This window comes from Neoarius graeffei, chromosome 23 (assembly GCF_027579695.1).
Source record: "Neoarius graeffei isolate fNeoGra1 chromosome 23, fNeoGra1.pri, whole genome shotgun sequence".
In the NCBI taxonomy this organism is placed as follows: domain Eukaryota; kingdom Metazoa; phylum Chordata; class Actinopteri; order Siluriformes; family Ariidae; genus Neoarius; species Neoarius graeffei.
In genome coordinates, this window is record NC_083591.1 from 26,695,632 (window position 1) to 26,839,810 (window position 144,179).

Below are 144,179 nucleotides of genomic sequence, written 5' to 3' on the forward strand. Positions count from 1 at the left end.
CACACACACACACAGACTGACGCAGGTGAAAATAATAACCCCTCCGACTACTGTCGGCGGGGTTAATAACCGGTATTTATTTACCTTCATTTCTCCTGTGTTTGAAACCACAAGTCACTTTAATCATCTTCACTGGATTTGAAAATAATTACCAGTTAGTAATTTGTCGTGCGTGTTCTATCTGCTAAAGATCTGCTAATTCTTCTTTGCATTGATTTTTCGTCTATCTTATTTTTGATTCTACTTCCGGTTAGAGCGCCCCTAGCGGTGGAAGAAAAATCCACAGAATAGCCGCACCTTTGTATAAGCCGCATGGTTCAAAACCTAGGAAAAAAGTAGCGGCTTATAGTCCAGAAAATACGGTATGTAATATTGGCTCATTTTCCTCAATAAATAAATGACCAAGTATAATATTTTTGTCTCATTTGTTTAACTGGGTTCTCTTTATCTACTTTTAGGACTTGTGTGAAAATCTGATGGTGTTTTAGGTCATATTTATGCAGAAATATAGAAAATTCTAAAGGGTTCACAAACTTTCAAGCACCACTGTATACTACTTTAATGACCGTGTGCACTCGAGCTGACACAAACTCCACAAGTTTGTATAAAACCTGTTGATCCATGTTAGATCAAATCCATTGGCATGCCATCTGAACACATGCTTCAATAGAAGGGATAAGACTCATGGAAAATCTGACCTTTTATACAAAGGAATTAATATAGTCGATTCACAAATTTGCTGACATTTAAATAGTGATATAGAAATTATGCAACATCTTGATTATTGAATAGTCAAGATGTTGCACATTTTCCTTTTTTGTTTTAGAAAAAAGTTTGTTTATTTCCAGTTTAAAATTTTAAAAAATCTCATATTTTCAATATGATTTCAGTGTTTTGGACACAATTGTATTTTCTGCCAGGACAATTAGCCAAAGCACAGTGCAAAAACTACAGTGAAATAAACTTGGAAAAAAGAACATCTGTGTTTTGGAGTGGCCAAGCCAAAGTCCAGACTTAAATTCAACTGAAAATCTTTGATATGACCTGAAAAATTGCTATCCACCAACATTCTCCATCTAATTTGATAGAATTGGAGAAATTTGCAGTAGGAATAAAAGAAAATGGAAAAATCAAAATGTGCAAAGCTCATAGACACATCTGAGAAAACTCAAATCTGTAATTGAGGTACAGTTCACACAGAATGGGTGAACGTTTATCAATTCAGCTATTTTTTTAACTTGTTTTTTTTTATTTCCAAATAATTCTGAGGACAGCTATAACACAACTACTAACATTGTTGATCATTGTTTTAGCTAGATTGAAATATACACTTGTCATCCATTTTATTAGGAACCTGTACATCTGTACATGCATGCAGTTATCAGCCAATCATGTGGCAGCAGTACAATGCAAAAAATCATGCAGATACAGGTCAAGAGTTTCAGGTCATTCTGACTTCAAACATCAGACTGAAGGAAAGCTGTGTTCTCTTGGACTTTGATCATGGCTTGGATATTGCTACCAGATGGGCTGATTTGTGTATTTCAGAAACTGTTGGAATTTTCATACACAACAGTCTCTGGAGTTTACACACACTGGTTAGAAACTGGTTAGTGAGTGACAGCTCTGTGGATGGAAATGCCTTGAAGAGAAGTCAGAGGAAAATGACCAGATTGGACAGTTAAAGATTAGGGTGAAAAAAAAAATCACCTGATTTTTTTAGTCTTCAACTATCTAGTCTTGGTGAGCCTGTGCTCATGACAGCTTCAGATTCTTGTTCTTGGCTGACAGGAGTGGAACCTGATGTCTGCGGTTGTACCTCATTTACCTCAAGGCTTGCTGTGTGGTGCATTTTCAAAAACTTTTCTGCTCACCACAGTTGTAAAGAGTGCTTATTTAGTTATTATAATATACTATACCTGGCAGCTCAAACCAGTCTGGTCATTCTCCTCTGATCTCTCTCATCAACAAGGTGTTTCATCCTGCAGACCCTCTGCTGGGGCGGCACGGTGGTGTAGTGGTTAGCGCTGTTGCCTTACAGCAAGAAGGTCCGGGTTCGAGCCCCATGGCCAGTGAGGGCCTTTCTGTGTGGAGTTTGCATGTTCTCCCCGTGTCCGCGTGGGTTTCCTCCGGGTGCTCCGGTTTCCCCCACAGTCCAAAGACATGCAGGTCAGGTTAACTGTTGACTCTAAATTGACCGTAGGTGTGAATGTGAGTGTGAATGGTTGTCTGTGTCTATGTGTCAGCCCTGTGATGACCTGGCGACTTGTCCAAGGTGTACCCCGCCTTTCGCCCGTAGTCAGCTGGGATAGGCTCCACAGCTTGCCTGCGACCTTGTAGAACAGGATAAAGTGGCTAGAGATAATGAGATGAGTAAGTATATTTCAAGAAACACCCAAAGGTTACCTTGCAATGCATATTCTCAAACATATGACACTTCTGCTTCTGTGTAGCAGGACCAGGACCATGTGTCTCCATGGTCTTAACTCACTATCTTGATAAGGCTAATCAGAATTGCCTGCTTTTAGGAAGAAACTTTTAAGTCAACTATGTTGCTATGGTCTCTTTTCAACCATGCAGTTGTACAGAGAGCATTTGCCTGTAGCTGGCAATAGCATTATTTAGCTAAGCTGTGTAGTTTGCTAGCTGTCTAATCTTCTCAAATAAAAATGTGTATTAAATAGACTTGAGAACTATTTTACAAACTACAAGAATCCCATTTTAATTTCCGTCTCATTATTTGAACACTAGCACTGTAGCTGTGTTCTGCTCAGGAAAAGAAAGAAAAAAAGACAGCAGCACCCACACAGGCTATATGAATTACAGGCTAGCAGCAGGTACAGCCCCCAGTGACAGCAAACTTAAATAGCTACATGTAAACAATTACTTTTTCCTCTGCCCATTTTATGAAGCTCATTGAGCTGCTCCACTGCGCTGGATCACCATGTTGCTGTCGTGTAGTGGCTTAAGTACCCCAAAGACCCTGAAGGCGAAGCTAGCCAAGATTCAATCATTCTGGACCAGCAGAAGGATAGGAGGAAAGCTAAGAGTGATCCAAACCTGGTATCTGGACAAGGACTGAAATCCTAATCCTGGATTCACACCTCCAATGTGAATCCAACACATTTCAATGAATAATCCTAAAAAGAGAAATCATACTGGCTCGGTTGCCACCCAGGATAAAAAGGAACTTGATCCTGTTGCAGAGAACCCAGCAGGACCAACAAGTGAACAAGGTTCCATCAACTCAATAAGACTCAGCACTGAAACTAAGATAATGTCCTTCAATGTAGAAGGACTGTCAATGGCCAAATGCAAATATCTATCAAAATTACTTGACAAACATGACCGACATCCTTGTCCTCCAAGAGACCCATGTGGGACAAGAAGCTGCCCCCTCGAGGTACACAGTCTCCAAGAGTAGCAAGACTTGACCACAACAAGTATGGCACAATGACACATGCTAGGGACCCAAGCCTTGTCAGTATAATAGGCTCTGCTATTACAGGTGATAATATACACAAAACTGTAATAAAAGTACAGGACACCACCATAGTAAATGTGTATAAGCCACCCCTCTCAGAATGACCAACCCTCACTACAAAATTTTGAACACCCCTCTGTCATAATCAGGGACTTTAATAGGCACCACACAGACTGGGGATACAATAACAATAATGCTGCCGGAGAAGAAATCAGAAACTGGGCAAATCAGAACAATCTTCATCTCCTTTACAGCCCAACAGAAAAAGGAACATTTTTCTCTCAACTAGATGTCAGAGAGAGTACACTCCTGACCTCGTCTTTGTCACAAAAGATGAAAATAAAAACCCACTCTGAGCATGAAGAGAGGTGCTTAACAACTTCCCCAACAGCCAGCACAGACCTGTCCTCATCAAAACTGGAAGAGTAATAACAATGACAACCTCGCTGCCTAAACCAAGATGGAATTTTCAAAAAGCCAACTGGGAACAGTACAGTAATCACATAGATAACACTTGCAATAGAACTCCAGTTACACAAGACAATGTCAACAGATTCACGAAACTCATTCTGAAAAGTGCAAAGAAGCACATTCCAAGAGGCTACAGAACCAGATATATTCCATGTTAGTCTGAAAGAAGTCAGGCTCTGCTGCAGAAATTTGAAAATACTCAGGACCCAAACATAGCAGATGAACTATTTAACTCCCTACAAGAAGGCAGGTGTAACAGAGGGACTGAAATGACCGCAAGCCTTGACTTCACCCATTAATGTCAAAAATATAGCCAAACAAATAAAGCAGTGAAGCACTCATGTGCCAAACCATGCTTTTGAAAGAGGTATAAGGCACTTATATCAACATTTGTACAATGCCCACCTAGAAACGGAAGGCAACACAGCAGCACTAGTCACCACATTAGAGGTCAAAACAGCCATAAACCAAATGAAAGCAGGAAAAGCAACAGGGGTAGACAGAATTTTCCTCGAAACGATCAAACAGCTAGGGCCCAAAGCTATTACATGGCTCACCAAAGCTCTTTCCAATGTAAGACACTTCCAACTATCCCTGTACATGGAAATGAGCAAAAAAGTCCTTACAATATTAAAAGCTAGCAGACAATCCAGCTAGCTAAAGACCAGTTTCATTGCTATGCTGTGTTTTTCAAACTGTCAGAGTGAATCATGCTTACTAGACTGTCACCAATACTTGAGCCCAACATACCACTTGAACAAGCCAGTTTCAGAACAGTACAAGATACAGTCGAACAGGTACTGGCACTCACTTCTTATATAGAAGTTGGATATGAACAGAAAGTCAAAACAGGTTCTGTTTTCATTGACCTCTCTGCAGCCTATGACACCGTGTGGTCCAAGGCTAAAACTGGTTAAAGTCATTACATGCAAGAAAACATTAAAGCTCCTAAACAAAATGTCAGGGAAAAGAACTTATGTATGCCTAGGGAAAGACACCAGTAAACACAAGGTAATAAAAAATGGCATTCCTCAAGACTCAGTCCTGGCTCCAACACTCCTTAACATTTATATCACTGACATGCCTTCAACAACAGCTCTTAAATTTGGATATGCAGACAACATAGCCATTGCCTACCAGTCAAACGACATAAATGAACTTGAGACCGTACTCAGCCAAGACACACAAGCCATACAATCCTTTTTCGATAACTGGTACCTTAAAATGAACATGACAAAGACAGTCACAACTCTCTTTCAGCTTAATAACCACCTGGCAAACCAGACACTGCAAATATAGGCAATAAATGCTCTACTTCCACCAGAAACACACCCTAAGGGAGTTGTGCTCGACAGAACACTAAACTACAAACAACACTTAGAAAATACAGCCCAAAAACTCAGAAAGCATAACTCAATAATTAGAAAACTAGCCAGGACCTCACGGAGAACATCGCAGGCAGTGCTTAGAACATCCACACTAGCACTGTGCCACAGCGTAGCCGAATACTGTGCCCCAGTATGGATACATAGTGCCCACACAAACAAAGTAGATATCCAACTCACTGAAATGATGCAAATTATATCAGGTGCCATAAAATCCACACTAACATCCTGACTGCCAACAATGAGTGCTATAGCTCCATCCCACCTCCGCTGAGAGGAGGCCAGTCAAAAACAACACATCAGAAGTACAGAGGTCAATACCCTGCTCAAACAAATAATTGAGGGAGCACCAAACATCTTACAACTGAAGTCAAGAAAACCTTTCTATAGCTCCCAAAAAGACAACTTTATCATCAAAGAGGCCTGGAAAGAAGAATGGAGGGAACACCCCCCTACAGGCGGTGACCTAGTCACTGACCCCACTAAACCACTGTCAGGTTTTAACAATCTTACCAGAAAGCAGTGGACAAAAACCAACAGGCTAAAGTCAAGGCATGGCAGAACAGCAGCCACCCTGCACCACTGGGGCTACCATGACTCCCCCACAAGACATGGACCACCTAGTGTTGCACTGCCCAATCATGGCAGTACCAGGGGGGTACAGGATAATCCACCAAGCTGGCCAAGCTTTCATTGAATTGCAAACATAATTTTGGAGGTGTGAGAGAAAACCATACACGACTACTACTAATAGTGAGCTGCTGTTGCTTCCAGGGGCAGGTTTGAGTGATGCAATAGGCATTTGGCAATTTTTCCATGCCGTGCACTTTAGCACTCTGTGGCCCTGCTCTGTGGGTTTGCATAGTCTAGAGTTTGGTGGTTGAGCTGCTGTTGTTCCTAGCAGCTTCCATTTCACAATAATAGCACTTGCATTTGACCAGGACAGATCAAGTAGGACAGAAATCTCATGAACTGACACTGTACAAAATACCCCAAAATCCAGAGAAGGTTTTGCCCAGATAGTTCAAACCATGACCCAAATATCATGAAATTCATGTAGGGTACTCTCCAGTCACAGCACTGTCAAAAAAATATACTGATATGCTCCGAATATGATCCAGATTCTTGCAATAATTTAAAATATCTCCAGATTCTTGGGGTTTTGGTACAGTGTGACTTGTGGCAAAGGTGGTGTCCTATAATTAGGTATCCTATAATTGGCATGTTTAAAGTCACTGAGGTCTTCAGTATGACACACTTTGTACGTCTCATCTCATCTCATCTCATTATCTCTAGCCGCTTTATCCTTCTACAGGGTCGCAGGCAAGCTGGAGCCCATCCCAGCTGACTACGGGCGAAAGGCGGGGTACACCCTGGACAAGTCGCCAGGTCATCACAGGGCTGACACATAGACACGGACAACCATTCACACTCACATTCACACCTACGGTCAATTTAGAGTCACCAGTTAACCTAACCTGCATGTCTTTGGACTGTGGGGGAAACCGGAGCACCCGGAGGAAACCCACGCAGACACGGGGAGAACATGCAAACTCCACACAGAAAGGCCCTCGTTGGACCCGGGGTTCGAACCCAGGACCTTCTTGCTGTGAGGCGACAGCGCTAACCACTACACCACCGTGCCGCCCCACTTTGTACGTGCACTTTTAAATCATAATCAACAAAGATGTTATGATTGTTTAACCTGTTGCTGCATAGCACAGTGTTTGTATGTCATCATACAAAATTTAAATCAGCATGAGGAAATAAGTGCAAATACACACAGTTTCACTGTCCCATGTAATGGAGAAAGCTGGAGGGCAAATAAGACCTTCCGCTTCTGCAGTCGTCTTGAAGAGTTTTGTACTCAAGTCTCCATCAATGAACAGCTGAAAACATCAACAAAATAGACTTCATGTCAAAACTATAATGAATAGCTTGGTTACACACTTGCACTTTTTGACCACATAGGACACAGTTATAGATGCGAGTTATTTATAATCACGCTATCCATTATCACCAAAATGAGGATGGGTTCCCTTTTGAGTCTGGTTCCTCTCAAGGTTTCTTCATGTTGTCTCAGGGAGTTTTTTCCTTGCCATTATCACCTCAGGCTTGCTCATTAGTGTGTGTTTGCTCTTTTTTTCCTGTCAATGCCCCATATAGAGCATTAATAAAGAGGTCTTCCTCCAGTGAGGGTGGTGCTGGTGGGGAAAAAATACACCATATGGAAATGCAGCAGAGACCTGTCTGTGAGCAAAAGAAGTGTGTACCAAAAACAAGTATAGATATTCAGACTTGGCCTAGTTTGAGCTGACAACAAGACTTAAGTAACTCAAATAAGCTTTGTTCACAACTGTGGTGACCAGAAAAAAACATCTCAGAATGCACAATATATTTATGCTGGAGGCAGATGGGCTACAATGTTAGATGACCACACTGGGTTTCACCCCTCTCAACCAAGAATAGATATCTGAGGCTACAGTGAGCACAGGCTCATCGAAACTAGATAAGTGATTACTGGAAATGTGTCATCTAGTGTTTTTCCAGTCTTCAACTCTCTATTTGCCAAGGTCATTTATTCATTTGCTCATCTTAAGTAACCATTGTATCTTGGCCAGGCTTGTGGCAGATATCAGGAACACTGGATGTGAGACAGGAATGCACCTTGGAAGGGATGTACATATATTTGTATGCATGTACATAATGATTTTGATTCTTTCTGCTCTCCGAACCTGCCTGATCCATCCTGATGCCCCACTTCTGTTTGGAGCTTTCGTCACCTTAAACCCACTTGCTGCTGCTGAGAATGGCCTCACATGGATAGTCTGAAGATCACTATCCATTACCGTGGACTGTACCACACAGACATCCTGTAATGTCTGTGACCATTCTTCCTTGGATAGCCAAATGACTAATTGCTAAGAATAGTTGTAGACTCAATTCTCCATCATTTAACAGCTAATAACTAAGTTTGACTTAAAGTTAAATAGATGAATAATCCTCATACTCAAGTTATTGTTAGAGAACTTGTTATAGAAGCAAAACTGTTATTTATAAATCACACTATCCATTGTCACCCAGATGAGGATGGGTTCCCTTTTGAGTCTGTTTCCTCTCAAGGTTTTTCTTTTCTTCTATTTTCTTTTCTTACTCATTAAATTTAAACATTAAATTTATAAGTTTTAATTTCAGATTTCTGTAAGGCTGCTTTATGTCCATTTTAAAAGTGCAATATAAAAAAGTTAAATGAATTTGCACATTTACATCTAGGGAGAATTCAACTACTTCCATTTTTTTTTTTTGACATGTGGAAGGAAATCATAGGAAACTTTGCACAGACCCTGGATGTCAGTATTGATGGTGTTGATGGAGACGGATGAATAGGTTTAATGCAGGAAGAGTTTATTATAAAACACAATAAGCAAGCATACAATCTAAATCTTCAGGCAGAATGTTAGGTTTATATAAGTATTATTCTTATAAGTATTATTATTAAAATGGTGACAAAATTAAGAGTTAACTTAAGGTTCAGTTAAAAATGACCTTCTGTCTCGGCTGGACATTGTTTGGGAACATTTTGTTTATGAAATGTGTATTTTGAACAGAGAAGTGTCTGAAGGACCCACCAAGGTCTGTTTTAGTGTCAGATCGACCCACACACACACTTTAATGTTGGATGTAATGGTAGCCTTATTGCTGAACAAAGAGTTAAGACTCTTATATTATATATTATAGTATATATTATAGTATATATTACTTATAGTACATTTTAGAGCTTTTTAAGATCCTTTATTATTTTGGACTACTGCATATACTATGGCAGTGATTTTAAACTGTTCCTGTGTAGCCTGACCTTCGTCCAGTGGAGAAGAACACTTCTTTGTTAGACCAAACATAGTCTTTGTTTAAAACATTGTCGTAAAAACATCTCACGCTCTTTGACGTACGTAAATGAAATTGCTGAATTGCTGAAATATTATTTTGCTTATGATTGAAGGTTTCATTCACACACACATACATATGGAATTAAGATGTGATTTGCCGACCTAGCACATAGACACAGATATCAAAATGATGTCACTCACTCACACCCTCCCATAGACACACACACACACACACACACACACACACACACCCCTCTCTGAGGTCACATACAAACACACACACATTTGACAGACACAATAGCCGTTTGGAGAGATTATGATTTGTTATAAAAGGTGTTTGTAATCTTTCATCTTTGACGAAGTGACTGTGCGAATAAACTGGCATGTGAACAACTCAGGTGTTCCCTTGTCTGTTTCTCTCGTTCTATCATTCGTCCCGGATCCGAGGGGGCTCACGAAGGAATCTCGGGGTCTCTTTCTGGGTGAACCCCAACAATTTGGTGTCAGAAGTGGGATACTGCCAACCAGGTGAGTAAATTATTTTAAATTTAATGTATAATTTGATTGGTTATTGATTGGTTGCCGCCTGGTTGGTAGTAATTTCAAAAAAAAAAAAAAAAGAGACCCATTATAATTCAGGTTGGTAAACCTTGTGTAGAGGCACGGGACGTTTTGGGGAACCTCGTAGACTTTTTAGATTTTAGACTTTTTAGACTCTTGTTTACGGGACGAGACGGGGCTGGAAGAGCCACGGGAAGACTGGTAAACCTCGTAATTTGTTTACGGGACGGTGACCCTCGTGAAGTGAAGGAAGAGGCATTCCCACTGTCACGAGAAGAGCGCGCTTTTAATCCTTCATTGGATTCCTTCGTGCAGCCACCATGGGGGGAAAATTGTCTCATCTCATCTCATCTCATTATCTGTAGCCGCTTTATCCTTCTACAGGGTCGCAGGCAAGCTGGAGCCTATCCCAGCTGACTACGGGTGAAAGGCGGGGTATACCCTGGACAAGTCGCCAGGTCATCACAGGGCTGACACATAGACACAGACAACCATTCACACTCACATTCACACCTACGGTCAATTTAGAGTCACCAGTTAACCTAACCTGCATGTCTTTGGACTGTGGGGGAAACCGGAGCACCCGGAGGAAACCCACGCGGACACGGGGAGAACATGCAAACTCCACACAGAAAGGCCCTCGCCGGCCCCGGGGCTCGAACCAGGACCTTCTTGCTGTGAGGCGACAGCGCTAACCACTACACCACCGTGCCGCCCGGGGGGAAAATTGTATTATAAAAAATTGTATTATATTAATTGTATTATTGTATTAAGGTACCCGGACCCCGAGAAAAAACCCACGGGATTGGATGAATTGCTGTGGTTTAGCATTCTACACAAATTCTAGACAATTTGGCCGGCTCAGTTTTGATTTATCCTCATCCAGGTATTTGCAATCTCTGGGAGCTGTGTAATGTATCTTTAATTGTTTTAGCATTTATATAAAGCATTACTGGATATGCACAAAATAATGAAACAACAAATCAGTACTCTGGACATGAACAGTTAGAACTGTGTTCCTGGTGTGCATAAATGTTAAACCTTTGGTCAATCAAACCTGTATAACCAACTTCCAAAATCCTTATTTCCCTTATAAAATCCTTATAAGATGCAAATTAAAATGATTTACCTAAAATTTGAATGATAATTAACAATAATATATCCCAGGTACTTTTTATTCAGTAAACTTTAAGAACGAATACAAAGCTTCAGTGTTTGACAAAAAACTACAAAGTGTAAAGGTTATGTGCTCTTTTATCATTGTGGGAATTGATTATAGCTCTAAATAAATATTGAAGGTTTTTTTTGAAACAGTATAACTTTATTTGTACGCCCATATACTATGTTTATTGAATCAAATCCGTATAAAATACGGACATTCTGTATATTGTGCATTATGATCTCAACGAAAGCTTCACTGAATCGATTCTTTAGAACAAACTCGTATGCGTGTGAATCAATTAACTTGATTCACTCTTGATTCTTCAGAAACTACGGAAACCTTATTTCTATTCCTGTTTTCAAATTGTAAACAATAATCACACTCTCATGCTGCATGAAATTAAAGTATGAACTTTCCTCAAACCATTACGTGTGCATGAACTCAACAAATGCCGTTGATGCGTCTGTATCGATTCGCTCGATCGAGTCATTTATGTTTCGTCCCGAAAAAGATCCGAATCGTTTGTGAATCTCATCACTGTTAGAAACCCAAGAGAAGAGATCCTCTTCCCTTAACATCATCAGAGGAAAAATCTGCTTCTTAATCAATTAGTTTCAGCGTTTGGTGAGTAGATCATCTGCATTTTATTTTATATTCATTGTGTGTTGATATTCTGAAACTTGTAACTGGAAGGTTATCAGGAAAGTCACGAGTGGTCCGCGAGCACTCTACAAGACTATTAAATGTGTTTTAATAATTAATAGTGCAGCTATTAATGCAGTTTCATGTCTAGATCTTATAAATGATGGATACGAAGTTTTCAAAATAACATGAGAACTCAAGTTCCCATGATGCTTGTGAACTGGGCATGCGCACTGGATAAAAGAAAAAAACAGCTCTTTAGGGCAAAACTCTCGTCTCATCAGATTTGGCCAGTAATTCTATGCGTTCAGACCTTAAATAATGAAATAATTGTACAAGCAAATACAATACAAAAACCATTTTAAAACATTCACTTAAATTAAACAGACATGGTAAAAACAGAAGAAATATATTTAAGGCTTAGAGTTTGATTAATTCAGCCAAATCAAATATCACTTTCAGATTTGAAGATATTTATCAGGAATCATTTTTAAAATATTGAGTGTTATACCACTTCCTGTTTAAAGGCATAATAAAAGGCATCAAATATATTTACCCTACGTGTGAATGGAAATGCCGAAAAGTTAAATGTTTAACCTAATGTTTAATGTTGATCTAAAACATTTTAAACTGATCGTGTGGTGGTCTAGTGGTTAGGATTCGGCGCTCTCACCGCCGCTGGTGTAGTGCTATTTTTATTAATCATATGTAATTCTAACCTTTAAATATCCTATATACTCCTGTTTCTAACGCGTTTTAGCGAAATGTGGACTTGTCTTGTCTGGGAAGCATGAAATTAGTTCAACAGCGAGCTAACCCGCTCTTTACTTCATTTTTGACATTTTTTGAATAACTGTCGTCCTATTATAATATATAATATTTTGAATAATTGTTCCGTAGCAATATGCTCTGTCTCTTTCTCAGTCAGCATTGAGATAAGGGCTCCCAGACTGTTACAGATAGCTATAATATAAACAACTCATGCAAGAATAGCAGGCAAGGACACACAGAAATCTGCAATGAGCAGAGAAAATCATTATTTTTGGCACTTTCTCACAATAATAAATTTAATAAGTAATCTCTTTATATTATTAGGTAAATTCCATATACATAAAGTCAAAATGTCCAAGACAACCAATTCTCATTCTCATTAATACTGTTAATTGAATTAAAAATGTATTTTCAGTCTCTGTCACATATCGAATCCAACAAAAGAGTGCTTATCAGCTATTCAGTTTTATTAAAATTACATTCAGTGAAATTGACATTTCAATTTGCCCTGTTTTTTATCTCCTTATCTTTCTTTAAACTTATTGCTACTTATGAGGCTAAGCTTAAACATGTTCCTCCTAATTTCGAACTATTGATATGAAATGCTCTGATTGGCTGTTTGCTGAGTTTTAAACCTCCATACTTTTGCCTTTAAAAACCACAGAGGATATGGAATGGATAGGCTTTTAATGTATTTAGTTAACCATAATTTTTTTTTCAGCAAGAAACAGTTAACAAACGTTTACTTGAATAACTTTTTGTTTATAAATCGGAGACTTGGTTTTATCTTTGTTTAACCATTAAGGAAAAAAACTTCATAAATTATCATGATTATGATACATTGGCTTGTATAAGTATTCATTGTCCTTGAACCTTTCCGCATTTTGTTGCACTGCAACCTGGAACTTAAATTGACATGAAACTATTCATGTGCATCCTGTTTATAATAAGCAGTACCTCTCTCTCTGGATCCATGTCATCCTACAGTCTCTTCTCGAGCAAGGCGTGGTGAGACACTTTACACAAGATTTACGTAAGATTAATGAATTGATTGTTTCTTCTGTAATATCACAGGTTCCTGCCATTAATGATCTCTGTTCTGCCTTTTCTTCCACGCACATGAGGAGATAGCGTTTGGACTCAAGGTTTCATTTGACTCTCCTGCTGTTTTTTTTTCAGCTGTAATTCATAACGTGCTCTGTGACCTTCTCCCTCCCTCGGGACTCTGTGGTCTGTGTGTTCTGGTGTCTGCTGAGTCACCAGAAATCTGCCAAGACACTGACACTTGCGCCTGCTCCAACATCTGGCGCATAAGGGCTTTAAGGTTTCCAGAACCAAGCTGCAATATTGTATGGACACTTAAGTATTTGAACTTTTGAAGTTTTGAACTTTCTCAAGGCTGTCATTCTAGACACAAAACCTCCTCCACTGCAACATCCTTTGACCTGGACTGACGCTATGGTGGTCGCTTATCACTCCCTCAGAAGCACCCTTTGTTCCGCCCCTGGGTCACCTGCTCACTTCAAGCCCGTCCACCTCTATGCCTGTGGACACCGGGGCACAGCCTCTGGGGAGCGTGAGGGGGGGGAAATGCATCATTGTGCGTTTTTATCCAAAACATTAGACATTGTTGCTCAAGGCTTACCTGTGTGTCTGGGGGCTGTCTCCGCATGTGCTTTGATGGTTTTAGATGCGGAAAAATTGTTTTTTGTCTCACCCATTGATCTTGCACTCGTCACATCAAGTTAAACAGGTGCTGCAAAATTTACAGACCCATTAAATTAATTTATCAGTAATAGGGGTCTCTAGGGATCTTTGTTGATGGTTCTTGTTCTAAACCCTCAGACGGTTCTTGTTTTATAATTTATAATATTATCACACCTCTGTGGTTATTCTGTGTGTTCAGTCAATATCAGCCTGATATTCTGCATGAGACATACGCTTTTTTTTCTTTTTCATTTGATTTTTGTCATCTTGATTGTGGACAAATTCTCTAAATGGGTAGAAGTTTTTCCCTGTTCTCGAGAGAACACGAAGGTAGTTACTCGTTTTGATACCTACGGTAGTTATAATAATAATAATAATAATGATACATTTTATTTATAAGTGCCTTTCAAGGTACCTAAGAACACTGGACAGTAAAAAAGAAAAACAAACAATAAAATAACAATAATAAAATAATAAGAAATCAATAATAATTATTGTTATAGTTATGGGGTTTCAAATGCCATAGATTCCGACAAAGGTACCCCTTTCACCTCAAAAGTCACACAAAACCTTTGTAAGTATCTCTAAACTAAACTGGTGTTTTCACATTCCTCAATCCTCTGGTATCGTAGAACGTACTAATCGAACATTGAAAGACAAATTAATTAAGGTCATGCAGGACACAGGTTTGCTTCTGTAATCCATAATTCATTCTGGCTGAAATTCGTGTGACACCAAGAAATTATTTTTGGAAGACTCTCCCCTGGAAGAAGGGAACTCCGGCTCCGGGTACCTCTGATTTGAAAATGCATATGGATGAGTATTCTGCAGCCCTTATAGATAAGTTGCATAAAATTTGTACCAAGGTCAATAATACAATATTATCTCCACCACACACCCCTTTCATGTGGGAGACAAGTGCTGGTGTGACTTTTAAAGTAACGATTTGGACAATTGGGAAAACAACATAGTGGGCCTGCAGACATAGTCGCCATTACTTTTGCTGCTGTTTTAACTGATCTTTTTCCACAGTGGATCCATGCCACTCAATTGAAGAAGGCTCCATAACAAAGTTGTGTTACAATAACAAGTTTGCTGCTATTAACACTTTTTGTGTCCCTATCTAGTCTCCCTCTGGCCAGTTTTCTCTCTCTGTCTCTCTCTCTCTATTTCTGAGCTCTGCACAGATTCGACTGAGAATCCTCAAGACGTTGTGAACAAAGAGGGGAAGAGATCTTGCGCCCCGTTTGGAACCAATCATCCTCACTACAACCATGACAGTCCTCATCACGGGTTTCGTGGCTTCATTGTTGCTCGGGGCAGGGCTACCCGTCCGAGCCTTCTGGACCACTTCATTGCTCGGAGCAGGGTTACCCACTCGAGCTGGACTTCGAGACAACATCTTCTGGACTAACTTCGCTAACTGGACTGCACAAGCGCACACCACACGAATGTGTTATGTCTTTCATCTGATGCCGTTTTCTACTATTATTACACATCTCCATGCTCTGAAACTCTGTATTCTTACAGGACTCTGTTCTCACTATAGGTCGATATGCCTTCTAATTTCATTTTTCCCCTCACTGTTTTAGAACAAATTACTCTGAAAGAAGTAGCGTGTATCTGGGAATTAAGAGGTTTTGAGTTTCTCTAAGCTCCGGTGAGGTGGGACGAGGGCTGATTGGGCATGCCCGCCCTCTGAGCACCAATATACGTCAAGAAGGGCAAAGATTAACTCAGGATTAATTCTCGATGTAATCACATATATGATCATGAGGTGATAATAGGATTTGATAATAGTGATACTATTATCACTATTACACTACAAACAGAAGACAGGGGAGAGTCATGCGAGGCACAAATGGACTAGAGGAAGCAGAGACAAAAGGCAGAATACAAAATCCAAATTAGAGTAAAAAAACAGGAAGACAATATAACAAATAAAGGCTCAGTAAGGTCAGACACTGGAAACTGAGCAGGTTACTTTGCAAAGTCTGTAGGTGTTCAGCATCCTTATAAGTGTGCGCTGATTGTATTGTTATCTGGGACAGGTGCATGTAATTAGTCCTTGAGGTGCACACTGCTCATCTCATCTCATTATCTCTGTTCTACAGGGTCGCAGGCAAGCTGGAGCCTATCCCAGCTGTCTACGGGCGAAAGGCAGGGTACATCCTGGACAAGTCACCAGGTCATCACAGGGCTGACACATAGACACAAACAACTATTCACACTCTCATTCACACCTACGGTCAATTTAGAGTCACCAGTTAACCTAACCTGCATGCCTTTGGACTGTGGGGGAAACCGGAGCACCCGGAGGAAACCCACACGGACACGGAGAGAACATGCAAACTCCGCACAGAAAGGCCCTCACCGGCCACAGGGCTCGAACCTGGACCTTCTTGCTGTGATGCGACAGCGCTAACCACTACACCACCATGACGCCCCGCACTGCTCATTCAGAGTGCAAATGCATGTGGACACAAGTGAAGGTTTGCAGATGATGGGCACATGTGAGGGTGCATGCAAATGTGCACAGATGTGACAGAGCCCCCCATAGAGCTCCTTAGTAGGCCCCGGGGATGAGGACCTGGCACTGGATGAAATCTCCATGAAGCTCTGCTCTGGCTCAGGGAGGACGTGGCACTGGCTTGGGCAGCAGTTTGGGCTCTAGTTGGGCTTTGAATGGGGGCGAGGACACAGGTGGAGGCTTTGGTTCAGGCATGGACTAGGTCGTAGATGCAGATGAAGGCTTAGGCATAGGATAGGCCTGGACTTGGGCTCAGACATAGGCATGGACCTGGACACAGGTGTGGACCTAGGCTTGCACATGGGCATGGACCCTGGTGTCAGCATGGACATGGACTTACACATGGGCATAGACTCAGGTGTTGGCATGGGCCCTGGCATGGGCATAGCTTTGGGCTGAGGCATGGGCTCAGAGACAGGCATAAACTTACTTTGAGCGACAGCCTCATCCTTGCTGAAGCCTGGTGGCAGGGCGAAGAGCTCGTTCCTGTTGAAGCCAGGCAATGGAGCAATGACTCTTAGATGTTGGGCAGTGGGGCAAAGAGCTCATTCCTGCTGAAATCTGGAGCGGAGACTGCCTCATCTGCCGCTGCATCGGTCTCTGGAGGGACCTCTGGAGCAGAGGCCTCCCTGTCTGCCACTGCATCAGCCTCTGGAGGAAGCTCTGGAGTGGAGGCCTCCCTGTTTGCCGCTGCATCATTCTTTGAAGGGAGGTCTGCAGTGGACGTCTCCTCATCTGCCACTGTGTTGGCTTCTGGAGGAAGATCTGCAGCGTAGGCTCTCCCTCTGCCATAGCATCACCATCTGGGGCATCATCCCCTCAAAAAAATTTATTGGGGATCATCCTCCCTTGAGCCTGGAACAAGTACATAAATATAGTGCCGAATGATCTGAGTTCTGGAGGCATGAGTGTTCCATCATCAGGCAGTATTCTGCCCACCGATTTGCTTGCACAGTGAGCCAGTATACCATGTACCCCACCCATAAGTTCTCAGCAGGCTTGAACTCCACACCAGGCTCTCATAAAATAAACTGCATTGGAGCAAAAATCCTTTTGGTGGGTAAACTACTCCATTATAGGCTTCCAGTATTTCCAACTCAAGCCGCTGCAAAAAAATTACCAATCCAGGCTGAGGAACAGAAACCTGCATGTGGTGTTGAGCAGTGTGCCTGTTCTCTTCCACTACATTCATTTTTTGGTGAAGTAATCTGTCTGTATTGAAGGTTTTGATGGAGGTGGATGAACGGATGTAAGTGCAGGAAGAGTTGATTATAAAACACAATTAGCAGGCATACAATCCAAATCATCAGGCAGAAACAGAAGACAGGTGAGGGTCATACAAGGCACAAATGGATGAGAGGAGGCAGAACCAAAAGGCAGAATGCAAAATATAAACTACAGTAGAAAACCAGGAAGACAACAAAGGCTCGGCAAGGTCAGACACTGGGAACTGAGCAGGTTACTTTACAAAGTCTGAGTCCAGCATGCTTATAAGCACATGCTGATTACGCTCTAATGCAGGACAGGTGCATGTAATTAGTCCTTGAGGTATGTGTTGCTTGTTCAGAGCACGAATGTGCATGGACGCAAGTGAAGGTTCGCAGTTGACGGGCACACGCAAATATGTGCAGATGTAACACTGGAGATGTTAGGCAACACTACTTACTACCCTTTTCAGTTTATACATTATATGTGCCAAATTGAGGACACATTTTAAGGTAATATAAAATTACATATTTATACAGCTTGTATACATCTGTACATATCTTGTACATATCATATTTATGCATCTGGTACATATCTGCTCTTTTGTGATTTTGTATTTTTTAGGGCCCTTGACAGAGAAAAGGAGAAGAACAGCTTTAAAGAGTAGGGAAATTATCTTATATTATACATAGTTTCTTTTATACTGTAAACCAAGGATTAATGGAATAGATTATCAAAAGTGAAAATTATATAATTTACCACTTACCCTGTTTGTCCTGGCATATGTAGATAAATATGTTTATAAAGTGGCAGTCTATTATGCAGTGAACTATACTCTGATTTTCAGCACTATCAGTACTATTGTATCTGGATAAAAAGCTTTGAAAGCAAATATAGTAAATCTAGAGCAAAGTAAGCTTTAAAACAAATATAAATGTGTCTTGGATGTAGCTTAGGCAAAGACAGCACATATATCAGGACTATTGTAAGCTCTGGGACGTGAAAGTCTCATCTCATTATCTCTAGCCGCTTTATCCTTCTACAGGGTCGCAGGCAAGCTGGAGCCTATCCCAGCTGACTACGGGCGAAAGGCGGGGTACACCCTGGACAAGTTGCCAGGTCATCACAGGGCTGACACATAGACACAGACAACCATTCACACTCACATTCACACCTACGGTCAATTTAGAGTCACCAGTTAACCTAACCTGCATGTCTTTGGACTGTGGGGGAAACCGGAGCACCCGGAGGAAACCCACGCGGACACGGGGAGAACATGCAAACTCCACACAGAAAGGCCCTCGCCGGCCCCGGGGCTCGAACCCAGGACCTTCTTGCTGTGAGGCGACAGCGCTAACCACTACACCACCGTGCCGCCCGGACGTGAAAGTGATTTTAATTATATACAAGATAGTTCATATATGTTGATGGCTTACTGCCAACAATATATGCCTTTAAATAAAGCTAATTTTGCATCCTAATGCAGATAGATGGAATTTATTTTACAATTTGCATCGGGGCGGCACGGTGGTGTAGTGGTTAGCGCTGTCGCCTTTCTGTGTGGAGTTTGCATGTTCTCCTCGTATCCGCGTGGGTTTCCTCCGGGTGCTCCGGTTTCCCCCACAGTCCAGAGACATGCAGGTTAGGTTAACTGGTGACTCTAAATTGACTGTAGGTGTGAGTGTGAATGGTTGTCTGTGTCTATGTGTCAGCCCTGTGATGACTTGGCGACTTGTCCAGGGTGTACCCCGCCTTTCGCCCGTAGTCAGCTGGGATAGGCTCCAGCTTGCCTGCGACCCTGTAGAAGGATAAAGCAGCTAGAGATAATGAGATGAGATGAATTTGCATCGGGCAAGTCAACCTGAAATCATGTTACATTTGTATGAATTTGAATGAGCAAGAAAGATATGACTGAATTTGTTATTTCATATGAATGAAGAAAAAAATCCAACATTTAACTTCTGTAATAATTCAAACAAGTTCTATGCAAGTTGTATACAAATGTGCAACTGTTGTAATATATTGGTTTAAATGTGTCCTAATTAATTCACAAGCTTATAGTCTTTTCAGTGATGTGCAGAACACAGTTTTATTTAGATTTGTAGTTTTGAACATACAGTAAGTAGCAAACAGTTTTAAATAAATATTAGCTCATTTTGGACCTATAAAAGTCATGCTATATATTTTGATGTGAAGATCATTAAATTACATAGTATTTTTGTTGCAGAATAAGTGCAAAGTTGACTTAATAATGACAGTGTTTTCCTGATTGGCTTCGTTCTCAGCTGGCTGCCAAGTTATATATTATTCCATACTACAGAGTATTAGGGCTATTGCATTTTTTTTTTTAATTATGGAGCTGGGGGAGGGTAATATTCTGGGAGAGAAAAAAAACTCAGAATTTATGACATTAAATGAATAAATTTACAAGAATGAATCATATATTCTCAGATTGTAGAGTATTTGCAAGAAAAAAAGTCACAAATTTATGAGAAACAGAACTCAAAAAATTTTTTTATTTGTCAAAGAACCATATGATTTCACTCTGCAAGATTGGATCAATATCACCACACCACAGATGCCAAGGCTAAGCCAAGAATTATAAGAAATGCAGTCTTTCTTCCTCGATCATGCAATATACAAGAAGAGATTTTTCAACTACATTTCCCAGAATGCACTGCAGCTGGGACGCATGTGATTATTGTGCTTCCTGGATGCAGTGGGAGATGAAGGTATAAACCACACAGCTTTGATTATCCATGTCCTTTTTTATTTTGGCTGTTTATAAATGTATAATTATTGTGTGAGAGCAGGTTCCCATTACTTTCAGTTTGTGGATTCCTCTCTTTTGCCCAAATCTTTTACTTTGAAGTGTTTTATTTCTCATAAGTTTGCAACTTTTTTCTTAAACATGACATTACAATCACAGAGAATATCTGAGGCTTTTCTCATAAATTTCCAACTTTATTCTCAGAAATTCTGAGTTTTTTGATTGGAATATTAATCCCCTCCCTCAGCTCATTCATTCAATTATTTAATACAATGGCCCGAACGCATGATAATGTGTAGTGATAAGAGCAGGCTACGATCTTTGAATGGAATAATAATCATGACATTATGATTACATCATGTATTTATCATAATAAAATTAATGAAAAAGGATAAAGTATAGGAATTTCTTACAGACACATTCTGTATTGAAAACAGTCTGTAGCCCATTAAAATATGATGTGCAAAACAGTTTGTAGCCCATTAAAATGTGTTGTCACATTTTAATGGGCTACAGACTGTTTAATACTGAATGTGTCCATAAGAAATACCTATACTGTTTAAACTGTAGTTTCAAGTTCTTTGTTTAGCAGGGGCACAAGGGGGACTACTGCACATTGAAACCAAGTGTTCTCAATATGTTTAAATATGCTAAATTTGTACCATATAGGCCTACACTTAGGCCCCTGTACACATGTACACAGACCATGGTAGTCTTGCACATCTAGCAGGAGCGAGCAGTAATTTTTGTGAGTCAGTATGCCCCCCCCAACTATTTAAAAATATTCTACAGCAACAGTTGTTTGGAAAGTTTTGTATTTCATGGGCACATAAGAATAAAGAAAATTTGACTCAAACTTTGTCAAATGCTCACTGAGTTGTTTGACATAAATTGTGTATAGGAGTTATTTGAGCATGGTTAATGAGGTGATTGACAGTTTTGGGTGGGCTAATTAACAGCTGGAAATGACAGTCTAGATTCATGAATGTGCACACACTTTCCAACATGCACCTGAAGCTTGTACCGAGACTAGTTATAGTCCAGCAAACTTCATTTGACATCTTTCAAACTGTGTACTAAAGATTTAGTGTTGACAACATTGACCGTTCTTGTGCTGAAAATGGTTGTAATCCTAACATGATTTAATCCTAGTATTATCAGACAGACACTTGGAAAAGCTAGGTTACACTCAATCGTAAGCACAAGAGTCAGTCTCTAGAGTGTTACACTAGAACATGAAATGTTCTTACCTTAGTGCAGATCTTCCTTGAACAGATGTTCGTGGAGTGTTATTTAGTGAAGACTCAAATTAAATGAACTCAGACTACCAAGTTTGCCTTTTATCATCAAATCATCCTTACTGGATTTCGGTTTAATTCAAGTATAAAGATGGTAGCATATATTGTTGAGAACAAATTTTAAATAAAAAAGGAAACTGTAGCTACATGAGCAAAATATCAAAGTAAGCCCATTCAATATATTGCTAAATACTAAGCAAGATGTATGTAAGGCAAATAAATGTTTGACAGATTAACTGTGTGCAATGAGGCTTCTACCTCTGAAGCAATCCTAGCTTATAGTCAGAGATCTATTGAAGTCTGCTAAATGCCTGTAATATAATTTAACAATCAACTAATGTTATTTGATAAGGCAGTTTTTGACCAGATTTTGGGTTAATACACAACCTTCTACGGGTGCTTATACAGGCAAATATATCCATTATGCTTAAAGGTTTTGATCTGGGGATCTTTAAAGGTTGAATTTTCTCATTCTAACAGATCATAAACTGCATACATTCTTATGGCATGATGTGTCTGATTCTGAATCAGTTTCCAGACTTTAGATTATTTTGTTATGGGTTCATCTGGTGCCATTTATTTATATGTCAGAAAGGCAGGCAGATGTAAAAGCAGCAGAGTTTAATAAAGCAAAGCTGGCAGACAAATCCAAAACAATAGGCAAAGGCATAGTCAAAAACAGGCAATGGCCAGGTGAGGCACAAACAGGTTATCTGGGGGGAGCAAAAATCCAAAGTACAGATAAAGTTAAAACCAGAATATCAGCATGATTATCAAATGGCTTGGTAAAGTTAGGCAAGAATATAGAACGCATGAAGTCCTTAAATAGTATGGCTGAGTGACTTTGCATTGATTGAGTTCAGCTGTGTATGATTAGAATTCTGCAGACTGTGGGCGGTGAGGTGCAGGATGGTTATTGTAGTTCATGATGGCCATATCTGAAGGCCATTGTGAATCCTAGGAAGTGGAGTCTTGAATGCAAGCAGGTGAAGACGTTACACTATGCTTATGAGGTGTCTTCCTCCATGCAGAGTCATGAAAACAGGCATGGGTCATACAAGGCACAAATGTAATGTCAGAGCAAATACAAATCAGAGTCATAATAAACAAAACAGAGTCGAGAGCTAGAGTAAACAAAGAGAGTCAAAGGCTTGGTAAATGGAGACACAGGGTACTATGCATACTTCACAAAGTCTTAATGTGCTTGGAGTCCTTTTACGCATGTGCCATGATTGCCTCTGATCAGGAACAGTTACATGTAATAATAATTAGTCCTAGCTGTGTGGTCAGAGTGTGAATGCACATGGACAAGAGTAACAGTTTGAAGTGTGCAGATACAACAGAACCCCTCCCCCCCAAAGAGCTAAATACTTCCTTGGACGGCCCCAGGGATGAGGACCTGATGCTGGACGAAGTTCCCCTGGAGCGCCGCTCTGGCTCAGGAAGGATATGACACCAGAGCCTGGGCTTAGGCGGAGGCTTGGGTTCCAATCAGGCCTTGAATGGGAGCGTACGTAGATGCAGGTGGAGGCTTTGGTTCAGGCTTGAACTTGTACATTGGCATGAAGATTGTCAAGGACTCAGGTATAGACATGGGCTTGAGCATGGGCATGTACCCTGGCATCGGCATGTACTCAAACATGGGCATGGACTCAGACATTGACATGGGCGTGGACCTGAACATGGGCATGAAATTAGGCATGGGCATGGACTGAGGTGTTGGCATGGACTCACATGGGCATGGACATGGACTCAGATGTTGGCATGGGCATGAACTTGGACATGGGTTTGGATTTTGATCTTGGCATGGGCTCTGGCATTAGCATGGGCATGAACTTGGACATGGGCTTGGGTTCAGGCCTGAACTCAGAGACAAGTCAAGGCTTTGTTTGAGTGATGACCTCCTCCCTGAAGACCAATGGTGGAGTGAAGATCTCATCCTCCCTGAAGCCAGGTGACAGAGGCAGAGTTGTGAAAACAGGCAGGGGTCATACAAGGTGCAAATAGGACGTCAGAGCAAATACATCAGTCAAAATAAACAAAACAGAGTCGAGAGCCTGTAAACAAACAGAATCAAAGGCTTAGTAAAGAGTTAATGCTGGCCAAAACAGAAAAGTGTCAGCATTAACTTTTTCAGCAGTTTGTGATACAGTAGCTCTTCTGTGGGGTTGGACCATATGGGCTAGCCTTCGTGCCCCATGCAAATCATTGAGCCTTTGATACCCATAACCCTGTCCTTCTTTGGACCACTTATGGTAGGTACTAACCACTGCATACTGGTAAAACCCCACAGGATTTGCCATTTTGAAGATGCTCAGACCCATTCATCTAGCCATCACAATTTGGCCCTTGTCAAAGTCACTCATATCCTTATGTCTATTACATTGATTATCTCATTACAATGACACCTGTCAAGGGGTGGTATATATTAATCAGCAAGAGAACAGTCAGTTTTTGAAGTTGATCTGTTGGAAGCAGGAAAAATGGGCAACATTTTTCCTGCTTCCAACAAACCAACTCCAAGAACTGACTGTTCTCTTGCTGATTAACATATCCCACACCTTGACAGGTGTCATTGTAACGAGATAATCAAATGTTATTCACTTCACCCGTCAGTGGTCATAACGTTATGGCTGATCGGTGTACAGGTAGTCGTCGACTTACGACCTATGCGACTTACGACCGATCAACTTTACGACCATCTGGTTATGACTGGCAAGTGTTTCCCAGCTGAGCTACCTGAGCATATGACAGTTTCTGCCCCAGCTCCTGGCAGCGCCTCTCGCTGCGTACAACAGTTTCCGCCCCAGCTCCAGGCACATGCGCAGTCTCTCTCATGCTCCCTCGCGCACTCCGTCATACAGTTTCCGCCCCAGCTCCAGGCACATGCGCAGTCTCTCTCGCGCTCCCTTGCGCACACCGTCATACAGTTTCCGCCCAAGCTCCTGGTTTCTGAAACGAGCAAATCCTCCCGCCAGCCCGAGCGCTGCAACAGCTGATGATGACGTAGATGACCCACAGCCAAGTAGCAGTGATGCCAGCGGTCACTAAGTTTTGTATTTTGCCATGTTTTACATTTGTATTTTGGTATGTTTCAAACTAAAATGTTTTCTATTTTTCACACCCGTATTTCGTATTTTTTGTTTTGCACACATTAAACGACTTGTACTGTATGCAGTGTAGTATGCAGTGTTTGACTTAAACCAAATAATGAGCCAAGGTAATGAAATAAGAAAATGTTGATAAAATAAGACTTTAAGATGATTACAATATCATTACACATCACAATATACTTATGTTCATTTAACATAGGCTGACTTACGACCCCCTTCCTAGAACTGCCACCTTACTGTGGTGGAGGGGTTTGTGTGCTTGAATGATCCTAGGAGCTATGTTGTCGGTGGCATTATGCCCCTGTTAGGGTCTCCCAAGGCAGACAGGTCCTAGGTGACAGGCCAGACCAAGAGCAGTTCACCAAAACCCTTATGGATAACAATCTATCAAGGACCATGACGTCGCCCGGTATGGCGCAGCTGGGGCCCCACCCTGGAGCCAGGCCCAGGGTTGGGGCTCATATGCGAGTGCTTGGTGGCCGGGCCTTTGCCCACGGGGCCCGGCCGGGCTCAGCCTGAAGCGGTGATGTGGGCCCGACCTCCTGTGGGTTCACCACCCACAGAGGTAGCCGTAGGGGGCCGGTGCAGTGTGGATTAGGCGGCAGTCAAAGGCAGGGGCCTCGACGACCTGATCCCCAAACACAGCGGCTAGCTGTTGGGACATGGAATGTCACTTCACTGGGGGGGAAAGAGCCTGAGCTTGTGCGGGAGGTTGAGAGGTACCGGTTAGAGATAGTCGAGTTCACCTCCATGCACAGCTTGGGCTCTGGAACCCGGCTCCTCGAGAGGGGCTGTACTCTCCACTTCTCTGGAGTCGCCCATGGTGAGCGGTGGCGGGCTGGTGTGGGCTTGCTTATAGCTCCCCAGCTCAGCCGCCATGTGTTGGAATTTACCCCAGTGAACGAGAGGGTCGCCTCTCTATGCCTTCGGATTGGGGAGAGGGCTCTTGCTGTTGTTTGTGCCTACGGGCCAAATAGCAGTATAAAGTATCCGGCCTTCTTGGAGTCCCTGGGAGAGGTACTGAGAGGTGCTCAGACTGGGGACTCCATTGTTCTACTGGGGGACTTCAATGCTCACGTGGGTGACGACAGTGACACCTGGAGGGGCGTGGTTGGGAGGAACGGGCTCCCCGATCTGAACCTGAGTGGTGTTTTGTTATTGGACTTCTGTGCTAGTCACGGTTTGTCCATAATGAACACCATGTTCGAGCATAGGGGTGTCCGTAAGTGCACGTGGCACCAGGACACCTTAGGTCGGAGGTCGATGATCGACTTTGTTGTCGTTTCATCTGATCTCCAGCCCTATGTCTTAGACACTCGGGTGAAGAGAGGGGCTGAGCTGTCAACTGATCACCACCTGGTGGTGAGTTGGATCCGCTGGCGGAGGAGGAAGCCGGACAGACCTGGCAGGCCCAAACGTATGGTGAGGGTCTGCTGGGAACGTCTGGCTGAGCACTCTGTCGGGGAGGTCTTTAACTCCCACCTCCGGGAGAGCTTCTCCCAGCTTCCGAGGGAGGCGGGAGACACTGAGTCTGAGTGGACCATGTTCTCTACCTCCATTGTAGATGCGGCTGTTCGGAGCTGTGGCCGCAAGGTCTCCAGTGCCTGTCGTGGCAGCAATCCCTGAACCTGGTGGTGGACACCGGAAGTAAGGGATGCTGTCAAGCTGAAGAAGGAGTCCTATCAGGCCATGTTGACCTCCGGGACTCCTGAGGCAGCTGACGGGTATTGGCAGGCCAGGCATGCCGCAGCTCGGGCAGTTGCGGAGGCAAAAACTCGGAACTGGGAGGAGTTAGGGGAGGCCATGGAGAAGGACTATTGGTCGACCTCGAAGAAATTCTGGCAAACCGTCTGGCGCCTCAGGAGGGGGAAGCAGTACTCTGCCAACACTGTTTACAGTGCAGGTGGGGAGCTGTTGACCTCGACTGGGGACATTGTCGGGTGGTGGAAGGAATACTTTGAGGATCTCCTCAATCCCACCATCATGTCTTCCATTGAGGAGGCGGAGGCTGATGACTCAGAGGTGGACTCGTCCATTACCCAAGCCGAAGTCACTGAGGTGGTTTGCAAGCTCCTCGGTGGCAAGGCACCAGGGTGGATGAGATCCGCCCTGAGTATCTCAAGTCTCTGGATGTTGTGGGGCTGTCTTGGCTGACACACCTCTGCAACATTGCATGGCAGTCAGGGACAGTGCCTCTGGAGTGGCAGACTGGGGTGGTGGTCCCTCTTTTTAAGAAAGGGGACCGGAGAGTGTGCTCCAATTATAGGGGAATCACACTTCTCAGCCTCCCAGGGAAGGTTTACTCCAGGGTACTGGAGAGGAGAATTCGTCCAATAGTCGAACTTTGGCTCCAGGAGGAACAATGCAGTTTTTGTCCTGGTTGCGGAACACTGGACCAGCTCTATACCCTTCATAGGGTGCTCGAGGGTTCATGGGAGTTTGCCCAACCAGTCCACATGTGCTTTGTGGCTCTGGAGAAGGCATTCGACCGTGTCCCTCATGGTATTCTGTGGGGGATGCTTCAGGAGTATGGAGTTCGGGGCTCTTTGCTAAGGGCTGTCAGGTCCCTGTACAAATGGAGCAGGAGTCTGGTTCACATTGCCGGCAGTAAGTCAGACATGTTCCCAGTGCATGTTGGACTCTGGCAGGGCTGCCCTTTGTCACCGGTTCTGTTCATAATCCTTATGGACAGAATTTCTAGGCACAGCCAGGGGCCAGAAGGAATCCTGTTTGGGAACCACAGGATTTCATCTCTGCTTTTTGCGGATGATGTTGTCCTGTTGGCTTCTTCAAACCAGGACCTTCAGCATGCACTGGGGCGGTTTGCAGCCGAGTGTGAAGTGGCTGGGATGAGAATCAGCACCTCCAAGTCCAAGGCCATGGTTCTCGACCGGAAAAGGGTGGCTTGCCCTCTCCAGGTTGGTGGAGAAGTCCTGCCTCAAGTGGAGGAGTTTAAGTACCTCGGGATCTTGTTCACGAGTGAGGGAAGGATAGAATGTGAGGTTGACAGGCGGATCGGTGCAGCCTCCGCAGTGATGTGGTCGCTTTACAGGTCCGTTGTGGTGAAGAAGGAGCTGAGCCAAAAGGCGAAGCTCTCGATTTACCGGTCGATCTATGTTCCGACTCTCACCTATGGTTATGAGCTTTGGGTAGTGACTGAAAGAACAAGATCACAGATACAAGCGGCCAAAATGAGTTTCCTTCGCAGGGTGGCTGGGTGCTCCCTTAGGGATAGGGTGAGAAGCACAGTCACTTGGGAGGAGCTCAGAGTAGAGCCACTGCTCCTCCACATCGAGAGGAATCAGCTGAGGTGGCTCGGGCATCTCTTTCAAATGCCTCCTGGACACCTCCCTGGGGAAGTGTTCCAGGCATGTCCCCCTGGGAGGAGGCCCCGGGGAAGACACAGGACACGCTGGAGGGACCATGTCTCTCGGCTGGCCTGGGAACACCTCGGTGTTCTTCCCGAGATGCTGGCTGAGGTGTCTGGGGAAAGGGAAGTTTGGGCTTCCATGCTCAGACTGCTGCCTCCGCGACCCAGCCCCGGATTAGTGGATGAAGATGAGACGAGACAAGATGACTTACGACCAGATCGGTTTACGACCGGTCAGTCGTAACCAAACGCAGTTGTAAGTCGACGACTACCTGTATATTCTATATTCATTACATGTAAAGTGAAATATTTCAAGCCTTTTTTTTTTGATGATTATGGCTTATACAGTGGTGATTGAAAATTTGTGAACCCTTTATAATTGTCTATATTTCTGTATAAATATGACCTAAAACATCATCAGATTTTCACACAAGTCCTAAAAGTAGATAAAGAGAACCCAGTTAAACAAATGAGACAAAAATATTAGACTTGGTCATTTATTTACTGAGGAAAATTATCCAATATTACATATCTGTGAGTGGCAAAAGTATGTGAACCTTTGCTTTCAGTATCTGGTGTGAACCCCTTGTGCAGCAATAACTGCAACTAAATGTTTCTGGTAACTGTTGATCAGTCCCGCACACCGGCTTGGAGGAATTTTAGCCCATTCCTCCATACAGAACAGCTTCAACTCTGGGATGTTGGTGGGTTTCCTCACATGAACTTTTTGCTTCAGTTCCTTCCACAACATATTGTTTGGATTAAGGTCAGGACTTTGACTTGGCCATTCCAAAACATTAACTTTATTCTTCTTTAACCATTCTTTGGTAGAACGACTTGTGTGCTTAGGGTCGTTGTCTTGCTGCATGACTCACCTTCTCTTGAGATTCAGTTCATGGACAGATGTCCTGACATTTTCATTTAGAATTCACTGGTATAATTCAGAATTCATTGTTTCATGAATGATGGCAAGCCGTCCTGGCCCAGATGCAGCAAAACAGGCCCAAACCATGATACTACCACCACCATGTTTCACATATGGGATAAGGTTCTTATGCTGGAATGCAGCGTTTTCCTTTCTCCAAACATAATGCTTCTCATTTAAACCAAAAAGTTCTATTTTGGTCTCATCTGTCCACAAAACATTTTTCCAGTAACCTTCTAGCTTGTCCACGTGATCTTTAGCAAACTGCAGACAAGCAGCAATGTTCTTTTTGGAGAGCAGTGGCTTCCTCCTTGCAACCCTGCCATGCACACCACTGTTGTTCAGTGTTCTCCTGATCGTGGACTCATGAACATTAACATTAGCCAATGTGAGAGAGGCCTTCAGTTGCTTAGAAGTTACCCTGGGGTCCTTTGTGACCTCGCCGACTATTACACGCCTTGCTCTTGGAGTGATCTTTGTTGGTCGACCACTCCTGGGGAGGGTAACAATGGTCTTGAATTTCCTCCATTTGTACACAATCTGTCTGACTGTGGATTGGTGGAGTCCAAACTCTTTAGAGATGGTTTTGTAACCTTTTCCACCCTGATGAGCATCAACAACACTTTTTCTGAGGTCCTCAGAAATCTCTTTTGTTCATCCCATGATACACTTCCACAAACACGTGTTGTGAAGATCAGACTTTGATAGATCCCTGTTCTTTAAATAAAACAGGGTGCCCACTCACACCTGATTGTCATCCCATTGATTGAAAACACCTGACTCTAATTTCACCTTCAAATTAACTGCTAATCCTAGAGGTTCACATACTTTTGCCACTCACAGGTATGTAATATTGGATGATTTTCCTCAATAAATAAATGAATAAGTATAATATTTTTTGCCTCATTTGCTTAACTGGGTTCTCTTTATCTACTTTTAGGACTTGTGTGAAAATCTGATGATGTTTTAGGTTATATTTATGCAGAAATATAGAAAATTCTAAAGGGTTCACAAACTTTCAAGCACCACTGTAGCTCATGAAAAATGAGAAATCCAGTATCTCAAATTATTAGACTATTTCCTAAGATCAATCAAAAAAGGATTTACAATACAGAAATTTCCAACTTCTGAAAAGTATGTTAATTTATACACTCAATACTTGATGAGGGCTCCTTTACCATGAAATGCTGCATCAATGTGGTGTGGCATGGAGTCGATCAGTCTGTGGCACTGTTGAGGTATTATTGAAGCTCAGGTTGCTTTGATAGCAGCCTTCAGCTTGTCTGTATTTTTGGGTCAGGTGTTTCTCATCTTTCTCTTGACAATTCCCCATAGATTCTTCATGGGGTTCAGGCCAGACAAGTTTGTTGGCTAATCAAGCACAGTAATATCATGGTTAGCAAACCATTTGGTAGTAGTTTTGGCACTGTGGACAAGTGCCAAGTCCTGCTGGAAAAGTAAATCAGCATCTCCATAAAGCTCATCAGCAGATGGAAGCATGAAGTGCTCTTAAATCTGCTGGTAGACAGCTGCATTGACTTTGGACTTGATAAAGAAAGAAAAGAAAAGAAAAGAAAAGAAAGCACAACTTTATTCATTACACACTTGTGAAATTTCCTCTCTGCATTTAACCCATCTGAAGCAATGAATACACACATGCACACACACATGAGCAATGAGCACATGCTAAGAGTGCCCGGGGAGCAGTTGGGAGTTAGGTTCCTCACTCAAGGGCACCTCAGCCCAAGGCCGTCCCATATTAACCTAACCTGCATGTCTTTGGACTGTGGGCGAAACCGGAGTACCTGGAGGAAACCCACACAGACATGGGAAGAACATGCAAACTCCACACAGAAAGGCCCTCGGCGGCTGCTGGGTTCGAACCCAGAACCTTTTTGCTGTGAGGCGACCGTGCTAACCACTGCACCACCGTGCCGCCCAAAACATAGTGGACCAACACCAGCAGATTACATGGCACCCCTAAATCATCAAACACTGTGGAAACTTCACATTGGATGTGAAACACCTTAGATTCTGTGCCTCTCCATTCTTCCTCCAGACTCTAGGACCTTGATTTCCAAATGAAATGCAAAATTTACTTTCATCTGAAAAGAGGACTTTAGACCACTGAGCAACAGTCCAGTTCTTTCTCTCCTTAGCCCAGGTGAGATGCTTCTGACATTATCTCTGGTTCAAGGAGTGGTTTGATATTAAGAATGTGACAGTTGTAGCCCCTTTCCTGATGACATCTGCGCATGGTGGCTATTGATGCACTGACACCAGCCTCAGCCCACTCCTTGTGAAGCTCTCCCAAGTTCATGAATCATCTTTTCTTGACATTCCTCTCAAGGCTGTGGTCATCCCTATTGTTTGTGCAACTTTTCCAGCCACCCTTTTCAGCAATGACCTTCTGTGGCTTACCCTCCTTGTGAAGGGTGTCAATGATCATCTTCTGGACAACTGTCAAGTCAGCAGTCTTCCCCATGATTGTGGTTGTGTGTACTCATACCTGCAAACTCGTCAGAGAAAAAAAGGTGACAGTGTCCAGGGGGGTGCGGATAATGGTGACGCCGACGCCGACACTGAACTCAAGTAAGTGTTAAGAAATAAGAAAACAATAAAAGAACCAAAACACAAATTATATTATACTGAAAAACATTTATTTTTTCCTTCTCTAGCCTGGACAAGGGCTTCACAAACACTCTTACGCACGCAAACACCATGGAGGGAAACTGAAAAACACTATTTTTCAGTATGTTTTGCATGAATAATGAAAATGAATATGTTTTACTTGAAAAACATTCTTTTTTTTTTTTCTTCTTAGCCTGGACAAGGGTTTCACAAGCGCGCTTTCGTTGTTTGGCCGCATGCCTCCTTCTGGCCAGAGCCTCCTCTTCTGCCTTGGTTCTTCTGGCTGCGGCAGTGCTTGAGGATGGCTGGCAGTCGAACACCCTCCATCTCTCCATCTCCTTCAAGGCTGCTTGCTTTCTTAAAGCTTTGTCCTTACTTCCAGCCGACAGGATGTTTTGACACATCTTCTGATCCACTGGCCCATACTTTATGTCTTCTCTATTGAACATTTCTACTGCAGTCTTCTTTTGGGTCAGCATGGTGTGTTTCACAGTTTGGATGGCACTCAGAGTGCTGATGCTCATGCTGCCACTTTTTGAGTCAATGATTTCTGACATGTAACTGAAAGATGACTCAATCAGTGGCCTCGCATTCGTTGCATGCATTTCAGTGGTCGCTTCAAGTCTCTTCTAAAAAGTGGACATGCACACTATTCAGGTGCGACCTAATACGATCAAATTGATCGCAGTGCAACGCACGAACATTAGTACGAATGTTTTGCAACGTTTTGTGCACCTACAAGACTGATGCATGAGTTTTAAAGATCATAGGATGAATCGCAGCTCCCTGTGCGTCTGTTTTGCAACAATGAGACTGTTGCGCAACATTTTATGTAATCTTGCAATGTTTTACTATCAGTGCACGATTTATCAGCTTCAATTTGCCACGCTTTGTCACTAGTATATAAACTCTGTATAGTCAGCTGCTTCAGACCACCATTGACCATGGATGCTGCTGCACCAATACCTCCTCGCCGTCTATTGGGATTGCTGAATGTCCGAGTACAACTCCAAGAACTCCAGCGAAGACGTTTGGGCGTGCTGGCATTACTTATCCGTCGTCGACTCTAACCTGACTCGTACGTGCACTCGTACCATGGATTCGTTAATTGCACGAGCGCCGCGCGTTCAATCGTCCAATTACCAGATGATTCGCGCCACCCTATCGCACTATCTTACAACACCTGCTTTCATTGTACAACAGTCGCAAGATATATCGCAAGATTTCATGCTTTTGCATTGCACAACGGTTGCTTTAGACGTGCAGGTTTTGCACGACTACTTTTTCATATGCGATTATTTCGGCAACAGTTAACGATCAATATGAAAATGTATCGGTCGCACGAATGTTTGGTCGCTTCTGATCGTGATCCAATTGTGAAACATGCTTTAGCAAACAAATATCTGTTGTTTTAGCTCCAAAAAGGCTGACTTACCTTCAATTACCATCAGAGTTTCCACATTAGGTTCAGGGGTCTCTTAACAAGCACGAACATAGATGGCAGTGTGTTTCAAGATCCTGAGGCAAAGGCTGAGATTCCGATTGGTCCAGAAAAAATGTCAATTATAAGAATTGTCCAATAATGGCCTATAACATGGCAGCAAGCCCACCCCCCCTCTCTTGACAGGCGCGAGCTCAGTTGAGATTACGATCGACCCAGATGCCGCCCCCCCCCCCCCCCCCCAAAAAAAAAAAAAAAAACTCTCCAGTTCTACACGATTCACGTGAATGACCCAATTGACAATGAAAAAGGTGACTGTCGCCAAAAAGCGACAAGTTTGCAGGTATGTGTACTGAACTAGACCAAGCGATACACAGTATTTATACTGTTTTACTCAAACTTGAAATAAAGCATTCTCATATTTTGAGATTTTCTTTTGCACTGTGGGCCATAATTATCAAAATTAAAATAGAAGAATAAAATGAAGAATATGTTAAGAGTGTGCTGGAGGTAAAGAGAGTCAGTGACATTGATGTGTGAAGCTGGAAATCGAAGGGGTGATGAACATCATCAGCACATATACCCCTCAAGTGGTGTGCAAGATGGAGGAGAAAGAAGAATTCTGGACTGAGTTGGATGAAGTGGTTGAAAGTATAACAACAAAGGAAAGTGTGGTGATTGGAGCAGACCTAAATGGGCATGTTGGAGAAGGGAACAGAGGTGATGAGGTGGTGATAGGTACGTATGACATGAAGCAGAGAAATGTGGAAGGGCAGATAGTAGTGAAGTTTGCAAAGAGGATGGAAATGGCTGTGGTGAATACATACTTTAAGAAGAAACAAGAGCATAGAGTAACATAAGAGTGAAGGAATGTGTTCTCAGGTGGACTATATTTTATGTCAGAGATGCAATCTGAAGGAGATTGGAGACTGCAAAGTGATAGCAGGGGAGAGTGTAGCTAAGCAGTATCGGATGGTGCTTAGGAGGATGATCTTGGAGGTAAAAAAAAAAGAATAAAGAGAAAGCTAAACAAAAAAATCAGATGGTGGAAGTTGAAGGAGGAAGATTGGAAGTCAGAATTTAGGGATATGGTGAGACAGACATTGGGTGAAGAGGTATTACATGATTGGACAACTATGGCAGAAGTGGTGAGGGAGACAACTAGGAAGGTACTGGGAGTGACATCAGGACAAAGAAAGGAAGACAAGGAGATTTGGTGGTGGAATGAGGAAGTCCAGGAAAATATAAGGAGGAAGAAGTTGGCAAAGCAAAACTGGGGTAAAAAGAGAGATGAAGAGAGTAGACAAGAATACAAGGAGATGCGAAGGAAAGCAAAGAGAGCAGTGGCAAAGGTGAAGGAAAAGGCGTATGATGAACTATATGAAAGGTTAGAAACTAAGGCTGGAGAAAAGTACCAATTCGGAAGACAATGAGATCAAGTTGGGAAGGATGTGCAGCAAAGGCTGATAAAGGATGCAGATGGAAATGTGCTGACAAGTGAAGAGATTGTGCTGAGAAGGTGGATGGAGTAGTTTGACAAGCTGATAAATGAAGAAAATGAGAGAGAGAGAGAAGGTTGGCTGAGGTGGAGATTGTGAATTAGGAAGTACAGCAGATTAGCAAGGAGGAAGTAAGGAAAGCCATGAAGAGAATGAAAAGTGGTAAGGCAGTCAGCCCAGATGATATACCAATGGAGGCATGGAGATGCTTAGGAGAGATGGCAATTGACTTTTTGACTAGATTGTTTAACAAGATCTTGCAAAGTGAGAGGATGCCTGAGGAGTGGTGAAGTAGTATACTGGTACCAATATTCAAGAACAAGGGCGATGTCTAGTGCTGCAGTAACTATACAGGCATAAAGTTATGGAAAAGAGGAGTGGAAGCTAGGCTAAGAGGAAAGGTGGAAATATGTGAGCAGTAATACGGTTTCATGCCAAGAAAGAGTACTACAGATGCAATATTTTCTTTGAGAATGTTGATAAAAAAGTATAGAGAAGGACAGAAGGAGCTGCATTGTGTGTTTGTGGCTCTTGAGAAGGCATATGACAGGGTGCCGAGACAGGAGTTGTGGTACTGCATGAGAAATTCAGGAGTGGTAGAGAAGTATGTGAGATTGGTGCAGGATATGTATGAAGACAGTGTGACAGCAATGAGATGTGCAGTGGGAATGATGGAGGCATTTAAGGTGGATGTTGGATTGCACCAGGGCTCAGCCCTTTCCTGTTTGCAATGATAATGGACAGGCTGACAGACAACATCAGGCAAGAAACTTCATGGGCAATGATTTTTGCCGATGATATTGTTATCTGTAGTGAGAACAAGGAGCAAGTGGAAGAAAACTTAAAGACATGGAGGTATGCACTAGAAAGAAGGGAAATGAAAGTCAATAGAAGGATGGCGTACATGTGCGTGAATGAAGGTAAGGACAGTGGAATGGTACAGCTACAAGGAATAGAGGTGGTCAAAGCAGATAAGTTCAAATATCTGGGGTCAAAGCAATGGCGAGTGTGGAGAGAAGTGAAGAGTGTGCAAGCAGGTTGAAATGGATGGAGGAGAGTGTCAGGAGTGATTTGTGACAGAAGGTTACCAGCAAGAGTGAAAAGGAACATGTACAAGACAGTAGCAAGACCAGCTATGTTGTATGGTTTGGAGACAGTGGCACTGACAAAAGGAAAGAGGCTGAACTGGAGGTACAGTGGTGCTTGAAAGTTTGTGAACCATTTAGAATTTTCTATATTTCTGCATAAATATGACCTAAAACATCATCAGATTTTCACACAAGTCCTAAAAGTAGATAAAGAGAACCCAGTTAAACAAATGAGACAAAAATATTATACTTTGTCATTTATTTACTGAGGAAAATGATCCAATATTACATATCTGTGAGTGGCAAAAGTATGTGAACCTTTGCTTTCAGTATCTGGTGTGACCCCCTTGTGCAGCAATAACTGCAACTAAATGTTTGCAGTAACTGTTGATCGGTCTTGCATACCAGCTTGGAGGAATTTTAGCCCATTCCTCCGTACAGAACAGCTTCAACTCTGGGATGTTGGTGAGTTTCCTCACATGAACTGCTCGCTTCAGGTCCTTCCACAACATTTCCATTGGATTAAGGTCAGGACTTTGACTTGGCCATTCCAAAACATTAACTTTATTCTTCTTTAACCATTCTTTGGTAGAACGACTTGTGTGCTTAGGGTCGTTGTCTTGCTGCATGACCCACCTTCTCTTGAGATTCAGTTCATGGACAGATGTCCTGACATTTTCCTTTAGAATTTGCTGGTATAATTCAGAAATCATTGCTCCATCAATGATGGCAAGCTGTCCTGGCCCAGATGCAGCAAAACAGGTCCAAACCATGATACTACCACCACCATGTTTCACAGATGGGATAAGGTTCTTATGCTGGAATGCAGTGTTTTCCTTTCTCCAAACATAACACTTCTCATTTAAACCAAAAAGTTCTATTTTGGTCTCATCTGTCCACAAAACATTTTTCCAATAGCCTTCTGGCTTGTCCACATGATCTTTAACAAACTGCAGATGAGCGCCAATGTTCTTTTTGGAGAGCAGTGGCTTTCTCCTTGCAACCCTGCCATGCACACCACTGTTGTTCAGTGTTCTCCTGATGGTGGACTCATGGACATTAACATTAGCCAATGTGAGAGAGGCCTTCAGTTGCTTAGAAGTTACCCTGGGGTCCTTTCTGACCTCGCCAACTATTACATGCCTTGCTCTTGGAGTGATCTTTGTTGGTTGACCACCCCTGGGGAGGGTAACAATGGTCTTGAATTTCCTCCATTTGTACACAGTCTGTCTGACTGTTGATTGGTGGAGTCCAAACTCTTTAGAGGTGGTTTTGTAACCTTTTCCAGCCTGATGAGTATCAACAATGCTTTTTCTGAGGTCCTCAGAAATCTCCTTTGTTCGTTCCATGATACACTTCCATAAACATGTGTTGTGAAGATCAGACTTTGATAGACCCCTGTTCTTTAAATAAAACAGGGTGCCCACTCACACCTGATTGTCATCCCATGGATTGAAAACACCTGACTCTAATTTCACCTTCAAATTAACTGCTAATCCTAGAGGTTCACATACTTTTGCCACTCACAGATATGTAATACTGGATCATTTTCCTCAATAAATAAATGACCACATATAATATTTTTTGTCTCATTTGTTTAACTGGGTTCTCTTTATCTACTTTTTGGATGTGTGTGAAAATCTGATGTTTTAGGTCATATTTATGCAGAAATATAGAAAATTCTAAAGGGTTCACAAACTTTCAAGCACCACTGTAGTAGAGCTGAAGATGCTGAGATTTTCATTGGGAGTGACAAAGTTAGACAGGATTAGAAATGAGAATATTAGAGAGACACCACATGTAGGATGTCTTGGAGACAAAGTGAGAGAGGCAAGATTGAGATGGTTTGGACACATACCTTGTAGAGGAGAGATCCAAGGTATATTGGGAAAAGAATGTTGGAGATAGAGTTGCCAGGTAGAAGGAAAAGAGGAAGACCAAAGATGAGATTGATGAATGTGGTGAAGGAGGACATGAGGACGGTTGGTGCTACAAAAAAAAGATATGGAGGACAGGAAGAGATGGAGGGACATTTATCTGCTGTGGTGACCCCTAACAGGAACAGCCGAAAGATGATGATTTCTAAGTAGGTGGAAAAACTCTCCCTTTTCCCCCACTGATTGGAAAAAGCCATCTTAAAAGCAATTTTTCCACCATCTGCCCTTTCCCAGTGTGCTCCTCGCCTCAGGATTTGTTGTTGGCTCAGAATTTCACCACCACCTGAGAGGGGGATTTGTGAAGTTGAGGGATCTGGTGCCTTTTCCTAGCAGGGGCTGTGTTTCTGAGTTTGGGTTACATCATCTGCAGGTCGGGAAATGTCCCAAGAGAATGCAGCAGAACGTTTTAGGGGAATTCTTGACGACACTTGTCTACACCATGTGGCAACTTAAAGTGGAAATTAATATTTTGGGAGGCAAGGTTTACAATTATTGCCATACCAGGTACCTTCTGTGGAAACTGCTTGTGCTTATTTGTCTTCTGGTGCTTCTGTTTTGGTGTAGTTCTGCCCTGCAGGTCTCTCAGATCTACTTTAGGTGTCATGTTCTGTGAAATGTTAGGCCATCTGCAAGGAAGGGGTTAGTTTTGCTGCGCTTTTTGAAACAGCATCCACCTTTGCATTGCCTAGGGAAACAGGATTTGTTAAATATGTGAGCATTGCATTTACATATTGATAAACTGTTTAGAAAGTAAGACAGCTTCAAGTAGTTCAGCCACAAGATGACAGTGTGCCATCTTTTTTCCTATAGATGTTAAAAAACATTTCTGTTTCCATAGTGTGCCAAAATTATGGACTACTCCAAATGCATATCTACTGTCTGTGTAAATATTGACAGACTGTAATAATTGAAACAGCATTCAAGATTCAAGAGATGTTTTTTGTCAGCCCATCCATATACAAGTATACAGTAAGGCTGAAATAATGTTTCTCTGAGATCTGTGGTGCAACATAAAAGACAAAATACAAGACAAAGGACACACATAAACCAGTGCATATCAAAATGGACAAACAGCTAGTGCAAAATGAGCGACAAGTCATGCAATGGTAATGTAAATTACACAAGGTGCAGGGAAGTGGTGCTGAGATGTTGAGGAGCTTTACTGCCTGGTGGAAGAAGCTGTTGTAGTACCTGTCAGTGGTGGTTCAGCTGCTTCAAAACCTTTTGCCAGACAACAGAAGGGTGAACAGTCCATGGGAGGGGTGGGAGAGGTCTGCCACAATGCTGGTTGCATGGTGGATAGAGTATTTATTGTACAGTTCTGTAAGTGATGGGAGGGAGACCCCAATGATCCTCTCAGTGATCCTCACAATCTGCTGCAGGGACTTACTGCAGATGACATTGCAGTTCCTGTACCAGACAGTGATGCATGTGCAGAGGATGCTCTCGATGGTCCCCCAGTAAAAGGTGGTAAGAATGGGAGGGGGAGGCTGGCCTTTTTCAGCCTCTGCAAGAAGTAGAGATACTGCTGGGCTTTTCTGGTGATGGTAGTAGTGTTGAGCGTCCACATGAGGTCGTCCACCCCAAGGAATTTCACGCTGCTGACTGTCTCAACAACAGAGCCATTGATGAGTGGAGTGCAGGTGGCAGGGCTCCTTCTGAGGTCAACAACCATCTATTTTGTCTTTTCAACATTCAGACACCAATCCACCATAGTAGAGGATCTGGGTTAGATATGTAAGCACATAATTTAGGAGAGGATAAATCAACTGTTATAGGCTAATTTGAGTCCAAGGAACAACTTGGGATGTGTACCAAAATCGCTATCTGGGGCGAACAGGCCAAAAATTATCAATCCAAGATGGCTGCCGGTTGCCATATTGAAAATATCAATTTTTGAACCACTCACCACAGAAGTATGTGCAATACCTCATTTTATGGGTTTTTGGGTATGGGGAATCCATTAGTGACATCATTTTCATGATTGAAGGAAAAGAGAATAAGCTATGGTCAAGAGCAAGGTTAAAAAAACCCACCAAAAATTGGCCAAAATTACAGTTTCACAGAAAACATGAGAAAAACAGAATAACCCTACCTCAAACATGAAATCATGGAATTGGAAGACCTATGCACATAATTTATGAGAGTATAAGAAAGCAAGCATTTGATTAATATAAAGAAATTGTATTTTCAAATCATACTATTACAGTGTCTTGCAAAAGTATTCATCCCCCTTGGTGTTTATCCCTGTGTTGTCATCTTACAAGCTGGATTTAAAATGGATTGGGGGGGGGGGGGGGGGGGGGGGTTATCACCATTTGATTTATACAACGTGCCTACCACTTTAAAGGTGCAAATTGTTATTTTTTTGTGACACAAACAATAATTAATATGAAAAAACAGAAATCTGGAGTGTGCATAGGTATTGGCCCCCTTTCATATGAAACCCCTAAATAAGGGCTGGTCCAACCAATTCACTTCATAAGTCGCATAATTAGTTAATTAAAATCCACCTGTGTGCAATCAAAGTGTCACAAGATGTCTATAAATCAACCTGTTCTGGAAGGACCCTGAATCTGCAACACTATGAAGCAAGCAACATGAGAACCAAGAAGCACTCCAAACATGTCAGAGACAAAGTTGTGGAGAAGTATGGATCAGGGTTGGGTTATAAACAAAAGTCCTAAACTTTGAATATCCCATGGAGCACCATTAAATCCATTATAGCAAAATGGAAAGAATATGGTACCACTATAAACCTGACAAGAGAAGGCTGCCCACCAAAACTTACAGACTGGGCAAGGAGGGCATTAATCAGAAATGCAACAAAAACACCAAAGATAACACTGAAGGAGCTGCAAAGATCTACAGCGGAGATGGGAGTATCTGTCCATAGGACCACTTTAAGCTGTGCACTCCACAGTGTGGGGCTTTATGGAAGAGTGGCCAGAAAAAAGTCATTGCTTAAGAAAACATGTTTGCAGTTTGGCCAACAGCATGTGACAGAGTCCCCAAATACATGGAAGAAGATTCTTTGGTCAAATGAGACTAAAATTGATTTTTTGGCCATCATGGGAAACACCATGTGTGATGCAAACTCAACACCCTGAGAACACCATTCCTACAATGAAGTATGGTGATGGCAGCATCATGCTGTGGGGACATTTTTCATCTGCAGGGACAGGAAAGCTGGTCAGGACTGAAGGAAAGATGGATGGCACTAAATACAGGGCAATTCTGGAGGAAAACCCATTTGAGTCAGCCAGAGGTTTGAGACTGGGACAAAGATTTTGGATTTTAGGGTCATTGTCCTGCTGAACAAAGATTGTCCAGCAGGACAATGACCCTAAACATAGTGCTAAAGCTATACTGGAATAGATTTAAGGGAAATGTTTAAATGTCTTGGAATGGCTTAATCAAAGCCCAGACCTCAATCCAATTGAGAATCTGTGGATAACTTGAAGATTGTTGTACACCAACGCAACCCATCTAACTTCAAGGAGTTGGAGTAGTTTTGACTTGAGGAATGGGCAAAAATCCCAGTGGCTAGATGTGCTAAGCTAATAGAGACATACCCCAAGAGACTTTCAGCTGTAATTGCAGCAAAAGGTGACTCTACAAAGTATTGTTTTTTTTTTTTTTTTTGGGGGGGGGGGGGGGGGTGTTTAATACCTATGCACACTGAAGATTTCTGTTTTTTCACCTTAATTATTGTTTGTATCACAATTAAACAACAATTTGCACCTTTAAAGTAGTAGGCATGTTGTGTCAATCAAATGGTTCTAACCCCCCAACAATCTTTTATAATTCCATCTAGTAATGCGACAAAACAGGATAAACACCAAGGGGGATGAATACTTTTGCAATACACTGTATGATCAATGGAATTTTAACTTGGAGTCAAATTAGTCTATAACAGTTGAGTTATCCTCTCCTAAATTATGTGCATACATGTCTAAGCCAGGTCCTAGACTACCAGCTGTCTGACGACCTTTCTGAATGCAGACTCATCATTGTTACTGAGGAGTCTAACCACTGTTGTGTCGAAGGCTAGCCCATATGGTCCAATCCCACAGAAGAGCTACTGTCACACAAACTGCCAAAAAAGTTAAAGCTGGCTAAAACAGAAAGGTGTCAGCATTAACTTTTTCAGCAGTTTGTGCTACAGTAACTCTTCTGCAAGATTGGACCATATGGGCGAGCCTTCGTGCCCCATGCAAATCGTTGAACTTTCGATACCCATAACTCTGTGGACCATTTTTGGTAGGTACTAACCACTGCATACTGGTAACACCCCAGAGGATGTGCCGTTTTGAAGATGGTCAGGCCCAGTCATCTAGCCATCACAATTTTGCCCTTGTCAAAGTTGCTCAGATCCTTACACTTGCCCATTTTTCCTGCTTCCAACACATCAACTTCAAGAACTGACTGTTCTCTTGCTGCCTACTATATCCCACCTCTTGACAGGTGCCATTGCAGAGATAATCAATGTTATTTCACTTCACCTGTGAGTGGTTTTGAAAGTTATGGCTGATCAGTATAAATTTATTAGAGATAAAATTAGTTCATATGTTTAAAGTGTTTATTTTTATCTAAAGCTGCTTTGCAACAATATCTGTTGTTAAAAGTGCTATACAAATAAACTGACTTGATTTAATTCTGTTTCAGGTCAATCAGAGGCAGGCACCAGTCAATGTTCAGCCTTTGGGTAGATAAACTTTTTTCCTTGCCACCGTCGCCACAGGCTTGCTCATTGGGGATAGATTAGGGATAAAATTAGCTCATGTTTTAAGTCGTTCAAATTCTGTAAAGCTGCTTTGCGACAATGTTTATTGTTAAAAGCGCTGTACAAATAAACTTGATTTGATTTGATTTGATAAACTGACCCACAGGGCCAGGCAACTGCATGCTGTGCAAGAGAACGTGTTACCACCCTGGATGCCTCTGATGACTAAAGCGACTTAATAGCCACTCACCATTTAAAAATAAATAAATAAATAAATAAATAAATTAAAATCCCTGCACTCCCAAACAACCCTCTCGCATCTTACAGATGTGTAGAGATCTTCAAACAGAGCCAGATGTGCCATTGGCAAGATTTGATGGTTCACACAGCTCATTTAAATAACCAAAGAAGCATTTCACCCATCATGCTGCAAATCAGTTAGCCCATACATTGCTTTTAATTATGTCACCAATAGCAAAGTCTGAGAGGTAGACTCTCAAAATGGTAGAGAAATTAATCTTGTGCCAAAGTGAAAAATATTTAGCCTACATTACAGATATGAGTCAACTTAGGCCTTTACAAAATATATTTAGCCTTATGTAATATGTACCTTAGGCTACATATTTTTAAATTATGAATGTGTGGCTGCATATACTTACTAGTGAATCTCAAAAAATTTGAATATTGTGAAAAAGTTCAATATTTTCCATCAGTTATTTAAGAAAGTGAAAATGTTATATATTATAGACTCATTACACAAACTAAAATGTTTCAAGCATTTTTCTATTTTAATTTTAATCAGTATGGCACACAGTACAAAAGCATAAAAAAACCCATCTCAAAATATTAGAATATTTCATTTCGAGTTTGAGTAAAACAGTATGAACACAGTGTATCTTTCGGTCTAGTTCAGTACACACAACCACAATCATGGGGAAGACTGCTGACTTGACTGTTGTCCAGAAGATGATCACTGATGCCCTCCACGAGGAGGGTAAGCCACAAAAGGTCATTGCTGAAAAGGGTGGCTGGAAAAGGTGCATAAGCAACAGGGATGGCCGCAGTCTTGAGAGGAATGTCAAGAAAAGTTGATTCAAGAACTTGGGAGAGCTTCACAAGGAGTGGACTGAGGCTGGTGTCAGTGTATCAAGACCCATCACGAACAGACATCTTCAAGAAAGGGGATACAACTTTCGCATTCCTAATATCAAGCTACTCCTGAGACAGAGACAATGTCAGAAGTGTCTTATCTGGGCTAAGGAGAGAAAGAAATGGACTGTTGCTCAGTGGTCCAAAGTCCTCTTTTCAGATGAAAGTACATTTTGCATTTAATTTGGAAATCACAGTTCTAGAGTCTGAAGGAAGAGTGGAGAGGCACAGAATCCAAGGTGTTTGAAGCCCAGTGTGAAGTTTCCACAGTCTGTGATGATTTGGGGTGCCATGTCATCTGCTGGTGTTGGTCCACTGTATTTTATCAAGTCCAAAGTCAACACCGCCATCTACCAGGAGATTTTAGAGCACTTCATGCTTCCATCTGCTGACGAGCTTTTTGGAGATGCTGATTTCCTTTTCCAGCAGGACTTAGCACCTACCCACAGTGCCAAAACTACTACCAAATGGTTTGCTGACCATGATATTACTGTGTTTGATTGGCCAGCCAACTTGCCTGACCTGAACCCCATAGAGAATCTATGGGGTATTGTCAAGAGGAAGATGAGAAACACCCGACCCAAAAATACAGATACGCTGAAGGCCACTATCAAAGCAACCTGGGCTTCAATAACACCTCAGTAGTGCCACAGACTGATCACCTCCATGCCACACCACATTGATACAGTAATTCATGGTAAAGGAGCCCCAACCAAGTATTGAATGTATAAATGAATATACTTTTCAGAAGTTGGACATTTCTGTATTGTAAATCCTTTTTTGATTGATCTTAGGGAATATTCTAATAATTTGAGATACTGGATTTCTGATTTTCATGAGCTATAAGCCATAATCATCAAAATTAAAACAAAAAAGGCTTTAAATATTTCACTTTACATGTAATGAATATAGAATATATGAAAGTTTACCTTTTTGAATTAAATTATGAAAAAAAAGGAATTTTCATGGTATTCTAATTTTTTGAGATGCACTAGTAGATGCCAGTTAGAATATATAGTCTAATAATTCTCCACTCAACCAGATTTACTACACTGTACCGCGCATCCATGCTGACTCAAACTTGCATACACGAGGTGAGACTAGCTGGATCAGCTTACCAGTTAAATCTTAACAGCATTACATCTTTCATATGTAGGGTGTAACTCGATTTGTGTGCACGTTATGAAGCGCAAAATACAAGCTGTTGAGCAACTGGAATTTTATACATCAGGCAAGAATGGGACATTTCTCTTTCAAAACTACAGCAATTGGTCTCCTTAGTTCCCAAATGTTTAGTGTATTTACAAGAAGTGGTGATGCAACACAGCAGTAAACAGGTCCCCGTCCCAACTTTTCTGAAACATGTTGCAGACATCAAATTCAAAATGAGCATGTATTTAAAAAAAAAAAAAAGAGGGGGGTTTTCAACATTTGATATGTTGCCTTTCCAAATAGTATCATAAAATCATAGGGTTTCTATGATTTGTAAACCTTCACTTTTTGTTTTACAGTGTCCCAACTTTTTTGGAATTAGGATTGTATGTCAAATGGCTGAGATGTGTGCATTTGTTATAGCACTCCCCATGGGCCAACAGTTATATAATCTGTGGCCTAAGTGGGTGCTACTATGTAACATTTATAGAAATTTTACTATGCATTCACAAGAAATAGCTCTTTTAGTACATGGAATGGCTTAAAAGGTCATTGACCTGTAGCGGTCAAACCGATTGGCCACACAAAACAGTGTCAAGCTCTTTACATGCTACATTTGATATCTTATGATCAGATGAATGACCAAAGACCATTTTGAGCGAGGCGATTTAAAAAAAAAAAAAAAAAAAGTGCATGCAGCAGAAAGTATGTAAGCAAAACATTCCCTGAGAAACAGCTGTGACCTCCTGTTCTGCCCCACTTGTTTCAAAGCTATGTGTGAACCCATGCAAGTGCTCATGAGTTACAGCTCTGAGTAAATTAGACACAGCATTAGAATTGATTTACATGTGGTGGCCATATTGTTTACAAACATTCACACACTTAAGCAGTTTGACACCAACTTTGTGAAGATGGACCAAAAATCCTAGGACTTGCTAGCAAAACTAAGTTTTACATATTGTGCATTTCTCTTGCCCGAGTAATGGGTGGGTGTACTACCAACTGACCAGCTTCCATGATTGTAGGATCTACAGTTTGGCTTGCACACTCAGTTTAGCAGAGAAAATAGAAAGGAAAATCCTAACAAAAATGATAGCACCAAGTCCTTAGCCTCCTAATAATAATACAACAATGAACAATAGTAATAATAGGAAGGAGAGAAAGAAAAATCCTCACAATTACAAAAGGGTTCTAGCTCTTTCAGTGCTTGGAACCCTTATAATCGCTGGGTAACATTTAGCCTGCTGGAGCTATAGGTCTGCATTTACCTGTTTGTCAGGAAAGAAAGTAATAGACTTGTCTTTTCATACAAGATTTTTATTAAGAAACAAGATGCAACACAGCACAATTACAGCAATTATGCTTTTGCCATGCTGCCAGTTTCACTCAGCACATATTAATCTGTATGATTTAAAACATTCTCCAGAATTATACATGTCCAAACATTCTAGAAGGTTTCCTCAAAACAAAAATATTTAAAAAGAATTTCTCATGTCCATAATGGCTTAAAGTGTGATGGAACAGAAAAGGTTTTATGACATCTACACTAAGTGACTTAGGACAAAAGGTAGGGGTGCACGACAAGGTCCCAAAACAAGACGGAAAAGACAAGTGTGAGGAAAGTAAGCTCATGGAGTTACTTCAATGTCTGTTCTCATATGGTCTTTGCCATTGCTGGCATCTCTGCGGTGACTGCGTTCTTGGCTGTGACTGCGTTTGTGCATATGCTCCTTGCTGTGGCTGGACTCACGCTTCCTGCTCTTCTCCTCTGGTTCCTGACGACTCCTGGAGCGTGACCGAGAACCTTTCCTGCTCGAGTGCTCACCTTTGTGCCGCCTCTCTCTACTCCTGCTTTGGCTTGACCGCTTGCTCTTGCGCTCCTCCCTGTGCCTCCTCTCCTCTCGCTCATCTTTATGACGCCGTTCATCTGCTTCTCCTTTGGCCCTCTTATCTTTTGAACGCTCACGGTTTCGCTCTCCACCACTGGTGCGCTCTTTGTGCTCCCGTTCCTTCCGACGGCTTCGCTCTCTTTCACTGTCTCCATCCCGCTCTTTCCTCTGTTCCCGGGTTTTTCGCCGCTCTGAGGCTCGATCTGGGGTTCGGGAATGCCGACGATCCCGCTCTTGATCTCTGCCCCTGTCTGCAACCCTGTCTCTCTCCACTTTGTCCCTTTCCCTGTCTCTATCTTTGCGCTGGCGGTCCCTCTCTCTCTGAAGCTCGCGGTCGAAGCTGGCTCCACGTCGTTCTCGGTGGTGACTGCGGCTGCGGGAACGGTTTGGGGATTTCCGAGGGCTCGGCGTTCTTCTTGGGGACCTAGTGGGGGGGGGAAAAAAAACCAAAACACAGTAATAATGCTAGCACAGCTGCAATGTACACACAACAGTCACAACTAGGTCAACAAACCACACACACACACATTGAACATTACAAAAGGTTGCCCGAATCTAAACTGCTTCTAATTATCCTAACTGCCCGTCTCTTCCGAGATTAATAATTCTCCTGTAAATTCTTACTCCTCGAATGTTTACAAATACTTATTCTTACAATTGTTTGACCCTCTCAGGGCATTAACTTTTTCAGCAAGTTGTGCTACAGGTGCTCTTCTGTAGTTCGCCGATTGTCCTACCTTGGACCACTTTCTGATTGATATAAAAATCACTGTATACCAGGAATCCCCCCCCCCCAATCCATGCCATTTCCGTTGCTGCCGCCCTCCCTGCTTTAGCTGTTCCATCTAAGCACATGTTAGGGCAGGGAAGTGTGACCTCCCTGCCCCAAGGCTTTCCACATATGCATGTAAAAGGGCAGGGAGGTCCCACAACAGAGCCACCCACCAAATAAAACTTGTTGCAAATCATGCAATGCAAATAAAGTTCCTTGACGAAAGTGGGCCTGACAGAACTATAGTTCATTTGCTTTGGTCCAAATCAGTTGACAAGTTTGTCAACTTGGAGCATTTTCCCCTTGGTTCGTTCTCCCACCCGACACAGAGAAATATCCAAGTGAACCAAAATGCAAAACATCTGAGAACATTCACTCCGCTTATTTATCAGATATGTCTGGGGCAGGAGCAAGAAGGTAAATACAGGAAAAAGGTCCGGTGTTCTGGACTGTGAGGAAAACACTGCTATGCAATTTAATATGGAGCAATGGCAGAAGTAGCATTTGCATATCATGGTAATTATGTGGTCAATATACCAGGTAAATCTAGCAGCAGAACTCCAAATGCATTTCAAGTACAGTATACTGCTTCACACTTTGCAAAGATGACATGCAGCCTCAATGCTAGTCCAAATGAGACCTTGGTTCATTCTCTGACTAGCTGCTTACTGTTTGCATGCCCTGTCGCATCCCAGAATGAAAAACACACCTGGCTACAGGAGCCATTTAGCTCGAACTTGCAGTGTACACCTGGTAGTTGGGCGAGACCGAGGTCAGATCACTTTCCCACCATAGACGAACCACTCCAGAGTTCATTTGGAACTGGACTAAGACCACCTCCTCTGAAGGGTCTTTGTGTAGTTGCTTTGGTCCATACCCAAATGTTACCATTCAGGGGTGTTCTTATGGCGCATATTCCATTCCAGATAGAAAAGCAAAAATCACAGCTGAAACATGAAATACCACACCAATGGTATCATTTTCATTACTAACAAGACCCAAAGTGCCACAACAAAAAGCAAAAAATAAATAAATAAATAAATTTCACTGCATTGCTCTTACATTTAAGAGATAAAGCAATCAAAGCAAGTAAATGCTTTTTAAACAGTTAAAATACTGAATGAGTGCCAGAGATAAGTATTACTATTATTCTACAATAATGAGCACACTAAATTATACTACACAACTCTGAGGTCCTTCTGTATTTTTTTTCACACCTGTTCTAGGAATAACTCTGGAAAAAAAAAAAACCTGACAAGTGATTAGTTCAGTAAAAAACAACAAAAAGCCTTTATATATTAAAAAAAAAAAAAAAAAAAAAAACACCCACCCCAAACATTAAAGTATGTTCCTTATATGAACAGCAATGGCAACATTCCCGGGACCCTTCTCCCATTACAACCATAACCCTGAGTACATCTGAGGGCTGTGATTGGACAGTAATTGTATTGAGGTGGCACTACTCTCATGTACAGCAAAGAGAAGTGCAATACAGAAGAGAAGTACAAAAGCTTTAGTCGCATTCAATTCTGAAAAGTTATCCCACACCAATTTTTTTTCACAGAAGAAATGAGAAACAATGAAGGATTTGTTTAACAGTGTCAGCAATGAAAAGCAATACAGGGTGTGTATTGTATTTCACATAAATTGAATTGCAGCGAAATACAACGCAGCAGCATAGATTCCTTTTATTGGTGGATAATATTCACCTCTAATTCTTGAAATGCAGTTCCCTCTTGCTCATTTTTACATTGAAGAGGTCAAATAAGAGCAATGCAGTGAAGATTTAGCTCTTCAGTGTGGTGCCTTGTGTTAGGATCCATAAGAATCCATACACACAATGCTCAACACATCTCATGACAAAGCAGTTTTCCAACCCTTGTTTTTAGGAGAATTGGGCTGCTCAACATCCTGCAATTTACCTTAAGCGGTGCCAGTCTCCATCCTCCTCATCCTCTTTGCCCTGTTTCTGTGGTGGTTTGCGTGGTCGGTTCTTCATCTGCTGGTCGATGGTCTTCTGCACCGGCACCGGGATGCGTGGAAATAGTGTGGAGAACCATTCAAGCTTTGTGAGGAAGGAGCGCAGCATCTCACCAACAGTCATCACACATCCACCTCCAGCCTTCACATCCAGCTCCTAATCATACAAATGCACAGGGTCTTTGACATCAGCAGCTCCAGCTGACCATGTTTCATACATCAGGTTTTTCCTAATACTGAATATACACAGCACATCACAGTTTAGTGGTTTCTCTCCTTAAACAAAACATTAATTTAAAAAATCAGTAAGGTTTCCCCCCCATGCTGAAGTAACTTCAAGTGGCAAAAAGAAATTGTATAGGCCATCTGATTTCTTTTTAAAAGTAAAAGATTTGGTTAGGAAAAAAAGGATGATGCAAATCAGCATTTCTCCAAGTCCAGTCAAGAAACCCACAAGTGCTATGCAGTGTAATGTCTAAAAAGTCTAAAACAGGTCAATCTATGAACAAGTAAAAATAAATGCATTAAAAAGACCAAGGAAAGCACCAAGTACACTAACTTCAGAATTTTAAACTAGGGAATTCAAATCCCTATTGGTGATGACCAAAAACTGAAACTTCACCTCTGTTTTCATCAAGCTCAATATTCATATACCACATTTGCATTGAGTGAGTGCAGGATGATGTTGATGTTAGATGAAAAGATGGACCAATTCAAAACAGCTGATTATCTCAGCTTGGAGTACTCTCACTAGCCCCACATGCAGGATGAAGGGCATTAGTTGACTTTTTATAGGAGAGGCTTTAAAAAAAATAAAATAAAAAGGGGGGGGGGGGGCAGCTATAAAATAAAGGTTACGCTGACCTGCTGTGATCAGAAGTTTACATACACTCATGGGCATGAATGTCATGGTAATTTTGGGCTGTTAATGATTTCCTTGAACTGTTTTTCCACAGTAGAATGATTGTACAACATACATCTTTAATGACTTCAAACAACAAAAAATTGAGTGCACAAGTTTGAATTTACTTAGGATTTTCTCTAATCCACACAGGGTCAAAATTATACATACCGGCTCAAATATATACACCCCCCCCACTAATATTTGATTAAATGTCCGTTAGCAAGTTGCACCTCAACCAGACACTTTTGGTAGCCATCAACAAGCTTCTGGCATAATTCTGGATGGATATTTAACCACTCTTCTTGCCAGAGTTGGTAGAGTTCATTTAAATTGGTTGGTTTCCTAGCACAGACCTGGTTTTTAAGAATAGTCCACAAATTTTCAATAGGGTTGAGGTCAGGGCTTTGGGAAGGCCATTCCAGAAGCTTAACGTTAGCCTGCTTTATCCACTCCACAACCAGTTCCGATGCGTTTGGGATCACTGTCCTGTTGGAACACCCAATTGTGTCCAAGTTTCAACCATCTAGCTGTTGATTTGAGGTGACGTTGAAGAATTTGGAGGTAGTCCTTCATTATTCCATCCACTTTGTGCAATGCACGAGTACCACTGGCAGCAAAACAGCCCCAGAGCATGATGCTACCACCACCATGCTTGACAGTTGGTACACTGTTCTCAGGTTTGAAAGCCTCACCTTTACTGCTCCAAACATGCCCATCATTGCGGCCAAACAGCTCAATCTTTGTCTCGTCCGACCATAAAACTTTTCTCCAGAAAGCATTTGGCTTGTCCATGTGGGCAGCTGCAAATTTCAGTTGAGCTTGAAGGTGTCGATTTTGGAGCAGGGACTTCATTCTTGGTCGGCACCCTCTCAGTCCATGGCGATGTAAAACTCGCTTCACTGTGGACAGTGATGCTGGTGTTCCAGCAGTTTCCAGTTCATGACAGGCTTGAGCCTCTGTGGTTCCTGGGTTGTTCCTGAACACCCTAACCAATTTCCTCTCACCAGAGGGTGACAGTTTGGGTCTTCTTCCAGACCTTGCCAAAGTGGTGACACATCTGAATAACTTGTATTTATGTACAATTGTATGAACTGATGATCTTGGAATCTGCAGTTGTTCAGAAATGGCTCCAAGAGACCTTCCCAACTTGTGTACATCTAAAAATTCTCCTTCTTAGATCTTCACTGAGTTCCTTGGACTTTCCCATGGTTCTGAGTATTGGTCAATCCAATGAGTGCTGTCAAACAAATCCTTTTTCTGCTGGCAAAGAGAAACTACCAGTTGTCATCAATCATGATCACTAAAGAAAAGTTAATAGGCCTTGGCAAGTTAAAAGACACTGTAGAACCTTCAGCATCACTTAACAGATTTAAGTGAAGGTGTGTATATATTTGAGCCTGTATGTATAATTGACCCTGTGTGGATTAGAGAAAATCCAAAGTAAATTCAAACTTGCGCACTCAATTCTTGTTTTTTTGAAGTCATTAAAAGATGTATGCTGTACAATCATTCCACCGTGAAAAATGAACACCTCAAGGAAATCAACAGCCCAAAATAACCATGGCATTCATGCCCATGATGTGTATGTAAACTTCTGACCACAACTGTACTTGTTACTTAAATCAATCATAGTCTTCACAAAGGAGACAGCAGCAAGCCTGTTTGTGAGGCAAGAATTTCTGTTCGCTAACTAGGAATTCAGAAAATGTAAAAAAAAAAAAAAAAAGCCACAGATTGTTCTCACCATCAATGGTCTGCGCAAATTCTCTTGCTATTCTTTCATATACTTTTATTTATTTCACACATCTAAACTTTTAAAGCTCTGGTCTGTTGGTAGGACAGCTACAGTACAGGAAAATTGTGCCTGTGACTTTAGATTGTGAACAGGAAGGGGTTCTGTTAGCACTCACGCACGCAAACCTGCAGTGCTGGGATATACTACTCCCATTCATGTTCTGCATAAGGCCATCTGAGAAAGAGAAGAGTGCAGTTAGCTAGAATTACATTACACAAAAACGTTCAGACATACCTCTATTTTCCCCACAAAAAGGACTTCAGTCAGCTTGGCAGATTTTTTTTTTTTTGGGTGGGTTACGTACTCTCCATTCTAAAGCATATGTAGGCACACTTCATGCTAACCTACTGATGTTGAATAGTACAGAGAGGTTTTCAACCTTTTGGGTGCTAAGGTATATCAAAAGTCAAACCAGAACATCAAGGCACACCAACGTAAAGTTTACCATCAATCATGAAGAAATGTCACACCAGTATTAATTCTGACAAGAATTTTATTTTGTCACTCACTGAAAATTGTGGCTACCTTTGAGTCACATTTTAGTCTTTGCTGTTTTGTTTAATCAAGATTTAGCTAATGGAACTCCGTTTTAAGTCTAATTTTCTTCAATGTTTTAGTCATAATTTTCCTAAGACAATTTCATGATAGGTGTAAAACGTGCCCTGTAGCTTGAAGAGGGACCATTACAGGAGGGGGATTGCCGATTTTTTCCCCCCTTTGCACCCGACTGGTGGCGGTCAGAAGTTATGTGGGGTAAGTCATGATTCTGTTACTGCTTTACTAGTTATCGAGTGACTATGGCATTTTGTATATTGTAATGGAGATGACCACTATTTTCATATAAAAAGATGTTACTTCGTTCAGACCATCGCTGTGTGTGTCCTGACTCATATACCTGTTAGAATCCATGACCACTGTGAAATCCATGCAAGAAGCTAAGCAAATGAGCCTAGCAAGCCAGATTCCCCTGCTTCCCAACTGCAGTCAAGAACACAGAACAGGGAAGGTAACAGTGTAATGAATTTTACTGAAGGATTTTTTCCTGGCTGTAAAAATTCCCTTGAGATAAGCTAGGTTGTCTGCCTAAACAGAACCAGCTTTTTCCATTTCATCTTTACTCACCAGAGAATAATGAGAACTTTTCACTGTAATTTCTGTTGTCAAACCCCCCATTTACGTTGTCATTACAATTTAGTCATGAAATAAAAGGTAATCAACAAATAAGCTTCAAAAATGGACAAAATTAACACCAAATCACAGACATATTAGGACACAGCATTAGTGAGATTTGACCCATATTATACTACAGCATTCAATGATCAAATTGATGGTTAAATCAGACAGGCAATCATAATTTAATAAAAATGCACTGATGTGCATCAGAGCAAGAACTTATGCAGCATGATTAACAGCAACATACTACAAAAAAAAAAAGTTAACTGTCTGTGGACCATCTACCTGTTATGGGTTTGGGAAGCTGAAAGAAAACTGTCCATTCCGTCAACTCAAAATGTAAAAGTTGGCATCTGTGATTATGCAATACATCCTAGCAACCATAATGGGTAGGGAACCAATTGCAGCGAGTGTGCATGGAAGGGAGTTGCAAGACAAAGATCCCAGCTTCTTATGAAATCTCCTGTGTGCCGTAAATCGCACAGACCTAGGAGAAGGCGTTTTATAATCACTCCATGATGCATGCCTCTCATGAAATACTACAAGAGTCAAAGCCACAGTGGCTCAATGCTATTTAGCCTCTCCAAGTTTAAGCATTAACAGTTCCATGAACCTTTGCGCTCACATCATGGAACTGAATTACAGTGAGCACCTTTTCCGGTCACTACAATAAGCGTTCTCCTCAAACCTCAAAACTGCATGGCACACTTCACTTTGCCTCACAGCACACCAACTGAGAACCACTGGGATAGCAGGGCTCAACATTAACTTTTAAACCCGGGTACTACTTTTTATTTTAGGAAAACCATAGAATAGTTGTGAATTGCAACATAAAATGAAGATCACACATTGAGTTGAAGTTTGGTTATTGATCAAGTTTATTATTAAGTTGGGTTATGTATTACTTTTGACTTGTAATGAACAATAATTTTATCCAAAATAGTTTTTCTTGCCCGAGTCGATTTATTTTCATTTCACATGCATGCAGCTGTTGTAATGTTTAGTGTGTTTGTGTAGAACTCTCTCTCAGACTGCAGGTTCATTACTCAATAATGTAGAAATCATAAATCTATAACAAAGTTTGTATGAAGAAAATAGGGTGCCAAGACTTTTGAACAGTGCTGCGCTTGAGAATATTTATATCTTTTTTTTTTTGTTTGTTATAAAATCATCCACCTCTAGGTTTAAATAGGGCTGGGCGATTTTACGATTACGATGTTATTCACGATATAAAATCTCTACGATTAGAAATTAGACATGTACGATATGCCTACGATAAGCCTACGCCTTCAGTAAAATTACTTCATCTGAAGTTTTGACAGACACGCGAATAGCCAATCATAACTAAACAGTACCGCACGTAACCAATCAGTTGGAAGAGAGCCACGTCAAGTTAGGTTGCGTGCACACACAAACACACACGTGTAGCAGCAACGCACAGCATAGCTGTGGTGAAGTTTGCAGGAGCGCGGCATTTCTCCAACAAAGCGTGAAACAAAGCGATTATAAAAATGAGCGAGAAGCCGACTGACCGGAGTTCTGAACAGAAAAGTCAGAGCACTGCCCTGGAGGACATCGTTGACAAGAAGGGCCAGAGATCTTCGGTTGTGTGGAGGTATTTTGGATATTTAAAATCGGACATACAACAAAGTGTTACACAAAACCTTAAACACCCTGACGTACAGGATTGCACTTTTTTTTCCTCCTTGCAGCATAAGGTTTACACGTCAATATGTCTTGTTTATTTGAAAGCTGCTAGAATTTGCACAAATGATTAACAATGGTATATAGTTTTTATTTTTCAGTTTCAGTTTATTCATTTGAACGAAAAGAACAAAAGAATGTGCATCCAGTTTGTTTTGGTTCTGTGAAACTTGAAGGCTTGTTAAGCTATTTTTGTTAATTAGGAAGGAACTACTAATTTGTAATGTTCATATTTTGAGCAGAAAATTAAAGAAAATACAAAAATGGTGATTTGATTTATATCGTGATATATATCGTTATCGAAAATTTTGAAAAAATATATCGTGATATAATTTTTTCTCATATCGCCCAGCCCTAGGTTTAAACCCCCCCTGCATCATGACAGGATAATGTTTGAGTTTAAAATTGTTTAGTGTGTAGGTTATGGGCGTTTTATACAGACCTGACAACCTGTAACTGAATCAGTGCAGCCGCTCCGTCATGACGCAGTGCTGTTTTTTTTTTAAGATGTGGATGATTAAAAAAATATATATATATTTTGCACAGGACTGTATTCCTCTGAGAACAGAAACAAAGCTCCAGCTTTCTCTGCTCTGTTCTTTCAGAATTTATTGCGCATGTCACTCTTAAATACAATCGTGAATTTCTCTGGAGTTTTCAGGCTTAGCTCAGAGCTCGACATTAAGCACTGCCCAATTGCCTGGGACAAGTGAAACATGCATTCGGGCAACTGGGCAAGTTAGAATGAGCATATATTACAAACTAGCACCACAAAAATTAGACTTTTTGATCTTTTATTTCAGGTCCTAAAAGCATCCCTCACTACGTATCCGCCATTATGTCTTGGCTGTTTTCTTTGTGTCTCAGTTTCATTTGCTGCTTCGCAAGTTATTTTATATACCCCCGCTGTTGGTATGCGTACTGTTTACAGACCACTTGTGCATGATGTAAAAATCACAGCTGGGGTCAGACAGGCTTTCATGCAAGCAAGGCTTAATCTAGCTTCAATATGGTGAATTTTTGTGCCATTTTTGCTTTTTCAAACAGAGAAAATCAATAAAAGGCGTTACTGTCTCACCGCTATCAAGAAACATGTTAATAAATAGAAGCAAATGCTTCAAGAACGAAAAAATGAGTGATTCAAGAACACAGAGGCGCTAAGCCTGAAAACTCCAGAGAAATTCACGATTGTATTTAAATTGTATTTTACAAAAAAGTGAGACGTGAGGATGGAAGAGTTTGCTTAAGAATCTTTTTTTCCTGCTCACATTTGAGTTAGCACCTTCATGAAAGTGTCTGATTTTTCTTAAACGGTTAAGCAGTTTCCTTATTCAACACAGAAAACTCAGATTGGTTTCAAACAACTCAGGCATTTAAAAAAAAAAATTGATATGCACAATAAATCCTGAAAGAACAGAATAGAGCAGAAGCTTTGCTTGCTATCAGAGGAACACAGTCCTGTGCAAAATTCTATCTATCTATCTATCTATCTATCTATCTATCTATCTATCTATCTATCTATCTATCTATCTATCTATCTTCCACCTCTAGATTTACCCCCCACAGATTTACCCCACCATAGAGTTATATATCATTGTCTTTTGGTTAAAAAAAAAACAACAACAAAAAAAAACCACACACCCCCCCACACCCATGCGACCTCCTGGACTGGATTTAGCAACTACTCATGCCTATATCATGGATGCACACTGGAAGCAACCTCTTCATAAGGTTGCTATTAAGACTCCTTCTGATGAGGGAGTTTGGGAAAAGCACATACACAGACAACATCCGTTGCTGAAGAGAGTCTCTCAACTCTCTCTTTAGCCCTAAAGGGCAACGTTATTGGGAAACCTACCCCAGAACGGCAGGAAAAATTGTAAAAAAAACAAAACAAAACAACACAAACAAACAAACAAAAAAAAACGGGCAATAGATCGAGCAAGGCACAAAACAGGCTATCGTAGACTGCAAAATCAAAAACAAGAAACAGGAAATCAGGGCTCAGGAAACCAAACAAGGAAGTAAGGCTCGAAAATGTGTCAGCAATGCAACTCAATACTTCACAACGTGTTTTTTCACAGTCCTTATTTAGGCATGCTGATTGCACCTTAATCCTATGCAGGTGCAAGTCATTTGTGGCGCGTGCGCTGTCCGGAGCACACGCGAGATGCACGCGCCAAGGCGCGCAGGTGTGACACACTTGCACGAAATTAGTATAAAAATTCATGTTGATATAAATAGCTTATGCCAAATTATGGCATGTTACAAAAAATAAATTTAAAAAGCCGAGTCCTCGTCTCCAATTTCCAAGTCCGAATGCAGTTAACACGAGTCCAAGTCGAGTCACGAGTCCTTAAAATTAGGGCACGAGTCAGACTAGAGCAGCGTTTCTCAACCTTTTTTCAGTCATGGCACCCTTCAGAAGTATGCAAATTCTCAAGGAACCCCCATATAAAATATACGCAGTCACGTTGACCATACGCTGACCCCGGCAGTGACGTTGTGACATGGGAAAGGGGGCCGTGAGACAAGTTTTGATGATGCATGAGGCAGCGATGATCTGCATTAGTGTAACTATTGTTTTTTGGAATTTTAATTCATTTTATTTATTTCAATGTTAGAATATATCAATTTTTGACGGCACCCCTAACGAAGCCAGACGGCACCCCGGTTGAGAAAGGCTGGACTAGAGTATGACGAGCCTGCCTGACATAGATTACTGAAATGAGTAAGCATGTATAAAATTGTCCCATCAAGACCCTTTGCTTCCATAAAAGCAACTAAGAGAAGTCACAACAGCACACTTGTCTACTTTGGCAACTCCAGCATGCAATTATTAGTTATAAATACATGACTGGCTAGAGAATTTGTTGATTTTCAGACAATTTTCATGTTGGAAACAAGAAGCAAAATAAACCAAATCATTCCAAATTCCTCGTCCTAACTACTACTTGTGTGGCACTACTCATTTTAAGAATTAAAAACCATCTCTTGTAAAATGTGTTGTACAGTGAAAATACAGTAGCTCAAGCCATAAAAATTTGCTCTTTGAATTTTGCATGGCATCCCACTCAATTTGTATAATAAAAGATTTGTAAACAGTATGACCAAAGCATGCCAAAATCACTGCCCTTAATTTACTCAAAATCGTGATCAGCATCAAAGAACCTGACACAATCGCACTCAAATCCCATGCTAATCAGAGAACACCAAAATTCAAAACTGTTGTTTTAGAATACAAGTATTAGCTGAAGGTCTACTAGCAGAATGTACATAAGAAACTGGAGAAACGGTTTTCAAATTTCATTTTCTACAGCAGTAGTGAAAACTACAAAGAAAACTGATTTTGTCTTCATATATAAAAGTTTATGCAAAGCTACTAACTACAGATAAAATGACTGATTTTCAGACACTTTCCAGGTTGGAGGGAAGAAGCAAAATCAACCTTACTGGGAGAAACAAAAACAATCATATTCCAGACAAACATTAAGCAAAATGAAGGCAAAGGTGAAAAGTCAGCAATACGCATCACAACTTTCATCTTGTGGTTAGTTCCTTTTCAGGGAAATCACAATGGTCATTCAAAATATAATGAGATTAAGCAAATCAAAATTCAGGGACCCCCCCCCCAAAAAAAAACCACAGTTACACACTGCATTAAGGAATTAAAAACTGATGCTGGTGAAACATACCCGAATATATTTCAGCTGAAAAAGTTTAGGTTTCACTGAAAACAAGACCTGAAACAGTCACCACAAACATATCCTTACTCCAATGGCTCTGTGATGGGTGGTGTCGAGGGCCATAAACTACTTCTATATATTGAACATAAAAGAAAGCTGAAAGTATTACCCGTGGTGACATACCTCCTCATCATCTAGGAAGGGCTCAAACCACTCTATCAGGTCTGCAGGGGGCTGTGTGTATCTGTAGAACATTAAAATAAAAGGCCTGTATTACAACTCAACACAATGTCATATGCTCTCTTTCTCTGGACACTCCGTCGTATCAACCTAGGGGGGATAATTCAGTATAAAGGACAGCAACTTTTGTGAATTTTAAACACAGTTCTAAGTTCCAGTACATCGTTTATGAATTTAAGAGATTGATTTTGAGGCCTCCAATGTTCTTGCACATTTTACCACAAACACACCCCACACCTCACAATATGCTAGTCTAATACTAATTAACAACTACTCGCCAAAGGCGAAGTGAATATCAGTGAACAATAACTAAAATGAAGTTGAGGCAGATAATTGTTTTAATATAAAACACAGGTGATCATATAAAAACAAATCATTTCAAACTTCAAAAGCAGCATGCAAATGTTATAGCGTGGCACAGACTTGTCACTTATCGCTGCCAAGTCACATATAATTCTTTGTTTCGAAATGGATGCAATAAAATCAATTCCACCTTACTTTTGAATGCTTTTAGACCGAACTTCGTAGCATCTTTACTGCTTTTATGAACAGAATTCTCATAATTTGTATTTCTCTCACTTATGGTGAGGAAACCGACTGGCTGCCATTTTGCCGAGTTGCTTGAGGTGATGATCGAGAAATGGTCTGAATTTCTCAACCAATCAGCATGTGCACCATTACCTATAAATCACCTCTGTATTTATACTAATTATGTTTATTACATGGCTCATTTGAACACTATTCTGATTGGTCAATTACGCAGAGACGCTAATACTGACAAATGAAAAAGAGCAGCATCTCTGAGCGCAGTGAGGTGAAGTTGAGTGAAGTGAGGCTTCCTATTAGGCCAGGGGTCTGGGGGCCACCAAAGCCCCCAGAAACTAAATTTCAGGGAAGCTCAAAAGATGCAATCTAGGCCATTTTTAGCTACTTTTTGAGGAAAATAAATGCAGGGATTACTGTACAGTAGAAGCTCAATTATCCAAACTCTCTTGGGGGAAAAAAAAAAAAAAGTTTGGCTAACTAAGAGGATGTTCAGATAAAAAGGACTCCAATAACAGAGCTTGTACTGTAAGACAGTGTTTCAGTAGTTTCCTCATGATCAACAACAAAAGCCAGAGTAAGGGACAAAAAAAAAAAAAAGAAAAAAAAAGGTGCAAGTCTTTCAATAACAGTCAATACTGTATTTAATTCCTGAACTGTGCACCAGTCTCATACTGGACTTAACAGTCAATACCAATGGCCAACAACAAAATGTATTTACTTCCTGAACTGTGCACCTATCTCGACTTAACATTTTATTGTCTCAACAGCTGATTTGTAGGAACCATATTTGATAGTTTTCATGTGGCGGTACACATCGCTCCCCCCCAATATCGCACACTGAAATCGCACCTACACAGAGTACAGTAGGCGTGGTGATTGTCTAGCTTCGACTGTACAACACACGGCTGTGTATTCAGCTAGAAATTGCTGTTCACATAGCCTCCTCTTTTTAGGTGGAGACTCCATCATTCACAAGCCATGGTCTATCTTCACTTCACACCAGACATTTGTTTGTGAGAGAAATCGAAAGTTTCAGTTCTGGAACACAACCGACGAAGAAGACGACTACACATCACTACTGCACAACCAGGAAGACGACTACACATCACTACTGCACATTTCTAAAAGATTTTTTTTGGGGGGGGCTTTTTGCACCTTTATTGGATAGGACAGTGTAGAGACAGGAAATGAGCAGGAGAGAGACAGGGAGGGATCGGGAAATGACCTCGGGCCGGAATCAAACCCGGGTCCCTGGATTTATGGTATGGTGCCTTATCCACCTGAGCCACGACGCCCCCACTACTGCACATTTCTGAACACTGCATTTAATGTGCAGTGATTGTCCAAGAGCATGAATCAGGTCACCTCTCGGCCAATAATTACGCAGCTAACATAAGGATACAGAAATTCCTGGAATTATCCGAATCAGTGTTAACAACGTGAACAGTCCAAACGCCGAAAGCATACCGATTTGATCAATACACGGGCAAAACTGCTTGAAAAATGCATTATTTTCAGGTCTAAGCATAGTACTGTAATTATGCTTCAAATCTGTAGCTGCTATACCTAAATTGTTTATGTTGGAATCTCTGATTACACCATTCTAAGGTCTGTTTCTGTACAACAGTTTGTTGCTCTGGCCCGTGATATTGGTGGAAGCAAAAAAAAAAAAAAATTAATTCAATATTGTCAAATTATTGATTTCTTTAGTAAGTAACCATGTAATAAGAAAGAAAAATACAATAATTTGTTTTTATATAAAATCACTGTGTATATATAAATTAAAAAAGAAATTATATAAAATCACACAAACACTCAAGTGACATTACCATATCTTACAACCCCAAATCAAAAACAGTTTGGGACCGTATGGAAAACCCAAATAAAATAAAGCAGTGACTTCAAAATTTACTTTGGCTTGTATTTCATTGCAGACAGCAAGAACCCAAAATATTTCAAGTTTTTTCTGGTCAACTTAAATTTTGTCAATATACAGCCATTCTTGCAACACATTCGGAAAAAAAAAAAAAGTTAGTACTGGGGCAATTTAGGGCAGGTAATGAAGTAAAACAAATAATGTGACTTTAAATCAGGGGATGTCATTAGGTAACTAATCATGAATCAGTACAATATCAGTATCCAGGCCTAGTCTTTGACGAGCAAAGACAGGCCGAGGATACTCAGTTGGTCAAAATTATTGAAACGGTTTGTAAACAAACATCCCTCAAAGAAAGACAGGAAGGAATTAGGATATTTCACCCTTCATGGTGCACATCACAAAATGATCCAAAGATTCTGGAGGAGTTTTGGTGCATAAAAGGCAAGAACGCAAGCCTAAGCTGAACATCCATGAACTCCGATTCTTCAGAATCGGACTGCAACAAGAAGAGTCAGTCAGTCATTTATAGCCAATATACTTAGAGGGATTCAGGATTACTTTGGCAAACCTGTATCAAGCACTACAATACGGAGTTACATTCACAAATGCCAGTTAAAAACTTTACTGGGCAAAAAAGAAGCCTCGTCTCAACTGTATCCAGAAGCGCCATTGAGTTCTCTGGGCTTGGAGGCATCTGGACCATGACACAGTGGAAGTGTATATTATGGTTAGCCAAATCAGAATTCCAAGCCATTTTTGGAAGAAATGAATGCTGTATGCAGTGGACCAAAGACAAAAAGGACCACCCAGACTGTAACCAGCCACAAGGCCAAAAGCAATCATGGTATGGGGTTGTGACAGTGGCAATTTACACTTCTGTGATGGCAGCATTAAAGTACATTGGAGCAACACCGGCTGCCTTCAAGATGATGACATCTCTAAGGATGTTTCAACAAGACAATGCAAACCCACATTCTGCACACATTACAAAGGCATGGCAGCAGAAGAAGAGGGTGCCTGCCCCCTCTGTCCCCAAGAGAGAACGTGTGGAGACTCATGAAATTCTGGGGTTGGGGGAAACCACACAACATGACAACCCCATACTGCTGCACACCTTAAGACCTGTTTGGAGGAATAATGGGACAAAATAATACCCAAAAGGCTTTATCACTTGGTGTCTTCAGTCCCTAAACATCTTTCAGGTGCAAGAAGGGAAAGGCAACGTTACAAAAGGGGTAAATTCTTTATCGTCCCACTTATTGTTTTAAATGTGTTGCAAGAAAAAAAATTTAAGGGTTGATTTTGAAACAATTCATGAAGTAAAACATGAAACGTGCTGTTCTACTGTTTTGAATGCAATACAGGCCAAATACTATTAAATTGGTTTCAGTTTTAATTTAACATCCTGTCCCAACTTTTTCTGATATGAGGTTGTAAATGTTTCTACACATAAAATCATATAACCTACTGAAGTTCCCTTAAAAGGGAAAGTAAACAATGCATTTAACCTTGTTTTGTAGAATCATTAGATTTACTCCTGAAAGTTTATCATGTGTTATCTGCACCATATAGCTCTGGAAAAAATTAAGAGACCAGTGAAAAATAAATCAGTTTCTCTGGTTTTACCATTTATAAGTACGCGCTTGAGGAACAAACATTTTTATTTCATAAACTACTGACAGTTCCCCCCCAAAGTCCACATAAAAATATCGTCAGAGCATTTAATTGCAGAAAATGACAACTGGTCAAAACAACAAAAAGATGGTGTTTTCAGACCATGAATAATGCATAAAAATCAAGATCATATTCAATTTTAAACACCACAGTACTGATGTTTGAACTTGGGATGAGTTCAAAACTAAATATTGGGTGGAATAATCCTAACATTTAAATAACAGCTTTCATGCACTTTGCCATGCTCTCCACCAGTCTTTCACATTGCTCTTGGGTGACTTTATGCCACTCTTGGCACAAAAATTTCAAATCAGCTCAGCTTTGTTTGATGGCTTGTGACCATCCATCTTCCTCTTGATCACACTCCAGATGTTTCCAATGGGGTTCAGGTCTGGAGATTGGGCTGGCCTGACAAGGTCTTGATCTTGTATTTCTCCATCCACACCTTGATTGACCTGGCTGCATGGCATGGAGCATTGTCCTGCTGGAAAACATTGTCAGAGCAGAAGGAAGCAAGTTTTCTTCCAGGATAACCTTGTACATGGCTTGATTCATGCGTCCTTCACAAACAAAAATCTATCCCATTCCAGCCTTGCTGAAGCCCCCCCAGATCACCACCGGTCTTCCACCAAATTTCATAATGGGTGAGATACACTGTGGCTTGTAGTCCTCTCCAGGTCTCCATCTAACCATTATGGCCCTTTTCCACTACCCTTTTTCAGCTCACTTCAGCTCGCTTCAGCTCGACACGGCTCGCGTTTCGACTACCAAAAACCAGCACGACTCAGCTCGTTTCAGCCCTGCTTAGCCCCTAAAACTCGCACCGTTTTGGAGTGGGGCTGAAGCGAGCCAAACCGTGCCGAGTGAGGTTGGGGGCGTGAGCAGACACTCCCCTGTGCACTGATTGGTGAGGAGGAGTGTCCTCACATGCCCACACACGCCCCGCGAGCGCGCTGGGATCTGTAAACACCGCAAACCCGGAAGAAGAATAATTACGAATTACGAGAATTTCTGAAGCCTTATGCGCCTCGCCTCATCTATACGCTCTTGCCAGTATCTGTTGGCGTTGTCGGTGACAACAAGCCACAGCACCAAGACCAGCAACACTAACGACTCCATGTCCTCCATGTTTATTGTTTACTCTCCGGGTCGTGAGACTACCGCTTAAAAGCTCACTGAATCAGTGACATACAGAGCATCGTGGACGAGTTCGCGGAGCGCAAGGCTCGTCGTATGCCCTTCAAATAATGCGCGCAGTAGGCTATTGATGTTTTATTATGAGCCATGTACAGTATGTCGCCTAATGTTTTTTTGTTTCTGAGTTACATGTTCGTTTGAAGGACTTAATGTACAAAATAACATAGTTGCACCCCGTAGTGTTGAAATTGGTAAACACAGTGCATTCAGTGAGGTTTGCACCGCCCTCCTTTTATTTCTGACTCTTCCTGTCACCGTTGCAACCTCTGAGCGCTCATTCGTATGCCCTTCAAATAATGTGCGCAGTATAGGCTATTGATGTTTTATTATGAGCCATGTACAGTATCCTAATGTTTTTTGTTTCTGAGTTACATGTTCGTTTGAAGGATTTGATGTACTAAATAACATAGTTGCACCCGGTAGTGTTGAAATTGGTAAACACCGCAGTTGCGGACATTTTGTAGCCTAAAATGATGTTATGATAAGCTTTAATAAAGGGCCCGGTCATTTGCCCCGCCCCCAGCCTGGCTCTGACTTGCTCCGCCACTGTCACTGATGTCACTGTTTGCGCTGCTTAACGACATCACGTGACGTCCACCCACTTTCGCTAACTCCACCCAATGTGTCCACCCACTTCCAGCCAGCACGGTTCAGCGCGGTTGTAGTCGAAATGCAACTCCAACAGCCCCGCTCAGCTCGACTCAGCACGGCACGGCTCAGCCGCGTTTGTAGTGGAAAAGCGGCATTAGATGACCAAGTGATTTGGGGGGGGGGGCTGAAAATTGGACTTGGAGAAAATTACCTTACTCAAGTCCTCCATGATTCAATCCTTATAGGCTTTAGCAAACCTCAGCCTCGGTTGTCTTTGCTTCTCACCGATGAAGGGCTTTTCTTTTAGCTTTGCATGACTTCAACCCTGCCCGGTGGAGCCCGTTTCAAATCACCCTTGCTGTGCACTTAACCCCAGCTGCCATTCTTTTTGTAGGTTACCTGATGTCATCCTACAGGTGTTGAGGGACATTCGAAGGAGATGATCATCCTGGTCAGTGGAGAGTGATTTTTGTCCTCTGCTCGTCTGTACCTTTGTTGTCCCCAATGTCTGCTGCTTGACCTTGTCCTTATGAAATGCTGTCTTTGAAATTTTGAAGATGGAAGCAACCGGACACTCACCGTTTCCCTCAGTCAGTAAAGCCGGAATTGAACCCTTCTTTCCCCCTCACTAAAAACTACTTTAACTCTTTCGGCATCATGAATAGATGTCTTTCTATTTCAATTAAAGTACTACTAGCACTGTGCCATCCAAACTGGTCCAATTTCAAGTGGAAAGTGATGACCACAGCAGTCATTTTTATACTTTTCCTCCTTAAATAAGATCTGGTTCAGGTGATCACCTAATCAGTACCTCATTAAGTAAAATGAGGTGTGCGAGTGTTGGAATTGCAGTACAGACACTGGAATGAAATGGCTGCCACACATAAAGATCCTGATTCAAGAAAAAAAAATTGGTGTCTTAATTTTTTCCAGAGCTATGTATATAATAAAATTATGTACACATACATTAATACATAAAATGCAAATATAAATAAGTAAACACATTCAGTGAATACACGCAATCGCACACTCCGATTAGCGACTACTACTCCACTCATATCACGAGTCAAGAAAAACAAAATGGGTTAAATGAAGCACATCAAGTCAGATATAAAATCACTATCAAGTACAACCCCAATTCCAAAAAAGTTGGGACAAAGTACAAATTGTAAATAAAAACAGAATGCAATGACGTGGAAGTTTCAAAATTCCATATTTTATTCAGAATAGAACATAGATGGCATATCAAATGTTTAAACTAAGAAAATATCATTTAAAGAGAAAAAGTAGGTGATTTTAAATTTCATGACAACACCACATCTCAATAAAGTTGGGACAAGGCCATGTTTACCACTGTGAGACATCCCCTTTTCTCTTTACAACAGTCTGTAAACGTCTGGGGACTGAGGAGACAAGTTGCTCAAGTTTAGGGATAGGAATGTTAACCCATTCTTGTCTAATGTAGGATTCTAGTTGTTCAACTGTCTTAGTTTTTTTTTGTCGTATCTTCCGTTTTATGATGCGCCAAATGTTTTCTATGGGTGAAAGATCTGGACTGCAGGCTGGCCAGTTCAGTACCCGGACCCTTCTTCTACGCAGCCATGATGCTGTAATTGATGCAGTATGTGGTTTGGCATTGTCATGTTGGAAAATGCAAGGTCTTCCCTGAAAGAGACGTTGTCTGGATGGGAGCATATGTTGCTCTAGAACCTGGATATACCTTTCAGCATTGATGGTGTCTTTCCAGATGTGTAAGCTGCCCATGCCACACGCACTAATGCAACCCCATACCATCAGAGATGCAGGCTTCTGAACTGAGCGCTGATAACAACTTGGGTCGTCCTTCTCCTCTTTAGTCCGAATGACACGGCGTCCCTGATTTCCATAAAGAACTTCAAATTTTAATTTGTCTGACCACAGAACAGTTTTCCACTTTGCCACAGTCCATTTTAAATGAGCCTTGGCCCAGAGAAGATGTCTGTGCTTCTGGATCATGTTTAGATATGGCTTCTTCTTTGAACTATAGAGTTTTAGCTGGCAACGGCGGATGGCATGGTGAATTGTGTTCACAGATAATGTTCTCTGGAAATATTCCTGAGCCCATTTTGTGATTTCCAATACAGAAGCATGCCTGTATGTGATGCAGTGCCGTCTAAGGGCCCGAAGATCATGGGCACCCAGTATGGTTTTCCGGCCTTGACCCTTACGCACAGAGATTCTTCCAGATTCTCTGAATCTTTTGATGATATTATGCACTGTAGATGATATGTTCAAACTCTTTGCAATTTTACACTGTCGAACTCCTTTCTGATATTGCTCCACTATTTGTCGGCGCAGAATTAGGGGGATTGGTGATCCTCTTCCCATCTTTACTTCTGAGAGCCACTGCCACTCCAAGATGCTCTTTTTATACCCAGTCATGTTAATGACCTATTGCCAGTTGACCTAATGAGTTGCAATTTGGTCCTCCAGCTGTTCCTTTTTTGTACCTTTAACTTTTCCAGCCTCTTATTGCCCCTGTCCCAACTTTTTTGAGATGTGTTGCTGTCATGAAATTTCAAATGAGCCAATATTTGGCATGAAATTTCAAAATGTCTCACTTTCGACATTTGATATGTTGTCTATGTTCTATTGTGAATACAATATCAGTTTTTGAGATTTGTAAATTATTGCATTCCGTTTTTATTTACAATTTGTACTTTGTCGGAATCGGGATTGCACTTAAAAGAAACAGAATTCTTATTTTTCACAAATTGCTACCATAATTTCACAGGTTTGTTTACATTTTAAGCAGAAATGACCGTCGGACGTTTTGTATGAAGTTTCTATCTATCGAATTTGCAAAAAATAAAAATGCTCCATTTCTTAAAATCCAGTGAATGTGGATAGAATAAAAGTTATTTCACTCAATTTCATCGTACATGACTTATAGCAGAGTCAGCGCGACACAGTCCGCCATTTTTCTTCTTCAGGGTATTTTGGCAGTGCAAACCAACTTAAACGTGCATTACCACCACCCACTGGACTGGAGTGTAGAACAGGAGAATTTTTTTTTTGGGGGGGGGGGGGGGGGGGGGGGGGATGACGGCTACTTTTAGCCATTTCTGTTTCTTTTAAATACTTCAGCCAAGTGATATCTGGCTTGATGCGCGCCGCCATTTTGTTTTTCTCTACTCACGGTATACGAGCTGATATCCTAGTAGTAGAGTAGCCAGAGTATGCGATTGCTCATATCCAATGAATGTGGAGAGGAAATACAGACATGTCTGTATCTCTCTCTCTCTCTCTCTCTCTCTCTCTCTCACTCACACACACACACACACACACACAGTGGGAAATAAGGCTGGACTGGCACACCAGGCACCGATAATATTCGTATTTGTCCGTCTGTATTTCAAAAGCATCGGACCAGAGGGCTGACAAAAAAAAAAAAATTTGAATGTGTCCATCTGTATTTCAAGACCATCAAACCAGATGGCCCAATAAAAATTGCAAAGATAGGAGTCTAATCTACTTCTAATTTTCTTCCAAATGTTACACTGGGCAAATACATCATGCCATAACACAGCCTGTGAAACAGGGACACCTGCGGACTATAAAAATTCATAACTCCACCACCGATGGTCCTAGTCCCACCCCTCTCCCTGAGCCCTTTCGAACCAGCCCAGGAACAGCCCGCTATAACCACGGTTTGGCCTGCTATTCACCCAGGAGCCCCCAAAAACTAACACAAGCCCTGGCTTGAGCCAGCCTTTAAAAAAATAAAAAATAAAAAATAAATAATTTCATAAATTAGCCACTGAAGGCCCTAGCCCCATCAAAATTTACAAGCACCTCCCATTCCCCCAGCCCTTTCAAATCAGTCCAGCTACAACCCGCCTCAGCCTGTTATTCGCCCCCGAAACACCCATGCGAGCGCTACTTGCCGAAAACTTTAAAGCAGATACGTAGAGCCATGGCCTCATTTTTTGCTTATAAATGCCTTGAGACCTCAAGAATGGCACAAGAATAGTTTTAAGCATCAACAATAAATCTAATATAGCAACTATGATTAAAGTGATTCATACAGGTAGCAGTCTGAGTGAATGACCTTGACATTTGTGACGTCACAGCAGGAAGGCTATCAGTCTCATCGCCATTTTCGCTATACTAAAAAACAGAGCTTTAAAGGAAAAGAAAACTACAAGAAAAGGAAAGCAAGTTCAGTTGCACCAGTTCTCCTGGAGTGTGAGCTGAGCAGTAATGACAATACTCAGTATGGAGAAAATGGAGAATGAGTGGACCAGTCGTCAGATTTCTCCGCTGGATATGCTTGCCTCAGCAGCAATATCTCGCCCTTACGTGGAAAAGGTGAATGAATGAAGAACTGAAAGTCAGGTTGTTTCAAAAACAATTGGCCACAACCACGGTCTTCAAGACGCGAGAACACAGACGGGTAAGATGAGACTCTCATTTGGATACATAACACTTGTTTACCTGCATTTAGATTAATACATGTAACTTGTATTGTGTATTTAAGTTACCGGGATAAGATTAATTTACTTCGGAATTTGATTGTCTCAATTCATCTGATTAATTAGCCTTTTATGTTTTATCAGATGCAACATGCATGCATTTTCAAAGTTATAACACCTATCCCTATTCTTTAAGTTCGTTTCTTAAGACAAGTATTTTTTAGGATGTTACCTTGTTTGTTGACAGTTTCGGCGAACACTTCCGCCTTCTTCAAAACAGTCACCAGATGTCGAGTGGTGACGTGCCTTATCAGCTGATGTACTCTATGGAGGCGTGAACGTCCCGCCCAATTTGACAGGTAGTCCACGCCTCCTGCTGTCAGGTCGCTGCCCCAGGACTGCGCTCCAGGTGTGCGACAACGCGTACGCTCCCTCATCCCGGTTCATCGTCCTCTGCGCCCGCTTGCGTATCTCCACTGCCTCCAAAATCCAACGCTGGTATCTATTTTCTTCAGCGCGAATGACTCTGGCCTCCTCCCAATTCATTATATGATTTTTCCGTTTGCAGTGGTCTGAAATGGCTGATTTTAAGTTTTCTTGGTTTGCTTTTTCTTTTTCGGATCTTGTGAGTCTTGCTTCTTTTTCACATTCTAATTGGTGTTCTTTCCTGCGAGTGTGGAAGCATCTGCCCGTTTCACCAATATAGACTTTATTGCATGAACGGCAAGGGATTTCATATATGACGTTGCATTTATTGTCCAGTTGTATTTTGTCTTTGGGTGAACTAGCAGCTGTCGGAGGTTCTTGTATGGTTTGACCGCGTGGAGGCGTGGACTACCTGTCAAATTGGGCGGGACGTTCACGCCTCCATAGAGTACATCAGCTGATAAGGCACGTCACCACTCGACATCTGGTGACTGTTTTGAAGAAGGCGGAAGTGTTCGCCGAAACTGTCAACAAACAAGGTAACATCCTAAAAAATACTTGTCTTAAGAAACGAACTTAAAGAATAGTTATAATAGTTAGACATAATGAACTTTCACTACATAACACCTATCCCGTTTTAACGAGAGTCACATGAGACTGTCAGTTCAATTCCATCCAATTCTCTAGACGGCTTTGTTCTCTGGCTTTATTTCGTAAGGTGGGGGCCTCTGTGGCCGACGTGTTACTATTGGATTCACTTTCCGATGGTTCAAACTGGTACGGTTCTACATGTATAGCAGGAGCATGTACACACTCCAATCTCAGGACTATCACAGTCAGATGTACTGCTACCTGAGGAATCCGAAGAATCTCCAATAAAACCAAACGAAGAGGCCATTGCAACCACTCTCGCCTGCCGAGTCTGGCTTTGGTCTATAGCACTGGCTCCCGCTGTGACATCACCCACCCAGGGCTGGCTAGCTCAGCGGGGCAGCTCGAATGCCAACTTTACGGTTGAGGTTAACTCTCAAATATTTATTCCCATTTATGCAGCATACAAGAGTCAAGAATGGAGATACTAGCCACTCAGAAACGTCTTTAAAAATAAAGGTTCTGCGCATCTCCTTTAATATGAACCCTAGCTCATGCCAGCCTTTAAAAATTCACAACTCTATCACTGAATAGCCCAGCCCCCCTCCAAAGTTTACAGGCACATCCCTCTCCCCAAGACCTTTTGAACGAGCTCAGGCACGGCCCAATCTAACATCAGGAGCAAGCATGGCTCGCGGAAAGCTTTAGCATGAGCCCTGGCTCCAGCTGCGCACGCATGGGGATTTAAACGTTCAGAACTCCACCAACGAAGATCCTAGCCCCACCAAAATTTACAAGCACCTACCTCTCCCTGAGTGGCACACTAAATAAGACAATAACACACTCAATATTCACTATTGTTTTTATTGCACAATGCATTTGAATTAGTGTTTTAGGGTTAACTGTATCCGATTGATCCAGTCAGCTGATTAAAAAGTTCAGTTTACATGAAACTTTGCAATTATGTTAATTGCTAAACTGCCAATCTATTGTTGGGTTATGTGCATTTTTTTCCATTCATAATAAGAATGACAGTCATAATCACATGCTTTGGAGGATGCAGGTTTATATTTTAAGAGTTTTTATTTTCTAAAATTGTAGTCCAGCAGATTTTAGGCTGAATGCCAAATGATATTACCATGTCTAGTTTTGAGTCATTTTGTTACAAAGTTACTTGGAAGCTCGTACTCAATTTGAACTCGTGTAAGAATAGTTGTATTGTTAATTACTAAATTTCTTATAGACTTACAGTCTAAAAAAAAAAAAAGTCAGTCATTGTTGACAAATGTTTCATGAATGTCATGATCGTACCTATATACGAGTACCAACAAGTTGTAATCAACTGGAACATCCTTGCCCCCCCCATACTTTTTTCCTAGACATGGAACTGACCCATGTGGACTACTGGTTTCTTGGGTATAACTTTAAGCATGCTTTTCTTCGATCTTCTGACATTTTCTTGTAAATTATATTAATTTATAGTGGAATTAGCAACAAATGTCCAGTGTAATTTGGTCTTTGAAGATCACAAAAATGTGCCTGGAAATAAGTGAGAAGCCATCTCCAGGCATCTAAAGCCCTTTAGCTTCGGAGGCCCGACCTCTGGCCACATTGCTCTGGGCCTTTGGCCTGTCATTCAAACAGGCTGAAATTTGGACGGACAGACAACATTTCAGACTTGCTTGTCCTGTGATAGTCTACTTAAAATTCCTTATTTCCCACATTGTATGCATTTTTTTTTTTTTTTTAATATATAGGGTTGTGGTCAGAAGTTTGCATACAGCGACACGAACGTCATCTTGGATATGAATGTCATGGCAATATTTGGGCTCTCCGTAATTTCTTTGAACTGTTCTTTTTCTGTGGCAGATTGATTGTGCATTTAAAAACAAAACACCACACTAGAATTTGGTGCACAAGTTTTAATTTTCTTTAGGTTTTCTGAAATCAACACAGGATCAAAATTACACACACACACACACACACACACACACACACTCAAATATACATACAGCACACCTAATATTTGGGCAAAATGTGTCTTCGCAAGATTCACCTTGACCAAACATTTTTGTTTACAATCAACAACCTTCTGGCAGAATTCTGGTTGGATATCTCACGACTCTTCATGGTAGAATTGGTAGAGTTCAATTAAATTTGTTTTTTTTTTCTTGCCATGGACTCGACTTATAAGCACGGTCCATATATTTTCAGGAGGGTTGAAGTCAGGACTTGTTTTAAGCTTAATGTCATCCTGCTTTATCCTCCACAACCAGCTCTGATGCATGTTTGGGTTCATTGTCCTGTTGTAATCCCCCCCCAAGTCATATTCAAGTTTCTGATGGTTTATGCTGAAGTAGCCCTCCTTCATTATTCCATCTATTTTGTGCAATGAACCAGTTCCACTGGCAGCAAAACAGCCCCAGAGCATGATGACCCTACCACCACCACCAGCTGGTACAGTGTCCCAGTGTACATGGTGGTCATTGGGGCCAAACAACTCAATCTTCGTCTCATCTGACCATACAGCTATCCTCCAGAAGGCTTCTTCTTTGTCTGTGGTCAGCTTCAAACTTTAGTTAAGCTTCAAGGTGTCAATTTTGGAGCAGGTTGTTATTTCTTGGATAGCAGCCTCTTAGTCCATGGTGATCTGAACTGTAGACAGTGATTCATGGCAGGGCTGTGCCATGGTGGTTCCCAGGTTGTTGCTGACCATCCAAACCAATTTCCTTTCAGCTGAGGGTGACAGTTTGGGTTTTCTTGAAGCAAAGCGGCTTGGCAAAGTTGACTACACCTCACAATAACTTGCATACAATTGTTACCTCCGCCAAGGAGGTGATGCTTTTGGTAGCGTTGGTTTGTTTGTTTATTGGTTTGTCTATTAGCAACATTACGGAAAAAGTTATGAACAGATTGCTCTGAAAATTTTTCCAGGAGGTGTGACTGGTCACAAGTAACAAGCCATTAAATTTTGGGGGTGATCCGAATTACTGTCTGGATCCCGGAATTTTTTTTAAAGGATTCTTGGCGGAGGTCTGCGCTCTCCGAGTGCTTTTCTAGTTTGAACTGATCTTGGAATTTGCAGTTGTTTAGAAATGGCTCCAAGAGACATTCCGGAGTTGTGTATATCTGTGATCCTCTTTCTCAGATCTGCACTGAGCTCCTTGGACTTTCCCATTTTACTGGGTGTTGGTCAATCCAATGAGTGCTGTAAACAAACCCTTTCTATGAAGGCACAGAGAGGCTACCAGCTGTAGTCAATCATGATCACTAACAGGAAGTTAAGCGACCTCGGCTTTGGCAAAATAAGAGACATTTTGGAAGTTTCAGCACCTCTGAATTAATAATTTAAGTGAGCGTATGTACATTTTTTTGACCCTGTATGCATAAATTTGACCCTGTGCTGATTTCAGAAAACCCAAAGAAAATTAAAACTTGCGCACCAAATTCAAATTTTTTATTTATTTAAAGATGTATGCTGTACATTCTGCCACAGGGATGGGGGTTTCAAAGAAATTACTGAAAGCCCAAATATTGCCATAACATTCATGTCACTGTATGTAAACTTCTGACCACAACGGCATGCATATTTTATTTATTTATATATCACACATACACACATCTATGCACCACAGGACTGAATGCTTCTCCCACAGTACCCTGGCAAAATAAAGATAAAATGAGCTGACCATTACCGTATATACATGAAGCCAAGCGCCCGAATGTATGGGGAATCTGTATGTGTAATGAGACCCATCACCTGTTTGCGGGTCAGTTTTAGCGTGAACAGCTTATACAGTAGACAGAAAGCTGTGGAGACGATACCACCTGTGCCAACACCCCGCACCTGCAAAAAACAAACAAACAAACAAAAAAAAAACACACATTATTTGCAAGACAATGATCCCCATTTCAATGGTCACACCTTAAGAATTAATAAAGATAATTACACCTTTGTATTGGAAAAGTATCAAAAAGACAACACACTACTTGAAGCACAGTGGCCACCAAAATTATTGGCACCCTTCCAGCAAATGAAAGAAAAAAAAAATTTTAAATGTAAAACTCCCAAATAAGTTTTTTTTTTTTTTCAAGTATAACAATGTTGAGTACCAAATTATGAGCACCATTAAAAGTAATATTGTAAGCTGCTTGCCCTAGAGAGATTAACAGCAAGTCTCTTCCTAGAAATGTCAAAAGTCTGGCTTATACTTCTTCACTAATGAGTTGAATTGAGATGCAGAGAAGGGGAATCATGGATAAAGATGGTACATACAGACAAGAATGCAGTCTTCCCACAAGCTAACTACGTTTTGTAGCATCTGTGGAGCTACCTGCTGGGTGAAGGCGGCTTGGTTGGTCGAGATACGTGGCTGGCTACATACCACAAAATAATTTGACGAGAGATTCCCCAAGATGAGAGTAGTTAGCACTGCCGCCTCACAGGAAGATGATTCTGGGTTCGAGTTTGGTAAACTGTGATGTATAGATGCTCCCCCCCCAACGCTCTCCCTTTTAGTTATGCTGTCATAGTTTTGCCAGAGTCCCTGCTTGCACCCAGCACAAAGCGTATACTGTTCTTAACCATAAGGTGATAAGGGGCATACCCAACAACCTGTTTTTTCTCCCCCCACTCTGTCAAGTTACATTTTGATCCTGAGACACCAGTGAGGACCTCTTCTACTCTTCAAACCTGCCTGAGCCATCCGGATGCCCCATGTCTGGCAAGAGTCTCATCACATTACTCCTGTGGAGGATGGCCCCATACAGAGAATTGAAAGACACGCTAAGCCCATGTTTACATTAGACCGTATCAGCGGATCATCAGATTAATGTTTTTAAAACGATTAGTGTGCACACAGCAACACCAATACACGATTTGCGTGCACACAGCAACACCAATACACGGATACGCTTGGCTCCGCAGGCATCCTGCGCTCCAAATCACTCCGCCCTGAACAGCGAGTGCCCTCTGGAGGGTGCGCACTCTGGCCCTGCGCAGCTCACAGAGCGCGAGTGAAGTGCACAACCAGTGATTCGGGACTGAGCCGCTGTGTGTGAGATCCCAGCGCATATCACTTACCACTTGCAAGTGGAAGGATGGCAAGCCTAAAGACAATCATAAGTACACAATGGGCAGTATTTGCATCAGTATTTGCAGTATTTTCATACTTTTATACTCTTTAATGAAAGGTGATACAAGGCGGAAGTCCGCGCCATTTTTCAGCAGTCGCGTCACATGACCAACGCCAGCGAATCAGGAAGGTGGATGTCACAGTGACGTTGTCCAATGACGACGCTAGCTAGAGCTCAGCACAGCGTATCCGCGCATCTCAATGTTTACACAGTACCGGAGCTGACACGATATGGATTGAATACGTGGACCCTGGCGGATTCCCGTTTCCCGGCGGTTTAATGTAAACGGACAGTGCATCCGCGAAGAAAACGAGACAGATACGGTCTAATGTAAACTTGGCCTAAGCTGGCGGCTCTGGACACTTTCAGTTTTGCTCTCATGGCTGAGGACTACACCTGACACGATAACTTTAGGACTGCAGTTGTCATGAATGGTTTTGCACTCAAGTCTCAATGAACAGTTGATAACGTCAAAATAGATTTCATGCTAAAATGATAATGAATTTCTTGGTGACACAGTTGTACTTTGTGACTATATAGGACACGGTTATAGAAGCAAGTGAGGATAATCATACTATCTGTTTTCACCCAAGTGAGGATGGGTTCCCTTTCGAGTCAGGTTCCTCTCAAGTTTTCATGTTGCCTGAAGGAGTATTTCCTTGCCACCATCCCCACAGGCTTGCTCATCCGGAATAAATAAATTTATTAGGGATAATTTTGGCTCATATGTTTAAAGTCTTTTTCTGCAAAGCTGCTTTGTGACAATGTCTGTTGTTAAAACTACCAAGCAAATAAACTGACTTGACTTATGAGTCGGCGCACAACTGCAACTTTCAAACATGCCCCACACTTACATGAGAGGAATGAGAGACGAAAACAGGTTGGTATAAAAAAAGCAAAAAAACAAACAAAAAAAAAACAAACAAAAAAACCCACACCTCATTAAAGTCAAACAGCGACTATGAATGAGAAAGACGACAGTGTGACCGTCATTGCAAGGCTTTCAGCTCATTACCACAATCACACTAGCCATTTAACATGAAGTTAGTTAGCTAGCGAGCTGCTTAACTAGTTATCCAACATGAAAAATCACTAGCTCGCTAAATAACACAAAAGACAAGTTCCATGCAGATTTCATTGCCTCCATTACTTCCCTTAAAGGTCCCATGGCATGAAATTTTCACTTTCTGAGGTTTTTTAATGTTAAAATGAGTTCCTCTGACCTTCTTAAGTCACCCCAGTGGCTAGAAATGTCAATGTGTAAACCAAACTATGCCCACCCTTTGTCAACATTTGAGAATGGCGCGTCAAAATGGCGCGTTGATATGCTCTTCCCTTTACTACGTCACCAAGGGAGATGATCCCCACGCCCCCCCTCTGGATTCCCACCCACTGTATGGATTGCCCGCCCAGCTCAAAAGTTGCCACCATAGATATGTCACTTCAATTTTGTAGTGAGGAGACCATAGAGGACACAACAACATGGCACCACCTAAGCAAGCGAAACATGGAAATTGCGCTGTACATGGATGTGACAACACAGAAAGGAGTCTGTTTTTACTGCCAACGGGAGAGCCCCTGAAGACGCAGTGGCTTAATTTTATTTACTCCAATAATACGCCGTCGAGTCTACCTAAGACGGTGTATGTTTGTCGGAAGCATTTTCCTGATGAATGTTTCCACAACTTGGGACAGTACAGGGCAGGTTTTGCACATCAACTGTCACTGAAGCCTGGGTCCATACCAAGCATCCCTGCCGCATCAGCCATAAACACCGAACAAGTAAGTGTATAACTGTTAAATCGTTTTGCCGTGTTTTAAAATCGGTGCGTTAGCCTTGCAATGGCTACATTAGCTGTGCAGCTAACCGCTTCCTGCAGTTAGCCAGGTACTCTGCGCTGAAGGTACTCCTGCTGAAATCGGTGATTTACAGTTTGTTCAACTGCTTGCGCTTCTGCTTCGGGGTCGGACTCCGGGTCAAAAGCGAAAGCTTGGACTGTTGCTTGACCTGCCATTGCTACTGTTCACACACAGGTAGCATGCCTGCAGCTTGGTCAAGCCCCTCCCCTCATGGCCTGCCCCCACCCTCTACCCTTCCCCGCCTCCATGCTTCTCATTAGCAAAACGACACACTGGGAAAAGTGCTGAAATGGGGCTTTCTCCCAGGAGGCTATATCTACGTGCCGAGGGTTCATTTCGAGAAAGGCTGCGGATATAACATCCGGAAACCTCCACAAGCCCGTTTAAAGCATCAACAAACCACCATGCCATGGGTCCTTTAAACACGAATTATTTCACAGAAGTGATTACATGTTGCATATAATGCTCAGAAACTTTGCTTGTGTTTGAAGAGTGGTATAGATGTGCATGGCTAACAAAAGCACCTCAATACTCAGTTCACCGGCCATCATTTTGAAAGCAATGCCAGTATGGTCGGGGTATTTGTATTTCTGATCTGCCACCCTAGATGCTGACTATCCATCGGGACACATCAAGCCACTGATTACAGAACACCAGCTCACAAGGCTTTATTTGGTTCAGTGTACACAACCAAAGCCAGAATATGGAGATGTCTTCTTCATGCCAATATTGTGGAATATCTGTGTAAAAAGGGCAACAGAGAAAAGCTTCTCTGCAGAAGCAATTTGGGGCCTGAACCAAGACAACACCTAGGACTAGACATTGTTTGCACAATACCCACAGCCTACATTCATGTTAATATAGATCACCCTGCATTTATAAATTTTACATAGACACATACGTGTGCAATTAATTTTATATTACACACGTACGTACGTATTACATCAGGGCTCGACATTAACCACTGCCCGATTGCCCAGGGCAAGTGAAACACGCATTCGGGCAAGTGGGATGTGTCCCTGACATGCCCGACTGGGCAAGTTGGAATGAGCATATATTACCAACCAGCGCCACATAAATTTGACTTTTTGAGCTTTTATTTCAGTTCCTAAAAGCGTCCCTCACTACGTAGCCGTCATTATGCCTTGGCTGTTTTCTTCGTCTCGGTTTCTAACTGCTTTGCAAGTTATTTTATATTCCCCTGCTGTTGTAGTATGGTTTTCTTAAAAGGTGTGTGTATACACATACACAATTACTTCAGCCCAATGTTGCACAGCACTGCACATACCTGTACTTGATTCCACATATTTTTTTCCTAACATCTCTCATACTTTTATATTTTTTCTTTTTATACTTGTTTGCAAGTAAATTCTGATTTATGTAAAGTGTTTTCAGATCACCCGACAGTCATAAAAATCATCGCACTACACATCATACTGTGTATTGTTGCATGTGTGACCAAGAATATTTTAATTTGAAATGGACATCCAGAAGCACATACTTCTACTTACCCCTCCGCACATCCCAGTTTGCCCCGCTGTCTTTCTGCTACCTTTTTCCCATGGCTCTACATGGGTTACCTGTGGAAAAATATACAACTCTGTCACACAGACTCCAACAGTATGGTATTTCTGATGAAAATACAAAAAGAAACTTTAACGATATGCAAACACGTAAACCTGACTTGCAAGGGCCATAGGACTGCACAAGTTGTAGGCGTAGGACCTTCTCTCCTCCTGCTCCTGGAGGATTTTTTTTTTTTTAAATCAATGCCACCCACTGCCACAGAAACTTTGAACAACCACGCGCTCTGGCAGTTAGTTTTGTTCCCACGGAGCTGGCTGGTTTTATTAATTAAAAAAAAAAAATAATCAAAAAAAACCTCATATTTGGTCATTTAAGCCAGCCTTTCTCAACTGGGGTGCAGTCTGGCTTCATTAGGGGTGCCGTCAAAAAATTATATATTCTAACACTGAAATAAATAAAATGAATTAAAATTCCAAAAAAATGATAGTTACACTAATGCAGAGCATCGCCGCCTCAAGCATCATCAAAATTTGTCTCACGGTCCCCTTTCCCATGTCACAACGTCACTGCCGGGGTCAGCGTATGGTCAGCGTGACTGCGTATATTTTATATGGGGGTTCCTTGAGAATTTGCATACTTCTGAAGGGTGCCGTGACTGAAAAAAGGTTCAGAAACGCTGATTTAAGCCATCGTTGCCCATGACAACGATAAACAGGGCTCGAAATTCGTGGTGGTCCGGTCGCCCGAGGAGACTTAATTTGTCATTTGGCGGGTACACTACCGTTCAAAAGTTTGGGGTCACCCAGACAATTTTGTGTTTTCCATGAAAAGTCACACTTTTATTTACCACCATAAGTTGTAAAATGAATAGAAAATACAGTCAAGACATTTTTCTGGCCATTTTGAGCATTTAATCGACCCCACAAATGTGATGCTCCAGAAACTCAATCTGCTCAAAGGAAGGTCAGTTTTATAGCTTCTCTAAAGAGCTAAACTGTTTTCAGCTGTGCTAACATGATTGTACAAGGGTTTTCTAATCATCCATTAGCCTTCTGAGGCAATGAGCAAACACATTGTACCATTAGAACACTGGAGTGATAGTTGCTGGAAATGGGCTTCTATACACCTATGGAGATATTGCACCAAAAACCAGACATTTAGTAGAATTTAGCTAGAATAGTCATTTACCACATTAGCAATGTATAGAGTGGATTTCTGATTAGTTTAAAGTGATCTTCATTGAAAAGAACAGTGCTTTTCTTTCAAAAATAAGGAAATTTCAAAGTGACCCCAAACTTTTGAACGGTAGTGTAATTCCTGTCACTAGGCAGCCCAGCTGGCTAGTTGAAAATAAAAAATATATATGAAGCGAAGATTCAGACTAGGGCTGTGTGATATATCGAATATACTCGATATATCTCCGAAAATTCTGTGTGAGATACATACAATTATTATATCGTAACTATAGAGTATTTTATGGTCATCTGCCTACTTGTATTTGTTTTGTGTTTGTTGCGTTTGTTTAAAACCTTTTCCGGTGGTTTTCTCCCTGTCCCTCAGGCAGTAATGTGAGAGGCTGCCTAAGGGTTAAAAAAAAAAAAAAAAAAAAAAATCACGCACTCGCCAACCAATCCCGGGTGACATCTCGGTGCTGAAAGGAACGTGTGGGAAGATTTCCTAGTTTTGGTTTACAGCGCTGACTCAGTTCGTGCAACTGCTGGTGTTGCATAGGCTACCGTGTAAGCTCAGTCAATTTCAGCGACAAATTAAAAATGGAAGCGGATGAATTGGTTCCTAAAAGAACTAGCAAGGGGTCAGTCATCTGGCATTTTTGTGGATATCGCGAGGAGGACGTGGAACAGCAAATGGCAATTTGTAAAGTGTGCAAAAAAAAAAAAAACTATCAAAATACTCAGGTCTTGAAATAAATGCACATTAGTCATGAACAATGGCAACTACTCTCTTTTGTGTTATTTTTGACAAAAGTAAAATTCATACATGAACAAATTTTGGCGAGTTGATTTTCTGTTTGGCTAGTTACTTTGGAAGGTAACTAGTCCGGTTGGCTGGTGAAAAAAATATATGAATTTCGAGCCCTGATAAAGCAATAGTTTCATGCACCGCCAGCTCCCAATGCGCTTTCATGTTAATGAACATGAAAAGAAAAGCTTTCTTTGTCCCGTATCTGGTACTGTTCGTATCTACTTTTTTTTTGTTTGTTTGGTCCCGCAGGCTCTCTGGCCCAATCTACAGTCCACTGAGAGTTTCTCACTTCAGCGCAAATGATTAAACAACAACAACAAAAAAAGCTTCTCCATTCCCTAAGTTCCAGAACTAGCTATTAGAACAATAAGCTAGTAGAGATGGATTTTAAGTCTACATTCGTCAGGTTACCTTGGTTATAATTAGGGCTGTCGAAGTTAACGCGTTATTAGTGCATTAACACAATTTAATTTGATCGCGATTTTAAAAAAATGACGGCGTTATCGCAGGGTATTTAAACAACAGCGAATTGGGCTCATCTTGGTAAGGAACAATGCAGATTTTCGTGGGTGACTAGCATGCAAAATAAAGCTAGTTATAACATTAACTTTGTGGTAAAACGTAGCTCTACAGCTTGTCAAATAAACCCACAACATGGTCAGTTAAATTGTAGTCTGCATATGCGATGCGGTGCGAGTTCCGTTTACTTTCACTTTACCGGGTGAAATGTGTTGATATCTGATGGGCTACGATCGGGAATGCGCACATTCCCTTATCTCCACCTGTAGATTGTAGGTATCCTAGCGATTTCCAAATAGCCTACTGCTTCACTTGAATGAACTTGCAGGAGTCAAACTACTTCCTCTTTGCTCTTTGAAGTGTAGCTTGCAGCCATTACAGTTGAGAAAAAAATATATAGTCTGTTATTTCTCCAAATCGTATTTTGCACATAGCCTATGCCCAACAGATGTCTGATAGGCTACATTGGAAAGAATATGCTGCATGCCTAGATCTAATACCAAAACCCGAATGCCAAATATTTGTGCATTAGGCCTATACATTGTCTATCTAAAGGGGTGTTCATACGGCACATATTTGCATCGATGCTGCACCGATGTATTTTGTTGCGATAAATCTTACACCAGTGTAAATTTTGTGGAACGTTCACACGTCACAACCCTGCTTACTAGAGAGAAGCGTGTCAGCACCGGTGCAGCCCCACTTGCGTTCACACAGCAGTTTTTGCGACCGTGCTATACGATAGTAATAATGCGGAAATGAAATATGCGCACGAGTGAAAATGTACTTCCTTTTCCCGGTTGTCATGGCATCACAAAGCGCCGGGGAAACAACGTGGATGAAGACACCAGTGTTGCCAGTTTTGGGCTGACGTTTTCCAGCCCAAAATATGTTCAAATCCCCCAAAATGCACTTAAAACTGCCCAATCTGGCAACACTGGAAGACACGCAGTTCTGTTGTTGTTGATATTCACCATTTTGGAAGCGCAAAATACCAGGATGCAAATTATGCAATGCCCGTATGTAATCAACTCTCCTCACGCGTAGCGAGTCTACCCTTGTAGCGTTCAGACGTCCCATTTTATAACGGTGCTGCCCCGCAAACTAGCATTTACTCCAGAGTAAATTTCTTAAAGGGGTACCAAATATAATATATACAGTTGCTGATGTGACAAAGTAACGTATTCTTAAGTATTCTATCAAATTTATATACTAGAAAACAACGAAATATCTTGGTAATTGTAAATATAATAGTCGGTACGCTAAACGGCACAAGAGTCGCCATTTTTAAAAGACCGTGACGTCAGCCCTACCCACTGCACTAGGAGAGAAGCGTGTAATCATGGCGTCGGGCGCATCAAGTGAAAGCGACAGCTCTGTCGAATCATACGAAGAGATCCCGCAAGACACACTGCAAGCAGGCTATGGCTTAGAAGGGTACCAGTTTGAACCTAGGAGAGGTACTCTCGACTCCGGTGATGACGAAAGAAGAGAAGAAAGCTTGAACTCGCTTGGTGTTTTTCAGAGGAAACGAGTGAAAAGACACGTCTGGAGGATCGTTATGCTTTCCATCGGTCCTGTTATTACACCCGAAAGCAACACACTGTGGCATTGTGTAACCGATCACTTACAATTCATCCTACTTTCCGATTCACACGTGCTATTCCCAGCCTCAATGAGCCAACACAACTGGGCACATACATACGTCATGAGTGTTACGCAGAGAAAATGAACGTGCATTCTGATTGGATAAAATTAATATCATGGCGGGCTGTTCAAACTGCGGAAATAGTTTGCTCGAGCTACTTTCAAAACACTATAACTTTCCAACCTTAGAACAAAAAAACTTTTGTAAGTCTTGAATAAGGTTCGTTAATGTGTGTTTTATTGTTATATTTACTCTCTATATTGCCCTCTGTTCCCCTTTAAACCACCTCCCGAGCAGGGTTAGATTTGCACCGGTTTAAGCAGCTTTCAGGGGCTACACCGGTATAACTTTGTACCGTGTGAACGCTCTACCGGGGCAGCCCCGGTGCTACACCGGAGTAAAAGTTGCCGTGTGAACACCCCTTAAGAGAAGATGAGCCTTATAAGTGACATGGAGCATCAGAGCATATATTCAAATGTTTGCTCTGATGTAGAAATGTATTTGAGTACAATTTAAACAGATGTTTAAAGATTTTTTTTTCAATTAATCGCGATTAAAATTTTTAATCGTTTGACAGCCCTAGTTATAATACATTGGGCCAAATTACTCAATTCTGATTGGTCAATCAAGGAGGGCTTTTTTTTTTTTCCTTAACACGGGGCCATATTTCTGAAATGCTATTGGCTAGTTCGTTGCTCGGTTACGGTTACAAAAATTAAATTATGTCAACAAAATGGCTTTTGTAAAGAAGTTCCAATAAAATGTTGTAATCACTTTCAAAATCCTCGTGTCGTGTCATGATGAAAGACGCTTTAGAAACTGATCCAAACGTGCAAGATAGTCTGGCGTCCTGATTGGTTCAGAAAACGTGAATGACAAAATGTTGTGAACTTGAATGGCTTCCGAAATATGAATTTGGCCCTGTATATTATAAACAAGTCATCGTATGGTTCCTCGTAAAATTAAGGCTCAATTTCACTCGTGATTTCAAAGTTTTTAAATTTCAAAACTTCAAAATCACTCGTGAAATCCTTAATTTTACTCGGACCCATACAAATCACTGCTACTGTATAATGGTTCATTGTTGGGCGGTCAAGACTATAGCGATATGATTCCCGAGCAATCATGAAAGAATCTGCAGCGAACAAATACTTAGCCAAATGTTAACGGATCTACCAATTATCGAACAGCGGCACAAAATTAAAAAAAAACAAACACACACTGACTTCTTTCCTTCTAGCTACAATCCTCGGTCACGAATCAATAGAGATAAACAAGTTAGAGCATGTACTTAATTACTGCTTTTAATTTCTGGGAATTTTTTCAAGATGGCAGCCTCGTGTGTTCGAAGGCGGAACACGAGTTTTATTCAGATTCTGTTATAAAGACGCCGAACATTGGTTACGTTGAAAATCTAAGGGTGATCGCCAAAATATCTGGTTCTATAGATATACTTGCAACTACTACTTCTTGTCCTAACTGCTAAGAAACCTAACGTTATCTGATCCTGAGAAAAAACCAGCGTGCTCCTCTACCAGTAACAAAAACAAGACGTTCGTTTGTGGTGAAGTTCAGCATAACATGAAACACTAACAGAAGAAAAACACTGTCGAATCCCACGTCAGTCACTGGCAAGCTAACTATGGAAGCTGCAGTGTCGCGGGCCTGCTAGCCGAGTAGCATTAACTAGCGTTACCTTGAAGTAGATCTCGTCCACGACCTCATGATAGGTCTTCAGTTCATACAACTGAACCTTGAAATATGGAGACGATAACACGTTTGTGAGAATCATAGGATTTAAGTTCATTGTCTTCTCATTCCCCCACAGAGGTAAAACGTTGCCGTGTTTCCCTGAAGGAGGTTTGCTCAAGGCCTGCTGCTGCTGCTGCAGATTCCCCGCCATACTGCCTGGATGCAGCAAAATTAGGAACTAGCTGCTTAACACAACCCGTTTTAGTACTAACTATCGTATCATTAAAAAAGCTTTACTTCAGATATGATTAAAAATGAGTATTATACGTTGTTAAACTTAATTTGTTTATGTATTAAAATGGTATTTGTCCGAAACAAACGATCTTTTCGGTCATACTAAGAGAGTTAAATGTAAAACAGCTAATGCTACCGGAGACAAGGCGGAAACGGAAATTACGCTTTGAGAAATGTTCTAAAAAAAAAAAAAAACAGCCTGCTCTAGTTCAATACATATGGAAGATTTTTTTAAATGACATATCTTTAAATATATGTCAATCGATCATCACTAAATCCATAAATATATCGTTCAATAAATGTCAATAAATCTTTCCATTTATTACAAAACTTATTTCAATGAAAATTACATGATTTATTGACACGTTTAATAAAGGATATATTGAAATATTTATTGAAGCCTAAATTGAAGATTAGATTAAGGATAGGTTGAAGAATTTTAATATGGAAATTAGGGCTGTTCTGATTGGTCTGTAAAAGTGCAATGGCATGGCCATCTGTGAACTTGCAATCACTGACAAAATGGAGCCAAGTCTAACTGGCATGTAGGGAAGCCTAGAACGGCCGTTCATGCAATAATTTTTTAAAGGTCGGTTTCTCCAGATTACGAGAAAATAACAAAGCTCGTTTTCTCGTGACAAGTTAATTATTTATTAATTATTATTATATAATTCATACTGTCGTTTAATTATTATAAGCGCCATTTTTTAGTGAATTGTATCGCCAGGAATTGAGCACTTTTATGTATTTTTAGATAGGTCCTTTTTCCGTTTTCCCTGTCATTTTTGTTATCTTATAGGTTTTTTCTATCATTATTTAGGTCTAGTCTATATTCTAAGTATATTATTTTATAATATTTTTGCTATTATTATTATTATTATTTACAGTATTTTTCCGTTATTATTATTATTATTATTATTATTATTATTATATACAAACTTTTTCACCTGTAATCATGATTGCCACGTGACCAATAGGACCACATTGGAAATAGGCAATTTTTGCTTTCGTGTGTTATCCTGGTTTTTAATTTTCATATTTACATGTGTAGTGTTTGTATGATTATTATTTACTGAATAAACAAATCAAAAATTCATTTTATGTAAATAGCTGTTTGTGTGTATATTTTTTTATTTACTCATCATGTTCAGCGGATGTGACCCATTTTCATTTCAGGACACGAGTGCAAGCCTGGCAGTTTAGTTAAAAAAAAAAAAGCTTGGCAGTTTAACTGTCCAGTAGATGGCGCAGGTGTCTTCTTCACAGGGAAAGTGATGGTGTTTAAAGACGATATTGTCCATATGAATGACGTGCAATAATTCTAATTTTATAAAATATACATTATTTCAGGACACAATTGTCTGTTTTTAATTATTTATATACAGCAAATACCACAATCACACACTGAAAAAATGTCACTGTGTTTGTCATTAAGCAGTCTAACTACAAGAGAATATCTATCTATCTATCTATCTATCTATCTATCTATCTATCTACAAACTGTATAATGCAAATATGAAAAAGCAAATTGTGATCAGAGCGTGCAAGAACTGATTTCAAAATAAAATAACGTAGTAATTTTATTAATTACTAATTTATTAATTAAATAATTTAATACTACGTAGATAACGTAGTAATTTTCTCGTTATCACAAGAAAACGGTATTTTAAAAAACTTATTGCAAGCACAGCCATTCTCGGCTTCCGTAGCTATGTGAAGCTGTAGATAGGCTTGAAAACCTTACTTAGGCAACATGTATTGAAGGGGGAAAAACGTAGAAAAGGGTTTTTAAAAAAGGGGACTGAATTTTTTAAAATGCTTGAGGGGTAGAGAGTGGTGAGCAAATAGAACTTCTCTGAAATCCATATATATTGGGCTAATCAAAGCTTTAATCCAAATAATCTAACATTTCAGACTTGGACTGTATCCATGAGACTCTACTTGAAAAACGATAGTAACAGCTCTGCATGTGGAAATTAATGAGATGCCATTGGAAATCAGAAGAACTCAGTTAGCAGTAACATATTGTGCAAGCTTTAAGTGCATATTCTGGACCAATTTCATGTGTTTTTTTAATATGAAAGTATGTCCCTTTACACACTCATCCAAGAAAGGTAATTTTACACAAGGCCATCTGTCTACAGCAGAGATGGAGTTCACAGAGGCTGAGAGCAACATGAATGACCTGGTGTCTGAGTACCAGCAGTACCAGGATGCAACTGCTGAAGAAGAAGGAGAGTTTGATGAGGAGGAAGAGGAGCTGGCTTAAATATATTTTGTCAGTAACTTAACAAAACAATAACAAAACGAGTCTGGAAAAACCCCAAGGGAGTCTGGAGCCAGATTCGTGACGTCACCTGCGGAACCGCCAGCAGGCTGTGACAGCTTGCACGGTTTCAGTGCACAGCCTGTGTAGCCAATTGTTCTGGGTACCTCGCCCGAAGCGCTCCCATTTCTCTCTCATTGTCCGGTCTTTTGGGAAACGAGGAGTACTAATCCCATCAAGACTGGTGTTGCTAGACCCTCCTACGATACATCTGTTAACCATTTTAATAATTACGTGATAATGTTGAAGAAACTTGCAGAAAACCACCAGGTTGTTTTCTCATAAACAAACCAGCGCTGACGTAGGATTCAGAAGGAGGCGTCCCGCACATGACATCACGAAAATCAATGTTTCCCGGGAAATCCAAATGCCAAGTTTTTTCAGACGCGGACCAATTCACCTCAAATGGCTTGATTTCAACTGAATTTTTCTGGTATTGCGCAAGGTAAAAAAATTGCACAAAATGCAAAATGTGACAGATATTTGACCAAAGTTTAATATAAAATAGGAGAATTACATTGATCTTGCTCCTGAATTTACCTGTGATATGCACTTTAAAGGGCCATAAAGAGAGTCATGCTACTCAGAAGGTGTTACAGCCTTGCTAAGAGAAAGAAAAGCATCAGATCAAGAGCTTCGGTTGGACAATAGGAAACACAGTTAATGGAATAGGGATAGGGGATATAATGATCAGGCCCACTGCACCATTCTCTGTTGTCCCACCTTGGTTAGTAGAGGAGACAGTGGCTGACACATAGACACAGACAACCATTCACACCTATGGTCAATTTAGAGTCACCAGTTAACCTAACCTGCATGTCTTTGGACTGTGGTGGAAACCGGAGTGTGTGTGTGTGTGTGTGTGTGTGTGTGTGTGTGTGTGTGTGTATACAACTCCGATTCCAAAAAAGTTGGGACAAAGTACAAATTGTAAATAAAAACGGAATGCAATGATGTGGAAGTTTCAAAATTCCATATTTTATTCAGAATAGAACATAGATGACATATCAAATGTTTAAACTGAGAAAATGTATCATTTAAAGAGAAAAATTAGGTGATTTTAAATTTCATGACAACAACACCTCAAAAAAGTTGGGACAAGGCCATGTTTACCACTGCGAGACATCCCCTTTTCTCTTTACAACAGTCTGTAAACATCTAGGGACTGAGGAGGCAAGTTGCTCAAGTTTAGGGAGAGGAATATTAACCTGTTCTTGTCTAATGTAGGATTCTAGTTGCTCAACTGTCTTAGGTCTTTTTTGTCGTATCTTCCATTTTATGATGCGCCATATATTTTCTATGGGTGAAAGATCTGGACTGCAGGCTGGCCAGTTCAGTACCCGGACCCTTCTTCTATGCAGCCATGATGCTGTAATTGATGCAGTATGTGGTTTGGCATTGTCATGTTGGAAAATGCAAGGTCTTCCCTGAAAGAGACGTTATCTGGATGGGAGCATATGTTGCTCTAGAACCTGGATATACCTTTTAGCATTGATGGTGTCTTTCCAGATGTGTAAGCTGCCCATGCCACACGCACTAATGCAACCCCATACCATCAGAAATGCAGGCTTCTGAACTGAGCGCTGATAACAACTTGGGTCGTCCTTCTCCCCTTTAGTCCGAATGACACAGCGTCCCTGATTTCCATAAAGAACTTCAAATTTTGATTTGTCTGACCACAGAACAGTTTTCCACTTTGCCACAGTCCATTTCTGAGCCTTGGCCCAGAGAAGACGTCTGCGCTTCTGGATCATTTTTAGATATGGCTTCTTCTTTGAACTATAGAGTTTTAGCTGGCAACAGCGGATGGCACGGTGAATTGTGTTCACAGATAATGTTCTCTGGAAATATTCCTGAGCCCATTTTGTGATTTCCAATACAGAAGCATGCCTGTATGTGATGCAGTGCTGTCTAAGGGCCCGAAGATCACGGGCACCCAGTATGGGTTTCCGGCCTTGACCCTTACGCACAGAGATTCTTCCAGATTCTCTGAATCTTTTGATGATATTATGTACTGTAGATGATATGTTCAAACTCTTTGCAATTTTACACTGTCGAATTCCTTTCTGATATTGCTCCACTATTTGTTGGCGCAGAATTAGGGGGATTGGTGATCCTCTTCCCATCTTTACTTCTGAGAGCTGCTGCCACTCCAAGATGCTCTTTTTATACCCAGTCATGTTAATGACCTTTTGCCAATTGACCTAATGAGTTGCAATTTGGTCCTCCAGCTGTTCCTTTTTTGTACCTTTAACTTTTCCAGCCTCTTATTGCCCCTGTCCCAACTTTTTTGAGATGTGTTGCTGTCATGAAATTTCAAATGAGCCAATATTTGCCATGAAATTTCAAAATGTCTCACTTTCGACGTTTGATATGTTGTCTATGTTCAATTGTGAATACAATATCAGTTTTTGAGATTTGTAAATTATAGCATTCCGTTTTTATTTACAATTTGTACTTTGTCCCAACTTTCTTGGAATCGGGGTTGTATATATATATATATATATATATATATATATATATATATATATATATATATATATATATATATATGATATTGCATGATTGCGCAAAGATATGAAGTTTATCTTTGAGAAGTGAATGCATATATCATGAGTGAGCAAAGCGACACGAGAGGATAAACATCATATCTTCATGCTACCTTGTAATGTTCTTTATATGATAAAGACACATCCTCACAAAAAATACACAAGTTACTCAAAAGAATTTTAATTTTGAACTGGTTCGCCATCATGACAACGTGCATTAAGTCAGCAGGAAAACACAGTGATGTCATCAGAGTGAAGATATTGGGAATTATAATACATACAGGACACTTTTTCGATGGAATAAAAACATGTATTCTCTTCCATTCTAGCAGGTTTCATTCATTTGGTTTGATATTGCAATATTGTTAGTATATCTCTTATCTTACATGTATTACATCACTCTACCCAATGGAGAATGAGCGTTGAATATGGTTTATGATATTGCATGGTTGTCAAGACAACATAGCATCACACTTCAATGAGAGTTTTCTGCTGTGCATGTGCAGAAGCATTTTTTTTTGTTTGCTGGCAGTGCCCACAGTAAACTGTTGTAGTGAACTGAAAATGCCATAAGATACATCTCATCTCATTATCTCTAGCCGCTTTATCCTGTTCTACAGGGTTGCAGGCAAGCTGGAGCCTATCCCAGCTGGCTACGGACGAAAGGCGGGGTACACCCTGGACAAGTCGCCAGGTCATCACAGGGCTGACACATAGACACAGACAACCATTCACACCTACGGTCAATTTAGAGTCACCAGTTAACCTAACCTGCATGTCTTTGGACTGTGGGGGAAACCAGAGCACCCGGAGGAAACCCGGAGGAAAATTTACATGCTAGTGAGCAACTTTAGCAGTTTAGCAAACATGGCCAATGGGCAATCTGAAAACAAATAATTACATTGTTCCACTGAATGTGTAGGTATAATAATAATAATAATAATAATAATAATAATAATAATAATATTGGCTGGCTTTCTTTTGTGGTATATCAGATATATTCCATCCAGCTAGCATGATATTGAACTCGTCTTCAACTCATTCACTATCATGCTTGTTGAATGGAATATATCTGATATACCACTCAATGCCACCCAATATTATTTAAATATTTAGATCTGTGATGTATTTCGTATGAAAAATGCGAGTTTTTCAACATTAGAAGATAAAAACTTCATACCTTCAAGCCAACATGTGATTTTCTTTTTATTATACACATTCACAAATAAAAAGTACCCAAATTTATCAAAACAATTCATCGATGTCCTCACGAGTGACACAGAGAGAAATATGTCACAGTTTTGGTTCTCCATGTCCTGGATGTAGTTCGTTATGACCGCTGACAGGTGAAGTGAATAACATTGATTATCTAATTACAGTGGCACCTGTCAAGGGGTGGGATACATTAGGCAGCAAGAGAACAGTCAGTTCTTGAATTTGATGTGTTGGAAGCAGGAAAAATGGGCAAGTGTAAGGATCTGAGCTGGTTAAAGTAGACAGGTGTCAGCATTAACGCTGTCAGCAGTTTGTACTACTGTAGCTCTTCTGTGGGATGAGTCCATATGGACTAGCCTTTGTGCTCCATGAGACTCAATGAGTCTTTGACACCCATGACCCTGTTGCTAGCTTATTGGTTGTCCTTTGTTGGACCACTTTTGGTACGTATTAACCACTGCATACCAGGGACACCCCACAAGACGTGCCATTTTGGAGATGCTCAAACCCAGTCATCTAGCCATTATAAATTTGACCATTTGTTAAAGTTGCTCAGATCCTTACGCTTGCTTGTTTTTCCTGCTTCCAACATATCAACTTTGAGAACTGACTGTTCTCTTGCTGCCTACCCTGGCGAAAAAAAAGTACTTTATTGTATTTAAAGTATATTCATATTTTCAATAGTACATTGAAAATGTACTTACACAAATTGCACTTTTTGTAAATATATAAAAAGTATACTAACATCACGCTTTCACGCTAACACTTTCAACACGCTTTAAAATAATTATACTATATTACACTTTCTAGAAATATGTTATATTAAAATATACTTTAAGTGAAAGTGATGTGTAATTTCTAAAGTGTACTAATTTCTAAGGTACTTATAATCCAAAGTACTAATTAAGCATATATTAGTACATATAAAGTCATATACTTAAAGTATACAAAATATACTTTAAGTTGTTCCACTTTAGCACATAAAAGTACACTAAATACACTTCAAGTTGCACTTTTCTACAATTTAATTACAATTAAAATATATTTAGTACAAAATTAGTTGTTCCAAAATAGCATGCCTCAAGTTAACTAATCATAAACACACTTGAAGTATATTGATGATTAGTGTGGCTTCAAGTACACAAAAGTATGCTAAATTTTAGTACGCTTAGCACATTTATTTTTCACCAGGGTAATGTATTCCACCCCTTGACAGGTGACACTGTAATGAGATAAACAATATATATATATATATATATATATATATATATATATATATATATATATATATATATATATATATAATGAATTAGTTAGGAAAGTGCAGAAATTTCGTATAGGAAATTGCTGCAGACGCTGCAAATGTAGTTACCTATGGTAACAGTATCCTTGGAAACGGTAAACAGTTCTAAACAAGGCTCAGAAGCCTCTTAGACTTTTCCGGTCCAAAAAACAAATTCCATAAAGGTAGTATCTAATTTCATAAAGAAATAAAATGGAGTTGTCATCGCTCCAAACTCTCCAGGCGCTCTCCGATTTGCTCTCACAGCCCTGCGATGAAGAAAGCGACGCAGAAGACTGCAAGGTAAACTAGCTGGCGTTTATAAATTTTGCGAGCTAATCTGCTCCCATTACATAAATTGAGCGGTGTTATTTATTGCTGGAGTAACGCGGGTATGAATGCCATACATTAATCGATACACTCATGCACTAATAGATTTTGCATGATTTTGGGGGGCATGGTTGAGGAAAATTGCTTGACATAGTCACTCAAGATCTAATCGGCTAGCAGACAGGACAGGCCGATGTTCAGACTGTGTTAACATTATCCTGAACCATGCTCCCGTTTGCTGGAGAACTGTGATTGGACAGTGATTTTAATTTCCTGTCGGCACAATTTCAACGTGCACTTTTCGAAAAAGAAAACGAGCCATATATGTCTGTTGCATTTCGGTATTATCTCATCTCATCTCATTATCTCTAGCCGCTTTATCCTGTTCTACAGGGTCGCAGGCAAGCTGGAGCCTATCCCAGCTGACTACGGGCGAAAGGCGGGGTACACCCTGGACAAGTCGCCAGGTCATCACAGGGCTGACACACAGACACAGACAACCATTCACACTCACATTCACACCTACGGTCAATTTAGAGTCACCAGTTAACCTAACCTGCATGTCTTTGGACTGTGGGGGAAACCGGAGCACCCGGAGGAAACCCACGCGGACACGGGGAGAACATGCAAACTCCACACAGAAGGGCCCTCGCCAGCCCCGGGGCTCGAACCCAGGACCTTCTTGCTGTGAGGCGACAGCGCTAACCACTACACCACCGTGCCGCCCCATTTCGGTATTATTATTATTATGTTAAATTCCTATAGCGCCTTTCACAATCCCAAGGTCACTTTACAGAAGGGATGGGGGGGGGGAATCAGAATCAGACTCAGAATCATCTCATCTCATTATCTCTAGCTGCTTTATCCTGTTCTACAGGGTCGCAGGCAAGCTGGAGCCTATCCCAGCTGACTACGGGCGAAAGGCGGGGTACACCCTGGACAAGTCGCCAGGTCATCACAGGGCTGACACATAGACACAGACAACCATTCACACTCACACCTACGGTCAATTTAGAGTCACCAGTTAACCTAACCTGCATGTCTTTGGACTGTGGGGGAAACCGGAACACCCGGAGGAAACCCACGCGGACACGGGTAGAACATGCAAACTGCACACAGAAAGGCCCTCGCCGGACACGAGGCTCGAACCCGGACCTTCTTGTTGTGAGGCGACGGTGCTAACCACTACACCACTGTGCTGCCCTCGACAAAAGTAGTTATTAAATAATAATAATAATAATAAGTTCAACTTATATAGCGCCTTTCTAAAAACCCAAGGTCGCTTTACAATTATAAACAGAAAAAAAAAAGTCCACCAAATAGGGGTCAGGATGTCATTCCAGTGGTGTAGCAGCCACAGTCCCACCAAAAGGCGCACGAAAACAAGTCCCACACCGCCAGCACAGCCACCGTGACGCCGCCAGCAACATCGTTTGAACACCACGCCATGGATCCACAAAGCGAGCACAGAAGCACCGCCATGCAGAGCGCTGGTACGTCCCAAACCGCCTGCACAGCCGCCATGACGCCACCGAGCAACATTGCTCGGAACATCACGCCAAGCATTAAAACACAGAGCGCTGGACAACCACGATGTTAAAATGAGCAACGAGCTCACTGCAGTCCATAGCCGGGAGCGCAGGCATCACCCACGGCGAACCAAGGCCTGGAGGGAACCGACGCCCAAAACTGGGTCCGGAGCTACACCACAACCGGCTGACAAAAACACTCAAATAAACATCAAACTACACAAACACACAGAAAACAATAAAAATAAAAAAGGAGATAAAAAATAATAATAAATAGAATAAAAATGAGAAGAATCTAAAATATACAAATTCGAAAAACAGAAATAGTTAAGAAGTATGTGCATGGGTTGTTTTGAAGTCCAAGCTGTACACTCAGTATGTCCTGGAATGTGCAAAAATAGGTCAATGGATAGATGAAGCATGTTTTTAAATAAAACATCTGCCTATTGCCTGCTTTACATGACACTGTGTGTTCCCTCAGGACAATCCTCTGCTCTTAAAGACATATCGTCGGTATATGGAAAATCATTCATCCATCCATCCATCCATTATCTGTAGCTGCTTATCCTGTTCTACAGGGTCACAGGCAAGCTGGAGCCTATCCCAGCTGACTATGGGCAAGAGGTGGGGTACACCCTGGACAAGTTGCCAGATCATCGCAGGGCTGACACAGAGACAAACAACCATTCGCACCTACGGTCAATTTAGAGCCACCAATTAGCCTAACCCACATGTCTTTGGACTGTGGGGGAAACTGGAGCACCCGGAAGAAACCCACGCAGACACGGGGAGAACATGCAAACTCCACACAGAAAGGCCCTCGCTGGCCGCTGGGCTCGAACCCAGGACCTTCTTGCTGTGAGGCGACAGTGCTAACCACTGCACCACCGTGCTGCCCCTATGGAAAATCAAATTATGCCAAATGTAGCAAAATAAAAACATAAACAGATTAAGAGCCATTTCAACCACTAAATTTGCACTAATGGTAGGACAGTTACTCTCAGGGTTTGAAAACAATAAAGGTTTGTGGAGGGGCCAAAAATGAAGTCAGTGACTATTCTCTTCTTCTGAAGAGAAATATGTTTGTACTCTTAAAGTGTTCAAGAAAAATATAGCTAAAATGAAAGAAATGAAACATCTCTCCCAAGTCAGTGGTGTGACATTCTTGCAGTAGTCCAACAAGATACAGGTGTCACTGTTTTGAATTGAAGAAGGACAGACCTATCAATGGTTGTTAGATGTTCCCACAAATCTGTAAATGTAAAATTTATCATTGCAGATGATTTGATGTGTTTAATTGTAGCTAATGTCATGGAACATCAAACTGGCAGCGTGAGTGCTAGCCCCGAGTGCTAGCAATTACTGCATTAATCGCCCCAGCCTGCCACTGCTATAGTTAGGCTGCTGGAGAACTGTGGTGAGCAAACTCGATGGCTAAGCCCAAATGTGTGCATCAGCAACTAATCTCATACATAACTGGACCATTACGCAGTGCAGAGAGTGGAAAGTGCTAGCACAATCACTTCCACATTCTTCTTAGTACTGCTTCTGCATTTCCAATTCTTCCAGTACACATATAAGGGTATTTTACAGTCAGTGTTTTCAAGAGCTCCTGAAAGTGAATGTCAGTTATGTTTATCAGATATACTATGGCCAAAACTTTGGGAGACCTGACCAACATTTACAGTGGTGCTTGAAAGTTTGCGAATCCTTTAGAATTTTCTATATTTCTGCATAAATATGACCTAAAACATTCTCAGATTTTCACACAAGTCCTAAAAGTAGATAAAGGGAACCCACTTAAACAAATGAGACAAAATATTATACTTGGTCATTTATTTATTGAGGAAAATGATCCAATATTACATATCTGTGAGTGGCAAAAGTATGTGAACCTCTAGGATTAACAGTTAATTTGAAGGTGAAATTAGAGTCAGGTGTTTTCAATCAATGGGATGACAATCAGGTGTAATTGGGCACCCTGTTTTATTTAAAGAACAGGGATCTATCAAAGTCTGATCTTCACAACACATGTTTGTGGAAGTGTATCATGGCACAAACAAAGGAGATTTCTGAGGACCTCAGAAAAAGCGTTGTTGATGCTGATCAGGCTGGAAAAGGTTACAAAACCATCTCTAAAGAGTTTGGACTCCACCAATCCACAGTCAGATAGACTGTGTGCAAATGGAGGAAATTCAAGACCATTATTACCCTCCCCAGGAGTGGTCGACCAGCAAAGATCACTCCAAGAGCAAGGCGTGTAATAGTCGCGAGGTCACAAAAGACCCCAGGGTAACTTCTCAGCAACTGAAGGCCTCTCTCACATTGGCTAATGTTAATGTTCATGAGTCCACCATCAGGAGAACACTGAACAACAATTGTGTGCATGGTAGGGTTGCAAGGAGAAAGCCACTGCTCTCCAAAAAGAACATTGCTGCTTGTCTGCAGTTTGCTAAAGATCATGTGGACAAGCCAGAAGGCTATTGGAAAAATGTTTTGTGGACAAATGAGACCAAAATATAACTTTTTGTTTTAAATGAGAAGTGTTATGTTTGGAGAAAGGAAAACCCTGCATTCCAGCATAAGCACACAAGTCATTCTACCAAAGAATGGTTAAAGAAGAATAAAGTTAATGTTTTGGAATGGCTAAGTCAAAGTCTTGACCTTAATTCAATTGAAATGTTGTGGAAGGACCTGAAGCGAGCAGTTCATGTGAGGAAACCCACCAACATCCCAGAGTTGAAGTTGTGCTGTACGGAGGAATGGGCTAAAATTCCTCCAAGCCGGTGTGCAGGACTTATCAACAGTTACCGGAAATGTTTAGTTGCAGTTATTGCTGCACAAGGGGGTCACACCAGATACTGAAAGCAAAGGTTCACATACTTTTGCCACTCACAGATATGTAATATTGGATCATTTTCCTCAACAAATAAATTACCAAGTATAATATTTTTGTCGGGGGCACGGTGGTGTAGTGGTTAGCGCTGTCGCCTCACAGCAAGAAGGTCCTGGGTTCGAGCCCCGGGGCCGGCGAGGGCCTTTCTGTGTGGAGTTTGCATGTTCTCCCCGTGTCCGCGTGGGTTTCCTCCGGGTGCTCCGGTTTCCCCCACAGTCCAAAGACATGCAGGTTAGGTTAACTGGTGACTCTAAATTGACCGTAGGTGTGAGTGTGAATGGTTGTCTGTGTCTATGTGTCAGCCCTGTGATGACCTGGCGACTTGTCCAGGGTGTACCCCGCCTTTCGCCCATAGTCAGCTGGGATAGGCTCCAGCTTGCCTGCGACCCTGTAGAAGGATAAAGCGGCTAGAGATAATGAGATGAGAATATTTTTGTCTCATTTGTTTAAGTGGGTTCTCTTTATCTACTTTTAGGACTTGTGTGAAAATCTGATGATGTTTTAGGTCATATTTATGCAAAAATATAGAATATTCTAAAGGGTTCACAAACTTTCAAGCACCACTGTATGTGATTTTGAACATCCTATTCCAGATGTAATCCCCCCCCCCCCCCCCCTTGCTCCTATAATAACCACCACTCTTCTGGGAAGGCTTTCCACTAAATTTTGCAGTTCATGGTTGTAGGGATTTTCCACAAGAGCATTAGTGAGGTCAGGCACTGATACTGGGTGAGGAGACCTGGGGTGCAATCAACATTCCAGTTCATCCCAAATCTGTTCAGTGAGTTTGAGATCAGGCCTCTGTGCAAGCCACTCTAGTTCTTCCACTCCAGCCTTGGTAAACCATGGACCTTGCTTTGTGTACAGGGGCATTGTTATGCTAGAACTAGGGTTGCCACCTGTGTCTGACAAAAATCCTGGACATTTCGACCATCCAATCAACCTTTTTGCTTGTAAGCAACGGCGCCCTTCGCACATCTAACCCAAGACAAAAATCGCCCTTCTACGCTGAAATTGTATTGCTCTAATTAGTAAAAATGACGCTTTTGCTAATTTTGTTTAGTTAATTGCTTTACATAATATAGCAGGTCTTCATTATTTTGGTTTATTTCCAACAGTTTTTGGTTGTGGACACCTGGGGGCAGTAGAGGGCACAGGTAAAAGGGGAATACATAGTTAAGTTCTGTTTGTTTGCTTATGTGGAATAAAAATAAATAATCTACTTTTTCATTGTATCTAAGAATACCTGAATGTAACAATGTAAGGTGTAGTGTCAAACAGCTTACCTGATTGCTTAGAGTGTGGTGTGTGCTTTGCTTGTGCTTGCCTGTGCCTCTGCTGCTCTTGGCTAAACAAATACATAGGAGGACATGTAACTGATATAACTGGGCACATACAGTACATACAGGAGTATGTACTACACTACACTATTTAATTTAATTCACCAAAACCTTACCTAATCTTCCATTTATATTTGGTGTTTTTCTTTGCTGCTGCTATGAGTCCTGGCTGATTTTCAATGAATGTCTTGAACTCAGTACAGGACAACTGAAAGTTTAGCCTGACTTGAAGCTCAGCCTTCACCATTGCAACAGAGAGTCTGTTTCTTTCATCAGTCCAAGCATCCTCCATTGCCCCTTTTCCACCAAAGCAGTTCCAGGGCTGGTTCGGGGCCAGTGCTTAGTTTGGAACCGGGTTTTCTGTTTCCACTGACAAAGAACTGGCTCTGGGGTCAGAAAAACCGGTTCCAGGCTAGCACCAACTCTCTGCTGGGCCAGAGGAAAGAACCGCTTACGTCAGTGGGGGGAAGTTGTTAAGACCAATAACAAGACCGCGAAAGATCGCCATTTTTAAGCGACGAGAAGCAGCAGCTGTACAAACGCGAACTCATCCATTATTATTATTATTATTATTATTATTATTATTATTGTTATTGTTGCTAATGCTTCTTCCGTGTTGTTTTTGCTTTGATATTCGCGCCAAGGTTTATGTAAACGTAGCGCCGTAACTGACGTATACAGCGACATAATGACGTATTCAGCGACGTAATGACATGGCTCCGCTTAGCACGGCGAGCTATGGAAAAGCAAACTGGTTCTCAGCTGGCTCGCAAGTTGAAATACACATTTTGGCCATCATGTACAAAAAACCGGGACATTCAGTGTCCCGGATTTTTTTTTTTTTTCCAGGACAGACCATGAAAATCCGGGACAATCAGGAAAAACCGGGACAGGTGGCAACACTAGCTAGAACATGTTTGGGCCCCTTAGTTCCAGTGAAGGAAAATTGTAATGCTACAGCATACAAAGACATCCAGTTGTGTGCTTCCAACTTTGTGACAACAGTTTGGGGAAAGCCTGCATATGTTTGTGATGGTCAGGTGTCCACAAACTTTTGGCCATATAGTGTATCTAAGAACAGTTGTGAAACCCCTTCTCGCAGGATGGAGGAAGGCTTCAAACTACATGCGCTTCATCATACAAACACAAGTAATAAAATGACTGTTTTATATGTATGTAATTCGTATAAATTAAAAGAGAAACCTGAAGGACAAGTTACTGTCTCACTGTACTGATGAATGCAAATGATTGCTGTCAGAAATGAAAGAGCCATGCTGTTTCAAAATGGAAATGTCTCATAACCTGATGTAATGCCAGTGCAAGATCCTGATAAAACTCATCTGATCCAGCTCTCTTCGCCTTCCAGTGCTGCTGGATTCATCCCAGTGCACTGTAAAAAAATAATTTGTTGTGTTAAAGTAATTAACCTGGTTGCTTTAAAATTTCAAGTTTGTTGAAACTCATATCGTAAGTTAGCACAATACAACTTGATTCCCTCATTATACTAACTTACTATTTGAGTTTTAATGAACTCAAAATTTTAAGCCAACCAGGTTAATCACTTTTTTAAGTTAACACAACAATTTTTTTTTTTTTTACAATGTGCTCTTTTGCTGCTTGGAGTTTCTGGACTTGTGATTCAGCTTCTCCTGCTGTGGATGCCCTGAAGATTTTCACATCCCAACAAAATTTTATGCCCAAGTCTTACCTCCTTCAGTGCATAATCTCAGCTTCATACTCGAGACTTGTACCTTCTAAAATTGCCACTAGAATCATAAAGACATCCCTGTTCTTATGCAAGGATTTATTGTCACAGAATACAGAAGACACTTCTGTTTTAACCCAGTACTCTTTTCCTTGGTTCTCTTTTGAGTCTGGTTCAATTAAGTCAGGTTATTGTAGAAACCTGACCAAAGTCAGCATTCTTTAAACAGGACCATTATGAATTTTCCCTGACTGTACACCCCCTTGCACCACTGAGGATATGTAAATCATAAATGTATGTATTTGAATTGCTAATGTGAAATGTTTTTTTTTCTTCATCTATGTAGAATGTAAATCCGATGGCAAAAATGGGTCCTGGACACATTGGTGCTCCTCCTTCTAGGCAAGACAAGAATGCAGGTGAGCGCTACTATACATCATTAGTAAAAAGTGATGTATTGAGATCAGTGGAGTTCTGATTCAGTGTAACAGGAGACAACTTAGGGTGTCTGACAGGAACACTGAATAGATTTGTATTTGCATATTTGCACATCTTTGAAATTATAATTTATGTCCTGACTCAGGCCAATCTGGGAACCCTTGGGAATAGTCTTCATAGAAGACAAGAAATGTTTATTTCAGTAATTTAGTCTGCCTATGTTTCTTTTATTCCCCCCTCACACACATGTACATCTTGAAATGGAAAGTCAGTAGTGCCAGTGTGAAGGACATCAACGATATCTGGAATGTGGAGGAGGTGACTGAAGGGACACACTTTGATGACCTTGCAGATTCACGTCCTCAGCCTGAGTGAGTGAATGTGTAGTGTGTCGTGGAGTAAACTGCTGTCTAGAACCCCAGTCTTGGAGAGACACATGCATGCCCAATCTGCACACTTAGAAAAAAAAAGGCTCCATCTAGTAATTCAAAGTGATTTTTGGATCATTTTCCTGGGCCAACACTGAAAAAAAGTCTATCTTGAACCCTACAACAGAGTTTCCTTTTTAGAAATAGTTCTAAGAAGACTCAATTTAGAAAGTTAGAATCCAAAAAACTATTGAGGTTTCCTCTTAGGTTGGGTATTGGTCAGGTCATGGGTGGATTTCCTGAAAGCCTCTTAACTCTAAGAGCATTAAGAGGCCTTTTAAGATGTTAAGGTGTTAACTACCTTTTAAGAACCATCTTTAAGCTAACATGGTTTTCCCAAACACCGTTGTAGCCAAAGTAACACTTTAGTTCGCTCTTAACTTACAATGGACATGGATCACTCTTTCAAAGCAAAGAACGTCTTGCTCACAGCTGAATACACAGAATGCACATGCACGCCTGAGGAACTCACAATCAATGGGCGGAAACTGGTGTTGAATATGCTGCCGGTGTTAAATTATTTTTTCCAGTCCATTGCAAGTACATTGAGTTAATTATTAAATAAATATACACATAACATGATGACTATATTTCAATATGTTATGGAATTATGTATAATTCGAGTTCTGTATAATCAGATCAGACCAGAAACACACTGTAGAGGTCTGCGCGGGTCGGATTTTTCAGTCCCGCTCCCGCCCGCGCCCGCATTGTGCAGTCCCGCTCCCGCAAAGAATTATGATTTTCAGTCCCGCTCCCGCCCGCACCTGCCATATTTTGTCCCGCTCCCGCCCGCAAATCCCGCATGATGCAGACGTTCACGTTATTTCTCAGGAAAGTTCTTGTCTTGACACAGCGTGATGATGCCCCGCCCCCTACTTTGAGTGGATTTGAGCATAAATATCTACAGCTCACGTTCACGTTTGTTATTATTTACCTTGTTTCTGAATTCGGAATGTTGAAATGGCAACATGTAGGCCTAATAATAATAATTATTTAAGTAGGCTAATCATTTAAGTATGCGCTCTCCCGTGGTGCGTCTCCTATGAATAATTAGTGTGAAAGGAGAGATGGATCGCACTCTTGAACTTATTCTTTTAGTTACATTTCTTTTCAGTTGTTTTTAGCAGCAGAAGGAGACAAACGTTTCAGCTGTTGCCTTCGTCAGTGTCTCTAATAATAATAATAATAATTATTATTATTATTTAAGTAGGCTAATCATTTAAGTATGCGCTCTCCCGTGGTGCGTCTCCTATGAATAATTAGTGTGAAAGGAGAGATGGATCGCACCCTTGAACTTATTATTTTAGTTACATTTCTTTTCAGTTGTTTTTAGCAGCAGAAGGAGACAAACGTTTCGGCTGTTGCCTTCGTCAGTGTCTCTAATAATAATAATAATAAACAATAAAAAAAGACAGACGAGCACGTAATTCCAAGTGGAAATTTGGTATATTTATTGTTCGTTCATACAAAACATTAGGCTAACCCAGTTTACATTTGTAAAGCATTTCTAACTAGAATATCCTAGTATGTCAGAACCTTTTGGCACTTATCACAGCAAGCAAAGGGCAGCTGATTTCCCTCCGCGTCATACACGAGTGAGAATGATTTCCAAATGTCCGATTTCAGGACTCTTGACTTTTTAACAGTAAATGTACCTCTTTTTAAAGCAGCACTTACTTTTGAAGCACTGTGAGCTTCAGTAGAGGAGCTCTGCTCTTCTGCCATGATCGGAGATCTCAAACACGGAAGAGGAAAGGAATCGGAAACGTACGAGAGATATTTATCCTCTCCTGGATCAGAATCAGAATTCTGATGACCAGCTCATCTAAGGTGTCATTCACTACGTTTACATGCACATAGATAGAATCGAATTTCTGCCGTTGCTCGACTGAAATCGAAGTTCAAAATGCCATGTATACACCTTAATTCGGCTGAAATTGAACTGAACTTGATTTCTCGGAATCGAGCTACACGACCTAGTTTATGCGATTTCTGCCGAGCTACTTTGTGCATGTATACCCTATCGAACTAGTTGTCGAGCTACTTCCAGAAGTGACGAGTGATGAGACCACAAGCGGGAAACACAACAGCCTCGGTCGGCATGACAACAGTAGTAGCGAGCAGCAGAAGAGGTCAGGAGGAACAAACGGAGAAGAGAAAATGGCAATGTAGAGCTCTCTGAAGTGTGGGTGGAGCACAGAGGACGGCAGGACAAAGCTTCTGGTACTAATAGGCTTTTTATTGTCAGACTTTTCAGTTTAACAGCCTACTTTTATTCTTGAGAGAAAAACACACACACACACGCGCGCGCGCGCGCTGTGTTCTAGTCCCGGGATGAGCTCTCCCCTCTACTCTCCCTCTGCCTCCTTAAATAGGGCGCGGTTACTGGGAAGCCACACAAACATAGGTTAATTACTGTCAGGTGTAGTTATTCTGCCACTCACCTTCCCTGGCTCCGCCCTCCTGTCACAGACCGGCGCTTGACCACGCCCCCACTGCTACAAGCAAGCAGAAACGTGCACTTCTGGAGCAATGAGGAGAAAGAGTTCATGCTCATTCAGCTTAAGGAGTTGAATATATTAAAATTCATGGACGGGAGAAAAACGCGCAATGGAGAACACGGAACTGATAACTTTGTTTACACTCTTGAATAGCTCTTCTTCATGACGACAACCGGAAGTGTACCAACACGATGGGGCGTGTTGCGCCACCTGTGGCTCGGGTGCACAATGCACCTCACACAATAGCCCGATTTCAGTTGTGTGCATGTAGGATTGGATTTCTCTGGCACCCTGCTGGGACCTTCAGCTCGATTACCGACAGCAGCTCGATTTGGATGTGCATGTAAACGTAGTCACTCACTACGTTTACATGCACATAGAGAGAATCGAATTTCTGCCGTTGCTCGACTGAAATTGAAGTTCAAAATGCCATGTATACACCTTAATTCGGCTGAAATTGAACCGAACTTGATTTCTCGGAATCGAGCTACACGACCTAGTTTATGCGATTTCTGCCGAGCTACTTTGTGCATGTATACCCTATCGAGCTAGTTGTCGAGCTACTTCCGGAAGTGACGAGTGACGAGACCACAAGCGGGAAACACAACAGCCTCGGTCGGCATGACAACGAATCATGACAACGGCATGAATCTTTTCTTTTTGTGGCATTGTTTGCACTGTTAAAATTTAGTATAATCGTTTGAGTAGGGTGCGCACATCCAAAAACTCTTTGCAGGTGCCAGACAAAAATGTCAGACAATAAAAGAAAATAGGTCTGCACACTGCTGGATACGCTCCAAAAAATAAACTTTATTTAATTAAAACAAGCAACGTTTCGATCACCCTGGATCTTCATCAGGCATATGGGTAAAAGGAAGAGGCTGTGGCCTATATCACATGACCCTACTCTACACCCGCCCAGGCAAGGCACCCAAAGGTGCCAATCAATTAGACAGACAGGTGTCTTAACCTGTACCAGTCATACAAAAGGCAAAACCAAAAAACATTTGCAAGTTTGAAAAATTAAAAAGATGTGAATATAGTACACCAACATATAAAATACATATCACGTGAAAATCAATTACAAAAAAGGTTTTAAATCAAAATACATATTCATTCCCTTAGGTGCAATGGTGTTCAAGGTATATATATAAAAAGCCTCGCGTCTTAAAAGGTATACAAGCGTTTTTGTATACAAGCGTTCATTCAATATACGCAACCTTGTCGTTAAGGCCGACCGACCACCAGACCGCGCACGGAGATTTCCTCCCCTTCCTGATGGCAACTATAGGTGCGGAAATTGCGCGCAATGTAATTTTACGCGCAAATGTAATTCTTTCAATCACCCGCACACTGGGAAGCCTTTTAAAATAAAAGGCGTTATTTTGTATAATACACGAAATGTAATTTATATGATTAAATGTCCCTGCGGATTAGCCTATATAGGCAAAACAACAAGGTGTCTAAAAACGCGCATCGCAGAGCATAGAAGCAACATACGGTTGAATGATGAGAAGAACCCTGTAGCTGTCCATTTTAACACGTTTAAGCACAACCTCGCAACCCTTCAATATATTGGCATTGAACATGTTGCTACACCTAGACGTGGGGGTGATGTTGATAATCTCCTTTTAAGACGCGAGGCTTTTTATATATATACCTTGAACACCATTGCACCTAAGGGAATGAATATGTATTTTGATTTAAAACCTTTTTTGTAATTGATTTTCACGTGATATGTATTTTATATGTTGGTGTACTATATTCACATCTTTTTAATCTTTCAAACTTGCAAATGTTTTTTGGTTTTGCCTTTTGTATGACTGGTACAGGTTAAGACACCTGTCTGTCTAATTGATTGGCACCTTTGGGTGCCTTGCCTGGGCGGGTGTAGAGTAGGGTCATGTGATATAGGCCACAGCCTCTTCCTGTTACCCATATGCCTGATGAAGATCCAGGGTGATCGAAACGTTGCTTGTTTTAATTAAATAAAGTTTATTTTTTGGAGCGTATCCAGCAGTGTGCAGACCTATTTTCTTTTACTGTTAAAATTTAGCTCACTTACTGTATCACCAAATACGTCTGTACAGCTGTTGCATAGCTGTGAATTGTGTACATAAACAAGTCATTGTATTTGTGTGTGTGTGTGTGTGTATATATATGTCCAACATCTGAAGAATGTCAATAAAAACAAAACAATTGAACTTTTTGTGTGTTTATTAAGACATAAGTTAAATTGTAAGCAAAAAAATATATATTTTTTTGTAAGCAAAAAATGGCCTTTAGAAAAATATTATTGTGCAAAATAAGTTGTCTTACAAAACAGTCGTCTGCGCCAGACAGTTTGTAGCCATAGTCTGTTAGAGCAAGCCTAACAGCTTGAACACGGAACTGCTAGTGTTGCCAGATTGGGGATTTTAAGTGCATTTTAGCGGATTTGAACATGTTTTGGGCTGGAAAACGTCAGCAGTATCTGGCAACACTATAGCTCTTCTTCATGACGACAACCGGAAGTGTACCAACACGATGGGGCGTGTAGCGCCACGTGTGGCTCGGGTGCACAATGCACCTTGCACAATAGCCCGATTTCACTTGTGCATGTAGGATTGGATTTCTCTGGCACCCCTGCTGGGACCCTTTGCTCGATTACCAACAGCAGCTCGATTTGGACGTGCATGTAAACGTAGTCACTGAGGCATCATGTTAGTATGAGTCACTGGAGGCTGGGTGTGAACGGCGAGTCATTAGAGTGATCAAAGGATTGCCCGTTAGGGTGATCAATGGCAATCTGACTCTCTCTGCAAATTTAGGCATCTTAAAATGTTTTTATTAATGCCAAATAAAATATCCAGCACAAATTATATATGATAGACATAAATTAATAATTTATAAATTTTATTTTAAACACGTTTTTAGTTAGCGGGACTGCAGCTTATCACCGCTCCCGCCCGCGCCCGCATTGTGCACTCCTGCTCCCGCCCGCACCCGCAATGAGCTTTCAAAATTTTTCCCGTGCCACACTGCTTTGCGGCGGGTCCTGCGGGACTCCCGCAGGAGTGCAGGGCTCTAACACTGACAATGGAGGTGAAAGCAGCTAAGAGGAGCTATGCTGATAAGATTAAAAACAGACTTTCAGCAAACGATCCGACGTCAGTCAGTGCGTTTACATGCACATCCAAATCGAGCTACTGTCGGTAACTGAGCTAAGGGTCCCAGCAGGGGTGCCAGAGAAATCCAATCCTACATGCACACAAGGAAATCGAGCTATTGTGTGAGGTACATTGTGCACCCGAGCCACAGGTGGTGCTACACGCCCCATCGTGTTGGTACACTTCCGGTTGTCGTCATGAAGAAGAGCTATTCAAGAGTATAAACAAAGTTATCAGTTCCGTGTTCACAAGAAGAACGACGATGAGGACAGCAACATCGAGATATATTTTATATATATATATATATATATATATATATATATATATATATATATGCATTTTTTTTAATATATATTCAACTCCTCAAGCTGAATGAGCATGAACTCTATCTCCTCATTGCTCCAGAAGTGCACGTTTCTACTACTGTTGTCATGCCGACCGAGGCTGCTGTGTTTCCCGCTTGTGGTCTCATCACTCGTCACTTCCGGAAGGGGCAGTGCTGAAGTAAGTAGCTCGACTACATAGCTCGATAGGGTTTACATGCACTAAGTAGCTCGGCTACAATTGCATAATCTAGGTCGCTTAGCTCGATTACGAGAAATCCAGTTCGGTTCGATTTCAGCCGAGCTAAGGTGTTTCCATGGCATTTAGAACTTCGATTTCAGTCGAGCTACGGCAGAAATTCGATTTTCTCTATGTGCATGTAAACGCACTGAGTGTGGAGAAGCCTGCAGAACATTACTAACTATAGGAGACCATTCACCAACACTGCAGTGAACCATCAACTGGCTGATGAGCTGAATGTGTTTTACTGCAGATTTGACACATTCACACCTCTCCCCCCTTCAGTCATTAAAGACCCATTTACACCCCCTGCCATTCTGCCACCCCCCCCGCCTCTGATGCCCCACCAGCACTCAAGATCTGTGAAGAGGATGTCTGTCAGCTTTTCCACAGACAGAAGATCAGGAAGGCACCTGGCCCAGATGGTGTGTCCCCCTTTTGCCTGAAGGTCTGTGCTGACCAGCTGATGGCTCCCATCTTCACCCAGATCTTTAATAGATCCCTGGAGCTGTGAGAAGTCCCCTCATGCTTCAAATGCTCCACAATAATTCCAGTTCCTAAGAAAACCAATATCACAGGACTGAATGACTACAGGCCTGTTGCCCTCACATTTGTAGTCATGAAGTCCTTCGAGAGACTGGTGTTGTCATACCTGAAGGACATCACAGACCCCCTGCTGGACCCCCTGCTGGACCCCCTGCTGGACCCCCTGCAGTTTGCCTACTGGGCAAACAGGTCAGTGGATGATGCAATAAATATGGGTCTACACTACATCCTGCAACACCTTGACACTGCAGGGACGTATGCCAGGATCCTGTTCGTGGACTTCAGTTCGGCATTCAACACCATTGTTCCAGACATCCTCCACACCAAGCTCACCCAGCTCACTGTGCCCTCCTCCACCTGTCAGTGGATTACAAACTTCCTGACTGACAGGAAGCAGCAGGTGAGGATGGGGAGCATCTTATCCAGCACTCGGTCTATCAGCACTGGCAACCCCCAAGGGTGTGTGCTCTCCCCACTGCTCTTCTCACTTTATATCAACAACTGCACCTCAAGAGACCCGTCTGTTAAACTCTTGAAATTTGCGGACGATACAACGGTCATCGGCCTCATCCGAGATGGTGACGAGTCTGCATACAGACGGGAGGTTGAATGGCTGGTCTGGTGGTGCGGTCAGAACAATCTGGAACTGAACACGCTCAAAACTGTGGAGATGACAGTGGACTTTAGGAGGAGCCCCCCCCCCCCCCCCCCCCTCCCCCGCTGCCCATCACCATCACCAACAACACTGTGACTGCTGTTGAAACCTTCAGGCTTCTGGGTTCCACAATCTCTTGGGACTTGAAGTGGGAGGCCAACACAGTCACTATCATCAAAAAGGCTCAGCAGAGGTTGCACTTTCTGCGCCAGCTCAGGAAGCTCAACCTGCCTAAGGAGCTGCTGACACAATTCTACTCTGCCATCATTCAGCCTGTTCTTTGCTCTTCCATCACTGTTTGGTTTGGATTGGTCACCAGACAGGAGAAGAACAGACTGCAACAGACAATAAGGTCTGCAGAGAAAATTATTGGTGTCAACCTGCCCTCCATCCAAGACCTATACAGTGGAGGAAATAATTATTTGATCCCTTGCTGATTTTGTAAGTTTAAAGAAATGAACATTCTATAATTTTAATGGTAGGTTTATTTTAACTGTGAGAGACAAAACATCAAAAAGAAAATCCAGAAAATAACTTCATATAAAAGATATAAACTGATTTGCATTTCTTTGAGTGAAATAATGTCTTGGGTCATTGTTGTGCTGGAAGACCCATCCACGACCCATTTTCAGTGTCCTGGCAGAGGGAAGGAGGTTGTCACTCAGGATTTTACGGTACATGGCTGCGTCCATTCTTCCGTTGATGTGGTGAAGTAGTCCTGTGCCCTTAGCAGAGAAACACCCCCAAAGCATAATGTTTCCACCTCCATGCTTGACAGTGGGGATGGTGTTCTTCGGGTCATAGTCAGCATTTTTCTTCCTCCAAACACGGTGAGTTGAGTTAATGCCAAAGAGCTCGATTTTGGTCTCATCTGACCACAGCACCTTCTCCCAATCACTCTCAGAATCATTCAGGTGTTCATTGGCAAACTTCAGACAGGCCTGCACATGTGCCTTCTTGAGCAGGGGGACCTTGCGGGCACTGCAGGATTTTAATCCATTATGGCGTAATGTGTTACCAATGGTTTTCTTGGTGACTGTGGTCCCAGCTGCCTTAAGATCATTAACAAGCTCCTCCCGTGTAGTTCTAGGCTGATCTCTCACCTTTCTCGTGATCATTGATACCCCACGAGGTGAGATCTTGCGTGGGGCCCCAGACCAGGGTCGATTGATGGTCATTTTGTCTCATCTCATCTCATTATCTCTAGCCGCTTTATCCTGTTCTACAGGGTCGCAGGCAAGCTGGAGCCTGTCCCAGCTGACTACGGGCGAAAGGCGGGGTACACCCTGGACAAGTCGCCAGGTCATCACAGAGCTGACACATACAGTGGGGCAAAAAAGTATTTAGTCAGCCACCAATTGTGCAAGTTCTCCCACTTAAAAGATAAGAGAGGCCTGTAATTTTCATCATAGGTACACTTCAACTATGAGAGACAGAATGGGGGGAAAGAATCCAGGAAATCACATTGTAGGATTTTTTATGAATTAATTGGTAAATTCCTCGGTTAAATAAGTATTTGGTCACCTACAAACAAGCAAGATTTCTGGCTCTCACAGACCTGTAACTTCTTCTTTAAGAGGCTCCTCTGTCCTCCACTCGTTACCTGTAATAATGGCACCTGTTTGAACTCGTTGAACCCACTGGTCGTTATCAGTATAAAAGACACCTATCCACAACCTCAAACAGTCACACTCCAAACTCCACTATGGCCAAGACCAAAGAGCTGTCAAAGGACACCAGAAACAAAATTGTAGACCTGCACCAGGCTGGGAAGACTGAATCTGCAATAGGTAAGCAGCTTGGTGTGAAGAAATCAACTGTGGGAGCAATTATTAGAAAACGGAAGACATACAAGACCACTGATAATCTCCCTCGATCTGGGGCTCCACGCAAGATCTCACCCTGTGGGGTCAAAATGATCACAAGAACAGTGAGCAAAAATCCCAGAACCACACGGGGGGACTTAGTGAATGACCTGCAGAGAGCTGGGACCAAAGTAACAAAGGCTACCATCAGTAACACACTACGCTGTCAGGGACTCAAATCCTGCAGTGCCAGACGTGTCCCCCTGCTTAAGCCAGTACATGTCCAGGCCCGTCTGAAGTTTGCTAGAGAGCATTTGGATGATCCAGAAGAGGATTGGGAGAATGTCATATGGTTAGATGAAACCAAAATAGAACTTTTTGGTAAAAACTCAACTTGTCGTGTTTGGAGGAGAAAGAATGCTGAGTTGCCTCCAAAGAACACCATACCTACTGTGAAGCATGGGGGTGGAAACATCATGGGGCCAGGACGGGGCTGTTTTTCTGCAAAGGGACCAGGACGACTGATCCGTGTAAAGGAAAGAATGAATGGGGCCATGTATCGTGAGATTTTGAATGAAAACCTCCTTCCATCAGCAAGGGCATTGAAGATGAAACGTGGCTGGGTCTTCCAGCATGACAATGATCCCAAACACACCACCCGGACAACGAAGGAGTGGCTTCGTAAGAAGCATTTCAAGGTCCTGGAGTGGCCTAGCCAGTCTCCAGATCTCAACCCCATAGAAAATCTTTGGAGGGAGTTGAAAGTCCGTGTTGCCCAGCGACAGCCCCAAAACATCACTGCTCTAGAGGAGATCTGCATGGAGGAATGGGCCAAAATACCAGCAACAGTGTGTGAAAACCTTGTGAAGACTTACAGAAAACGTTTGACCTCTGTCATTGCCAACAAAGGGTATATAACAAAGTATTGAGGTGAACTTTTGTTATTGACCAAATACTTATTTTCCACCATAATTTACAAATAAATTCTTTAAAAATCAGACAATGTGATTTTCTGGATTTTTTTTCTCATTCTCCCTCTCATAGTTGAAGTGTACCTATGATGAAAATTACAGGCCTCTCTCATCTTTTTAAGTGGGAGAACTTGCACAATTGGTGACTGACTAAATACTTTTTTGCCCCACTGTAGACACAGACAACCATTCACACTCACACCTACGGTCAATTTAGAGTCACCAGTTAACCTAACCTGCACATCTTTGGAGTGTGGGGGAAACCAGAGCACCCCGAGGAAACCCACGCAGACACGGGGAGAACATGCAAACTCCGCACAGAAAGGCCCTCGCCGGCCACGGGGCTCGAACCCAGACCTTCTTGCTGTGAGGCGACAGCGCTAACCACTACACCACCGTGCCGCCCACTGGTCATTTTGTATTTCTTCCATTTTCGAACTATTGCACCAACAGTTGTCTCCTTCTCACCCAGCTTCTTGCTTATGGTTTTGTAGCTCAGTCCAGCCTTGTGCAGCTCTACTATCTTGTCCCTGATATCCTTAGACAGCTCTTTGGTCTTGCCCATGTTGGAGAGGTTGGAGTCTGATTGACTGATTGATTGATTCTGTGGACAGGTGTCTTTTATACAGGTGTCATTTTAAGACAGCTGTCTTTAATGCAGGTAACAAGCTGATTAGGAGTGTCTAACTGGTCTGTGGGAGCCAGAACTCTTAATGGTTGGTAGGGGATCAAATACTTATTTCACTCAACGAAATGTAAATCAATTTATACATTTTATAAAATGTGATTTTCTGGATTTTCTTTTTGATATTCTATCTCTCATTGTTAAAATAAACCTACCCTTAAAATTATAGACTGTTCATATATTTGCCAGTGGGCAAACTTACAAAATCAGCAAGGGATCAAATAATTATTTCCTCCACTGTACCTGTCCAGAGTCAGGAAATGGGCAGGTAACATCTCTGCAGACCCATCACACCCTAGTCACAATCTGTTTAATCTTCTCCCCTCAGGGAAGCGATATAGATCACTGTATGCAAAAACAACCAGACACAAGAATAGTTTTTTCCCTCAGGCTGTGTCTGTGATGAACAGCTAAAATCTAGATTCATATATCAGTAATATCACTTGCAATATATCTGCACACTCATACTGTCATTCTGTGCTCACTTGACTTACTTGGATTACTTTGCACCTATTGCACCATTTTTTTCTTTCTGTTTGTTTGTTTGTTTTGTGTATACGCTTTTTATCTGTTTTGTACTATGAGAGCTAAGTGAAACCGGAGTCAAATTCCTTGTGTGTGTCCACATACCTGGCAATAAAAGTGATTCTGATTCTGATATTAAATGAAATATCATAATGTCACATTGATATTGCCACATTTTAATCAAATTTCACTCCATTAGAAGGCAAGTCATTATCTTATTTAGTGTCTTATGACTTGCCTTGAGACAAATTTCTGCACCTGTAACATTGTGTATATATAAAAGCAAAATGTTGGCAAGTTGGCCTTGTGAATAACAGTTAAAATAATCATGGCTGCATTCCAGCCAATCCACTCTGAAGCTCCACTTGTCTGGCCGGCAGGTCTAGTTTTGCCCGTTTAAGGGCCATCTGCTCTTAATGGTGCCGCTCCCTTTGGTCATGCAGATCTCTGAGTAACTGGAGCTGCTCCTTCTCAATGTTGAGCAGCTCTCGGCTGCACTAACACTCTTGGCCAGCTGTACTCTGGCTGCCTGCAGCCTGGGAAGCGGTCAGCTGAGAGGGTCCAGGGTATGAGGAGGAAGCAGGGCCATGGGCCAATGAAGCTGTCCCTACTTCCATGTTTTTTTTTCGTTTCCGTTTCCGGTTGAGAGTACGTCGTGCGTGTTCTGGCTGCTGCTTCTCACCGGAGCTTTTTTATTTTGTTTTATTTAATTTCTTTTTCTATTTTTTTGTGTGTGTTTGTGTAGTTTGATGTTTGAGTGTTTTCTCCACCGGTTGTGGTGTAGCTCCGGACCTAGTTCTGGGCGTTGGTTCCCTCCAGGCCTTGGTTCGCCATGGGCGATGCCTGTGCTCCCAGCTGTGGACTGCAGTGAGCTCACTGCTCATTTTACATCATGGTTGTCCAGCGCTCTGCGCTTTAACGCTTGGCGTGATGTTCCGAGTGATGCTGCTCGGTGGTGTCGCGGCGGCTGTGCAGGCGGTTTGGGACACACCAGCGCTCTGCGTGGCGGAGCTTCTCTGCTCGCTGTGCGGATCCACGGCGTGGTGTTCGAGCGATGTCACTGACGGCGGCGGTGCTGGAGATGTGGGACTTGTTTTCTTGCGCCTTTTGGTGGGACTGTGGCTGCTACACCACGGGAATTACATCCTGACCCCTACTTGGTGGACTTTTTATTATTTATTTATTATTTTTTATTTATTTTAGTTTTTTTTGTCTATAATTGTAAAGCGTCCTTGGGTTTTTTGAAAGGCGCTATATAAATTTAACTTATTATTATTATTATTATTATTATTATTATTATTATGGGGGGTGGGGAGGCACTGCAGTCTGGGGAGAGGAGCAGGTGACGTTATAAATACTGTACCTATTTCATATGCCAAATACCACTCAGCTGCATGCTGATTTATAAGGGACATTAAGCTCTTGATTGAGTAACAATGAAATGAGCAGGCATTTAGCTTACTATTTGCTCATTCTTTTGTGTGAACATTTGTTCATTTCATTTAAAAACACACTTGGAATAAAAAATTTATTGTCCAAAAATGTAAAATAGTTTCAATTATTAATTGCCACATTATATATCCATCCATTATCCATAGCCACTTATCCTGTGCAGGGTCGTGGGCAAGCTGGAGCCTATCCCAGCTGACTATGGGCAAGAGGCGGGGTACACCCTGAACAAGTCACCAGGTCATCACAGGGCTGACACATAGACCAATTACACTCACACCTACGGTCAAATCAGGGCCACCAATTAGCCTAACCTGCATGTCTTTGGACTGTGGGGGGAAACCAGAGCACCCGTTGGAAACCCATGTAGACACAGAGAGAACATACAAACTCCACATAGAAAGGCCTCCGTTGGCTACTGGGCTCAAACCCAGAACCTTCTTGCTGTGAGGCAACAGTGCTAACCACTACACCACTGTGTTGCCCCACATAATATATGTAATACTTAATGATGATAGAATATAATAACATATTTTAAGCACTTTATATTTTGTTGTTTATTGGTTAAAAACGAAGTCAAGTCATTTGTTTAGTGCTTTTAACAATAAACATTGTCGCAAAGCAGCTTTACAGAATTTGAACGACTTTAAATATGAGCTAATTTTATCCCTAATCTATCCCCAATGAGCATGCCTGTGGCGACGGTGGCAAGGAAAAACTCCCTCAGACGACATGAGGAAGAAACCTCGAGAGGAACCAGACTCAAAAGGGAACCCATCCCCATCCGGGCAACAACAGACAACATGACTATAACATTAACAGTCCTAACATAAAGTCAGCTTCGTTGATGCTATAAACCCCCCACTGACGGAAACCCGAGTGCAAAACCGTTCACGACAACCATAGTCCCAAAGGTTAAAAACGAACACCATGGGACCTCACTGACTGGATTTAGTAACTACTAATGCCTTTCCTGAGGATGCGTGCTGCAAAGTTGCTCTTCAGGCTCCTTCTTATGAGAGTGTTCAGGAAAACCACGTACAGAGACAATGTTCATTGCTTAAGAGCATCTTTAAACTCGCTCTTTCACCCTAAAGTGCAACGTTATTGGGAAACCCACCCCAGATTAGTTGTATATATTGTAGAAGGTTAATGCTTGCAGAACAATCTTTACTGTAGTATATAAGCAGGAAAAAGACCAGTCAATTTCACAGGTTACAATCCTGGATAATATAACTGAAAGTAGAAAAGCAATGCCGATGATTGAGTATGTATGTGTAGGTATGAGATTATCCTGAAGCAGAGTGTGGGTACTGAGGACTTGTTTCTGGGCATGAGCCAAAAGGATCCATCCTCCATGTGCTGTGAGAACATGCTGGTATGCTCTTTTTACCCCAGTTACAATAATTGCACCCTACCAACATCTTAGGTCTTACATGTATTGACATTACTATCCTGCAATATTTCATTACTGCATCTATAAATATAGCTGCACTTGAATGATTGAATTTAATATTCACTTAAATTAATTTTAAATAAGCTTTTTTTTAATTTTACTTTCAACATCTCTCTAACTCACTCTCTGTCTTCCACAGGTGAAGGTGAAGCTGCCGGAAACTCAGGCTTCTGATATTGTGCTGGATGTGAAGGAGAGATTTGTTGATCTAAGAACTCCAAAATAGTAAGATTCTGAGTATTCATATATGCTACATAGATAGAAAAAGACATGAATTAAATAAACAGGCTTATATCATTTAGTCTCACTCAAATGTTGCTCGTGATGTATTATGCAGACAGCATGTTTATCAAGAGCAGTTTTCATCCACAAAAGGCTTATGCGTTGCTACCAGAATAAGAATAAAACAAAACACTAATTATTTTACTAATAAATAAATTAGTAAATTAGTATTTAATTTTTTCTTATGTACCAAAAATTCAATTTGTAGTAGCCTTATGCGTACAGTATATTTACAGCAGTGCCAAAATATTTTAATCAGCCAGTCACTCAACTTAGCTCCTTCTATCAGACTTATGTCTATGCAAACCTCACACCCTCCATCCACAGTACTTCCAAGAAAGCCCTGCCCTAATACTGACTCACTTGTATATGTGTATATGTGTGTAGTGGAATCCAGAGTGTAACTGAAGAGTATTTTATTAATAAATTTAGGGTTAGTAAAAACTGCAGCATAGTTTCTATATAAAGCACAATCTCTCTCTTCTGTCTACAGCAAGTTAGGCCTGCATCTCCCTCACTCAGTGCACAGTAGGGAAGGCATTGCCCAATTCATTACAGAGAGATATGAATTAGAAATCACACTGCCCATGAACAGACTTCTGGACTCCATCAACCTCGCCTGAAGCTATGGAATGTAGAACTCATGGTCTGCCTCTGAAGAAAAAGAACTGTCTCACTGGCTGGAAAAGGAGGAGTTCATGGAACAGAAACATTTCAAGACACATTCAGCTGTGAATATATCTGCATCACTTTTTTGTATCTAATGTTTTGTAGCCCTGAAATGGTGAATTCACAAACAGTACACAAGTATCATATACTGGCGCTTCACCATGAGAGTGTAATAATAAAACAAAACCAAATTAACTGCTACCACATTATCAAAATATAGCTACAAGGAGCAATTTGCAGGTTCTAACCATTTTTTGCACTGAACAGAAGGAAGCAGCTCAGTCGCCCATACTAAAAGTCATGAGCAGCAACAAGCGGGTTTCAGGCTTGTCAAAGCCCAGCAAAGTCACTTCAACTAGATTAATTCTGTTTAAAGAAGGTGTGAGACCAATCACACACTTGTTTCCTTATTACAATGTATGCAGAAAAATATTTCTATATTCAACAACGTGTACATGAAATTTTTTTTCATGTAATAAATAACGTTATCTTGTCTACCATACAGTAAATACTTTGGGAGCTCATTGATGGAAAAAAATGTACTTCAGTGTGGTTTATTAATATATTCCTTCAAAAAAATAATTCGTAAAAGTAAATACTTTGGAGTTAATGACAGGGTTATGAAAAGAGAAAAAGGGTAATGCAGTGGAAGGTGGTATTATGATGCAAAGATTTTTTTCTTTTTTTTTTTTTGCCCTGTTTCAGCTATAATTGATCCAGGTTGTGTGGTATGTTTTATTGTTATTTTCACAAGTGTATAAGTATGAAGCGTATTAGTGTGTATGTTCAGGACACAGTGCTGAATGACCCCACTGAGCTCAATCAGGATTGGTCTAAGACAACTTGAGTTATTAAGACAAATTTCCTGCTAAACCCTGCCCTTTATGAAGTTTTTAAACTGATCTTACTGTTTTTCACATTATGCAAATATCCATTAAAAAAAACAACAACATTATGGTAGCATTTATTGTCCAAGAAGATACTGAGATGTATATCTGTGCCAAATTTCAAGTCATATGGACTAACAGTGTGTGTGTGTGTGTGTGTGTGTGTGTGGTGGAGGCTTCGGCCTTTCAATTTTTCACTTTTTTGACTGTCAATTATAGTGCCACCATCGAGCCAATTGAGAATTTTTTTGTGAAGCATTTGCACATCATTCCTAGTTATGGTGCCAGGTTTAATGTCTCTAGGTAGTTCTAGCTCACAGCAAATTAAGCAAAGGAATAAAATGGCAGATAATGATGAACAGACCATACCCACATACACCAATCAATATCTCATCTCATCTCATCTCATCTCATCTCATTATCTCTAGCCGCTTTATCCTCTTCTACAGGGTCGCAGGCAAGCTGGAGCCTATCCCAGCTGACTACGGGCAAAAGGCGGGGTACACCCTGGACAAGTCGCCAGGTCATCACAGGGCTGACACATAGACACAGACAACCATTCACACTCACATTCACACCTACGGTCAATTTAGAGTCACCAGTTAACCTAACCTGCATGTCTTTGGACTGTGGGGGAAACCGGAGCACCCAGAGGAAACCCATGCGGACAACATGCAAACTCCGCACAGAAAGGCCCTCGCCGGCCACGGGGCTCGAACCCGGACCTTCTTGCTGTGAGGCGACAGCGCTAACCACTACACCACCGCGCCGCCCCCCAATCAATATGGCACTTCAAATTTTGGTTAATATGGCAATTCAGATTTTGGTTAATACTTACTTAATATACAACCCCGATTCCAAAAAAGTTGGGACAAAGTACAAGAGCCATTCCACCGAATCGGTGCCATTTCCATCCCTAGAAAATTATATGTATAAATGCACATAAAAATGTACTTTAAAATACATTTCCTTATTATGCAGAATGTCCTGCACATTGATCTGATTTCAAATTTAAGATATATAATTGTAAGAATTAATAAAAAACTACCTAAAACTCTGAAAAATAACGTGTTACCTGTCCCCGCACTCTAACTTTATACTTAACTATGAAATATTATGATTAAAATCCTTCAGAAACAGTATTTCTTTTGCACTGTTGTGTGACTCCATATCCTATCCTTGGTTTAAATATATTTTTTCATAAGAAATCCACAATATCTTAGTTAAAATACACATTTTAGTCGTGTCCCTGGGTTTTCACTCAGTCCTGTTACCCAAACATAGTACCCCATCTGACAAATTTGGAACATTCCATAAATCACATGCTCAACAGGAAGTTACATCAGTTGTGTCTTCTGAAGGCCATGGGAAGACCAAAAGTTAGTTCTCTCATTTACTTTTCTGTATATTTGATGATTTTTTAACTTTGACTGATAAGGTCAATGTCAACATACTGTCCTGTTACTTAAATTATTTCTTAAATGATATTTGTTTATTTTAAAAATACAGATTTTTGGTAAATCACTAGAATGTGCTAAGTGTGGTCATGCTATTAGCGATGACGCCATGTGGCTTAATTCCATGTATTAGCTAATCCTAGGCTAAAAACTCAGTCCTGTTGCTTTCAGAGTTTTGGTAACAGGACTGAAAAAATGCAGCCATCTTTGACTTCCAAACCTTGTAACGTAGCCTGAGGTTGACCAATACACATTTTGAATAGTTAAATATGTGTGTTATTATAATCAGTGTTGAAAAGATATGACAAATTAAGTTTAATTTGGGAGTAGTACAACAAGCAAATGGCAGCCATTCGGTGGAATGTCCCACAAATTGTAAATAAAAACGGAATGCAATGATGTGGAAGTTTCAAAATTCCATATTTTATTCAGAATAGAACATTGATGACATATCAAATGTTTAAACTGAGAAAATGTATCATTTAAAGAGAAAAATTAGGTGATTTTAAATTTCATGACAACACATCTCAAAAAAGTTGGGACAAGGCCATGTTTACCACTGTGACATATCCCCTTTTCTCTTTACAACAGTCTGTAAACGTCTGGGGACTCAGGAGACAAGTTGCTCAAGTTTAGGGATAGGAATGTTAACCCATTCTTGTCTAATGTAGGGTTCTAGTTGCTCAACTGTCTTAGGTCTTTTTTGTCGTATCTTCTGTTTTATGATGCGCCAAATGTTTTCTATGGGTGAAAGATCTGGACTGCAGGCTGGCCAGTTCAGTACCTGGACCCTTCTTCTACGCAGCCATGATGCTGTAATTGATGCAGTATGTGGTTTGGCATTGTCATGTTGGAAAATGCAAGGTCTTCCCTGAAAGTGACGTCATCTGGATGGGAGCATATGTTGCTCTAGAACCTGGATATACCTTTCAGCATTGATGGTGTCTTTCCAGATGTGTAAGTTGCCCATGCCACACGCACTAATGCAACCCCATACCATCAGAGATGCAGGCTTCTGAACTGAGCGCTGATAACAACTTGGGTCATCCTTCTCCTCTTTAGTCCGAATGACACGGCGTCCCTGATTTCCATAAAGAACTTCAAATTTTGATTCGTCTGACCACAGAACAGTTTTCCACTTTGCCACAGTCCATTTTAAATGAGCCTTGGCCCAGAGAAGATGTCTGCGCTTCTGGATCATGTTTAGATACAGCTTCTTCTTTGAACTATAGAGTTTTAGCTGGCAACGGCAGATGGCACGGTGAATTGTGTTCACAGATAATGTTCTCTGGGAACACAATTCCTGAGCCCATTTTGTGATTTACAATACAGAAGCATGATGCAGTGCCGTCTAAGGGCCCAAAGATCACAGGCACCCAGTATGGTTTTCCGGCCTTGACCCTTAAGCACAGAGATTCTTCCAGATTCTCTGAATCTTTTGATGATATTATGCACTGTAGATGATGATATGTTCAAACTCTTTGCAATTTTACACTGTCAAACTCCTTTCTGATATTGCTCCACTATTTGTTGGAGCACAATTAGGAGGATTGGTGATCCTCTTCCCATCTTTACTTCTGAGAGTCGCTGCCACTCCAAGATGTTCTTTTTTATACCCAGTCATGTTAATGACCTATTGCCAATCGACCTAATGAGTTGCAATTTGGTCCTCCAGCTGTTCCTTTTTTTGTACCTTTAACTTTTCCAGCCTCTTATTGCCCCGTCCCAACTTTTTTGAGATGTGTTGCTGTCATGAAATTTCAAATGAGCCAATATTTGGCATGAAATTTTAAAATGTCTCACTTTCGACATTTGATATGTTGTCTATGTTCAATTGTGAATACAATATCAGTTTTTGAGATTTGTAAATTATTGCATTCCATTTTTATTTACAATTTGTACTTTGTCCCAACTTTTTTGGAATCGGGGTTGTAGATCATGTGCACCAGAATTGGTGAAATTCTGTTCACCGGGTTTTAAGGTACACATTTTTGGCATTTGTGGTGAGGGAAGCCTTGGCCTAAAGATTAGAGAAGCAGCTTTGGGACCAAAAGGTCACTGGTTTGATTCCCTGGACCAGCTGGAATGGCTGAAGTACCCTTGAGCAAGGCACCAAACCCCCAAGTGCTCCCCAGGCTGCTCGGGGTATGCTGTACATCGCTCTGGATAAGAGCATCTGCTAAATGCCTGTAATATAATGCCTTTATTGTCACTACACAAATGTACTACGAAATTTAGTTCATCATAGGAGAGTGAAGCCGCTGCATACGTTGCAGCCCAAGGCCATCCCATGTTAACCTAACCGCATGTCTTTGGACTGTGAGGGAAAACAGAGCACCTGAAGGAAACCCACACAGACATGGGAAGAACATGCTCCCGTTGGCCACTGGGCTTGAACCCAGAACCTTCTTGTTGTGAGGCTACAGTACTAACCATAATATAATGTAATGTAATGTAACATAACGTAATGTGGTCCCTCCTATGGGTTTGTATACCTATTCCCAAACACACTGAAAATATCTTCCAAGAGTTATGACGATTGGATAAATCATTAATGAGTAATTGCTAATTTCCTGCTAAGCCCTCCTTGGCACCAATTTTTGACTGAAGGCAGACATGCTTTTGGACCAATCTTGCCCATTTATAAAGAGGATTGTGTTCCTCAGTCCTACAAGGCTGTATACCAAATTTGGTATTAGTACGGTCAAAATCCAAAAAACAGATGTCACTTTACTGTTTTTCACATAGAAATCCCATAATACATGAGACTGGTCACTCTGCATCAAACGTATTGCTGTTTCAACACCATTTTTGATAGGTGAGTTTTAGATATCCTTAAGATAAGTGAGCAGACTAAATTCCTTGGAAATGGCATGAATGCTTCGTGATTAACTGCATTATGCCAACAAATATTGGAAATCACATGGCTGCAAGTTTTCCGGCATGTGCGGTACAGTCTCTGCACGAGACAAATCTTTTCATTTCGTCTTCGCCACAAACCTCATTCAATTTATATGCCGCTCACCGACGAGCGGTCCTGACTAGCCCATTGTTTCACGGTGTTATACATGTGTGATATCATGTTTCACGCACGTAGCATGTTGTTCGACCAAATCAACACAGCTATTCCCATGAGTCGCCGTTTCTTTTGGTGCAAGTTAGAACGGTGCTTTTGATTGGCTCACTGTTAACTGCCGTTCAATGAAACTTCAGCTTTTATAATAAACCTTATTTCGCTTCCCTCCCTTGCGACAGATCCACGTGCTTTGCCTCTGGTTGCTGATCAAAATATGTCAAAATGAAGTTTTTATCGGAAGGCTCCAGTACAAAAGAATTAGAAAAGACGTCTAGAAATAAATGGAGATGGGAATGGTTAAGCGAGTGTGACAAAAACGGTGACAAATGGGGAATATGGCTGAGAAAACCGGATGTCCCGGGAGTTGCGTATTGTGACTGCTGTTCAAAGACTATCAAGTACGGCTCCAGCAGGAAGAAGGGACTTAAAAGTCACGCCGATGAGACTAATCACTTGAAAAACAAGAAGACTGTCCAATCAAACCAGGTACAGTAACTTAAAATTTATTTATTAATGTCAGACTGTATCGTTATTGAATTGATTTGTGAAATAAGGGACATTGTTAAACTTGTACCACATACATTCAACTTTGATAGGTAGTGTATATGATGCAAGTTTAATAATGATTGAGGGAAGGGGGTATGAAGCTGGGCACATGCCCCCTAGACCGATCAGGTTAGGCTGAGACGCTAGTCATGAAAGGATGAGAGACAACCATTTTAACTTGTAATTTAAATTTTTTTTTTTGAGCTCTAAGGGGAGCTCACCCCCCTTTGTAACCCCCCTGCATGGCTGCGCCATGCACGTCTGACTTTGTCAGACTTTTCAGGTTTTTGAAAATTTTATACTTGCACCCATGAAATCAAGAGGGATCACCTTCCATAAATAAGAATTCAAGTTCAAAACATATTTTGGGGCTATTTACACAGGGTTCTTGCAGGACTCAGTAAGTTAAATTTTAGACCTTTTTAAGACCATTATGAAAAATTTTTTAGACCAACACGAAGCATTACAACCTGCCCTACCCCCGCCCTTCCCAAAAAAAGACAATCGAGTTCAATTCTCAAAACAAAGTCATTTGTATTGGTAAACTGACTATCAGGGATACAAACTGATTGTGTGCTTATTTATGTCATATGGCAACATTAGTACAACATTAGTACATTATGTCACATAGCAACAAAAGTACAAGACAATAGAGTGATAAAGGGCATTTGTGCAGTAAATGCAGTCTGTAGGGGTTTGGTTTTTTCCCCTAACTGCAACAGAACTCATTTAAACTTTTGATTAGTGGTGTTCTGGTAATAAAACAGCGTTATTATATAATGCACTGTTGTCAGATGATGACTTTCTTGATTGCTCATGTGAACCCCATGCTGCAAACCACAGCATCGCAGACCTCCACTTGCTGTAGCAACCATTTCAACCATATTAACAGTAAAAATGCATACACATCTTTTAAAACTAATAGTTAAAACATACGTAGTAGCCCCGTAGCACACTTGCTTCCAGTTAAACAGCAAACTCACGCAAGGCGGCAGCGATTTACCAATGAAATCAAGTCATACCTTGCGAGAGGTATACAAGGGAGACAGCAGGTTTTTAAGCAGTAGCGGAGCAAACAGGGGCCATTTGAGACAGAGGTGTAAAATCATTGCAAAATATGAATGCAAAATTAATAAATACTAAATAATAAAGCCAGGAAAGACACACCATTGTGGAGAGAATAATATATTTTTAAAAAAAAAGAGCACTGTTAGAAAGCTAAATACGCTGACTGGACTCATGCACTCCATGTCATGGTAACGTTGACGACATGTAATGTGCACGCTAAGATTGTCTACAGTGCAGGGGCTTCAAAGTTTGGGAGAATAGCAGGGTACAAATAATTTACAGCAGGGTGCAAAATGGTAAAATGTCTGCCAGCGGCAGACATAATGCACGCAAAGCGTGCAGGGATATATATATGAGAGAGAGAGAGAGAGATATGCAAGTACGAATTTTTCATGGGGCGGGATGGTTTGGAACAGGACGTCTAAAATTGGGATAACATTTACCCGGGATGGGTATTTGAGGCGGGTCGTCTAGCTTAAGCTTGATTAGCGTTGTTACGTACGCCAGTGTTTCCCACAGAAATTTTGGAGACTATGGGGGCAGCCCATGGGGGGGGGGGGGGGGGGGGGGGGGGGGGGGGGGGTTTGTTTAAAATTGAGTGATATGTTAAATATTAAGTTATTACTGAAAAACTATTGATTAAAAAAACAAAGACACTGAGAAATGGTCCTATAAACAACTTTACCAATATAAAAGATTACCAGGACTACAAAAATGCAGAAAAATAGGCTTTACTTATCCAAATGCACCTGTTGGTTCAAAAGTTAAAGTGCAGAGAACCTCACAGCACAACATGAAGTTACCTTAAAATATAATATAAATGCCTCAGCTTTCATGGAAGAAAAAAACTATTAATACTAGTACTGTGTGCAGGCAGTCTCTCCTGAAGACTAAATTAAACAATAATTATAAACTAATAAAATAAATGGCTCAGGCTTCATAGAAGAAAAAAAACAATTTGAACAGAATCTCACAGTATGATGCTGAAGCTGCCTAAACAATGGAAAATAAAATACCATTTTGGCAAAAACGTTGGCATCCATTAATTTCTTGTATTAAGTAAAAAAAAATATGTTGCCAGATACTGCTGACGTTTTACAGCCCAAAATATGTTCAAAACCCGCCAAAATCACTTGAAACCGCCCAATCTGGCAACACAGGGCAGTAATGGCTGCACTCATGTCGAGGACGTAAACAAAGTTGACGTGGCAACAGACATACATGACATAGTGGATGTAATTTATGTTCACAACTTTTTTTGCCATCAGAAATATTTAATATTAAATTTTGTGACTCGACTGACAATAGCTGGGCTGGTGGCATAACAAGCCACAGATGGCGATTTGCCGCTGGTGACCGGCTACTTTTGAGACCGCTGACAGTGTGAAAGCTCTCCGCGCTAATGTGAGCAGCTATTTAACCAACCGTTCCAGCCCAACACAGCTCCTTTTAGCGATAGTGTGCTTCAGCCTATTGCTTGCAGAACATTCTTGTTTTTCATACTTACGGCGGTGCTTGAAAGTTTGTGAACCCTTTAGAATTTTCTATATTTCTGCATAAATATGACCTAAAACATCAGATTTTCACATAAGTCCGAAAAGTAGATAAAGAGAACCCAGTTAAACAAATGAGACAAAAATATTATACTTGGTCATTTAATTATTGAGGAAAATGATCCAGTATTACATATCTGTGAGTGGCAAAAGTATGTGAACCTCTTTACTCACTATTATTCGACGCGCTATCCACACTCTTCATCGCACTGCCAACACAACCGCTAACCTTCTCTGACTGCCACAGACTGCATAAACTCGGCGGGAACTTAGAAGGTAGAACTACGGTAGGCGTAGTGGACAAACTGGACCGTTGCATACTTGCCGCGATCATCGGTGATTGAAGTTTTTTAGCAGGCAGACAACAACGCAACCGGCACATTTTTTATTAATGTTTTGCAGGCACTTCTAGGAACGGACTGAGCGGATGTAAGAATTTTAGACTTGGATAAATTAAATTTTAGACCTGGGATGAAAATGTGTGTTTTTTAGACATTTTAAGGCCTAAAATTTAACTTTCTGAATTTTAGACTTTTTTAGACCCCGCGGGAACCCTGTTTACAGTATTTTAGCATTTAGGTGCACTGATTTTCATATGGTATGCCGATAAGAATAAATTGTTTGAATGTCTGTTAAATTTTTTTCAATACCACAATTTAATAGTTTAATTCATGCATGTAAAATTATCTATACATGATCATATTTTGATCAGACAACCTACTAATGATCTCTAACTGTTATGGGTGGTGAGATGTGGGAAGTAGGATCCAAGAGCAGAACACAGACCAGTAAATCCAATAATAAAAAAGATTTAATAGGAGTAAAAAATAAAACAAAAATAATCCAGAAAAAGTTAGGGACAAAAAAACGAGGCAGGTAAGGATAAAAAATAGTCCAGACAAAAAACTTGAGACAAAAACATAGCACAACAAACATGAAAAAAGACAAAAACGTAGTGCAAAAACCTGTGACAAGAAACAGGCAAAACAGAGAGCAAAAGCCAAGGAACAATAATGGCGCAGAGCCACCGTGATAAAAAACAACAACGAGACTTTCTGGCAAAATCCCCTTCTGAGAACGGCCTTTTTATACACAGCAGAGCAAACCAGAAAGTGAATGCCGGCAAGATGGAAGTCCCATCCCGGATCAGGATTAGCACTGAACTGGCAGATAATAAATCTCCGGAGTGGAAGTCTGGGGCGGAGCATGACACTAACAGGGGTTTTTACTACATTGTTGCAATTTAAAATAATCTAGACTTAAGTTCTTGCTAGCATCTCTTTGCTTATGATATATTTTCCTTTTTACCATTCAGGTAATTACTCATAAAGGCAGTGACAGCTGGTGGTACATTTTTGAGGGTGGGCACAGTGAATAATATACCGTATATCACTAATACATAATTTAAAAGTTAGTATATAATTTTTGGCATTTGAATCTGAACTGCATTTCATCTGAATAACAAACAGTGCACAGAAAAGTTGTATCCCTTTTGTAAAAAACAAACAAACAAACAAACAAACAAACACTGAACTTATGGTTTTGTCATTATCTTTTTGTGTAATTTGTACTTTGATTAGACAATGTGTGCTCAGTGTATCAACTTTCAGTTTCTCCTCCAAACATATTTTCACAGAAAAATCGATACAGAAAATAAACCACTTCGTTCATGTTCATAACACCTGCAACTATTGGTGATGTATTATGGAAATGCCACCAAAATGGCCTAGAGTATATTAGCCCATAGGAGCACAAATCTAGGCACTGATTGGCTACATGAACCGACATCAAAGAGTATCTCTGCCTACAGCACTAGGCTCATTTCACTTAGCCCACAGCCTCTGTGTGTGTGTTTGTTTGTCTTTTGGTACGACCGCTACTGGTGCTGATACACTCCGTTAAAAAAAAAAAAAAGACAAATCATCCTCTTTCAAACATTTGTTAACTGCAAATTGTCAGGGTGCAGGCATTTATAGATGCAAGTGCAGGGGAGAGCAGGTGCATCACAAACTGTCAACAAATCCAAATCAGTCAGCTGAAGACGTAGTCAGGGATGGGCATGGGTCGGTTGATCAACTAACAGGATGTCAAAGGGCAGGTGAGGAAACGGAGCCAGAAAATAAATGTAAATAGAGTCAAAACAGGGCGGCACGGTGGTGTAGTGGTTAGCGCTGTCGCCTCACAGCAAGAAGGTCCTGGGTTCGAGCCCCGGGGCCGGCGAGGGCCTTTCTGTGCGGAGTTTGCATGTTCTTCCCGTGTCTGCGTGGGTTTCCTCCGGGTGCTCCGGTTTCCCCCACAGTCCAAAGACATGCAGGTTAGGTTAACTGGTGACTCTAAATTGACCGTAGGTGTGAATGTGAGTGTGAATGGTTGTCTGTGTCTATGTGTCAGCCCTGTGATGACCTGGCGACTTGTCCAGGGTGTACCCCGCCTTTCGCCCATAGTCAGCTGGGATAGGCTCCAGCTTGCCTGCGACCCTGTAGAAGGATAAAGCGGCTAGAGATAATGAGATGAATGAGATGAGAGTCAAAACATGAGTAGTCAGGCAGGAAGTCAGAAGGCTCAGTGTGATCAGGTACAGAGACACAGAATGATATTTTGCAACGGGTGTGTTCTTCTTCTTCTTCAGGATATAATGGCGGATTGGACACCATCCGGTGTATTACCGCCACCTACAGGATAATTAAGTCCACTACTAGTCCATCAGTCTCTTAGATTCTGGCATAAAGGCAGAGGTGGAAAAACCCGGGTTCAGAAAGTAAAAACCCTGCCACATTTTTGCTCCAGCCAATTCAGTGAACCAGCTGATCCTAATTACCACATCCCCTAAGCCAGGTTGATGAGCTAATTGGTGAAATCACCTGTGTTGAGAGCACAGGCAGAAGGAAAACCTAAGCAGGACTTTTACTTTGTCAATCCAGTTTTTCCACCTCTGCGTAAAGGCCAGAGGATTTTAAAAATCTAACTAGACTGGATGCAACTTTAGAATCCTTCAGTTGAAGCAGAACAGGGAGGGAAACAGTAGTAACACCCAAGCCAGACAAGTCGTTAAAAAACGTACGTCTAGACTCACAATATTGCACACACTCTAATAAAACATGAGAAACTGTCTAAGGAACTCTGCACACTTCTCATAATCTGTCTCTGTGTTTATGAATCAGATGTAACGTAGAGTTTAGGGTGCAATGCCCCAATCTGAGATGGGTCAGCACCACTTGTTGAGACCTAACTCCTGATAGAGTGCACTGTGCATTTACTGAAGGCTGGATTGAATACAAGTGTCTCCCCTTTAAATCCTTGTCCCATTGAGCCTGCCATGTCTGGAACACTTTTTCCATAAGCTGGCTCCTCAACTCAGTCCTTCCTGGACTAACTGGCAACGTAACCACATCATTATTTAAATATTCTTTTGCCAGTTGGTCAACTACCTCGTTCCGCAACGGGTGTGTGTGAGACTGCTGAGCTTATATAGGGAAGTGATTACTGGCAAATAGGAGACAGGTGCACTTGTTAGTATTTTGGAGATGAGGGGCACTGTGGTGCTTGGGAGTTGTAGTCCAGAGCGGCCATGTTTGGAGGTTGCTCCAAACTCCGGTTTTCAGTGCTGTCACTGACAGACACCCCCCCACCCCCACCCCCCACCCTGAGGCACAAACTTCTTTCTTGGTTGACCTCTCTTTCTTGGCGCTAGCTTGTATGGTTGCTATTTGTGGAATTCCTGGGTGAGGAGTGGATCCACAATGTCTCTGTAGCTAACCCAGCTGTGCTCCTCTAAGCCATACCTCTCCCAGTCACCAAGATACAGCTGCCCTTGTCTGCACTGAGAATTGAGTATTTTATGAACCTGGTATATAGGGTCTCCTTTTAGTTACAGGGAGGGAGGTTCTTGGGTGAGTGTGTTTGTGGCTAGGGGGTCTTGGATGGTGGGCTTTAAGCATGACACATGGAATGTGGGAGCCATTCTGCAGTAAGGTAGATGTTCCAACTTATATGAAACCTCATTGACTTTGCGAATCACCTTATAAGGACCAATGTATCAGGCTTGGAGCTTCCAGCAGGTATTTGGCTCTCATAAGTCTTCAGTGGACAGCCACACTTGGTCGCCAGGAGCATATTTCAGGGTCTCATCTCTATGCTTGAATGCATACTGCTTATACTTATTGTTGTCTAGTTCTAGTCTTTGGTGAACTTCCTCCCATACTTGCTTACTCCTCTTAAACCAAGAGTCCACCACCAAGATTTGAGTGGGGGAATCGTCCCAGAGGAAGAGTGGTTGTTGACAGCCAAGGATGCACTGAAAAAGAGTTAACTGACTAGCAGAATGTTTCAGAGAGTTCTGGGCATATTCTGCCCAGGGAAAGAAGCGTGCCCAATCTTTCTGGTTCCTCATACAGAAAACCCTGAGGAAGCAGCCTACCTCCTTGTTGGTGTGTTCCACCTGGCCATTGGATTGTGGGTGGTATCCAGAAATTAAGCTCACCAATACCCCTACCCTGTCCATGAACTTTGTCCATAACCTAGAGATGAACTGGGGACCCTGGTCACTGACTATATCTTCAGGAATACCATAATATCTGAAGATATGATTAAATATGAGTTCTGTGGTTTTGAATGCTGTGGGTAGACTGGGTAGAGGGAGGAGTTTGAGGGCTTTGGAGAATAACTCTATGACCACTAGGATGACTGTGTTACCTTGGGATCGAGGTAGGTCGGTGATGAAGTCAATGGTTATACCGTAAAATACCAAATAATAGCCGAGTTCCAATTAACCGCCGAGTTCCCTTTAACGGCCGGGTGTACGCGTGTGTTGTGACAAATAAAGGCCGGTTCCGAATACTCGCCGGGGTCTAAAAAAAAAAAAAAAAAAAAGCGTCCGAACATTCTATCTAGAATCTTGAGGCCCAGCACTTTTCTGGTTTTCTGGTGTTTAAACGATTTTGCATTGCATAGTTTTCTACCGAAACAATATGAATGAATGAATGAATGAATGAATGAATGAAATTATTTCTATAATACTGTTTACAACATTTTGTTACGTGATAATAAACATGCCATTTCAATGTTATAATCTTGGTCTACCGTAATATTTCTTGAGGAATGCAACTCCGTAACTTTTGACAGATGTCTTAGCCACCCCTTTGGGTATACCCAACGAAAGCCAGCGTGTGTGGTGACATTGAGGACTGCGGGTTTCCAAGGTTGGACTGCTGCTTCTGTTGAACGACCTAAATTGCCGAATGCATGTGTCAAAGCACACACTGAGTTTTATTAAAGACCTTATACCATTTCACTTGCCCTTACCCATTCAGATCTGGAAGACGCTTTACAAAAAAGGTGAGAGCGTTCTAACAAGCATTTCAGTCTGCTCGCGGCCAATCTAATCCAAGGGGCCTTTTCAACAAGTAATCTGTCGTGCAAGTTGGGCAGAAGCACACGTCAGGCAGGCAACATGTAGGCCTACAAGTCAGTAACCTATTCAACTAACTTTCATCCGAACTTTAAGTTTTCTACGGGGTTGAGCCACCGTACCAACTCACTCGGGGAATAGACTCATATCGGCCAAATAGGGAGACGTCTTGGAGAGAAACGTGATGCAAGATGACAGTATGTAGCCACTGCAGGTCACTTATTTTTCAGCATAAGAAAAAACCCTTTGGTTTGACACTTCGCACCCTAATTATGTTGCTTCAACGTCGCGCCCTCCATGCAATTTCAGATTGACAGACATCGCGAAGCGCAAAGGGTGGAGGCTGCATGGGTGAGGGTGATAGCAAGTGACCATAACTTTGCAGAGTAATTAAATCACAGTGCTGCGCACAGACAATGGTGTGGTTTCTTGATTATTTTGTAAAGCATGCGCTTAACTAGTCATTAACAGGAAAAGGTGTGTGATTTATCCTTTATCCACCCCGACTGTGCCATGCAAAGATGCATTCTGCGTCTTCAAAATTCCCCGAAGTCGGCACCGTGCTATCTGTAATCTAACTCTAAACAAACTGTAAGTTATACTGGTTAAAAGTAGGCCTATCTGAGAATGATTTTTTTCCCCGTTTTGAGGTAGATTTTGGGGAAGGTGTTTGTGAAGAAGGAATTAATCGCCTGTTCCAAATAGCCGCCTAGTCTCTAATACGCGCCGGGTCTCTTACGTGATTGAGACAAATAATCGTCTATTATTTGGTATTTTACGGTATGTGACCAGGGTTGTTGAGGTACCGGGAGTGGACAGAGCTTCCCAGCAGGCAGGGGACAGCATTTGCACACAGGTGGAGCAGGATGAAACAAAGTGGTTAATCTCAGAAACCGTGTTCTCCCAGCAAACATTTCTGAGGAGTTGATAGGTTCTGTGACTGCTGGGGTGCCCTGTGTCTGGAGAAAAGTGGGCCCAGGTGATGAGTTGACCTCACAATCGGGGTGGCATATACATGAGTCTAGGAGGACAGTTCTCAGGTGGATTTGGAGGTTGCAATTGTGCTATTTCTTTATCTACATCCCATGAAATTGCATACAAGAAGCATTTGGGTGATAGGATAGGCATGGGTTCTGGAACATGGTTGGATATCATCTGGATTCTGGAGCAGGCATCTGCCTTAGTGTTTCTGGGACCTGGGTGGTAGGAAATCATGAATTGAAACCAGGTGAAGAAAAGTGCCCATCTGGCTTGGCGTGGGTTTAGGTGTTTTATTCCTATGATTGCTGAGGATGGTGAACAGATGTGTGGCACCCTCTAGCCAGTGTCTCCATTTTTCTAGAGCTAATTTAATTAATAGAAGTTCTCGATTGCCAATGTCATCATTCTGCTTGGCTGGGGTGAATTTCTTAGAATAAAAGGCTACAGGATGTAGCTTAGGCTTATCCCCGAAATGCTGAGATACTACCCCCCCCCCCACTCCTGTCTCTGAGGCGTCCACCTCTGCGATGAATGGTTTATTAGGGTCTGGGTGCTGAAGAATGAGAGCTGTCATGAAGGCAGTCTTGAGCTGACTGAAGATTTCTTTGGTGGCTGGGTTCCACTGGAGACGTCACAGCCCCTTCTTCAGTAGGGTGGTGAGAGGAGCGGTGATCGTGCTGAACCCTCGCATGAAGCAACAATAAAAATGTGCAAATCCCAGGAAGCATTGCAGTTCCTTCACCATAGTGAGCGTGGGTCAGGAGGTGACAGCTGAGACTTTGCTATGGTTCATGCATACTCCTTCTGCACTGATGATGTACCCAAGAAAGGAGATCTGGTAAACATGAAACTCACACTTTTCTGCTTTTACATAGAGGTGATTCTCCAATAATTATAATCAGGCGATTACTGTCCTTACATGTTTGTGATGTGAGCCATCATCGGGAGAGTAGATTAGAATGTCGTCTATGTAAGCAATGATGAATCATCCCAGCATGTCTCTGAGTACATTGTTGATCAAACATTGGAAGACACTGGGAGTCAAAGAAAGTCCATAAGGCATGACCAAATATTCGAAGTGCCTGGACATTGTACTAAAGGCGGGCTTCCATTCATCACCTTCCCGAACTCTGACCAGGTTGTAAGCACTTTGAAGGTCCAGCTTGGTGAATATTCTTGCTAACCTGAGCTGTTCCAAGGCCGACGGCACCAAGGGAAGCAGATGGGGGTATTTGACTATGATCTGGTTTAAACCTCGGTAATCGATGCGGGGTGAATACCGCCTCCTTTTTTTCCCCACAAAAAAGAAGCTGGCTGAAGCTGGAGATGTGGATGGTCTAATGTACCCCTGTTGTAGTGCCTCCTATACATACTCCTCCATGGCAACTTGTTAGGTGATGGACAGAGGGTATATGTGATTGCAAGGTGGAGTTGGACGTGGGAGGAGGTCTATGGCACAGTCATAGGTTTGATGAGGAGGCAGGCCACTAGCCTTACCCTTACTGAAAACTTCCTTCCTTGAGGTCATGATAACAGGGAGGAACATTGTCCAATGTACCTGGCAGTAGGCTGTTCACAGAGGTGGATGAAAGAGATACTTGTGGGAGTTTCAAGCAGTTCTGGAAGCAGGATGGGGACTATTGCAGAATTTCTCTGTGTTGCCAGGATATAAGTGGATCATGAAGCTGGAGCAATGGTCACGGGAACCCCAAAACAAGAACATGCTGAGCTTTGTGAGTAACCAACAAGGTGATGTGTTCCACATGAAGTGCCCTAACCTGGATTTCAAGAGGTGACATGCATGTTGTAATGAGCCCATCACCGATGGGGCCCCCATCGATGGCCTTAAGGTTCACCAGTCATTGGAGTTCTTCTGTAGGCAGGTTGTACTTCTGGATGATCTTGATGCTGATGAAGTTCCCCTCTGCCCCGAGTCTATGAAGGCAGGTAGAACATGGGTCAAGTCTGGTAGCTTTAACAGCACTGGCATCTTCAGAGAATGTGGTGTGTGAATGAATCCATGACTCACCAGGCTGGATGGACAGGTTTCCTGACAAGTGAGACCCTCCCTTTTAGGCTTTGGTGGGAGAACGGGACACTTGGCTATTAGATGGCTGGACTCACCGCAGTAGAAACACAGCCCTTCACGACACCTCCTATCACTCTCTGAATGTTGCAAGTGAGCATGGGAGACCTCCATCTGAGTCGGGAATGCCAGAGTAGGAGGAAGGGCTGGAGGTGACTGTAATGAGGACTGATTTCTAAGAAGGTGGTCTAGGTGGATGGCCAGGTCAATGAGGGAGTAGAGAGAGAGTTGTTTTTCATGGCATGCCAGTTTAGTGAGCACTTTGGGGTGCAGACCCTGGGGAAATGTGGTCTTGAGAGTGGGCTCATTCCAGCCACTTCTGGCTGCTAGCGTGTGAAATTCTAGTGCATAGTTGGCCACTCTCCTATCTCCCTGTCTGATGGTTAGCAGGTTCTCACCAACTTCAACACCCTCCGGCTTGCTTGCCACTTCCAGCCACTTCCAGCTGCTAGTGTGCGAAATTCTAGCGCATAGTCGGCCACTCTCCTAGCTCCCTGTCTGATGGTTAGCAGGTTCTCACCAACTTTAACACCCAGTGATCGAAAACTCACTTGAACAGTTCAATAAATCAATCATAGGAGGTGGTGTGTTCATCCCCACACTCCCAAAGAGCAGTAGCCCACTGCAAAGCCTTGCCTGTGAGGAGATTGAGGAATTGGGTGATCATCTTCTTTTCTGTAGCTCCTGTGAGGGTCATGAAATATAATGAGCATTGAAGAAGAAATCCTTTACAGTCTGAAAGTTCCCCAAAATACTTCTCAGGTCACAGAACCATTAGGGCTGCACCGGCAGAGGACAAGGGGCAAGTCAGGATGGCCTGTGAAACAACAGCAGTTAATTTCAACATTCTGGTGTTAAGTTTGCCTAGCATTTGCTTATGTTCTCCTCACAGTTGCCCCGAGCATTGAGAACAGTCTGCTTTGCTTCTGCTGCATCCATTGCTGGTGAAGTATCCTGTCAGAGTGCAGGCACTTGTGAATGCAAGCGCAGGGGAGAGCGGGTGCATTGTAAACTGGTAACCAAATCTAAAACAGCAATCTGAAGTCATAGGTGGAGATGGGCAAGGGTCAGAATGTCACAGAATGTGACAGAATGTCAAAGGGCAGGTGAGTAAACGAAGTCGGAAATAAATACAAAACAAAGTCAAAAGCACTGGTATTCAGGCAGAAAGTCAGAAGGCTCAGTATGATCAGGCATGGGGACACAGAACGATACTTTGCGGTGAGTGTTTGTGAATGCTGGGCTTATATAGAGAAGTAATTACATGGAAATGGGAAACAGGTGCACTTCCGAGTATTCTGGAGATGAGGAGTGCTGTGGTGCTTGGGAGCTGTAGTTTGGAGTGGCCATGTTTGGAGGCTGCTCCGAACTCAAGTTTTCAGTACTATTACTGACAGGCATAGCCCTGCTAGCCCACTGATACGAACCACTCCTGCATAAAGGGCTACCTATATAACATGATAATATGTTCTTACATGGTTTTCATTATAATGGTTTCTATATAGAAGAAAAGGTGTAAAATATATTTATTTAAAGAATTGGATGGATGGATGGATGGATGGATGGATGGATGGATGGATGGATGGATGGATAGGACCATTGATTGGATAGGGAGGATTGGATTGGATATGCATGAACGAACAGCATGTTAAGCAAGGCAGTTCCACTATTTTCATCAAGCTCAAAAACAATTATTTACAATAACATTTATTTATTTACATATTTATTTACAATCATTTTAAATTAAGCAATACTTAGTGACATTAAGCAATATAAATAAAGTGAAACGTTTTGGAAAATGAATAGATAAATGATTAAAGACAATATTAACAACTTACCTGATAGTCTGACCTGTCATAATATCCCATACATGTCAACCTTTGGTCAATCAAACCTGTATAGCCAACCTCCAAAATCCGTATTTCCCTTATAAAATCCGTATAAGATGCAAATTAAAATAATTTACCTAAAATTTGAATGATAATTAACAATGATATATCCAAGTTACTTTTTATTCAATATTAATAACAATAAACCTTCAGAATGAATACAAAGTTCCAATGTTCGACAAAAACACAAAGTGTCACTCTAATGTTCTGAATTGTACTCCATGACAGCTTTTTTTTAGCACTCTGCACCAATACCTCACGAGGCTGCATGTCACAGCAAGTGTCTGTGTTGATCTTGTCGGAGTGCCCATTCAGAATCTTTTCAGTCGCTAGTGAAAGTCGCTCAGGTGGAAATACGCGTTTCAAGCAAAATGTTACTTCCGGGTTGGCGGGATTCTCGCAATGCGGTGTGCGCATGATCAAAAGTGGAATGAAGTCTCGCTACCACAAGATAACGCACGATTTCATAAGACTCTTTACTGGCTGTTTGTGCTTTCTGTGGTGTACAGTACGTTTGTAAATGTTATGCGCTTTTTTATCATTGTGGGAATTGATTATAGCTCTAAATAAATATTGAAGTTTTTTTAAAGAATCCGTATAACTTTATTTGTATGCCCGTATACTACGTTTATTGAATCAAATCCGTATAAAATACGGACATTCCATATAGGTTGACATGTATGATATCCTGTTTCATGTAGTTGAATAAATACTGATTTCTTTCATGTTGGCTATAACCATACAAAAAACATGCTCGCCTAACACTCTTGCTTCACATATTCAGAGTGATTAGAAACCCTTTTTGTTTGCTGCGAGTCTTTTTTCCACGAGTGTTGGCATTTAATCACTAATCTTTTTCATCTTTTCTACAAATAATTTTCCACTATGTTTTTCATTTTTGTTTGTACTTTCACTTTTTCCACATTTAAAATTTTGTTCAGAGAACACCAAATCCTGGAAGCTTTTCCCTTCTCATGTGAAGACCACAATCAGAGGCCATCCACATCAGATGTGCCTTAATATCAACAGATCTTTGATTATGGTACGTAAATCCATTTATCATGGCACACATTCAGCTTGTTCAGTGTGCTGAGTACAGGATGTTGAGTCATTCTTCCTCCATCATTAGCAATAGCTTTATTTGTGATAAGTGTAGATTAGTTAGCTCTCTGATGGAAAAGATTGCAGCTTTAGAGGTGCGTATCCAGACTCTAGAAAGGGTTAGTGAGAATGAGAGCAGCGTAGTTTCTGGAAAGGAAAGTCTGGATGGAGTTAGCAGTCCCGCAACTTTAGCATTAGAGCCTTCACAGCAAGGCAAATGGGTGACGACTTGGGGGTATAATTATAGAGCCAAAGCTACTGCTGAGGCTCACCCATGGGAGCATCACTCCTCTCCACTTCACACATTGAACAGGTTTGCTCTCCTCAGTGAAGCACCCACTAAGAAACCTGAAAGAGCTCTGGTTAAAGGAGACTGTCATATGGCACATTAAATTAGCTCGGCCTTTAGAGGCACCAGTAGCTTTAGTCAGGTGTATACTGGGAGCCAGGGCGCCGGACATAGCAGGTAATCTTAGGGTCCTAGGCAAGCACACATTCTCAAAGATAGTTATCCATGTAGGAGCTCACGATATATGCCTTCGTCACTCTGAGGTGACTAAGACTAACTTTGTAGAGGTGTTTAAATTAGCAAAGGCGATGTCCGATACTGTTGTATGCTCTGGTCCCATCCCAATGTGGCTTGGCAATGTAGCTTACAGCAGGTTATGGTTGCTGAATTGCTGGTTGTCCAGGTGGTGCTCTGAAAACAGTGTGGGCTTTATAGATAATTGGAGTAGTTTTGAGGGCAAGGCTGGCCTGAGAGAACAGGATGGTATCCATCCAACTCGGGAAGATGCTGCTCTCATTTCTTGTAGCATAGCTCATCATCTTAGAACAGGCCTGATTAACTTGTGACAATCCAGAGCCAAGGCCAGGGAGCAGATAAACAGGCTAAACCAACTGTCTGCTAACTGTACAGAGTTGTCACTCAGGTTCCACTATATCAAGACTGTGTCTGTTCCCCAAGCTGTACAAAAAAAGTAGAAATACTCAGACAATTTGTTCTAGTAATGTAATTAATATAAAATTAGATCATGCTGACTGTACAGCCACTGCCAATACCTTTGATCTAAAGGTAGGACTATTAAATATTAGATCTCTTGCATCTAAAGCACTAATTATTAATTAACTTATTACTCATCAGGAGTTGAATGTACTGTGTTTAACAGAAACTTGGATTAAGCCAAATAACTATGTAGCATTAAATGAAGCTAGTCCTCTGGGATACAGTTATATACATCAGTCTCATCTAACTGGCAGAGGAGGAGGCATCACAGTTATATATAATGATTATCTAGGCATGACACAAAAACCTGGTTATAAATTCAATATGTTTGAAATTCTTCATACTAACTGTGGCAGCAGGGGCATGGCCAAGCATAGGTTTGTGAATGGAGGGCAGGGCCAGGAAAGGTGAGTGGAAAAGTCAGTACACCTGTTGTTGATTAATGTTGTGTCTGTGTGTGTTTTGCAGTGACAATGGAAGGTAGAAAAGGAGGGTGAGAACGAAGAGAGGGGATCTCTCCTGACCAGAGCACCTCTGTGTGTTGTGTGCATGTGTCTGAGAGTGAGACCATTAAACAATAAAAAGCACTAAAAAGTGAAAGTCAAGAAAACACAAAATAAAGTCTATGTTCACCTCATTTCCCGCCTGCTGTGCATCAGTATTCCACCCACATCAGGGACATACTAGAGTGGTGCCAAAAGCTGGGATACGGATGTGGACCACCCATGGAGTCTTCCCCACTCAGCGACCTTCTCCATGCCCTGGCTGCTGCCCAACACAGCCAGCACCAAGCGCTGCTCACCCTCTGAAAGGAAGAGGAACAATGCTTTGATGCCTTGCTGCTGGCCCAGCAGGAAGATCACCAGGTGTTCCGGCACCTGCTTGCATCAGCGGGGTCCTTGACCGCCACCACTGCAGACCCACCCCACGTCATGCTTACCAAGATGGGGCTGCACAACTATCCAGAAGCTTTCATCGTGTTCTTCAAGCAAGCAAACGAAGCATGGGGGTGGCCAGTCGAAGAATGCGCAGTGTGTCTACTACCACTACTGGAGAGGCTCAGCTCGCCGTGCAACAGCTCCCTGCCAACAATTGGCTTGTCTATGCTGACTTGAAGTGAGCGATCCTGCAGCGTCTCAGCTGCTCCACAGAACAACACTGCCAGTGCTTCTGCATGTTGACATTGGAGGAAGTCAGCTGGCCTTTTGCGTTCAACCAACAGCTCCAGGATGCCTGCCAGTGGTGGCTGAGGGTGGAGGACTGCAACGCCGAGAGAATCATCAACCTGGTGACACTGGAGCAGTTCATCACACAGCTTCCAGAAGGAACAGTGAAGTGGGTCCAGTGCCACTGCCTGGCATCGCTGGATCAAGCCATAGAGTTGGCAGAGGACCATTTGGCGGCAGTTCCTAAGTTTTTCCTCTCCTTCTCCTTCCTCCCCACCCCACCCTGTTCCCCCACCATGGATGCGGGGGCTAGTTCCCCCCAGCCAGCTCACCGCACCTGTGGTGTCCCCCTCCCTTCTTACCTTTCTGTGTCTGTGTCTTCTCCCCTCAGGTGAGTGACTCACATATCACAGGTGCAGAGGTGAAGCCTGGGCCAGTATGCTGGTGCCCTGTGGAACCTGAGCATCTCCAGGGCCAGTGCTCTGCAATGGAGGTGGGAGCTGTGGTCTGGATCCCCGATGTGCCAGAGGCCACCCTCAATTGGGCCAGAGCATATTGTATACTTGTGAGTATTCAAGGGGATATGTATCATGCATTGGTGGATTCCGGCTGTAATCAGATCTCATTCCACCAAAGCCTGGAGAGAGCACAAATGGTGAAGGTTTTGTGTGTGCATGGTGATGTTCATGATTATCCATTAGTGTCCGTCCGCATGCTATTTCGGGGAGAAATGCATAGTGCAAAGGCAGCGGTTAACCCACGTCTCACCCACCCACTGATTCTGGCCAGGGTTTAGAGGTTTTTTTTTTTTTTAAATATTTTTTTTGGCTTTTTTCACCTTTATTGGATAGGACAGTGTAGAGACAGGACAAGAAATGAGTGGGAGAGAGAGACGGGGAGGGATCAGGAAATGACCTTGGGTTGGAATCAAACCCGGGTCCCCGGATTTATGGTATGGCGCCTTAGCCACCTGAGCCACGACGCCCCGGAGTTTAGAGGTTTAATAGAACATGTAGTAGTGGGTGGGTCCTGCAGTAACATGTCACGGGGGGGATCCTGGTGTAGCATTGACCAGGGAAACTGTCTCAGAGCTGTCTACGTCAGCACCACGTCAGGGCGATACGAGGAGGCGGAGCAGCTCACCCCTCTCTCTGGGATTCCCTCAAGGATATCCCATTAAAGCAGATGTGAGACAAGACTCTGTGTCATGCATTTGACCAGTTGAGAGTAATTGATGGTCAACCCCTCCAGCCAAATGTGACACCCTCCTTCCCGTACTTCACAATTATTCATGACAGGCTGTATCGAGTGACATAGGACACTCAAACCGGCGAACAGATAACCCAGTTGTTAATCCCAAAGAGCCATAGGGAATTCGTGTTCCATGTGGCTCACTTTTTATCTGATGGCCAGACATTTAGGTCAGGATAAGACACTAGCCCGAATAATGGCCCAATTATATTGGCCAGGGATTTGCGGGGATGTTTGTCGGTGGTGTACGGCGTGCTGTGAATGCTGACTAGTACATCCAGTGGCCACCCCAAAAGCGCCTTTGTGCCCTCTCCCTCTAGTCGAGACCCCCTTTGAAAGAAGTGGCATTGATCTCATTGGGCCATTAGATCGGTCAGCATGGGGGATATCATTTTATTTTAGTCCTGGTGAATGATGCAATATGATATCCAGAAGCGGTGCCTCTCCACAATATTTCAGCACACAGTATTGCAGAGGCACTCTTCCATGTCATCTCCTGAGTCAGGATTCCCAAAGAAATCCTGACTGACCAGGGCACTATGTTTAAGTCACAATCACTTTGCGAGCTGTATGGGTTATTGGGAATTAAATCCATCCACACCAGCATCTATCACCCACAAACAGATAGTTTAGTGGAACAGTGTTTGTAAACAGAGATGCACATAATTGGGATAAATGGCTCGAGTCCCTGTTATTTGCAGTCGGGTCATTCCATGCCAAATCAACAAGAGGTTATGCTCGACCATCTCAGATTTCAATGAAATTTGGAGGGCTCAGAGATACTATTAAAAGAAGTTAATCCCCAAAACTTGAGCTTCCTATCACCAATAGTTTCAGAGATATAGGCATTTGAATTTTTCGATTTTTTTGTTTTTTGCTCAAAACATACACATTTCAAAGTGCAATATAATCTTTATTATGCAAGATAGAAACCTAAAATTTTGCACAGAGAGACTCAATGTCTTGTACTACAAGCTTCAACTTAGAATTTCAATGGTCATTGTATATTAGATGGTGATTTCAACAAGGAAATTAAAAAGACAAATTTGCATTTTTTGCATTTTTAACTCATTCTGGAAGCTTGCCTGTGGCAGTAATGCTTAAACTAAGAATGTTATTCAAATCTACACAGAAATATCTACCAATTTTCAGTTTTACCAAGTCTCCACTATTCCTAGTTTGTCTGTAATAGGGTTTTGAAATTCGCTGATTTCTAAAACATGCCATTTTCAGTAGCAAGAAATCCAATGTGGGATAGCAGTTAGGAACTTGTAAATTTTTTTCAGTAATCCACAAGACCCATATTTTATATTTCCAAAGTTTTGTTCTGTGTCTCTCAAGTATTTTTAAACTACAGGGGTTTAAAAAATCCATTTTCACCAAATTCGAATTTTTTATATATTTTCATATAACTGATATTTGAGGGTTAATAAATGCTTCAATAAGGCTCAAGTAGGTTAGGAGACATGTTTCTTCCTCAATTTTAAATAAAATTTCAATTAATGCTCAGTATTAATTGTTGTAAATTGATTTTAATCTAAGACTGTGTAACATTAGCAATCAATGACCAGCTATTGTGTACCAGTCAACAGCCAGCCTTATCAATATTAACACAGCACAATAGGTGACCTTTGATACCAGAACAGGTGGCTCATATCTTATAGTTTTAGAGTCTGTAAACTGCATACTTGTTCAGATAACATTATATTGCTTGGATTATATTAAATACATTGTAATACAGAGCACTGAGAAAATTTACCAATGTTATTAACTGAATGTGTTTCTTTGCAAGGATTGGATATTTTGAATAGTTGACTAGGGAATTTAATTGTAGTTGCTTTCAATTTGAGATCAGTATAAATGAGTTTGTTCTTAGACATCTAGAAATGGCTGAACTTCCTCCCTGTTCTATAGGAATTGGACTAAAGAAAGATTCTGACTGCCATAAACTAACATACAACAGAAATTGTAAGTTAAGTGATTTATATGAAAAATGACTGACTTCTTTAGTTTTTATATATATATATTTACTGAAAAATGTGAAATGTTCATATATTATTTAGCTTATTTCAAAATGATAATATTTTTAAAACCATATTTCTGTGACATGAACACAAGTAAAACGTTTCCTTATCTATACAAATCATTTAGTTGTATTTATCAGTCCTTAACCATCAATAAAATGGAAATAATATCAAAAATTTGAATTTGGAAAAAATGGATTTTTTTAAACACCTGTAGCTCAGAAATACTTGAGAGACACAGAACAAAAACTTGGAAATATAAAATATGGGTCTAGGAGATTACTGAAAAAAATTTACAAGTTCCTAACTGCTATCCCAAATTGGAATCCATGCTACTGAAAATGGCATGTTTTAGAAATCGGCGAATTTCAAAACCCTATTACAGACAAACTAGGAATAGTGGAGACTTGGTAAAACTGAAATTGGTAGATATTTCTGTGTAGATTTGAATAACATTCTTAGTTTAAGCATTACTGCCACAGGCAAGCTTCCAGAATGAATTAAAAATGCAAAAAATGCAAATTTGTCTTTTTAATTTCCTTGTTAAAATCACCATCTAATGGGGGAGAGGGGCGGAGCATGGAGAGGGAGTAGACGCTTCGACCACAGCTCCTGCAAAATACTTTAAAATATAATACACTACGAATCTCTTTATACTCTAACAGTGACAATTTATATTTTAAATGAACCAACAATAATACCACGATGTCACACAAGACTTCCAAAGAGCCTAAAGAAGGTAGGGCGTCGAGAAACACGACCTCAGACGTGGATGCTAATACCAAAACCACGGAGGCGCTAGCTAAGTCAGTCAATGCTATACAAGCGTCAATTAACTCCTTTCGCGAAGAAAGTCGGTCGTCTATTGCTTCTCTTCAGTCAACTCTGAATACCTTTGGCCAAAGAATTACAGATGTGGAGGATGGACTGAACGAGTTTGATAAAAGACTGACTGAGGTGGAGCAGTGCCAAGCCAATATGGCAGCAGAAAATGCTACGTTAAAAGAGAAGATCATGTATCTGGAAAATTATACAAGGCGACAGAATATCCGTATCGTGGGCATACCGGAAAACACAGAGTGGCCGCAGCCAACGGAATTTATTTCCAATCTGCTTTTTGAGCTGTTTCGCCAGGACTTTTCTAAACCCCCAAAGGTGGACAGAGCCCACAGAAATGTAGCCCAAAAACCGGCAGGGAATGAACGACCACGGCCATTCATAGCAAAGCTGCATCACTTTCAGGTCAAAGAAAAAATTCTACGCCTTGCGAGAGAGAAGGAGACGCTTAACTACAATGGAAAAAGAATTCACATTTTCCCCGACTTCAGCGCCGAGGTCAACAAACGACGAGCTGCGTTTTCTGAGTGCAAACAGAAGCTCCATGCCGCCCACGTCAGGTTCGGTTTACGCTACCCAGCCACATTACACTTCAGCCACGGCCAAATGTCCTTGAAGTTCACAAATCCAGTGGAGGCTCTCGCGTACATCACCATTACCAATACAGCGCACTCTCTATCTCCCGACGATGAGTGAAGTGACGGTCTAATCCAATAATAGACTATTTTCAGGTGGTGTATCCATTTACAAACAGACATTGTCTGTGAGTACTGATACTGTTGGGCACTATTTTCACTACTAGAAATGAAAGGTTTTATGAGTCGCCCCCTTTTTTTTCTGTTCTTTCACAGCGGCCATCATGTTGTTTTTTTCTTGTTTATTATTACTGTATTGGATTGTGACGCGTCTTAGATGACTTACTCACTATGGAGGTCTGTAGTGTTTAAAAATAAAGGCACTAGTTAAGCAGCAGGAAGGTGCAAACTAGAGTTTGCGAAAGTTCAATGTGTGTAAGGGGGGGTTGCCATCTTCAGGCATTGGGGTTATTATTGTATGTTATATGTACTGTCTGTGTCTTTTACTTGTTGTGTGCATTCTGGCATATACCTATTCATTGTTGTATAAATAGGATAGACAACATATTTGATATGCATAGTCCAAATGGCTAATAGGTCGGTGAATATTATAAGTTGGAACGTAAAGGGTCTCAATCAGGGTGTGAAGAGGAAAAAGGTCCTCTCTCACTTACAGCATCTAGGAGCTGGCATTGCAATGTTACAGGAAACCCACCTTATTAAAGCAGATCATTTTAGGATTCATAAAGACTGGGTAGGACAGGTGTTCCATTCCAAATTTGACTACAAAAGTAGAGGAACAGCTATTCTCATTCATAAAAATGTTACATTTACTGCCTCAAACATAATCTTTGACCCAAATGGGAGATATGTCATTGTTGTGGGACAACTCTTTCAACTACAAGT

General features: G+C 41.6%; 2 protein-coding genes across 5 annotated transcripts; one reads left to right on the forward strand and one right to left on the reverse strand.

Annotated features, from left to right (window-relative positions):
* Positions 1 to 46,201: 46,201 nt before the first annotated feature.
* prpf38b (pre-mRNA processing factor 38B) lies at positions 46,202 to 85,207 on the reverse strand. Of its 4 annotated transcripts, none has more exons than XM_060905993.1 (6): positions 84,776 to 85,207; positions 78,914 to 78,982; positions 74,102 to 74,253; positions 58,992 to 59,052; positions 49,489 to 49,703; positions 46,202 to 47,218 (listed from the first exon to the last, which is right to left on the reverse strand). In XM_060905993.1, exons 1-6 carry the CDS (start codon positions 84,980 to 84,982, stop codon positions 46,534 to 46,536), a joined length of 1,389 nt encoding a protein of 462 aa, XP_060761976.1. In that variant the 5' UTR covers positions 84,983 to 85,207; the 3' UTR covers positions 46,202 to 46,533. The 4 variants fall into 4 exon arrangements, with proteins under 4 accessions (XP_060761976.1, XP_060761977.1, XP_060761978.1 ...); XM_060905994.1 differs by lacking the exon at positions 84,776 to 85,207 and adding an exon at positions 79,082 to 79,930; XM_060905995.1 differs by lacking the exon at positions 84,776 to 85,207 and adding an exon at positions 79,091 to 79,929.
* Positions 85,208 to 92,650: 7,443 nt separating this feature from the next.
* Positions 92,651 to 116,317, forward strand: dnaaf6 (dynein axonemal assembly factor 6). The gene is made up of 6 exons (XM_060905299.1): positions 92,651 to 92,740; positions 100,584 to 100,662; positions 100,944 to 101,046; positions 115,238 to 115,334; positions 115,552 to 115,637; positions 116,188 to 116,317. The coding sequence occupies exons 1-6, from the start codon at positions 92,651 to 92,653 to the stop codon at positions 116,315 to 116,317; spliced, it is 585 nt and encodes a 194-aa protein (XP_060761282.1).
* The last annotated feature ends 27,862 nt before the right edge of the window (positions 116,318 to 144,179 follow it).

What these genes read in the sequence shown, in the direction of transcription:
- prpf38b (XM_060905992.1), bottom strand. Translation starts at nt 79,299, where the DNA reads ATGACCAAATATGAGGTTTTTTTTGATTATTTTTTTTTTTTAATTAAT. An exon ending in CTTGGCTTCATGTATATACG is followed by an intron (nt 59,053 to 74,101) that starts GTAATGGTCAGC and finishes AATGTTCTACAG; the next exon opens with ATACACACAGCCCCCTGCAG. An exon ending in CCTTCCTAGATGATGAGGAG is followed by an intron (nt 49,704 to 58,991) that starts GTATGTCACCAC and finishes TTGTATGATTAG; the next exon opens with GAGCTGGATGTGAAGGCTGG.
- dnaaf6 (XM_060905299.1), top strand. Translation starts at nt 92,651, where the DNA reads ATGGAGTTGTCATCGCTCCAAACTCTCCAGGCGCTCTCCGATTTGCTC. An exon ending in GCGACGCAGAAGACTGCAAG is followed by an intron (nt 92,741 to 100,583) that starts GTAAACTAGCTG and finishes TCATCTATGTAG; the next exon opens with AATGTAAATCCGATGGCAAA. An exon ending in TGTGCTGTGAGAACATGCTG is followed by an intron (nt 115,335 to 115,551) that starts GTATGCTCTTTT and finishes TGTCTTCCACAG; the next exon opens with GTGAAGGTGAAGCTGCCGGA.